Source organism: Nothobranchius furzeri, chromosome 19, assembly GCF_043380555.1.
Source record: "Nothobranchius furzeri strain GRZ-AD chromosome 19, NfurGRZ-RIMD1, whole genome shotgun sequence".
Classification (NCBI taxonomy): domain Eukaryota; kingdom Metazoa; phylum Chordata; class Actinopteri; order Cyprinodontiformes; family Nothobranchiidae; genus Nothobranchius; species Nothobranchius furzeri.
This window is the reverse complement of record NC_091759.1, coordinates 14,665,003-14,809,181: the sequence shown is the minus strand read 5'-3', so window position 1 is coordinate 14,809,181 and position 144,179 is coordinate 14,665,003. Positions and strand designations below refer to the sequence as shown.

General features: G+C 43.0%; 6 protein-coding genes and 1 pseudogene across 9 annotated transcripts in view; 4 read left to right on the top strand and 3 right to left on the bottom strand.

The window, feature by feature from the left end:
* Positions 1–21,512, top strand: part of LOC129165156 (E3 SUMO-protein ligase ZBED1) — a 267,126-nt gene extending 245,614 nt beyond the window's left edge. The window contains exons 2-6 of one of the 4 annotated variants that reach the window (XM_070547662.1): positions 18,995–19,316; positions 19,441–19,550; positions 19,700–19,839; positions 20,016–21,081; positions 21,186–21,512. In XM_070547662.1, the coding sequence (XP_070403763.1) occupies positions 19,738–19,839; positions 20,016–21,081; positions 21,186–21,511 (1,494 nt within the window). In that variant the 5' untranslated portion in view covers positions 18,995–19,316; positions 19,441–19,550; positions 19,700–19,737 and the 3' untranslated portion in view covers position 21,512. Of the gene's footprint in view, positions 1–18,851; positions 19,840–20,015; positions 21,082–21,185 lie in introns of those variants that run through there. The other 3 variants (XM_070547661.1, XM_070547659.1, XM_070547660.1) reach the window with 3 other exon arrangements.
* Positions 5,269–23,712, bottom strand: mrpl3 (mitochondrial ribosomal protein L3). Its single transcript, XM_015973295.3, has 10 exons — positions 23,478–23,712; positions 14,594–14,775; positions 14,421–14,512; positions 13,807–13,905; positions 10,375–10,474; positions 10,234–10,294; positions 10,008–10,119; positions 9,856–9,933; positions 9,698–9,775; positions 5,269–5,478 (listed from the first exon to the last, which is right to left on the bottom strand). Exons 1-10 carry the CDS (start codon positions 23,549–23,551, stop codon positions 5,329–5,331), a joined length of 1,026 nt encoding a protein of 341 aa, XP_015828781.1. The 5' UTR covers positions 23,552–23,712; the 3' UTR covers positions 5,269–5,328.
* A 10,536-nt stretch (positions 23,713–34,248) lies between these two features.
* cpne4b (copine IVb) lies at positions 34,249–87,096 on the bottom strand. The gene is made up of 16 exons (XM_015973294.3): positions 86,832–87,096; positions 80,924–81,114; positions 74,283–74,462; positions 66,799–66,870; positions 66,405–66,479; positions 65,790–65,873; positions 65,609–65,698; positions 55,817–55,918; positions 55,625–55,711; positions 42,953–43,012; positions 42,710–42,843; positions 42,463–42,517; positions 42,240–42,291; positions 41,527–41,660; positions 40,915–41,151; positions 34,249–35,149 (listed from the first exon to the last, which is right to left on the bottom strand). The coding sequence occupies exons 2-16, from the start codon at positions 81,092–81,094 to the stop codon at positions 35,018–35,020; spliced, it is 1,665 nt and encodes a 554-aa protein (XP_015828780.1). The 5' UTR covers positions 81,095–81,114; positions 86,832–87,096; the 3' UTR covers positions 34,249–35,017.
* A 1,895-nt stretch (positions 87,097–88,991) lies between these two features.
* dync1li1 (dynein, cytoplasmic 1, light intermediate chain 1) lies at positions 88,992–103,437 on the top strand. Its single transcript, XM_015973297.3, has 13 exons — positions 88,992–89,175; positions 89,394–89,467; positions 90,900–91,016; positions 91,131–91,361; positions 91,524–91,678; positions 91,760–91,853; positions 92,398–92,533; positions 92,608–92,719; positions 92,816–92,875; positions 92,957–93,001; positions 93,088–93,175; positions 93,256–93,378; positions 103,097–103,437. Exons 1-13 carry the CDS (start codon positions 89,072–89,074, stop codon positions 103,213–103,215), a joined length of 1,458 nt encoding a protein of 485 aa, XP_015828783.1. The 5' UTR covers positions 88,992–89,071; the 3' UTR covers positions 103,216–103,437.
* On the bottom strand, positions 94,419–96,604 carry LOC139064314 (uncharacterized; annotated as a pseudogene).
* A 3,441-nt stretch (positions 103,438–106,878) lies between the features above and the next one.
* Positions 106,879–115,616, top strand: LOC107394374 (catenin beta-1). Its single transcript, XM_015973298.3, has 17 exons — positions 106,879–107,018; positions 107,921–107,970; positions 108,993–109,202; positions 109,511–109,761; positions 109,837–110,075; positions 112,456–112,657; positions 112,740–112,884; positions 112,979–113,082; positions 113,159–113,293; positions 113,399–113,602; positions 113,670–113,828; positions 113,902–114,021; positions 114,107–114,257; positions 114,335–114,456; positions 114,576–114,636; positions 114,720–114,915; positions 115,007–115,616. Exons 2-16 carry the CDS (start codon positions 107,958–107,960, stop codon positions 114,908–114,910), a joined length of 2,307 nt encoding a protein of 768 aa, XP_015828784.1. The 5' UTR covers positions 106,879–107,018; positions 107,921–107,957; the 3' UTR covers positions 114,911–114,915; positions 115,007–115,616.
* Positions 115,617–126,202: 10,586 nt separating this feature from the next.
* si:rp71-45k5.2 (forkhead box protein H1) lies at positions 126,203–127,758 on the top strand. The gene is made up of 3 exons (XM_015973299.3): positions 126,203–126,818; positions 126,892–126,984; positions 127,096–127,758. The coding sequence occupies exons 1-3, from the start codon at positions 126,639–126,641 to the stop codon at positions 127,576–127,578; spliced, it is 756 nt and encodes a 251-aa protein (XP_015828785.1). The 5' UTR covers positions 126,203–126,638; the 3' UTR covers positions 127,579–127,758.
* The last annotated feature ends 16,421 nt before the right edge of the window (positions 127,759–144,179 follow it).

Below are 144,179 nucleotides of genomic sequence, written 5' to 3'. Positions count from 1 at the left end.
CTCGAACGCTCGGGGATTCCTAGATTAAACCGTGAACCAGCGTTTCACCGACGCTATCACTTCTGCGTCTGTGAGACCACGCTCTCTACAAGCTCAACTCGCGTATCCAGCCGACCAGTCTGACAGCCACTACCCAATTCCAGATAAGCGGAAGAAAATGGATGGATGGTTTAACCTTTGACTCAGCTATCAAATTTGATTTTCCACTCATAGGTCTGGTTTGTTCTCAGTTTGTTAACTCAGAAACATTGATAACTTGAGTTTTTTATATTTATTTCAAAAGTGTCCTCCAGTAGATTAATACAGCAATGTTGGTGACTGCCGAGTTCGACTTGAGGTGGGTACTAAATGGTCAAAAGTGGGTCAAAATCAGTGGGGGTGGGTATGAATTCGACTGGAGATAGATGGCTCATATGCAAAAAAAAAAAAAAAACATGGGTACAAAACTGACCAAATCATTTGGTAGAGGAGCTACTGTGTCACAATGTGAACAGGAAAATGCTTTTCATTAGCCCAGAAATCTAAATCGTTAGTTTCTGAGGCAAAAGGACTTTGCTTTGCATGTCAGTCTAGACATGCACCTTTGGAACCCCAGCAGCCCTATCATTGGCCTGAGCAGTATTGTATTATGCTAATCACATTGCTCTATTGGTTTTGTGGTCCAATCACAACAACAAGATGGTGATGGCTTGTTTAAAATGGCTATGGCATCAAATTTGGACTATTTGAACTTGGGCTTTTTCAAATACACAAGAGATAGAGGTATTTACATTTTTTGTTAGAAAAACGATGTATTTACGTATTCTTTGACCGTGTATGGCAGACTGCACCGTTGACTGACATCCGTAGTGGTGAGTGCGTCAAGTTGTTCGTTGTCCAATAGCATGTAGAGACAGGTTGAAAGACAACTGTAGATCCCATCCCATGACAGAGCTCTCCCTATGGGTCGTGGCCAAACTATTTTTTCTCATCTATAGGATGGCTTTCCAGACTAGTTTTTTTCTCTTCAGTTCATATTTTTTATCACTGCAACACATTGTTCACTTGTCTAACAAAGCCTCCTTAGGTTGTCTGCTGGTTGTTTAGAAATCCTAGTATTTACATTATAATCCATCAATCACTACATATCGAAAACCTGATCACAAAAGTAACAAGTCCAGCATGAAAGTCTCCAGGAACACTCTCCAAATCCTCCTGTAGGATACCAAGGTGTTCCCTGGCTAGTAAGAAAATTGAATCCATCCAGTGAATTCAAATTCTGGCTGCATAGGGTGAGACATACATTGCCATGACCACCACCAGGGCTGCAACAACGAATCGATAAATTCGATGAAAATCGATTACTAAAAGCGTTGGCAACGAATTGCGTCATCGATTCGTTGTGTTGCACAACTCTTCCAAAAGCCCCCTCTCCTCCCGCCCGCCGTTGCGCGCAGACCAGAGAGCCGGCAGGTGTTTGGAAGAGAAACATGGCAGAAGCAGCGAGACCCAAAAAAGTAAAAACTTCTAAAGTTTGGGAGCATTTTCAGTTAAATCAGGCGACGACATTCGTTACCTGCAACGTTTGTAGGTCAGACTTAGCATGGCACGGGAGTGCTGCAGTGATGATGCAGCATCTGAAACGCAAGCATGTCAGAATCATCAGCAAGGACGGAGAGAGCTCGGTGTCCGGGTAAGTTAAAAACTTTTCAAAAGTGATTCACCCAAGCCCTGGATTATTATACAGGCTAGACATGCCCTAAGCTCATAAAAAAAGTCTATAAAATCGTAAGCGCTATGCTATTAGATAGGCGGGGGAGGGGGGGCGCTCGCGCTGCTGCGAACCGGTTCCGCCATCACATTCCCGCAGAAAATGGTTGATCACACCAGGGCCAGACTACTAGCATGTGGCTTTACAACCACAATGTCCTCAGAAGTGAAAACGCTTTTAAAAGGGAGGGAGGAGTCCTACTGCTGCAGGCGTGTTGTGTGAGAGTGCAGTTATATACCGGTTAATATATTTTTGGGTTCAATTGCTTTCATGTGGCCTAATGTGAGTCTATTTGGGATCATTGGAATGATCAGCAGCATTTCTTGATGTGACTTTATGGCAGTTGCCCAGGGCATCATCACAAGGAGGATGGCATTCATTTACTTTTGTTTTATTTGGTATTTTTTCAGTCATTTTTGGAAATAGTGATTAATTTTGATTAATTCACAGCCTATGTTTAATTACATTTAAAAATTAGTTGTTTGACATCCCCAGTTATAATAAATGTCAACAGATGAGATCAAACAAAACAGATGAGAATTGCCCTTAAGCTGTTTAACTTGGACCAAGCATTTTAGGTCACAGATAGATGTAGCTTAGGGTCTCTGTCTATACACCTTATAAGACAACTTAGGTGATGGCATGTTGTTTTTCTGCTATTGAACTGTTTTCTAATAATGTTGTGTTTAATAAAGTGAAGGAAGGAGAGAAATAACGTTTCCCTAGCAGTTTTTAAAAATGTCCCCATGTAATCCGATTAATCGTGTCGAGACCCCATCCGATTCATCGATTATCCAAATAATCGTTTGTTGCTGCCCTAACCACCACAGCTGATTACTTTCGGTATGGAGCTCTGCGTTGACCTTCTTTGGAAGATGAAGCTCCTCTCCTTCTCTCTAAAGCAGTTCCTGGCCAAACTTCACAAGAATCTCATTAGAACTGCTTGCTTCAGGGATCTTGTTCTTTCAGACACAATCCCAGTTTCACGACCGTTAGTGAGGGTTGGAACATAGATGGACCGGTAAATTACTGTTGGTTCTGCTCCTTCTCCACCACAACAGAGCAAAGCAATATCTACAAATAAAGCCCCAGCCCACCAGTCAGGAACAAAACACCAAGATAACTAGACTTTGCTGGAGATTAATGTTGCACCCTTGCTATTTATTTGGTAATAGATTCTTGTCCGTTTCAGGGTCCACTCTACAATTCAGGCTTTTAATCTTAACCCTCCCACTGTCTTCATGGGTGACCCAACGAGGAAAGTTGACCATTAAGCAGGATTGATGGTTTATCCCTTGGGTCCATGTGGCAGGGGTGAGGAGTGAGCACCACCTCACCCCTGCCACGTGGACCTCAGGGGATAAACCCATCAATCCTGCTCAGTGGTCAACTTTCCTGGCAGTGCCACCCATGAAGACAGTAGGAGGGTGATAGAATTATTATTCATGTTTTCATTTACTATGTTTTATGCTTAATGATTTTACCATTTTAATGCTTAAACAGTTGCTGTATTGTAAAGTTCCCTCATGAGACTTTAAGAGAGTTAAAATCTGACATAATGTGACCTTAGGATGACCTGTGGAGATCTGCTGATCTGTCAATTGCTGACTCGTGCAACTGTTTGCTACTCATCGTGTGATTAGACACTGAAAGTTCTTTGTGTAATAATGAATACTCTTTGTTTGAAACTTGTAACAATTAAAGACGGAGAGCTGTGTTTTCCCCCCTCCCTTTAGATCAGCTCTTCAGGCATGTAACCAGGGAGCCCCCAGCTTGTAATAAATGGAGGTGCTCGGATCTCAAAGGCCAGAATGATTTGGAGGAGCTGTCAGCTCAGTGGAGACTGGGTTGGTGTGGCCTTACTCCATTCTCCTCGAGCTTAAAACAGAATTCTGACTTTTGTGTCTCTTTCCTTGTTATATGGTTTTAGGTGCATAAACCTGACAGAGGGTTCAAGCACCAACACATATCTAAGAACCTTTACACCCATTCATTCCCAGCCTGAGGTCATGTGATCGTGACCTTCTGACATCGCACAGGGCTGAAAACTAAAGGAGACACAACTTTTGCGATCGTACCCTGCCAGACCCTGTGAGACAGAGCTTTTAAAGTGGATTAAAACCTTGTGAAGCGCTTTGTGGTACTCCTCTCATCTGATCTGGAGATACCACAGGAGCAACTGAAAAGGCCCAGCCGGGACTCTACTTCTGGGGAGAGCTCCTGACAGAGAACATAAACTGCACCGGAGCAGAAAAGAGGCAGCTCTGGAAGATGATTAGCACAGCACAGACTACCCCAGATGGCATCTCTCTCACTACCTCACCGGAGTGAGACAAATATTGCATGACTTAATGTGGCGTGTCGCTGTGGTTTAGCAAGGCATTGCATGATCCACTGGATGGATCCAAACACACCTACAGTAAAATAACAGTCATAAGGCAATCACAGCCACACAAGCCAGGCTCTGCTGCTTTAACAGGCACCAGTCCCCTCCCCTTTTTTCTGCCCACCCCCACAAGAGCCTGGTGATGTGCAGGCTCTGCAGAGCAGGACTTTCAAACGATATCATTACCATTTCAAAGAGCCCGCTGCTGCCTCATGTAGACCTACGAGCTGAGGCATGTTACACAAAGCAGGGCGTGTTGGCACAAACCGCCTCATCATCATCGCGTCTCTTCACGCCTAACTGAAGAGTTAACCCAGCACTTTTCAAAGGGGTTGAGCTGTTGTTTCAATTTCCCGACAGGCACTGATGCTGCGCCGCGTCCACCGTTGCTGCGGTGAGGCATCACTGCTGCTCATCAACGAACGCCTAGTTACTGTGGCTGTCAAGTACATGGCGGATACAGAGCAGGGGGGGACCGAGTCATACGCAGGCCACTGAGGATACATCCACTGAACAGTACTCAGAACAATTCAGTGGACAAGATTATTACAATATTTATCCGATGCACTCAGAGGCATCCAGTAAAAAGAAAAGAGGGTGTTTCGGTCTCCTAAATGACACATTTGAATACCGCTGAACACAAACACACAGCTTAGCTCACAGCAGCTCCCTCCTGCAACATTAATGTCCTGATTTATCCTCTGATGTACAAATGTCAACCTTTGTCAGCCTCCATCCCTGCATCTCCTCCTTCACCCCTGCGCCAGCTCACATCACCTCTCCCTTTCCTTATTTGCCTCCATGCTTGACACCTTTTTCATTACTGCTCTCCAACCAAAAGCATTGCTCCATTTTTCCATCAGTATTCCTCTCACTAGCCTCCTCCCCTCTTCTCTCCTCACCCTCCACAGATATTGCACATTTCTCCAACCTCTTCCCCTTCTCCTTGTTTTGCTTCATTGTCTTTTTTCCTCTCTGCTTGGGGATCCTCTAGTGACATCACTACTCCTGCCGTTACCATGGTTTCAGGGGGAAGGGACAGTAATAACTGTTTTCATCAAACAAGACGGGCTTTGGTGATGTTATTTCTCAATCTCTGTCCTCGCAAACACGGAAAAATAAGCACAAAAACTTAGGAATGATTCTTTATTGAAGCATCCAGGAACAGATTTAACTCTAAAAATGACTGATTTCAGGTCAGCGTAATTGACGGGTCAGTGTGAACGAACAAGTCATCATCGTACAAGTCGTCCTCCAGGTCGCCCTCCTCTTCGGTGAAGTAAGTGGGGAAAGGAGGATTGAGCAGTGAGGAGCTCCTGGTTGGCAGTTTGGTGTCTCTTACCTGCAAACACACACACACACACACCCTTTTAAAAACAAAAACACTGAAAGAACTTGGGAGGCACTGCACACATAGCCGGTATCCCACAAAACAAAGAGTTGGCCTGCAATACGAAAGTGAGATGAATGGCATCAAAAATGATTCTCTCAAAAACGGAGACCAGAGTTGAGATGTGCAAATTGTCCATTGTCAGCTTTGCTTGTGGAGGTAAATAATCGGGTTTTAGGTTTTATTACATCACTACCCATGACAAATGCTCTGACATAACATGTGTGACCTGGGTTTACACTTAGACCATAGGTGAAGGACGACGTTAAAGTAACACGGAGTAGTTTTTAACACTTTAAGATGTTAGTTTAAAAGTGGGTTTCAGTGATTCTGCAGGTAGAAACTTCACCTTGGACAGCACTCTTCAGCCCTCTGCTGACCAGAAATCACGCTGAGTTTTATGGGATGGGTAGGTGACCTAGGGGGAGCTCTAATGGCTGTTAGCTGCTTACAGTGCCAGTAGCTAATAGAAAGACTAGCTTTGTCAGTTCGCCGACCTAAAGTGAAAGGCTCAAGAAGAAATGGAAGAATTTTTCTGGCGTCACGGTGGAGCTGGGAGCTAAAAGTAGGAGAGTAAAGCCTTTGGAAACGAGTAAAGAGCTACAGCCTGAGTGGACATTGGAGTGGCCTACACTAGGAAGCTAAAGGCTAAGAAATCACGGACTGATGGTGACCTGGCTTTGTTGCTACTGGATTTGTAAGGAATTATATTTATTTGTCCAACAATGTGGATCTTTTTTTCATGGCTAATTTTAATAACAGTTGGCTTATGTTAGTGTTAGCTCATTGTTAGCACTAGCCACAGCAGGCTGCAGCAGAGATGTTTATGACAGTTGTAATTCCGGTTTCAACCTATAGGATGGAGGAGGAGGAAACGGTTTAGTGTTATTTTAAGGACAGCTATTGCCTGTTGTTCCACATCCAAGGAAGGTTTTTCTGTAAAGACGCCGATGATTTGGGGACTGATGCTACAGGCTTGGCATGCCTATGAATGTGCTTCACCAGGCGCCGGATTTTTCTTCCAGCTGAAAACGAGGTGGTGTGGACCCAAGTTATTTTTCCCTAGATGGGTACGGGAGTAGAGGATATTTGGGTTCTACAAACACCCGGGTAAGTGCACATGGACTCGGAGAGAAAGACAAATCAGCTTTGACATAAAAATATTCTTAAAAAGAAAAAAATGTCTCACAGAGATTAGAAAAGAGAGAAGAAAATCAATCACTGGTGCAATTAGGTCGTTAGGTTTCACATATCAACACCCTCTACTTTTATTGCAAATAAACTCAGGAAAAAGTGAGAATCAGCAACACAACATGATGTTTAGAGTTTCCGGAGTCGCAGGATGATCCGTCAGTCAAATCCCGGACAGGAACAGTAGCATCCGAGCACAGAAATTACACAAATCTCTGTGCACAACTATTAAAAGAGTCTTTGTTGAGCAGATGAACTCGCATGTGAAATGTTGTTAAAACACAAACACCTTCAGCTTCCAAACAGGGAAGCAGACAAGGAGAAACATCACATTGATTTAAAAAAGCCCTTCTAAGCTGACCGGAGGCCGCCGGTCAATTTGTGAACCTGACTGTGAGACGAGTGAACAGGGACCGTCTGCAAATAGCAGCACCTGAAGCAGCAGCCTCAACCCTCAGTAAGGTAGAGACTCTGACTAACATGTTCCTTTATCTGATTGTTTAGATATTTTTATTCTGTTTTTACATCTTTATTTATCTCTCTGTCTCAATTTAACTTCACGCTTTAGAGAGTTACAGTAAAAAATATATATTTATTTATAAAGCCCTTTAAAAGTAGTTTTGGCATGACTATCCTGATATGATTCTAACTTTTTAAATTTTAATTAAATTATTCAATTTTTTTATGTTACTAAAACACCATCATTCTGGCATAAAAGGAAGTGGGGGGTATGAATGATTTTGATGAATTAAAGGCCTATAATATCATTATTCTATTTAAAATGTGTCTTTTACACAAGTTATGATCAATCCGACCAGACTTGACTGTGAAAAAAATCTCAGAAAGAAGAATAAAAGTAGGAGAGATGGATCAAAACACACAAAATAAATAAAATTAAGCCTGTCCAAAAAATATTCATTTAATTATTAAAAAAAAAAAATATATATATATATATATATATATATATATATATATATATATATATATATATATATATATATATATATATATATCCCCAATAAATAAAAATGTATTAGTTATTTAAAATAAAATAAATTCTGTCTAATAAATAAATCATCTCAGAAAGAATAAACTAGGAGAGATTGGTCAAAATTCACACCAAATAAATAAAATCTGTCCAATAAATAAATTATTTAAAATAAAATTAAAAATATTCTGCCCAATAAATAAATACATTATTTACTTATTTTTTAAAAATCTGTCCAATAAGCAAACAAAATAATAAATAATAAATAAAAGAATAATAAAACTGGGAAAGATGGATCAAAATTCACACCACATACACCAATATCTGTCCAATAAATACATTAATAAATGTTTTAATTATTACAAATAAAATCAATACAACTGTCCAATAAACAACATAATAAATTATTAACATTTCTCTGTAGCTGCTCATCTGGCCGCCTTGCTCAATCTCCTCAAACAGAGATAAGGTTGTTTGGGACGGAGACAGAAATGAATGAGCACCGGTGCCTGAAGCCCTTCTCTACAGGTGGAGTGATGGTTCCCCGTCACGTAACCGACCCCCCGAATGAGACCTCAGTTAATGAAGAGGTAAAGGAATCGGCACTGATCCTGAGAGAAATCAGTCATCAGCTGTGATTTATTGTGTTTCAGCCGTAGCTCAAGTATCCTGTTTCACCTCAAACTCTGGTAATACAGATGCAAATAAACAAGTAGATGAATGGGAATATTTGCTCTGTTTAACGTGATTAATAACTAAAACTAAACAGGCGCTTTCTGGGTTCCTGCCTTAATTATAGTAACCGATTAAAACCCCTCAGAGACTCTTAACCCACCTTAGGGACGACTGGCCAAGCGATTAATTAGTTAGAGGTTAAAAATAGATCAAAGATCTGTTATTAGTTGCTCTCGGTTATGAAGGGACGCTTCACAGAAAAAACCTTTTTTACTTATTTTTTTAAATGATGAGTTTCTGAACATGAAAACTGTTTCTCTAGGATACGAAAATCCTGACAGATCTACGTCACACTTAACATTCACGGAACATCTCAGCTAATAGAAGCTAACTGTTAGCATTAGCAACTCCACCACACAGCAGAGTTCCTCCAGGCTTATTTCATTTGTGCTGATTAAACATCAACATTACAAAAGAAACCGAGTCAGTGGTAGAGCCATGTTGCTGCTAGCCAATCAGAGGAGAGATGTCCAAATATCAGGAAAAAAAAAAGAGTCCAAATCCTTTTGTCAGACGCTACTTTCTCCTCTGGCTGAATTCTCTGTCCTCAAACAGGCACAGCGGAGCCTCTCCCATGAGGACAACTTAAAAGGCGTTCATTTCTACTGGAGGAATGCAATCAATAAACCCTCGTGCAGTCGGTGGTTTACGTACAAACACGTCCCAACGATAAAAACTAACCAGGGACATCAATCATTAACCTGCAGCTTCTAGAGCGAAAACAGGTGTGTGTGTGCACGTGTGTGTGTGTGTGTGAACAAGATAGTATGAGAGAGAGTGTGAAAATTAAAGAGAGAGTGAGCATTTAGATTCATTATTGCTAGTATCCAGAACAAATATAAGTGTGTGTGTGTGTGTGCGTGCGTGTGTGTGTGATACAGTATGCAACACACTCATGAGATGAGAGCAACATGCTGAGTATGGAGATGGATGATCTGCAACATTACTAACATCATTAAGGTGTGTTCTCTCATTCCCTCACACACACACACACACACACACACACACACACACACACACACACACACACACACACACACACACACACACACACACACACACACACACACACACACACACACACACACACACACACACACACACACACACACACACACACACACACACTGCTGATGTAGCACAGTGTCAGTGAAGATAAATCACACGGTCCTCCAGGTGTGACAATGCTTCACAGGTGCAAGGTCGCCTGCTGGAACCGACTGATGACTTCAAACTCCATTCTGTGATTATTTTTACCTTCAAGACGCAGTTCCTGTGACCGGGGACAGAGCCGTGCACGTACAGCACGTTGTATTTGGTGTTCACCCTCCATATCTGGGAGACAGAGATGCAGGAAGGAGGATGAATCAGACTAAATGGAGCTGAAACAGACGCCATGTTGTTTCTGACGCTACCTTCAGCCCGTGTGCCGTCACGTAGGTGTTGCCCATTCTGCCGGGCATCTTCTTCCCTTTGAAGACTTTGGCTGGATCCTAAGTAGAGATGAATACCACACATCGGTAAAGGTGATAGGAAGCCAACTGTCCACGTTTGGTGCTCGTCTCACCCCTCCTGGTCCAGAAGCTCCCGGTCTCCGGTGAGTTTTGGTTTGACCGTGACTGGCTGGCTGACCTTTGAATCCCCATCGCTTCATGACACCTTGGAAACCCTTACCGATGCTGGGGGGGAACACAACAAATGCACATTTATGGACTTGTTCAACAGTGTAAGTTAAGGTAAGAAGCAGGAAGTAGAGCCAAAACAAGGAGTACACCTGGCTGAGAACCGCTTACGTTTTGGCCGTGACGTCTACAAACTGGCCAGGACGGAAATGTGCTGCATACAGAGGAGTGCCTGAACGTGTGAAACACAGAACGTAGCACATTAAACTCTGATGTGAGACGTACAAATCTCTGTAGGTTCAGATGTCCAACCTGGTTTGAGGAGGGCGTTGTCGGAGACTTTAAAGTAGGACAGTTTCTGTTTGGCGGGCACTCCTGCATTCCTGAACTCCTCCATCATCTTCTCAGACTTCTGTCAGTCAGCGTGAAGGGAAGAAAGCGGGTTGATGGATGCAATAACAGCAGCAACAGTTGGACTTTTTAAGTATACCACCAGCCTGTGGTATGGGAGCCAAACACACACTCACAGTCTTGGCAGTGAGTGTCTGACATTTGCTTTCACTCCACTGACTCTCATCTCAGCACCTTGAGTCACTCCAAACTCTCCCTCTTCCCTTCTGTTGACTAAAACCAGCCTGCCAAAGCGTCTCCCTCCAACCAGCTCGCTTGTGACTGAAGAGTGATGCGGCCGAGCGAGAGGAGTTCAAAACACGTCGACGAGTGGAATCTCGACACCGACACGCCGGGCTCAGTGAATAAATTACATCTGACTACCTCGTACTTTCCTTGCTGTTTTCATGGCTTTTTAAATAGAAAACTTAACCAGGTCCTTGAGTTTTAAATGCATTCTCAACACAAATATATTCTCCTACCCATACTTCCTTCAAAAGCCACGGATAGAAAATAGACGGGGAAACGCTCGGGTCAGAAAAAGCCCCACAAAGCTACGTCACACTGTAAAATCAGCTTTCATGGACAGGAGACCTCAGAGAGCATCTCGGCTAGCGAAAGCTAATCATTAGCATTAGCAACTCCACAACATGGCAGTCACATCAGTCATTAGCTTCTACTATAAGACGCTGTGGTGGCTAATTACCCTGATTTGCTGCCATGACGTGTCGTATGAACGCGCTGTGGTGGCATGGCAAAATGGTGCGGCATTCCTGTCGCCACGCTCGATAGCAATATTACCGCAATCTTATGTGTGTTCTTGCTGTGTCGTGGTTCTAATTCCATGCTTTCGTTCTTTTTAAACACAGAAACAGTTTTGTTTACCTGTTTTGTAGCTACAGTTTCGCCGACGGCTGTCGGCTTCTTCAGGCTGACGCTGATGGTGGCGTCACTTCCCTCTCCCTCTGCTGCCCGCTCTCCCCTCTCCGACGATGCAGTCCCATGCGTGGTCCAGCGTGTAAACTCCATCGTCCCTGTTCATGGTCCCACATCCACGTCTCCTTATCTCGATTGCTTCCTTGATCCATCTTTTGTATTTCTGTTGTTCGGTGTTTATGATCCTTGTGTTGTCCCAGTCCATTATATGGTTTTCTCTTAAGCAATGATCTGTTACGGTTGACTTCTTTATTGTGCTTTCTGCTTCTTCTTTTGCTGCTCTTGTGTGTTTTCGACTTGCCTCTTTCTCGCACTCCTTTCTGTGTTCTATTGTTCGTGTGTTGAGTTGGCGTCCGGTTTCTCCTATGTATGTTTTATTGCATATTTTGCATGGGATTTCGTAGATGACTCCACATTTAAGTCCAGCTGATATTTTGTCTTTTGGGTGTACTAATCTGTTTCTAACTGTTGTGTATGATTTTGTTGGTGTGTTTATGTTGTGTTTTTTCATTGTTGCTCTTATTTTTTCCGTTATGCCTCTGATGTATGGTAGGGTTATCACTGGTTTTGGTTCTTGTCTTTCTGGGTTTCTGGTTGTTTGCTTAGGTTGTTCTTTGCTTTCTGTTGTTGTTTGTTGTTTTCCTTTGTTTATCGCCCATGTCGGGTATGCGCAGGTCTTTAAAGCGTGTTGTATGTGTTTGTCTTCTTGTTTACGGTCTCTCTCTTCTGTTATTATGTTTGCTCGGTGATATAATGTTCTGATTACTCACATGTTGTGTATGGTATGAGAAAACCATATAATGGACTGGGACAGCACACGGATCATAACCACCAAACAACAAAAATACAAAAGATGGATCAAGGAAGCAATCGAGATAAGGAGACGTGGATGTGGGACCATGAACAGGGACGACGGAGTTTACTCGTTGGACCACGCATGGGACTGCATCGTCGGAGAGGGGAGAGCGGGCAGTAGAGGGCGACAACGTCCTCTGCTGCCCGCAGATAAACGGAGAAGGAAGTGACGCGCCACCATCAGCGTCAGCCTGGAGAAGCCGGCAGCCGTCGGTGAAACGTAGCAACAAAACAGGTAAACAAAACTGTTTCTGTGTTTAAAAAGAACGAAAGCATGGAATATTACCGCAATGACGGACTTCTGAATGAAGATCACGGTTCACGCAACAGCAATACTGAAATATTGAAAATGAAAGTAAATGTGGGCAGTTGGTTTCGCTGAGATGGAAAACTGGAGCGATGCAGAGCTGCTGGAGCGTCTCTCCGCCGGAGCTGAAGCTCGAGTCTCCAGCCAAGTCACCGGGACGGTGGAGGACAGAACCCTTTGGAATGTGGCTTCAAATCAGCACAAAGACAACATGTTACTCAGCAGCACGTCAGCAGTGCGGAGACCACCCACACATGCCTTTATACAGCCATCGCGTAATCGTTTGTGAGGATCACACGATCGCGCCACATTACTGCCCCTCTCTGACCGTTTGTGAACGACAAAAGGCTCCCTGAATGCTAATGAGCAAAACTATAAATGACGCCATTTTCTTTCTCCTCTCCTCCAACTAACGTGAACCTTCTGAAACAGGAGCGCCAGAGCTTTTATTCATAGAAAACGACTCACAAGGCATTCATTCATTCATTCATTCATTCATTCATTCACACTAAAGCCCACAGATGAGGAAACAAGCTCCTTACAGCCTTTATGTCACTAGGCTGTGACAAAGTGAGAGGAGCACTGGTACGGGGTTTTTAAAGAGTCCGAGAACATTCTAGTCCAGGAGTAATCCCATGAGCACCTAACCGGCATGTTTTAGTTGTCTCCCTGCTCCAACACACCTGGCTGTGACTTGTGAGTGATTAACAGGCTTCTGCAGTGCTTGATGACCTGCTGAACAGGTGATTCAACCTGCTGACGAGGTCATGTTCTTTCACTCAAGAGTTGTTGAAGGCACCATCTGAAGTTAGCTCCAGGATCCTCGTGTTAAATCCACCGCACGCTTCAGTTTCTACACTTCATGAGTAAACGAGATCATCTGGAGGAGAGGACTGCATCTAAAGTGGTTCTACGTACGGGCGTATTTAATGTGTTTATAGCGAAAGTTCATAAAAAACAACTGAGGCAGAAACGGATTCGATACAAAATCTCAGTAAAAGTAGAAAGAGCAGCTTTTTCGTTTCCTTTTAAAGCATCTAGATGTTCCTGAAGATGTTTACTTTTCATCGGAGCAGATTTCACAAACTTAGAGAGCAAGCAACAAGAAAAAGAAGTCACCCTAAATAAATTAGCACTCATTGATTACTCATCTCTGGATAACTGGGCATTTACAGACAATCCAAACATCAAAGGTTCATAATTTCTACAGCTACAAAGACTTAACTATTCATAAATAATTATTTCTGAATACCTACATGGAACGGTGACACGTTCTTCCCTCCTATCACAAGTGCAGCCGTGCGTCCATCAAACTCTTCTTTAGACAGACACTTTATTACGTGGCAGTCTTGCACCTGGAAGGAATAACAACATCAGACGGTGCGGCGCAGCAGCAACTGCAAAGACTTAGCCCGGCGGCCTCTTTTCCCTGTGCTGCGTGGTCCTCCTGAGCTCAGACATAAACAGATGCATAATTAGAGAGAAGTCCCTGTTGTAAAGTATTAATGTTCACCCACAGACATAACGAGTAATCATCTTTTTTTAACACAAAAGAACCTGTTTTAAAATAAACCTGCAGTTTAAAAAAAAAACTGTGGGCGTATTTCCAGCTCAAGAGACCAAAATTACATTTTCTGTTTCTCATTTAGCAGATCACTACCATTTCAGCCCAAAAGGAGAAGACTAAACGAGGCCAGAGGGGATAGAATGAAGGAACAAGCTTCATCTCAAACTCTGCTTTAATCTGGATGCAAACACTAATGAACAAATGAAAAAGTCTTCTTTAACGACTTCTTTTCTTTATTTAAGACCAAAGGAATAAACATTGCTTGGCCTGTTTTTGGCTGAAAAGCCTAAATTACACTCTTACCTGCAACAGTGTGACTGCGTGCTTTTCTCCCGTTTTAGTCCAGATTGGAGCCATGCCCAACTTGACGGCAATTAACCCAACTCGTCGACTTCCTGGGTGGAGGACGAGACTGTGAGTAAAACAGGAAGTGCCCTCCTGAAGGACGCCGCTCCATCCTGATCACATAAACCTACCCTGTGTCCACTCGTGTCTCGGCCAGGGCTCGTCTTTGAGAGGGCTGAACCTTTCAGCTGTCTGTTGTCGGTATTCCTCTGCCATGATGTTCCTCATGAACTTCTGGTTGTCTTCTGTGAGGTGTTCTTCGAACCAGGTGGTGGTCTTTACTGTCCTGATGCAGCCCGCCAGATGGGCAGGACTGAGAAGTTAATAACATTTAAAGCATGAGATATGGCTGCTTCTAATGTCAAAAATAATAAAATAAATCAAATGATCATAGTGACTCAAACAGAATCTTTACACAAAGATGAAATCTAAGCTATGCGTTTACATTTAATAATGAACGTTACTCCAAAGGGGTTCGAATGAAGGCGACTGGACTTATTTGGTTTCTCGAACACGCTTCACTCGTTGGATGACAAGTGAAACGTCTTCAAAAAACCAAAGAAATCCAGTCGCCTTCATTCGAACCCTTTTGGATTACCATGACTTGGATGACTGAGAACCTTCACCAGCAATGAACGTTACTGTTTAACAAAGGCTTTAATCTAGACGGTAGTGAAAGATATCACTTTATTATAACAGAAATCAAATTGTAAAGATGGTTTAGCAGGGGGTGAAAATGTTTCTGCTGCTGTTTATTCATCAAAAACCCAAAGATGGAGAAATATTTCAGTCCAACGTCAAAGCCTTACAGAGTCATCGATTGGAGTATTTGAATCCAACAGCCTTGTTCTCTTATGACCTGTGTGTGTTTACTACTGACAACATCACTGCTGGACGGTAGGGCTGAACGATTAATCGCACATGCAATTATATTGCGATGTGATAAAATGTTGTTCTGTTCTGACTCAGGAGCTTAATCACAATTACTTTCCAGAATCGTTCAGCCCTACTGGACAGTGTCTCCAGACATAAAAATATTGATATATTTTTAAACAAGACACCAAATGATCCTGTAAAATGTATCCTGCAAACAAGCAGAGTTTCTAGCTTCTGCTAGCTTGCTGATCACCCATCACATCTACTCTTATGCATCTGGTCTTTCGTGTGCTGACATAACTTACAGAAACACTTTAGATTGATAAAAAATCTCTGGGTTAATGTTCTGCCCTGAAACTTACACTCAGCTTAGTGGTTTTTAATGTTTTGAGGGGATGTCTGTGTTTAAAAGAGTCTTTTCACAACAACAGACAAGTTTTGTTTGTGGAAAGATGGGCTGAACCCCCTCTGCACAACCAGGTAACAGATACGGGGGCCTCCAGCAGCCAAAATACTTCAGAAGCTACCACATATGTAGGGATGAACCGATAAGGTTTTTTGCTGCCGATCACCGATACCGATATCAAAGAATGCTGATCACCGATACCGATCACCGATACCGATCACGTGGATTGGCCAGAAATTTTCCATAACATTATAATGAGTGCTACAAACTACATAATCTGGGAATAAAGGAAATGTAACCTAATCTAAAATGGTCTGTCGGTCTGCTTTGATCTATTTTGAAAACTGCGATCAAAACCGATAGGGGCGCTATCGGCCGATTGGGATCAAATGCCGATCCATCGGTGCATCCCTACCACAAATCTGACCTTACTCTATGATATGAGTGTACACGGCTTAGCGCATGATCCGATGGATGAATTTATTTATGTCATAGGCGATGGTGGCAGAGGAGTTGGTGCCCGCCCCGTAACCGGAGGGTTGCAGGTTCAAGCCCCGTCTGTGGTAGTCGTGTCGTTGGCCAAGACACTTAATCAGGTGGTTTTTGGAGGGACCAGTGGTGCCTGTGTAGCTTATTACTACCAGTGTGTCAAAATGTGTGTGCATGAGGCAATTTTGTAAAGCACCTTGGGGGTTGTAGAACCCTAACAGGCACTATATCAAATACAGGCCATTTACCGCTCGTAAAGTTAGCTTAACGTGATTTACTTTTGTTTTCTCAGGCAGGAAAAATGTGCTTTATTATCATGAATGATGTGATCCTCCCCTAAATGGAATTTAAATGAATGAAGTGGTTCTTACACATTTGGACCATCTGCTTGTCGGTCTCACCGAACCACCGCACTTCTGCATTTACCTGGCTCCTTCACTCATTACGCACTCACGCATTTTACAACAGAACACCACTGGTGTGAGGTTCTCCGCTCAATAATATCATGGGAGAAACAGCTGGCTGCTACCACTTCAACTTTAGGACAAACAACCAGAGTCCCAAGATGAAAAATAGAGTTTGAAGTCACAGACAACAAAAGGTTTTTTTGGATGTAGAAAATGACAAATGACGTTTAACTCTATCAGGTGGGCGTGGCCTTAGGGTGAGAGCTGACAGGAGGGGTGAGGGTTCCGTGACCGTGTTTATGTTTAAAAGCTTGCTTGTTTTGCAAACTTGCCATTGCAGCTTTAAGAATATGAGTTGCCTTCGTTTTCTGAAGCTTTCAGAGCTAAAGTTAAGCCCTTCTCTTACATAACAAATCCAGCACATTACTAAGCTGCTCAAAAAGCGTTAGCCGTTACCTGTCGAGTATTTTATCTAATGGATTTTTATTTAGAGCTTTGGTTTTTGCTCTTTGTCTCTACTTGACTTCACTTCACACGGACGTGCTTCATTGTTTAATCAGAACTGTTTATTCTAAGTGATCGTTCAAGTCCAGCAGGTCCAAATATCTCCTATGATCTCCCACACACACTTCAGTCAGGTGTGAATCACAGAAGCTGTGGGTGAGTGGCACAGAACTGCAATATCAAACTTATCTGTCAGACCTTTAGGTCGGGTATACACCTGCTCTTGAGTTTATCTTTGCATCATGACTCCTCGCTGGCGCTTCCACAGGTGAAATGTAGATCCAAAGGAGGTAGAGCCTTTTCATGTTTTACCCATAAGCTGTGGAATGAGCTGTGGATATCCCATGACGAGCACACACACTGCAGGTTTGTAAGTGTTACCTGAAAACTGGTTTTTATACTGTTGCCTTTGCTGGTAACTGGCTATTTTTAGGTTTTGGAATAACTGGACTTCATTTATACTTACACGTTTTCAAGCTTCTTTCCGGAGTATACGATGGCACCATCTAGTGGCTGACAAGAATATCACACAAAAAGTCTATTCCTCTGTTTGTTTAAGATGGCGACTTCACGTTTCTGTTTATAAATGTGCTTCTTAGACGACAAACGGAGCTAAACAAGCTGTTTAACGAGTGTTATTCTCATGTCATGGTGTGTTTTCATATATTTATATTTTAGAGACTTACTTGTCCATGAAAAGTTCATCAACTCTGCATCAGCCGAAGTATTCCTTAAATTTGAAGCAAGTCTACCGCTATTGGTTAGTTCTGGTCGGCGCTCAGTTTCCTATTGAATGGAGCTCTGCGGGGCAGGGGGCGTGATTGGCAATTTTTTTTTAAAAGACATATTGCTTAGGGATGCACCGATACGATGCCAATACCAGTATCGGTATCGGTAAAAGTTAACCGATACCAGGAACCGATCCCAATGCAGTTGCTTGAAAATGGCTTCACTAACTTGTCATTTCAGTTCACCTAATATTTTAGTTTTGTGATGATTTCCATTCATATATTTTACTTTTTATCTACCTCACAGTCTTTTCCTGTGCAGAGAAGAAAATAAAATCTGTATTCCAAATCATTGCCTTTTTTTGTATGGTAGAAGTATCGGTATCGGCGAGTACTCAGATACAAGTATCGGTATCGTATCGGTTTGGGAAAAAGTGGTATCGTTGCATCCCTAGTATTGCTTACATTTTATCACAGTACATAATGAGACAATCGCTTTTACAGATTTCTGAAAAATCATACCTCATTTCTGAAAGGGGAAAACTCCGGAAAGCAGCTTTAATAGCTGTATTTATTTGGTTTGTAAAGTAATTTGCGTCTACGTCTGTAGCAGGGCTGTAGCAAAGCCTCAATGACGTCAGCAACTCGATTCTAAAAATTTGTCGACGTCAGATCCGGTAGTCGACGCACCACGCCCACTTGTTGCATCCCCAGGAGTTTGTAAATAGAGGAGGAATCTGCCTGTTCTTCCTCTAGTTCGCCCTCTTCTCCACCTTCACTAACATCTCCGCCAAATACCGAAGACCCGGAACAACGCCCGTCCGCTACTAGATTCCTTTCCTGTTTTGCCCACCTTCGTCTCCCGGCAACGGACAACAACTTCTGGGGTCAGATACGCTGCTTCATCTCTAACCTGCTTCATCTCTACCGCAGATGTAGGACATCACCGGGAGCGTTTCTCCCTTCATAAAGGAGCTTCTTTCAGACATGAGGAGAGCTGTTTTGGTGGTAGCATTCTCTCCTCCGTGCTGGTCTGTTTGCTGCTGAGTGTTTTTGGTTTATTTAAACTTGGTAACTTGAACTTAACGTTGGTAAAGCTACTGTTAGCATTTTCGCTAACAGCTAGTGATGGGACGAACGACACTGGCGCGTCAGCACAGTGTCGACTGCACAAGAGTGAAACCCCGTATCGGTGCGTGTATCGCTTTAAGAAAATATCACGTGACCGACACAGGATTGTGTGTCGTTTGGATGCGCCGCGCCAAATTGTGTTTATAAGGAAACAAACTGTATCGACATGTTGCGGATTTGTTGGTTAGAGTTTTGCTGTTTGATTTTGGATTTTTCCTTACTCTCACGCTCACTTTTCTCCGCTGACTTCATGGATCGTTCCTAGAAGTTTTCCCCAGTCTGGAATAATTTTGATCTTTTGACGCCAAAAAAGGTAAATTGTTTTCTCCATTTGGCAACGTTTACTGTTATTTCTGTATTGTAAATGTGTTTGTAGTCTTTCTCTGGTAAGAGGCTTAAATTGTTTTCAGATAAATTAACTATTTATTTTATTGTAGGTGAAGTGTCGGCTCTGCTCCACAGAGCTGTCTTACTCAAATAAGAGCACTTCATCAATGCTGAGGCATTAGAGTTCGGCATGGCAACGATGAATTGGTAGATACCCCAGGTATGTTGAAATTATCACCAAAAAATCTGAATTGTCAAAATTAGTCTATTACACACAAAAGGCTTTGTGTGACTCTGTAGTATTGCTTGTAAAATCCTTTTCATAAGCTTTCTAAAGCTTTTAAAAAAGTATTTCCTTTTGGCTTGCAGTTCCTAACAAGCAAGCAGTGGATGATGCTGTGGTTAAAATGATCATCAAAGACTGCCAGCCACTCACCATTGTTGAAAATGAGGGATTCAGGGAGCTCCTGAAGCTTATTGCACCCTCATATGTTCTACCAAGCAGGAAGGTATGTTTAAGAAATGTTTGCTTTAATTAATCAACTACTTTCATGGTGTGTGTGTGTGTGTGTGTGTGTGTGTGTGTGTGTGTGTGTGTGTGTGTGTGTGTGTGTGTGTGTGTGTGTGTGTGTGTGTGTGTGTGTGTGTAACATTGGTATTACAGTATTGGTATGTTTACTTGTAGGTCATCAAGGACTTGGTGAGCCAGAAATATGAAGAGGAAAAGGAGAAAACAAAAAAGGACCTCCAGAGCGTCATTGCTGTTAGTTTAACAGCTGATATGTGGACATCCATTAATATGGAGGCATATCTTGCCGTTACTTGCCACTATGTGGACAAAGAAAGCCATGAACTCTGTTCATCAGTCTTGGGAGTGCAGCATTTCCCTCAGAAACACACTGCAGAAAACATGGCCACAGTTAAAAGGAGCCTCATGAAGGAGTGGGGCATAGCAGGCAAAGTCAGGTGTCTTGTCACTGATGCAGCAGCAAACATGATTGCATGTGCTCGAATGCTGCAAGTACGGCAAACCATTTGCATTGCCCATTCCATAAATTTAATTGTAAGAAAATCATGTGATCAAATCTCAACACTAACAGAACTACGCAACAAAGCACGGCAAATTGTGACATACTTTCGATCAAGCACCATGGCCAAGGAAAAGCTCACTCAAATGCAGCAACAGCTGGGAACACCATTGCATAAATTAATAAATGAGGTGCCGACACAATGGAACAGCACCTACCACATGCTGGAGAGATTGACTGAGCAGAAGGAGGCAGTCTGGGTGTCACTGGCCTCATTAAAAACTGATCTCACTCCACTGACTCCAGAAGAATTTGAAATCATTGAAGAGATGCTCAGGGTGCTTGCTCCTTTTTACCAAGCCACAAGAGAACTCTCTGAGGAAAAAAGAGTCTCGGGGTCAAAGGTTATTCCATTGATGAGAATGATCCACATTGAGCTTCAACATCAATCTTCAACGGTGACAAAACCCACTGCTAAACAGCTGGCTGAAAATCTGTCAAAGCGGCTAACCGAGTCCATCTGCAACATGGAATCGCTCAGTGTGATGTCACTGGCAACATTGTTGGACCCCAGGTTTAAAACTGCTGGCTTTTTTAGTCCACTGAAAGCAACTGAAGCTGTCAAGAGACTGAAGTCAGAGTGTGCTGCTGAAATGAGGAGCCATGAGCCTGACCCAGCAGTAGAGGAGCCTAGCACTTCACATGGATCAGAACACAGTTCAGGTATGAAAACACATTTCTTTGTGAATATTTGTTTATTTCTGCGGAAGTTTGTCATGTGATAGTAAACCAATGATTAACAGACTTATTTCCAATTTATTTGTTAGGACACAATCTCTGGAGGCACCTTGATATGGAGGTTGAGGAGAGCAGGATGACCTCTAATACTACAGCCAATTCCATAATTGAAGTCCAACGCTACCTGGCTGAAAGAAATGCACCAAGAACACAAGACCCATTACAATATTGGAAAAATAACCAGAATTTATATCCACACCTTTATCAACTCGCACTTCAATTCTTATGCACACCATCTTCATCTGTACCCTGTGAAAGAGTGTTTTCTAAGGCAGGGGAACTGGTGTCTAAGAGGAGAAATCGCCTTGGAGCAAACTTACTGCACAAACTTTTGTTCCTCAATAAAAATGCATAAATGAATCCATATTTAGTCTTTTATTTTGTATGATCTAACACAGAGGTTAACACATTTACACAAGTTAAAACTTTTACTTCTGATTTTTATTAGACACATTCAGAAGATTTAACATGCCAACTCATTGTAGCATTTACACAAAGGTTACAAGCAAATGTTAAACTCCTTTCATAAAGAACTTAACAAATTGAGTAAATTAAATTGCATAATGATATAATATTTTGATTACAGGAAATTAAATCTTGCACACCTGGTGTGGGTTTGCAGCATGTAACCTTTTCCATCTTATTTACCTGCAATGATTTTAGAAATACTGCAGGTGTCGCTATTGAGTGACCAACACAGTGTCAATACAGTGCCGACACAGTTTGGCTAGTGTGTCAATACACTCCTTGAGGTATCATCATTCCATCACTACTAACAGCTTCTTGCGTTTGGATAAGCTGTTACGTTTTGGTTTAGAGTTCATCTTTTTTGTGGTGCAGATCTCCCTTTTATTACATTTTGAGTGTTGTGGGTTTTCGGTTTAGTGTAAAATAACACCTTGAGTTTGGTTTAACCGCCCAGTTTAAGAGTTTGGACCTTTGGAGATCCTTATTTTGGTCCAGAACCCAGTAATCTTTGCCCAGTGGGACATCACTACTTATTTGTACTTTTGTTTTAATTCCCACAGGCAGAATTAGTTTTATTATTCCCAACCTGTAGATGGAAAGATTTATGTTTTTTGTAGTTGTAAATAAACCTGATCATCATTTTAACTTTTAAATCCCGTTATTGTCCCTTCCTTTTTGCACACGAGCCAAACTCCCCAGGAAGAGTCGTAACACCACTCGCCTCACGCACATAAGTGACCAAAACAAAGCAGCATGGAGACACTCTGTCTCCAACCACCTCTCAGGCAGCAGCCTGCACTCCCAAGTTCTACACGTCACCAGAACATAACCAACCGCAACACAATAAAAGCAGTGTTATACAAAATGGAAGGCCTGTAGTGTTTATTCTCTTACAGTAACAATTTATCAATTTTTTTGAGGAATTTATTAGATTTTTTTTGGGTTTTATTAACTGTGCAATAGAAAAATAATCATTAGATTAACTGTCTAAATAGTCATTACAATAGTCGACTATTCGATAAAATAATCGTCAGAATAATCATTTTAAAAATAATCCTTCACCCCCAGCCCTAGTCTGTAGGTAATTTGTTTATGTATGCTGTGTTCAGCGCCCTGGGTGCCTTTGGGCTGCTGAAAGCTCTCCTATGAATAAAAACAATAATGATATCTAATCTTTACCGCAAAGTTGTAGAACGCCAACGTTTTTATTGGGACAGCTGCAGTTAACCCTTTAATGGACATAATATGATTTTCACTAAATGTGTTTGTGGCATGATCTTTTGTTTTAAACTGGGAGGCCCCAATGTTGGTATGAATTTATTGTCCAGAGGACTTAATAGACAGTCCTTAACAAGGTGAGCTGGAACAGCACTGTTATTACTAATCAAGAGTCCGATGTGTGCTTGGCTTATGGCTTGGAGCTCACAAAATCAAAAAGATCAGCATCTAGAATTTTATGCGAGTTTACAGAAAGCCAGTAAACAATGCACACATATATAAACTGCTTTTAATCGATACCCTTCACCATTACACGCATCGTTCTTTTAATGGTACAGGATATAGTTTTACAGTTTGTGTTATGAGCTGTTTTGCTGTTCAGCACTTTTGGAGTGATTTATTAAATAAAAGTGACACTGATATAGCACTTGTCCTGTTATCCAGCTGGTTTAAGAGCTAATTAGTAGGAAATATGCAAACTATTTTTACTCATCCCATTAACTCGTTACCTTATTTGGCAACCACGGCAAAGTTACGCTAATTTTGATGTAGATTTTTTAAACAGGAGAAATAACCTGTCGTTGCGGCTAACTCACTTCCAGCTAGCACAACAGCTAGTCAGTTAACATCGTTACCTTTCAGCTGCTGTCCGAGAAGAAACGAGTTGAGTTCCGCGACGAAGAAGAAACCTACATCCCCACGTCGCCATCCTGCTTCTTATTTCAATAACTAATATATTAAATGAAAACTATTAATAATACACTTTAAAGAAATGTTGTAGCAAAACGCCAGCTAACACATGACTTTTTCCCAGCGATAAATGTCACCCTTGACATTTCCGGTCCTTCATTGTCACCGTTCCTCTGAAAACGGACAAAAGTGAAAAGGTTCCGTTTTGAAAATAAAAATTTCTTACATTGTGCAGATATTCATCATTTTAAATTTTTAAGTATTTTTGTGTGATATTTTCTTGGCTTTGAAATTGCTGCTGTGACACCAAAATTTCGTCCCTGGGTGATAGTGAAGAATTTTCCAGTTATATATAATAATAATTATTATTATTGTTGTTATTATTTTTTTAAACATTAGATAAAAACTAAAATAAATCTCAGTTCGAAAAATCTACAATAACTTGAATTATGTAAAATCACTGTACTCTGGAATGATTTACTAATATGTTTACAGTATATCTATCTTTTTTCTCATAACTTTGTGCTTTTATTTGTTACTTTAAATCAACCATTTCACAGCCATCCATAGTTTTGTGTTCACATACACTGACCAATAAGATTTTCTTATTTCTGAAAAACTATTAAAAATCATTTTAGTTTAGGGGATAAGAAAACATTTCATTGAAAATTCAGGTTATCTTTGAGGAAAATATGTTCTGTCTGTCCAATATAAAAATTACTTTGAAAGGCATGTCAAGAACTTGGTTATGCATAGTTTAGTCCTTGTATCAATACGAGTAAAAAATCAACTAAACAAAAGAATATAATAATAAATGAGAAATTAGTAACAAAATGGTAAATGTTATTTATTCACATTAATAGTATTATAGTACAACCGTTTTAACTTTACATTGAACACATTGAATTTTATCATGTTATAGCCTTAATTTCTGCAAATGAATAAAAATGCATTAAAGAAATGTTTTATTTTCTTTATTCTTTTTGTGAACGTTCATCTCATACATCTGCTTATATTGCCTGCCCACCTGCCATGTTGTGGTGTAGAAATCTAACCCATGACATACAGAATCAGCATAGAGACGGGGGTAAAGTGTTTAAATAAGAATTTATTAAAAGGGAAACCAAGGAAGCAGCATAAATATAGCTGAGTTCTTTCACAAGGGAGCCGGTGCGGGAAATCTGTGGACAGATGGGAGTTAGATCCAACTCGAGGAGGGAACAAGGAATCTGAATTGTGCGGAGGACTTACAGTATGGAGAGGAGGGAACTAGCTTGAGAGAGGAGTGGTCCGGTCTGGGCTGAGAGGGCTTTCCTGGGACTGAGATCCAAAAGGTGAGACGTAGAGGGAGCTGAGTTTGTGGAGATCCAGGGAGCTTAGGTGGGCAGCTGGAGGTGGTTCTGGCCAGGGAGAAGCTGAGAGACAAGCAGGTAGGAGTTCCAGAGTTCAGCCAGTCGGAGATGAAGGTGGAGGTTTTATCCAAGTAGAGTAATCATCCAGCGAAGTGTAGAAGTCTCTCAGCTGCCTAAATATACCTGGCCGGCTGATGAGCAGATCTGCTGCAGCTTGGTCAACCTCCAGACAAGCCCACCTGCAGAGGGAAAACTCAGAGACAGGAAGTGACAGCAGGAACACACCTCAGACCGTGACACCACCTCAACAGTTGAACCTCAGTGTTTTTTTTTTTCATCACACCTGAAATGACAAATAAAGACAGTTTTACTTAAAAGTTTCCCACACTTCTCGTGCATCTGGCCGAGGTGGTGGAACGGGCATGTTAATTTCCAACAAATGGATATACAGTCAGTTGCTACCCATCACTAAATACAACTCCTTTGAATACCATGCCATCCAGGTAACTGTACCGAAAAAATTATTTTTGGTTGTCATATATCGCCAACCAGGTCAACTCGGAGACTTTCTTGATGAACTCGACACCCTGCTCTCCTCCATTCCTGAGCACGACTGTCCCACAATGGTCCTTGGAGACATGAATATTCACCTGGACAATCCCAGCTCATCAGGCTTGCTGTCACTAATGTCATCATTTGATTTAAAACTAGTACAAAGTCCTCCAACTCACAAAGCTGGAAAAGCACTTGACCTCATTTTCACCAGAAACTACAATCACTGTCACACCGCTGCATCGTTCTGATCATTACTTCATCCATTTCAGCACGACTCTACAAGGGAGGTCCACTGCTTCCTCCCCAATGGTCTCATTCCGCCGCAACCTCCGCAATCTGGCACCCAACCACTTCTCCTCTCTTGTTGCCTCCACTCTTCCATCTCCCAGCACATTCTCTGCTTATGAAGTGAATGATGCGTGCAGCCGCCCTACTACATGCCCACTTGGCCCCATTCTGACTAAGCTGCTCCAAGCTATTGCTCCTACAGTAGCCGCAGCAGTCACACATGTGATCAACACATCACTGACATCCGGTAACTTTCCCATCTCTCTCAATCATGCTCAGGTTAAACCGCTGCTAAAAAAAAAACCTTCCTCTTCCTCAAAATCATGTGGAGAACTACCGACCTATCTCTCTCCTCCCTTTTCTGTCCAAAATCATTGAAAGGGTGGCTTTCAAGCAGATTACAGAATATCTCTCACAAAACTGTCTGCTTGACCCTTACCAATCTGGATTCAAAAAGGGCCACTCCACTGAGACTGCTCTGTTAGCAGTGACGGAATCCTTAAAAGAAGCTAGAGCGACTGCTAAATCCTCAGTGCTTATCCTGCTCGACTTATCGGCTGCATTTGACACTGTCAACCATGGCTTCCTTTTGTCCACACTCTCTAGCATGGGCATCACAGAGAAAGCACACGCCTGGTTTGAATCGTACCTCACAGGACGATCATTCAGTGTATCTTGGCTTGGACAATCCTCTACCGTGCACCATCTTGCCAGAGGAGTCCCCCAGGGCTCTGTACTAGGACCTCTTCTCTTTACCCTATACACCACCTCACTGGGTGAGATCATTCGATCACATGGATTCTCCTACCACTGCTATGCAGACGACACCCAGCTCTACCTGTCATTTCCACCGGATGACCACACTGTCTCTGTACGAATATCAAACTGTCTCTCTGACATATCAAAATGGATGAAATCCCACCATCTCCAACTCAACCTCTCTAAAACTGATCTACTTGTCATCCCAGCAAAACCATCCATACAGCACAATATCTCAATCCAAAATAACTTCCTATCTCTTGTTCCTTCAAAGGCAGTTCGAAATCTGGGTGTTGTGATTGATGAACACCTGACCTTTAAAGATCATGTTGCCTCTGTTGCTCCTTCATGCCGCTTTGCGCTGTACAACATACGAAAGATCAGACCATACCCAACACAACATGCCACCCAGCTCCTGGTGCAATCTACTGCCATCTCCCGCCTCGACTACTGCAACGCCCTTCTAACTGGTCTTCCAGGCTGTACTGTGAGAACTCTTCAAATGGTCCAGAACGCAGCGGTGCGTCTGGTCTTCAATCGGCCATAAAGAGCACACGTCACCCCTCTGTTCATTGAGCTCCACAGGCTACCGCTAGCAGCACGCATCAAATTCAAATTGCTAACACTAGCATACAAAGTCCGAGATGGTACGGCTCCCATCTACCTGAATCCTCTTGCAAGGGCTTACGTCTCGGCTCGGCCGCTCCGGTCATCACAGGATCGTCGGCTAGCAGTGCCTACACCACGCTCAGGACAATCCAGGCTTTTCTCATGCATCGTTCCACAAATGTGGAATGACCTTCCAAGCACTACCAGAACAGGGGCTTCCTTTTCAATTTTCAAGAAACTCCTGAAGACCCTGCCCTTCAGAGAGCATATCTAAACTAGCACCTTCCCTGCACCCGTCTCCTCTCTCTACTGTCCACTCCTTGTTCCCTCCTCTCCATGATTGATGTCAAGTTGTTGTTATTGTTGTTGTTGGCCTCAAGGGAAACATGTCGATTATCACTTGTAAGTCGCTTTGGACAAAAGCGTCTGCTAAATACATAAACATAACTTAAAAGAGAGACTGAATCCTAATGCATGTGGTGAATCCTGTTTCAGGGCTCATTTATAGCTGCTTTAACCCAATCCCACCCATTCCTCCCACTATTATGACTCCAACAATGGGAGTAGTCTCTGAATAAGAAACAGAAATCAGGAGGTTCATGTGCTGAATACTGATTTGACTTTCAGACAGAGGCATATGGAATGTATTTTCATAACACCTCAAGTTTCTCCCAATTACCGGCATGGAGATTGCTGAAATCATTTCTGTTAGCATTTTTTCACTACATGGAAACACATCTTGTCACTGGAGGTGGCTGTGCCAGGATTTTTTTTTTGTGCTCGTGTGAGTGTGCTCTCTGTATTGTTCTGGAGTTTGTTCTAAACTGAGGCATCACAGTAAAATAAAATATAGTGGCCATCCAAGTATGTAAGCATTTAAACACGAATGCTCTGTTTGAGGAATTTCAGTCTGGTTTTAGAGAGTATCACAGCACTGAAACTGCATTAGTGAGAGTTACAAATTGTATTCTCATGGCCTCAGATAAGAATCTTGTGTCTGTTCTAGTCTTGTTAGATCTCAGTGCTGCCTTTGACACAGTTGATCACAATGTTCTTGTAGAAAGACTTGAACATGTTGTAGGGATCAAAGGAACAGTGTTAGGCTGGTTTAAATCCTACCTGTCTGACAGATTTCATTTTGTAAATGTACATGACAAATCTTCTTCATACTCCAGGGTTACTTGTGGAGTACCACAGGGTTCAGTGCTTGGACCAATTCTTTTTACTATATATATGCTCCCAATTGGTAAAAATCATTAGACAGCATGGGATAAACTTCCACTGTTATGCTGACGATACTCAAGTTATATTTATCCATTAACCCTGATGAACCTAATCGGTTGGGTAGATTAGAGGCTTGTCTTGAAGACATAAAAAATTGGATGACTCTAAACATTTTGCTTTTAAATCAAGACAAGACGGAAGTTCTCATCTTTGGACCAGAAATCCAGAAAAGGAAATTGCTTAGCCAATCACCTGACCTGAATGGCATTACATTAATCTCCGAGAGTAAGGAACCTTGGTGTTATCTTTGATCAGGACATGTCATTCAAATCCCAGGTTACACAGGTTTGTAGGATTTCCTTTTTCCACCTTCGGAATATTGCTAAGATTAGAAGCATCCTTTCCAGGAGTGATGCTGAAAAACTAGTTCATGCACTTATTACATCAAGACTGGATTACTGTAATTCAGTGGTTCCCAAACTTATTTAGCCGCGCACCCCCTTCTATGTCCCGACCATGCTGACGCACCCCCCAGCCCCACATCAGGGCATGGCTATATATATATATATATATATATATATATATATATATATATATATATATATATATATATACCGTAAATCCTCTAATACAGGCCCGGACCTGTATTTGACTCAAGCTCATCAAGCTCCAGGCCTTTATTGGAAGGAGGGCCAGTATTAGAGGCAGGCCTCTATTTCTATTTGAGCAAAATGAACTAATGGTTCGCTGGAGTTTTTGACAATTAAAATTGCGCCCACATTTTCAAAGTTAAACACATTTCTTTTAACAACGGTAGTTCCTGCTTCAGTCCTCTCCCCCCTCCCCCTGCGCAGCGGCGGCAAACTCACTGATGTGCCTGCAGCCTCTCGGAGTTCCTGCTGCTTTAAACATTAAAATAATTATTTCATTTTCTGTTCCTCACTTCTGATTACCTTCAATGGTGTCTGTTTGTTGCAACCAGCAGGTACAAAAACTAACTTGTTTTTATTTGACTATTTTTCTGTCCTGCCTGTTTATTATCTTCCTGCATCTCCTCTCAATCCTAAAGAGAAACTGCTACCTGGGTTCATATATATTCACCTTATGAGTTACCTTTGAACTGCAGTTCTAAAAGATCTACCGACCGCAAAAACAGCGGAGCGCTTGCTGTTTGGCGGCCGTATCAGTGATCAGTGCGTCAGAGGACAAGGTGATGCCCGCAGCGCCCCGCTCCACAGCATGCAGCGAAACGCATCAGGCGCAAATAAAAGACAGAAAACATTAAAGGAAATGAACTGACATGAACGATCGCGTGTTAAATTAGTTTTTGATGTGGCGACACCTGATTGTTACTGTGGCCGTGCTCAGGAGGCAGATCTACCGACCGCGAAAACAGCTGAGCGCTCCCTGCTTGCCGGCCGCATCAGTGATCTGTGCGTCGGAGGACAAGTTGATGCGCCCCGCTCCACAGCAGCGATACACATCAGGCGCAAATAAAAGACAGAAAACATTAAAGGAAATAAACCGACATGAACGATCGCGTGTCAGTACCTACGGTCTGGCACAGCGCATTGCTGATCACAGAGAATGTGATCATACGATAATTCAATAGGGAGCGTGGTTTCACAGACGCGGAAGTGATAGCGTCGGTGAAACGCCGGCTGCTCTAGGAAACCCCCGAGCGTTCGAGCGTCAACGAAGTGACACGGAAATGCCGGGCTTTCCAGAAGTAAGTAAGATAACTTACTATGAGCTGATAGTTCGTTGGATTGATCGGTAGGTTGGAAACTCTGATCATGAATCTGAAGAAACGATGACTGAGTGGTGAGCTGGAAAGGCGACTTCCGTTTATAGCCGCGGTTTGTGACGTAGGTACGACGTGGAGGGAATCCCCGCGAGGGGCATGCTGGGAGTCCCTACTTCGCGGATTTTCACCTATCGCGGCCAGGTCTGGAACGCATCTACCGCGATAAACGAGGGATTACTGTAGTTCATACAACCCCTACTGCTGCTCTCCAGAGTGTTCTGCAGCATAATCAGCACGTTCTCTTTGAACTTGATAGTGTAATGACCTGGCTGGGGTTGTAAGCCAGGTGCATTCTGGGTATTGTGTTATATGTGTTTCTTATCATTCTGCTAGTTCCTATGTGCTGATTTGCGTGTTGTGTGAGTGTTATGTAAGCCACAGGGAAGGTGATGTGTGTTCTGTGGAGCGGGTTGAATTAGCATGGTTAACTGACACCGTGACTCTGTGTGGTAGGAGCGTGATAGAGGATCGTGTCTGTAGCGTTACAAAGTGTCGTAGAAAAAGCCTAATAAAGGTCTGCATGAACCCCTACTGCCTCCTGCTGGTTGTTTCCGGGACTATAACCCTGCCGCTGGGACACTCGTACTTGCTTATTACCACATTCCATCCGACCACAATAAGAGACCGTCCATTATTTACCTCCGCTGACTCCGACACCGGCCAAAATTGGAGACCTGGCCTTTAATTGAATACCGGCCTTTGTTGGAGGATTTACAGTATATATATATATATCAATATCAGACGTCACGCTAAACCAGGGGTCCAACCTGTTCCCATCAAAGAGCCATTATTACCCATTTCCCACAGTAAAAAACACTTGGAGTCACAGCAGCCGTGGTGTTGTGGGCGGGGCCTACCCTCAGACAGCAGAGCGCTGCTCACAACAGGTGACAGAAGCCAGTACCGGTCGCTTGTGTAGGTCAAAGTTATCTTTCATAAAAAGATAATCAATAAAACGATTTATATAAAATGGATCCAGAAGTCTTAGCCTGTCTCTGCCGACAATATTTAGATATTTTTCACCCTGTTGGTGGTTTTACTGAGCAGGTGACACTTTTGACATACGTTTCTTTTTAAAACATCTTTAGACTGTTCAGAATACAAATTCAGGCTCTGTCACGTTTGATTGTTGTAATTAAACTTTGTAGGTGGGGAAGGTCAGAAAAGGATCCGATCAATTTGTTTTTCCCTCATTTACAGCGAAGGAGATAACGGTGCAGTGCGCCTGGCTCTGGTGTTAATCAAGTTAAATTATATCTATTTTCACAAGAAAACAAAACAGTTAAAAGCAGGGCTGGTGTTGACCGGACAGTTCCCGTATTTGGCCGTTTATTTTGACGAAGAAATAATAGAAAGCATTACCCCGACGCATGCAGACGAACTGACATTTTATTTGTTTCGCAAATCGCAGATGTAGCTAAATCACTCAAGAAGAGATTCCCATCTGAACATCTGAGCTGGACACCGCACAGCGCAGCTCGCTGTCAGCGCGTACATAAGGTGCACAGCGAGCTGAAGGAGAGGGGCTTGGAGCGCGTTGCAGAACCAGAGCGCATGCAGGAAGATTCCTTCCACTGAAGCGAGAGTTTTCCAAACCCGGTCTCTCAGAGAAACTTGTCACTTAGAAAATGTTCCCTGATGATGAAACTTTGGCTGAATAGCGCTTGTTCCTGTCTCCAATGTGGCGACACATCCAGGAGCCGTCTGAGGAGAGTCCCAAAATCTCACATCCTCTTCAGCTCAGAATGCGCACAAGCGTGACCCGTCAACCCGGTCTCACAGTAAGACCGGGTTGGACCTGTTCAGGTTTACGCAGACAATCTTTACATTTAGAAATAACATACAGATGTAAAATTAATGCAGTAAAATATAAAGCATTTTATTTAAATATCCATTCATGATTTTACAAGCACAGAGAGCCGCATCAGATGGATGGAAGAGCCGCATGCGGCTCCAGAGCCGCGGATTGCCGACCCCTGAGCTAGGGCATGTGCGGAGGACACACACACACACACACACACACACACACACACACACACACACAGGCAAAATATACTTGTTTTCAATTACGTTTATTGGGCCAGCTTATATTTTCTTAGGCCCACCCACAAATGAGTTTCTGGCTACGCTAATGGTGACTTTTGACAGACTTCTCTGAGCTCTGCAGCCATTACACTTTTCACCTCGCGCACCCCCTAGCGGCAGCTTGCGCACCCCCAGGGGTGCGTGCACCACACTTTGGGAATCCTTATTCATTACTCTCAGGAAGTCCACAGAATGTAGTTAAAAGTCTTCAGCTTGTCCAAAATGCTGCAGCTAGAGTTCTGATGAGAATTAAAAAGAGAGATCATATCTCTCCTGTCTTAGCTTCCCTACATTGGCTACCTGTTAAATTCAGAATAGATTTTAAGATACTTCTTCTCACATATAAAGCTCTTAATAATCAAGCTCCATCAGACATCAGTGATCTGATTGTTCCATATGTTCCTAACCGAGCACTTCGCTCTCAGACTGCAGGTTTACTGGTGGTTCCCAGAATATCTCAAATTAGGATGGGAGGCAGATCTTTTAGTTATCAGTCTTCTCTCTTGTGGAACCAGCTCCCAGCTTTAGTCTGTGAGGCAGACACCTTGTCTACTTTTAAGAATAGGCTTAAAACATTTTTATTTGATAGGGCCTATGTCATGACTCCCATCCTTCACCCTCCTCCACTTCCTCATTATACCTTCATTCAGCTCACCTGGTTCCTCTCACCAAGCTCCAGCCAAGCCCTGCTTTTCCCAGCAACCTGTTAGCTTCAATCAGCTCCATTCATTCCACCTGCTCCTGTAATCAGCCTCATCCCATTCACCTGCTTCCCCTGCTATAAAAGAACCAGCCATCCAGTCAACAGATGCCAGATTATTACAGCCTTGCCAGTAGTTCTCCAGCCATCCACCCTGCCTGATCTTTGCCTCTGGACCTTGTTTTTTGCCTGACCCCTGCCTTGCTCTCTGCCTGCCACTTTGACCTTAGCCTGCCTCTGAACCTGCCTCAGCCTTGCCCTCCAGGTACCTCTGCATTAAATAAAGACTTTTTAATATATTTTTACTGTGTTGGCGTCTTCACGGGTCTTCTGAACTCGGTTCCTGACAGACTATGGTTAAAATCTGATGTTAGCCTAAATCTGGACAAGTGGGGGAGTAGAGGGAGGTGGAGTGTACAGTCGGTAAAGACGGCTCTCCCTTGCCCTGACTCCAACATGCCTCCATCTAAATAGGATAGATTATCCAGAGTTATCTCTGTAGTTATGCTGCTATAGGCTTAGACTGCTGGAGGATACACTGACCACTTTTCACACTCTACTGCTTTCTTCTACTATCTGCTCTTTAACTGTATTCTTTCCTGCTATTTCAGCTGTTAACTTTATTTTCTCTCTAAGTGTTTTTCTCCCCAGAAGAAGCTACAATGATGTTCTGCTGAGCTGTGGTGGCCTCATGGAGGGGGCCATCGACTAGTACACTGCTGCTAACTACTTAAACATTCTCCCTCTCCTGATAATAACTTTTTGCTTTCCTTGATGTTGGATGTGCTACTACTAGTTTACCCGTTTAATTATAGATCCACTAGGATAAATACAATAAAGTTTATCTTTCACCAAATAGAATATTTACTAAGAAATCACAATATAACTATAGACACATTACTTGTGTGTGTGTGTGTGTGTGTGTGTGTGTGTGTGTGTGTGTGTGTGTGTGTGTGTGTGTGTGTGTGTGTGTGTGTGTCTGCTCTGTCTTCTCCATCCCCAGTGAGTCGTGGTGGATGGCTGCTTATACTGAGCCGGGATCCTCTGGAGGTTTCTTCCTGTTAAAAGGGAGTTTTCCTCTCCACTGTCGCTATATGCTTGCTTAGTATGAGGATTGCTGTAAAGTCACTGACGACTTGATGCAATTTGCTGGGTTCCTTATATAGGAAACATTTTTTCTGACTGGCTTAATGAACTGACCTGGATTGGAATGTTTATTATGTGAAGTGCCTTGAGACGACTCTTGTCGTGATTTGGCGCTTTATAAATAAACTTGAATTGAATTGAACACATGGGTCTCTTTCCCTCACTCATACAAAGACCAGATCACACCAAGCTGAGAAAACCAGAGTATCTTTATTATTTCATTATTATTATCAACATGCAGATTACAAGAAAAAAATGTTTTCGGCTCAGAAATGAGCCTCTACCACGCACATGTCTACATCCCAAAACTCTTTACAATATAAGAAGTTTATTAAGAAATTATTACAATGATTCATCAGTTATTTTCATTTGGCAAAACTGTAAGCAAATAAGTTTAAAAAAAAAGAAAGAAAATTCTACCCCAAACACTCAATAATACCCCCGCGCCTCACACAAATGACAGAGATACTTTATTTCGTAACTAGCAAGTGGCTACTCAAGATTGGATATTAGTGGGAGCTGAATTATTCATGCATCCATGCAGTATACTAACTGGACTGCCACAAGTCCCATAAATAACATTTGCAATGCTAATTTGAAGCATTTCGGCTTCTGCAGGTTCATGTTGTCTTTCCGCTCTTGCTAGTTGTCTGAATAAGGTAAAAATGTCGATCTTTCCAGGGGGGTATGGTCAGAGTCTGCATGCTGGTTCTGAAAACTTGTATTATTTCTACAAATATCTTTTCAATACGCGGTAGAGAGTAATAATTTTCCTCGGTGATGCCACTGTGACCGAACATGCAATAGTCCTTAATGAAGTAGTTGAAACTGTTTTATCATAACAAGCTAATTCTCTGAGCTAGGCTACAGTATGTTGTATTGTCCTGTTTATATATTTGTTGATGTCTGCTTGTGCTTTTGGACATGTCTATAATGTATAGGGTTAGGGTTAGTACTTCATCAGGGGCTGAAGGTTCTTGAGGACTCGTAGTCCGATATACACTTGGGTTTGATTCCTTTTGCGTTGTAGTAATCCACCACCTGGTTTGGCACTTCAGCCAGAACGCTCTTGGCTAAGGCAGCCGGAGAGGCCTGGGGAAGCAGACAGAGAGACCATGGAGAATTTTCATCACAGATATGCACACACACATCACCCTTCCTTTCTTAAATCTAGAAGACGAGACTTTAATGCTGCGCCCAATGCAGCCAAAGGTGCGGACCACTGAGACTGATGTGATCAGACAGGCTCGTCTGACAGCTCCGAATGCGCTCTTGTTTTCGCCTCTTTTGTTCTCTGGTGCGGCTGCTGGGTTTCTGGAATATCAGTGTGTTTGCAGCTAAAGTGGCGCTGCACAGAGTTGCATCACATCCTCGTGGCAGCTGTCAGATCCTGTATTAGAGGTCTCTCGACACAACACAAGCATCAAGGATCACACGCTTAAAACACAATGCTGTCTCCTTTCTGCTGCGCTAGGCAGCACACGTTAATGTGGACAGTAGTCTGATTACATCTGTATTGTAAATATGCAAAAATGGTGCTTATTTAATTTATTATTATGGAGGGATAAAAGAAAACTGAAAGCTTTTTCTAGGAAAGCTGCATTGAACTCAACCCCAATAGTCTTATTGTTTTGTCTGTGTGCACAGAACGATTCCATTCTAGGGTCATCATCATCAACAGCTAAGATAAATATTATTTTATTAATCGCAATTTATTGAAGAACAAGTTCACAAATTTTTCAGCACATTTGCTGTGGTTTCTAGTATAAATGAATGCCTTGTGAGTTGATCTCTGTGGGACAGAAGCTCTGGCGCTCCTGTTTCAGGAAGTAGAACTGAGCTAGATCAGAGTGGAGCGGAAGACGGCAGGCTTTGGAGTCTTATTTCCTGATATTTGAACATCTGACCTATGATTAGCGAACAACAATGTGACTGACTGCTTTACAACGTTGATGTTTTATCTCCTCAAATAACACAAGCTAATGTAAAGAGCAAGTCACCCCCAAACCAAGTATTTTTTGCAATAAACTATACAAATTAATGTGTAATTGTGCTGTAGACATGTGTAGTCAATAATAATAATAATGGCACATTAGTGCATTTTAGTAAAAATCTAAACATTCTGCCTAAAACTGTCAGCTTTGTGCCGTCGTCAAGTAAAAACTCTGCACTACATTTGAATTTAAATCTGCCATCGCTATTGGCTAAGAAGTCCACAATGACGTTAGATGGTAGATTATGATGTCACCATGTTGTTGTGAGCCTGTGTGTGTGTGTGTTTGTTAGCTCCTCCGCCCTCTCGGTCTGCCAGGCAACATCATTTGTTGCATTTTTCAAACATGAAGTGGGAGTGGAGTGAGTGTGATGGAGTTGCTAATGCTAACAGTTAGCTTCTACTGATCAAGACGTGTTTCCTGGGTGCTAAACCAACAACAGCCTCCTCCTTCATGAGCCAAGATGGGTGAGTCCATTAATGCAAATGTTCTATGTGAAGTGGAATTAACTGGATTTTCTAATCTGAGTTTTTCCCAGTCTGTTTACTACTGGTTATTGCAGGAAACAGGGATAGAAGACTATTTTCATGTTCATCCTGCATGTATTTCATAAATAACAAGTAAAAAAGTGGTTTCTCAATAAACTTATCCTTTAAGACTCGTGCCACGCACCACCTCTCACCCACAGTCATGTGATCTTTTACCCCCTCGGAGTCGTGTTAAAGCGAGTGCTGAAAACACCTGAGCGATCTAGGAGTCCTACAGAAGATTACACTTGGTCTCAGGAAGACATTTGACTATTTTCCAGTAGGTCTAAAAATCAAAAGCAACTCACATGATATTATGTCACTAAAACTCATTCGTTTGTTAAAGTTAAAGTCCCATTAGTTGTCACACACACAGGTGTGTGTGCGAAATTTGTTCTCAGCATTTGACCCATCCCCTGGGGGAACGGTGAGCTGCAGACACAGCCGCGCTCGGGAACTATTTGGTGGTTTAACCCCCCAATCCAACCCCGTAATGGTGAGTGTCATGCAGGGAGGCATTGGGTCCTATTTTTTCTAAGTCTTTGGTATGACCCGACCAGGAATTGAACCCTGACCTCCCAGTCTCAGGGCGGACACTCTACCACTAGGCCACTGAGCTGGTTTGTTGCATATAAATGTAAAATATAACAGACGTGCAAAAGTCTCCAGGCATCCTTTATCTCTTCATTATTTATTTTGGAGGAGCCAGACTTCTATGAATCTTTTAAAGTGGACTTCATCTTCATGCTGAAAAAAATGTCAGAAAAGCTTTTTAGAAACCATAAAGACCTTTTGATCAGACCACAAGACCGTCTGGGTGTTTGTAAAAAAACTAGAAATTGTTTAAAACTTTTGCACAGTATGATTTGTCCTGATATCATGTTAGGATGTGACTTTTTTTCTTCAATGATTTTTGATTTGATCAAACCTGTCCAGTTATTGATTTATACAAATGTTAACTTTCAGTAATCAGAACAAAAGTGTTAAAGGGTATAAATAAACTCATGCCAGCATGTTTTATACATGTAAGGTTCAGAAAATAAAAATAAAAATCCATTATTTCTATAAGAATACCAACTCCTTCCATGTCAGCAGACCTCAAACAAACAGTCAGATACATCAGAATCCTCAAAGTCAGAGCGTCTGCCGTTCTCCGTCTCACATAATTCCATGAGAAAAAGCATCAAAGTGCTTCCACCCCATCCTCTTCACTGTCTTCTCCTCCTCACGTTTCCACCCTCCCATTCTCTGTTCCTACCTACCTCTTATTCCCCACTGTCACCCAGCAGCTTCGTCCTGCTAATCCCTTCTGAAAAGAAACGACGGAGCAGAAAATCACCTCTCCACCTCTGTCACACACTCCCTTGCTTCCTTTTGTCTTTAGCTCTGGTCTTCAGTTGACCCCCGCCGCTCCTCACTTTCCAACACCATGAGCACTGTTCTCTCTCTCACTCTCTCATCCATGCCTCCACATTATTCATAACTTCTTCTCTCTGTCCAAATCTCCCTCTTTTCAAACCCTCAGTCCATGTTCCACATTCCTTCTCCTTAACCTGCTGATCCAATAGGATATAATTGCTTAATTTCCCAGCCTGTCAAGGGCCAAACTCACCATAACGGACCACGCCAAACACATCTGGTCAGAGCCAGGCCAAATTAGTGCCATCGGGGACACACACACACACACACACACACACACACACACACACACACACACACACACACACACACACACACTCAAGAGAGTGAAGAACTGATGCATTCTGACGAGCTCAGCAAACACATTACGCCCACGTGGGGGAAAAAATGTTATTTCCAAGTTTTAAAACATCCTTCCTAATCCTACCACTGAAACTATATATATATATATATATATATATATATATATATATATATATATATATATATATATATATATATATATATATGTGTGTATATATATATATATATATATACACATATATATATATATATATATATATATATGTGTATATATATATATATATGTATATATGTATATATATATATATATATATATATATATATATATCAAACATTCTTACTCTACAGTTTAAAACTAATACAACAACAATAACCTCTGTTATTTACTTTGCTGTTTAAAAAAAACACAAAAACTGATAAATGAGGAAAATAAAATGATGTGAGTAATCTGATCCGATTGCAACAGATAATAGTTGACTCCAGTCTGAAACTCTCCTCTAAAACAGCATAACTGTAAAATAACTTTGTCGTTTAACTCAAAATATACAAATCAGAAATTTATTTATTTATTTGTTTGTTTATTTATCCTTTTGTTAATTTAATAAATACATGTTATTTTAAAAGAAGAAAAAATAGATATTAGTTTAGAACAATGAACACATTTAATGATATTTTATTGATTTTCAATAATAAATATTTATTTTTGTTTGTTTGTTTACTTATTCATTTGTTTTTGTATTTATTTAGTAAATGAGAAAATAAATGGTATTTAAAATTAACTAATAATAATAATAAATAAATAACAAATAAAAATAATTATTCTAAAATACATAATGTTATTGTTATCTATATTAATATTTATAAAATATGTATTTTAATATGTATTTATTTGTCATTTTTTGAGTAATTATTGGACCCTTAAAGGCTTTTTTTATTTGTAGCCAATAGATAACTTTCATCACTCCCAATAAAATATTTCCGTATTTCTATCACACGTTAGTTAAACCAGTTGTTTTTCCTGCCAGTGAAAGCCTCCTGAGTGGCTCAACGGCCTGTTCCCATTTCCTCACCCGGCTTATTTCCTGTCGACAGCTCCTCTTAAACACTCGACACACTGAGGGAAGACAATCTGCTTCCAAGCACAGCCTTTGGGAAACTGTTTTTGCTTTGTAAGTGAAAGTTGATCACAATAACATCAGCGAACTTCCGGCTGTGTTGGCGAGGAGGCTCTCAGGAAATAAAGATGCCTGATTTAATTAGTTTAACAGCAAGATCAATTGAGAGGAATGGATTTTGTCTAATAAATGTGACTATGTGGGTACATTAAGTGAAACTGCGCTGAGCTGTTGCAATGTTTTGGTTGATGGACAAAGTGTTTTCAATAAAATTAAGCATCCTATAGAAACCTTTCAAAGAGGAAATTTGACATAAAATTATAGTAAAAGGTTCATTTTTCTTTGAACAATTCTAGTTAAATGTGTTATTAGCAAAAATCTGACTTTGATTTCCAATATTTAGTGTCTGATGGTCCACTTTAGAACCATAGAACCATTGAGCCAAACTTTGACCTTCTTCTAAAGTCCGGTTCACACAGCAAGAAAATGATGCCAATTTCTGACTTGATCCTCCATTTCCAACAAACTCGAGGACGTGTCCAATCGCTATAATAGTTATAAAGATAATCTTATCAGATATTCCTACTGTGTGTGGTGTGTTTAGGGTCCTTTGGTCAGCTCTGAAGGATGTATGGACTCCTTTGATCATAAATTAGTGATACTTGTGCTGCTCCAATTTTGAGGTCAAACAAGCATGGTGTCTCAAATGTGAAGTGAAACCAATCAGAAACTAAGTGTACTAAACCTGGACATCTGTGATTTTGTATCGCTATGTGCGTGGTCTCATGTTTTGAAAATCATCTGACAATTTTAAAAGCCTGCCAAGTGACCTGGGCTTTAGTTTATCTGAACGTTGAGTTTTGTCAAAATGTGTAATAAGAGATTAGACCTTTTTAACTGGGAATATGATTTGGTAAAGAAAAGTAATGCAAGTCGTAATACTTCCAAATTGTACCTTCAATGAAGTTTCATACCCAATGGTAGGAATTTTATCTTCTCAGTGGCCTAGTGGTACTGTAGGAATGTCAGCCTTGGGACTGAGAGATAAGGAATCAAATCCACGGTCGGATCATACCAAAGACTTTCAAATGGGACCCAATGCCTCCCTGCTTGACACTCAGCTTTAAGGGGTTGGATTGAGAGGTTAAACCACCAAATAGTTCCCTAGCGCAGCCACTGCTGCAGCTCACCGCTCCCCATGGGGATGGGTTAAATGTGGAGGTGTAATTTCACCAGTGTGTGATAACGACTAATAGGACTTTTAGTTTAACTTTATTCTCAGTGGCCGGTGTTTGGTATCTTGTGGTTCAGTTGTACCAGTTATTCATGAAAAGGGTTATACTTTGCACCCTCGCAGGGGCAGATGACTTCCTTTACTCAAATATTTTTGGTACAATTTTACAAAAGAACAAACTGACACTCGATGGCCTTGTAAAGAGGACAGCTGCCCATTTGACAGGGCTGGAGTGTTAATAGACGAAGCCCCTGCCATCACCTACATGTTTGAAGTCCTTGAAGGGGACAAACTGGACAATGTCACGAAGGACCGGCTCGCCCTTGGGTGAACGCAAGATCCCGTCATCCCCGTCGAGAATCTGCATGTCAGTGAAGTCTGCGTTTCCCACTCCAACAATAATGACAGACATAGGCAGGTGAGAGGCGTGCACGATGGCCTCCCGTGTGTCCGCCATGTCGGTGATGACGCCGTCGGTGAGGATCAGCAGGATAAAGTACTCCTGGTTTGACAAATGAAGGGAAGAGGTAGAGGGAGAGGGAGAGAGAGAGTTGGTGGGGGAAAATGAGGAATGGATGCTCAGCGTAACTGATAATTTAAATGTGGTTTCTTGGTAGGAGGCTAATTTAAATAAAACTCATTGTAATCCACTGGAGAGCCGGGGAGAAGCAGAGGGCATTAAGGCAGGGACAACGTCATACTCTAATTTCATAACCTGATGTAAATTAATACCAATCAATCTTCCTTTCGTCTCTAAAATGTTGTCTTTATTTCCAATTTGTATTTTCTCATTCTCCTGGTCTGCAAGCGTAAAAGTGCAACCACCGTCCATCACAGCAACAGGAGTAAAATATATGTTTTTATCATTTCCTCTCACCATGGCCTCTTTGGTGTGCATCTCCTCGGAGGCAGAAGAGGCCACTTTCTGGATGATTGGGGCGATGTTGGTGGGCCCATACAGTTGGATCTTAGGAAGGCAGTTCTGGTAGGCCTCCACCACGCCTTGGATCCCTGCAACACACGTAGGCTCAGGCTCTTGCTGCTTCTTTAGTTTCTTCTTCTATCTTTGTGTAAATTGGGGTGCGCTCTCCTCACAGCGTCAAAGTTCCTGTTCTTGCCAAAGTGTTTGCTACAATAAATCAGACTCTCCACGTGTGATAGCGCTCCAAGGTGACTGAGCATTTTTCAAAAAAACGTTCCCTCATGGTACACACAAACGCACAATGATGCACACACTCACACACACTCATACACACCTTCATGGCAGAGACTGCAGCTATGTGGGGTGAGGAGCACAGAAGCCCATTTCACACATAGAGATTAGTGTTGTTTTTCTCTGAGTCGTAGAGCCTGAAATACATCCTGTAGCATTGTGACAAATCTCCCAGCTGCATTCATGAGTGTGTGTTTGTGTCCAAGTGTGTTTGCACGCCTATTTGTGTATTTGTGAAATGAAGAAGCCAAACTGCAGAGGGAGAGATGAGAGGCTACACCGCAGGGCTGTTTTGGGTCTGTGATGCGTGAACGTGCACAGAAAGCATCACTTTAGGCGACATGGAACACGTTTGTGTTTGAGATGCGGCTGCTCACCAGCACATTCGGGATTTTCTTCATCAAAGTTCACAGCAAAGTCATGTGAAACCTTAAAGCGGGGCAGAGAACAGAAAGGTCGTTTTAAAAAGCTGTGACGGCTAAGCGCAACATGCCAAGTCCAATTTGTGCAATATATTCTGCTTTCATGCTAATCAAAAGCAAAAACGGAACCATCTAGAACTCTACTTTGCTCCACACGCTCCCAACTCCAATGTCCTACCTTGAAGTCAGGTGGTATCAGAGCTCCAAAACCAAAGGCAGGGAACATTTTGTCGCTGGAGTAAAGAAAAGAGACGTAAATAACACAGATGGAAGGGCAAATTGTAGATTTGTACATGTGTTGCATACTATTAACTCCATGCAAGGACAATATTTTCAAGGAGAGAGCATCCTGTGTGTGTGTGTGTGTGTGTGGGGGGGGGGGGGGTCAGCATGGGGTAAACAGGGATTGATGGAGTGGTCCCTACCTGTCATAGTCTTGGCAGATCTCCCCTACAGCCACCAGCGCTTTTAGGTACTCGTTGGGCTGGTAGGGGTGGATGTAGTGGAGTGAGCAGCTGTTTCTCGGATCCCCATTGGATGCCGTGAAGTCTATGGCCACCTGGGACAGAAACATACAAAGACATCCACACAGCATGAGTGGGCACAAAACGGTGTGGGGACGTCGATGCAAGCGTTGATGAATTTGTTCTGTTTCTGAGAAGGCTTACCGTGAACTGAATCTGGCAGCCCCCCATGATGTAATCCAGGAAGGAGTACATTTTGATGGTCTGTCAAGAAAGATCACTTTAATTAAGGCTTTGCGGCATGAATTGTTCATTGGGGTTGAGAAATGACAGGAACATGGCTTTAACTGTCTGAGAACGAGGAGTGCTTTGAAAACTGGTGCAAAACAACTTTCTACATGAACTGCAGAAGGAATGAAAGAATACACGGATGTCCTAGGTGATTGTTCACAGTCCCCCTCACTGCATCTCCATGGCAAGACAAATGCTGTAAAATATCGGGCTATGTGGTATACTGTTTTCCAGTAATACAGTTGAATACTGTCAAATCTGACGTCTTTGAGAAACAAACTATTAACGGCAAGCTTTTGTAATCTTTTACGGTAAAAGCCGTATTTTCTGCTCTTTCCCATCAAGCTACCATAATCTTACGGTATAATATAGTAAAACTTGATCATGGGCTCATTCAGTTAGACACCTGAACAAAATTAGAAATAAATGGAAATGAAATTAGGCCGACACATCTGTTGAAGCACGTTACTAGCTTCAGCTGGCTTGGTCATTTGATTTGCCGCTACAAGGTTCAATTTTATCATTTGTTGAGATACTTTTCCCACATAAAACGTTTTAAAGGAGTTCATAGGGAAACACGTTATACAGGCTGATGCCAAAAGCTTAAAAGTATCTTCAGATGTGCACTCGATGTAATATAGCTAACACACAGTAGAACCCCAACTGTTGAATAAGCAGTGTCAGAGTATGGAAAATCTGTTGGAGTCAATTCAATGAAAGTGAGTGTAAAATACTAGCCTTTGTCTATTCTACACAGAGGACAAGTCTGGATACTCCGAGGCAGAGAGCATCATGACTTACAGAACTCCCAACTGAATAATATCAGTGGACCCCATAAATATTTAAGATTCTGTTTGGTTTAAGAAAACACAAACTCAAAAGGTGGCTCCTTGCTTGGATTAGCCATTAGCTTGCTAGTCTGATCAGAACCGATCTCCCATTACCCTGAACTGTGGCTGCCAAAAAATCTATTTAAAAAATGGTAAAATATTAATTGTCCACTACTAAGGTCCTTTGAAATCCGTTTTAGTTTTATCACTGTTCGATGGTAGATTTAGAGGTTACCGCTTAATTATTTTTGAGGCAAAAGGACTGACTACTAATGTTAATGGGGACAAAGAATGCAGTTTATCAGCAATTTAAAACACTGCTTTGAATCTTTAAGAAGCATGAGACATTTTCTTTTGGCTTTCATCTGTCCCAGGATTCCTGACACAGGCCATTCTCTAATCCCTAAATCAGAATAATATCAGTGGACCCCATAAATATTTAAGATTCTGTTTGGTTTAAGAAAACACAAACTCAAAAGGTGGCTCCTTGCTTGGATTAGCCATTAGCTTGCTAGTCTGATCAGAACCGATCTCCCATTACCCTGAACTGTGGCTGCCAAAAAATCTATTTAAAAAATGGTAAAATATTAATTGTCCACTACTAAGGTCCTTTGAAATCCGTTTTAGTTTTATCACTGTTCGATGGTAGATTTAGAGGTTACCGCTTAATTATTTTTGAGGCAAAAGGACTGACTACTAATGTTAATGGGGACAAAGAATGCAGTTTATCAGCAATTTAAAACACTGCTTTGAATCTTTAAGAAGCATGAGACATTTTCTTTTGGCTTTCATCTGTCCCAGGATTCCTGACACAGGCCATTCTCTAACCCCTAAATCAGAATAATATCAGTGGACCCCATAAATATTTAAGATTCTGTTTGGTTTAAGAAAACACAAACTCAAAAGGTGGCTCCTTGCTTGGATTAGCCATTAGCTTGCTAGTCTGATCAGAACCGATCTCCCATTACCCTGAACTGTGGCTGCCAAAAAATCTATTTAAAAAATGGTAAAATATTAATTGTCCACTACTAAGGTCCTTTGAAATCCGTTTTAGTTTTATCACTGTTCGATGGTAGATTTAGAGGTTACCGCTTAATTATTTTTGAGGCAAAAGGACTGACTACTAATGTTAATGGGGACAAAGAATGCAGTTTATCAGCAATTTAAAACACTGCTTTGAATCTTTAAGAAGCATGAGACATTTTCTTTTGGCTTTCATCTGTCCCAGGATTCCTGACACAGGCCATTCTCTAACCCCTAAATCAGAATAATATCAGTGGACCCCATAAATATTTAAGATTCTGTTTGGTTTAAGAAAACACAAACTCAAAAGGTGGCTCCTTGCTTGGATTAGCCATTAGCTTGCTAGTCTGATCAGAACCGATCTCCCATTACCCTGAACTGTGGCTGCCAAAAAATCTATTTAAAAAATGGTAAAATATTAATTGTCCACTACTAAGGTCCTTTGAAATCCGTTTTAGTTTTATCACTGTTCGATGGTAGATTTAGAGGTTACCGCTTAATTATTTTTGAGGCAAAAGGACTGACTACTAATGTTAATGGGGACAAAGAATGCAGTTTATCAGCAATTTAAAACACTGCTTTGAATCTTTAAGAAGCATGAGACATTTTCTTTTGGCTTTCATCTGTCCCAGGATTCCTGACACAGGCCATTCTCTAACCCCTAAATCAGAATAATATCAGTGGACCCCATAAATATTTAAGATTCTGTTTGGTTTAAGAAAACACAAACTCAAAAGGTGGCTCCTTGCTTGGATTAGCCATTAGCTTGCTAGTCTGATCAGAACCGATCTCCCATTACCCTGAACTGTGGCTGCCAAAAAATCTATTTAAAAAATGGTAAAATATTAATTGTCCACTACTAAGGTCCTTTGAAATCCGTTTTAGTTTTATCACTGTTCGATGGTAGATTTAGAGGTTACCGCTTAATTATTTTTGAGGCAAAAGGACTGACTACTAATGTTAATGGGGACAAAGAATGCAGTTTATCAGCAATTTAAAACACTGCTTTGAATCTTTAAGAAGCATGAGACATTTTCTTTTGCTTTCATCTGTCCCAGGATTCCTGACACAGGCCATTCTCTAACCCCTAAATCAGAATAATATCAGTGGACCCCATAAATATTTAAGATTCTGTTTGGTTTAAGAAAACACAAACTCAAAAGGTGGCTCCTTGCTTGGATTAGCCATTAGCTTGCTAGTCTGATCAGAACCGATCTCCCATTACCCTGAACTGTGGCTGCCAAAAAATCTATTTAAAAAATGGTAAAATATTAATTGTCCACTACTAAGGTCCTTTGAAATCCGTTTTAGTTTTATCACTGTTCGATGGTAGATTTAGAGGTTACCGCTTAATTATTTTTGAGGCAAAAGGACTGACTACTAATGTTAATGGGGACAAAGAATGCAGTTTATCAGCAATTTAAAACACTGCTTTGAATCTTTAAGAAGCATGAGACATTTTCTTTTGGCTTTCATCTGTCCCAGGATTCCTGACACAGGCCATTCTCTAACCCCTAAATCAGCCTTGCTGTAAAAAGAGCTGTTTGCCCCTCCCACTTGGACAGTACATGAATATGCTAATGAGCTACTTGCTGATTGGTTGGTTTAAACCAAGCCCCCACAATGCAGGTGAAAAATTGAGGCCAACCCGGAAGTGACAAAAATTGCAGTTCCACCCTCATCCACTAGGGGCCGGTATCAGAACCGAGCAAATCCTCATTGACTCCCATGTTAAAAATACCAATTTCACAGCAGAAATAAACATGTTTACAGCCTGGTACCAAAACATGTTTTTGGTTTAAATGATCTAGTTTACACTCATGACAACTCTGAGGGGGGTGAATTTTTTTCTGACTCTTCTGTTTAAGTGTATTGGACAAAATGACTTGCTGTGGCATTAATTGCACTAATAGAGCGTCCAATGAGTCTCCACTTCATTTGTTTTGGTAAGTAAAATTATATTTATGTATTTTACCTTTCTCAGTGGCCTAGTGGTAGAGTGTCCACCCTGAGACTGGGAGATCAGGGGTTCGATTCCTGGTCGAGTCATACCAAAGACTTTGAAAAAATGGGACCCAATGCCTCCCTGCTTGACACTCAGCATTAAGGGGTTGGATTGGGGGGTTAAACCACCAAATAGTTCCTGAGCGCAGCTGCGTCTGCAGCTCACCGCTCCCCCAGGGGATGGGTCAAATGCAGAGAACAAATTTCACACACACACCTGTGTGTTTGATAACTAATGGGACTTTGACTTTGACTTTAGGTCACTGCCGAGCTGAGATTAGATTTTAACATGTACTGTTTAACCATGAAATTTAAATGTAATAGGGTGAAACCCAGTGCATTTAACATAATGCTGCACTTTAGAAAATGGGTTGAAATATAACATGTTGGTGGAGCTGGGTTCCGACTATCGGCTTGTGGAGCTCTTCTCCCCTCCCCGCAGCTCGGCGCATCTCTGTCTGATCGCAGCTTCTGTCTGATGCGCGGGCTGCCGGCTTGTGGAGCTCTGAGATGGAAACCTTTCCACCCGGTTCTCGCCAGCGGCAGCTCTGCGCATCTCAGATCGCAGCGGCACTTGTCTGCTGTGCGGCTGCCGGCTTGTGGAGGTCTCGGAGACCTCTGTGTTCCACCCGGTTTTACCCAGCGGTCAGCCCGGCGTATCTCTGACTCAGAAGCTCTGGTGTTGTGCACAGTTAACTCCGGTTGTTGCTAGGTTGCTACCTCCGTTAGCTTAGGTCCCACCTCCGCATTAGCTTTGGGTTAGCTTCAGGTTAGCTTGTAGCTAGTTTGACCGGGTGTCGTCAATTGATCCCAGCCTTACAGCCCCACCCTCAGCTCCACCTCTCTTCCCTTTTGTGGAATTGTCTGGACTTGACAGAACCTGTGACACGGTCAAAATGGCGGTGGTGGCCACCTCCTATTTTTCTTTAAAAACGTGTTATTGGAATCTATGGAAAACCATTGTCCAATATTTGTATGTCGATGGTTTAAACCAGAAGACCTCAGACACTGGAGACTACAGATGGAGGAGGAAGGGCTCCACATTTATGAGAGGTTTCTCAGAAAATAAGTTTTTCTCTTGCATTTTTAACTCACTTGAACCGTCACCTTATCGTGGTGGAGGGCTTTGAGTGCCCTTATGATCCTAGGAGCTATGTTGTCTGGGGCACTTTGTGCCCCTGGTAGGGTATCCCATGACAAATTGGTCTTAGGTGAAAGGTGAGACAAAGAATGGTTCAGAGGATCTTTCATGAATATGCAAACAAAGAGGCCCGGCCCGGAGGGTTACCGGAGTCCCACCTTGGATTCAGGCCTGGAGTTGGGGCCCATGAACGAGCACCTGCTGGCCGGGCTTTCGCCCATGGGGCCCGGCCGGGCCCAGCCCGAACCGGATACATGGGCTCAACCAACTGTGGACCCACCACCCGCAGGAGGAACATGAAGGGTCCGGTGCAGTGTGGATCGGGTGGCAGACCGAGGCGGGAGCCATGGCGGTCCGATTCCCAGACAACAAAACTAGTTTTTGGGACATGGAACGTCACCTCGCTGGTGGGGAAGGAGCAGGAGCTTGTGGCAGAGGTTGAGCAGTACCGGCTAGATATAGTCGGACTCACCTCGACACAGCATTGGCTCTGGAACCCAAGTCCTTGAGAGGGGTTGGACACTGTCCTTTGCTGGAGTTGCTCCGGGTGAGAGGTGAAGGGCTGGGGTTGGCTTTTTGTTAGCCCAAAGACTCTCTGCCTGTGTGTTGGGGGTTACCCCGGGGGACGAGAGGGTAGCTTCACTGCGCCTTCGGGTTGGGGAACGGGTCCTGACTGTTGTTTGTGTTTATGGGCCAAATATCAGTTCAGAGTACCCACCCTTTTTGGAGTCCCTGGAAAGAGTGCTCGATAGTGCTCCATCAGGGGACTCCATTGTCCTGCTGGGGGACTTCAATGCTCATGTGGGCAATAACAGCATGACCTGGAGGGGTGTGATTGGGAGGAACGGCCCGCCTGATCTGAACTCAAGTGGTGTTTCGTTATTGGACTTCTGTGCAAGCCGCAGTTTGGCCATAACGAACACCATGTTCGAACATAGGATGCTCATCGGTACACTTGGTACCAGGGCAGCCTAGGTCGCAGGTCGATGATAGACTTTGTAGTCGTATCATCTGACCTGCGGCCATATGTTTTGGACACCCGTGTGAAGAGAGGAGCGGAGCTGTCAATTGATCACCACCTGGTGGTGAGTTGGATCAGATAGCAGGGGAAGATGCTGTGTAGACCTGGCAGACCCAAACGCATACTGAGGGTCTGCTGGGAACGCCTGGCAGAAGAACCTGTCAAGACGGTCTTCAACTCCCACCTCCGGCAGAGCTTTGACCGCGTCCCAAGAGCAGTGGGGGACATTGACTCTGAGTGGGCCTTGTTCCACTCTGCGATTGTTGAGGCGGCTGTTGCTAGCTGTGGTCGCTAGGTGGCCGGTGCCAGCCGTGGTGGCAACCCCCGTACCCGCTGGTGGACACCAGAGGTTCGGGGAGCCGTCAGGCTGAAGATGGAGGCCTACAGGGCGTGGCTGGTCTGTGGGTCTCCGGAGACAGTAGACAGGTACCGGATAGCCAAGCGGGGTGCAGCAGTGGCAGTTGCCGAGGCAAAATATCGGGCGTGGAAGGAGTTTGGTGAGGCCATGGAGAAAGACTATCGATCGGCTCCAAAGAGGTTCTGGCAAACTGCCCGGTACCTCAGGAGAGGAAGGCAGCAACTCGCTCATAATGTTTACAGTGGGGATGGGGAGCTGCTGATGTCAAATGGGGCTTTAGTCGGACGGTGGAAGGAATACTTTGAGGAGTTCCTCAATCCCACCTACACGCATTCCGAGGAGGAACCAGAGCCGGGAGACCCGGGGATGGACTGTCCAATTTTTGGGGCAGAAGTTGCTGAGGTAGTCAAACATCTACACAGCGGCGGAGCCCCGGGGGCAGATGAGGTTAGTCCTGGGTATCTCAAGGCTATGGATGTTGTAGGGCTGTCGTGGTTGACACGTCTCTGCAACATTGCGTGGTCATCGGGGGCAGTTCCTGTGGAGTGGCAGACCGGGGTGGTGGTCCCCATCTTTAAGAAGGGTGACCTGAGGGTGTGTTCCAACTATAGGGGGATCACACCCCTCAGCCTCCCTGGAAAGGTCTACTCCAAGGTACTGGAGAGGAGGGTCCGAGCGATAGTTGAATCTCTGATTGAGGAGGAGCAATGTGGTTTTCGTCCTGGCCGTGGAACTGTGGACCAGCTCTATAGCCTTGCAAGGGTGATGGAGGGGGCATGGGAGTTTGCCCAACCAATCCACATGTGTTTTGTGGATTTGGAGAAGGCTTATGACCCTGTGGGGGATGCTCCAGGAGTATGGGGTGGGTGGCTTTCTGTTAAGGGCCATTCAGTCCCTTTACCAGAGGAGCGTGAGTTTGGTCTGCATAGCCGGTAGTAAGTGAGACCTGTTCCTGGTGAGGGTTGGACTCCACCAGGGCTGCCCTTTGTCACCGGTTCTGTTCATTACCTTTATGGACAGAATTTCTAGGCGCAGCCGTGGTGTGGAGTGTGTCGAGTTTGGTGGCAGGAGAATCTTGTCTCTGCTTTTTGCAGATGATGTTGTCATCCTGGCTTCATCCAGCTCTGACCTTCAGCTCTTGCTGGGTAGGTTCGCGGCCGATTGTGAAGCAGCTGGGATGAGGATCAGCACCTCCAAATCTGAGACCATGGTTCTCAACTGGAATAGGGTGGCTTGCCAACTGCAGGTCGGGAGAGAGGTCCTACCTCAAGTGGAGGAGTTTAAGTATCTCGGGGTCTTGTTCACGAGTGAGGGTAGGAAGGATCGGGAGATCGAAAAGCGGATTGGTTCAGCATCTGCAGTGATGCGGACGCTGAACCGATATGTCGTGGTGAAGAGGGAGCTGAGCCACAAAGCCAGGCTCTCGATTTACCGGTCGATCTACATCCCAATCCTCACCTATGGTCATGAGCTTTGGGTAATGACCGAAAGAACGAGATCGCGGATACAAGCGGCCGAAATGAGTTTCCTCCGTAGGGTGGCTGGGCTCAGCCTTAGAGATAGGATGAGGAGCTCGGACATTCGGGAGGGACTCGGAGTAGAACCGCTGCTCCTCCGGATCGAAAGGAGTCAGCTGAGGTGGTTTGGGCATCTGGTCAGGATGCCTCCTGGACGCCTTCCCGGGGAGGTGTTCCGGGCATGTCCTGCCGGCAGGAGGCCCCCGGGTCGACCCAGGGCACTTTGGAGAGGTTACATCTCCAATCTGGTCTGGGAACGCCTTGGGGTCCTGCCGGAGGAGCTGGTGGAGGTGGCCGGGGAGAGGACGGTCTGGAGCTCCCTAGTTGGGATGCTGCCCCCGCGGCCCGGACCCTGATAAGAGGAAGAAGACGACGACGATTTTTAACTCATTCACCGCCAGCCGTTTCCTGACCAGTAAAGCCCTTCGCTGCCAGCGATTTTCAGCGTTTTCACAGTTTTTTTAAGAGTCACAGAACATTGCGCTGTATGATAATGTCAAAGCCAAAACTACCAAAACAAAGAGTAGATTCACCTCCTACATCAGGAAGAATCTGCTCGTTTCGAGTGTTATCTGTTCTTTCACAATCCGTTGTTGAATTGTGATCAGCAGAAGCTTTTCTGGTTCACGCCTCACTTTTTTTTTACAGCAGCGCCCCAAAACGATCTCCTAACACATGGATTTTCTGCTTCCTGATCACGTGACGTGTGACGTATGCGAATGAAGATCAGCTTTAGAGCATGTTTGTTCTCATGGTGTGGGGGCTCGTTCCGATGCCCACACAGTAAAAAAAAAGTGCAAATGACGAATTTGGTCATCATTGGCAGTTACTTAACATAAAAAGTTGGTCACACGGCTTTGACTTTTTGGCATGCTACGTTTGACCACCCGAGCTGCCTTTATTCACAACAAGAAAATGTTTGTTTAGATTCTTTGTCCCCTTTAACTGATGATCAGAAGACTTGTAGCCCCGAAGGACAATTGTGTTTTATTTTTACTCAGAGATTAACTCTATCAGATTGCGACATGAATGAGGACTTTGACACCTTGCAGATTTAATTTTTTGCATCCATATACAAAATATTTCAATGTCAACCTAACAGTGACTTACAAAACACACTAGGCATACAGAATCAAACAGAGTTTTACAGATATTGTGAAGACATGCATCTGTGCACATCTACAAGTGAATATAATTGAGCCTTGAGGGTTGGACCGGGTGTTTGTTCCAAAGGAATGCATGCTTGCTTACTAACAAATAAACCAGAACAAAATGTCAAATATAACTGTTTTCAATGACGGTTTACAAATTTCATCACCAGCTTTTATCATGCTCTCATTCGGGGCAACGGTTTATTTATTTTTTTGGTACCAGTTCTAAGCTATCAGCAAAAAGCAGGTGTTTGAGCTGGCAGGCCTTGGCACGGCGCTCCAGGGAATATTAGGAGAACACTCTGCAGACCAACCCTCAGGCCTCCACGGATCAGCAGTCAAGGCTGTAACTGAGGCAAGAGGGTTTGGTTCGCATGACTGAAATGAACTAGCGAAGAGAATTAAAGGTCAGAGTTGGGATTTATGAGGCCATAACACATGAAACATTTTAGTAGCTTCACTCATTGTGATGTTCAAGAGTTTATTTATGACTGAAGAATAAACTTTAATAGATGCACCTAACATTAGTCCTATGAATCAACGCTAACATTATGTTGATAGTTTTTGTTACCATTGATTTAGAGTTTGAATTGAAATGACACTCTGCTTTAAACATTAGATGATCTCTAACTATTTGATGTTATTTCGATACATAAGACATGTGAAAAGTTTAACATACAACATTTAAAATCCAGTTAAACAGAATCTTCCAAAACTGCCAACATTTAAAGTTGAACCTGGTTTAATTTTCATTCTCTCAATAGAAACTGTTTACATATTGATCTTATCTCAATAAATCAGAGGAGGGTGGCATGTCTTGCTTCAGTTTATTTAAATATTTGGTGTTTTTATTGAAGAATGTAGGAACAGCTTCATGTTCTCTTCCTTGCCACTCAGAGACATGATGGCTTTAATATGCAGATTATGACCTTGAATGTGTTGCTGCTTCATGCTGCAGAGATGGCAACTCGTCCCAAAGCTTGTTTTAAAAAGCTGCGTTTAGAAAGATGACAGTTTAAGGTCATTCCTTGAAGGAGTGCATGCCCCCCCCCCCCCCCTTTTATGTCAAGGGATAGGATGAGGTTTGTGAGATAGTTCTCAATGGAATCCCCCTGTCACCCGATGGCTCCGCAGAGTTTGGTATGGAAACCAAAGATGTGCATGCTCACTCAAGATCAGGTCCAATCTGGAGCACCTGGTATCTGGCTTTATGGGAAGTGCATGTGCAGGTGGTTGTGCCGAGAGACCGTCAGCAATCGACCTATTGAGTTGAGATGCGCAATGAGACAGTTAAGTCTCGTGGATGGATGTGCGCAGTTGGGTGAAACCCAAACAGTGCTTTGAGTGTTTTGTTGTATGCTGTGCTTAGTAATAGAAAGAAAAAAGGAAAAACGGGGGAATACAATAAAAGGGATGGCATCGGTACATTGGCTTTAGGATTAGGATAGAGGGGTGTGGCCAGCTTTACGGGCCTGAGGGTTAATCCTAATTTATACTTCTCCATCTGCATCAGGACCAGGGGCGGCGTTAGGCCCGGCTACTTGGGCTGAAGCCCCGGATGTTTCATGGAAAGCCCCGGATCTAAATCGTGGAAGTAACATGCAGTACCAAAGTCCAACAGAGAGGGAGCAGCTGGCAGTAGTTTGTATTCAGCCAGCCTGAGCCTCCACCACTGAAGAAGAAGCCCTTCAGCAGCCGGCTTCTTCTACACTCTCTGCCTGAAACGCATGAGTGAAGATGGACATAAGGACGTTTTTTAGACAAAAAGTACGGCGACAGAACCCCAGCTTTGATGAGACTGGTGCTGACTCAGGTTTGTGAGTCTAATTTGAAAATATTTGTTGTGCTGCTGGTTTGCCTAAAGTTAGCTTATCAGGTAAAGTTGATGGAGAAAGAAAGGGAATATTTACTATCATCTCACACTAAACACTAACAGGAACAATACTCTGCCCTGAATATGCTGAATATGTAGCTTCAGATTAAAAATCATGTGGTACAAGACATATATATATGTTGACTAGTGCGTGTCACGTGTGTGCGCACGTGCATATGCGCGTGTGTGAGTTAAGCCCCGGATCTTCTTCAGTCCTAAATCCGCCCCTGGTCAGGACAGACACACGCAATGCCATAATCTGTCCTTTTGGGGGCTCTCCAACAGGCTCGCAAGAACAGACAAAGTCAAGCTTTCTTTTCTAAACATCTGTCCGCCGAGACAAAGAACGCAATTGTGATTGGTTAGGACGCCGATGTCGTCTACAGTGCCGCCATTGCTTCCTCAAAAACAAAAAGAGCTGAGGATATCTAGCGACAGACACGAAGCAGCTTGAAGAATACATTGTGGAAAAACTCTAAAAATATGAATGTTTTATTCCCATTTGACTGGAGGAGTAAAAAGATACACAGCAGAGGTGGCGAGTGCATGAAGGCGGAGGAGGATGAGTGACGAATTTGTCTGTGTTAAAAAGTCTCTCAAATACAAATAAAAAAATAAAAAAACACAATAAACACACTATCTTGGACCGGATACATGACAGGATACCACAGAACAGCACTACGCCCTCTGTTGTCCTGGCAGGGAATTGCTTTGCAACACTCCACAGGAGACGGAGAAGTCTGAAGGCAAAACGTCCCCGTCCATGTGTGCGTGTCTCTCGCACGTGGAGCTGACGGAGAAGTATAGATTAGGCTTTGGGATAAAGGGATGGTACTAGGTGTCTGGGCCTTGGGTTGGATAATGGAAAAAGCTGCGTTTTGATAGCTGACAGTTAAAGGCCATTCGTTGAAGGAGTGCATGTTCCCCATCCCCCTTTGTGTCAAGGGTTAGGGTAAGGGTTAAGATTTTGATCAATTATATCCATTTTGGTAAGATCTTTTAAAAATGGCACAATCTCACATAATACTGCAACATTTGGTAAAATATACTGGCACTCGATGTTGTGGACTACTGCTCCTGGTGTCTAGTGTGAATGAATGCCTTGTGAGTCGTTCTCTGGGTGAGAAAATAGCTCTCGCGCCCGATATCAGGACTAGAAGTTCGTTGGAGGATTTCAGGATTTTGAGTCTAACTCATCAATATTTATGATTTGCAAATGTATCGCCTCTGATTGGTTAACTCTGCCATTGATGGTTTACAGTATCTCCACAAAAGATAAAAACCTGAAGGAGATCTGCCTTGTTGTGGAGCTGCTAATGCTAATGGTTAGCTTCTACTAGCAGAAACGTGCTCTCCACCTCAAGATGGTTGAATCAATGAATGCTAATTTACAATGTAACTTAGATATGCATGACTTTTTCTGACCCGACCATTTTTCTGTCTATTTTCTATCGGTGGACAATGAAGGAAATAGGGAAGAGGAATATTTTCATGTTCAGTCTGCATGTGAAACTCTGATTGTTCCCGATCGTATTTCAAACGGTTTTTAAATAATTACTGAACAAAAGCAGTATCCTGAAAGATCCAATATTATTGGTGGCAACCAGCTGTTGGCCACATAAAGGAAATAAATATCTGAGTGTGTAGAGGTTGTTGTGCAGCATCACCTTGCAGTGGTTGAGAATGACGGTGCCGGAGTTTCTGTAGTTCTTCTTCTTCATCTGATACTTTGGGTTAATGCATTCCCACTGGATCTGGCAAAATAAACATGATAAACTAGTAATATGTGGCACTTAGAGGGAACAGCACACTCAATTACACATGCAGCACACTTCATTTTGGAGTGTGGACCCTCCTACCTGTTTACCCTCCTGCTCTGCCCTCATCATCTCCTTAAACGTGGTCTGAAACTCTCCAATAAAGTCATGTTTGCCGTTGGAGTCCCAGTCCCAAACGGTGCACTGGAGCAGGAATTGGCACACACACAAAACACACACATCAGCTGCTACAGCACAGCTTCAGCACACAGAGAAATGCCATGCTGAATGATTGATGGGGTGATGTTGGTGGGGGGGCCATGGAGCAGTGAAATATTAATCCGAGGATGCTGAGAGGCTTAAGAAACAGCTTTATGAGTGTCTCTGTTTGGACATAATGGTCTGTTTCTCTCAAAGGAGCAACTTGACAATATATATGACAGCAATCGAGCAAGGGTCGCAGGTCGCAGGCGTCTCATAGGGAAGAAGGCCCATGATTTTACAACAAACACACTGACTGCCCCACTGCTTTCAGTAGTGGTTTAGAACGTAGTCTGTTCTGTGTGATTTAATGGGAGGGAACGAGCCAGTTCACTGCCGAAGCTCGTGACCCTCTTGTTTACGGTCAAACCAGCAGCTGGCAATCAGAACCAGTCCAACGGGGCTTGATTAAAAACAAAGACGGCAATAATCCTCTTATTTCCTGTCTGCCACTTAAGCTCGACTTGAAGCAGGCATGCCCTTTTGTCATTGTGTGCGACTCGTGACTGCTTTCCTTTTATTTCTTGACTCTAGTATCTGTGTAGGAGGCCAGTGAGCGCTAGCGCCTGCAGCCCGCTTCCACTTCAAGCTTCTGAGAGGTGCGCAAGAGACTAATGAAGCGGTGAAGACAGGAGTGAGAAGACGAACACAGGAAGAGGCGGCCAGACGCTGCAAAGCAGAGTTATGCATTTATGCATCGGTCAGTTAGGACCTCGGTCTGAATAGTAATCTCTGCCCTGCCATTTCCGCACCAGGACTGATGCTTCCAACAGGTAGCCGTGGAAACCACAGCTGGCGGCGTCCACGTGCTTTTTTGAGCCTGGAGCCCTTTCTCCTGCTGTCAGGAGCCTGCGGAGTTAAGAAGCCTTTTAATATTTCATGAACAAAGCTCATGTTTATTCATGAGGGGAATAATTGTTCACAGCTGATGTGAGGCCAGCTCTTTCCAAGCGAACACACGTGGGTCTCAGACGAGTGAAGGTTAAGAGTTTAAGATGACCACAGAGACCTTTAAATGACACATCGGGATGCACATGACCTGAAATCATCGTTGAGGGGATGACTCGTTTTAACCCTTCTGCATTGTTAAACTCTGTTTTAATACAGACCTGTGCAAAGGTTCCTGCACCCTTGTCTTAATGTTTTGCAACAGAAGGCCAAAGTGGCTCAAGGTGACTTTTTCTGTCCTGCTTTCTTGCAGCAATGCCCTTTAAGACCCAACACATATTATTCAAAAGACTCAAATTTATTACAATTGTAAACATTTGATTAGTAATGATAATATAACAATTATTAACTTTCATATTACATTTATCAAGCAATTTTATAATAATACAACAATAATTATACTAAATAAAATACCACTTGACACTTAAGTACATATATAATCCAAGAGCAGGCAGAAATCCCAGATTTAAGACTGCAAATTGTTTTGGAAAATGCTAATCTTGCTAAAGAGATACAGCTGCTACAAAATTAGAATTGTGTGTATCACATATGACGCAGTGGGCATTTTAAGGCCACTCAAAGGAAATGTTGAGATTAAAGCAAAATGTCAAGAGAGCAGTTGAAATGTGGCAAAAAAGTTAAGTATTTCACAAATTAAAGGTGTCATGTTGAAATGACTAAACCAGAACTGGTGCATCAACCAATACCAGCACACATTGAGTGAATGAACAACAGTATTTATTATTATTTTCTCAAATCTGCAACCAATTTCCAAATTACCATTTTTATCAAAGGTACTTGAAAAGGTTGTGCATGAAAGGTTACTACTATTTCTAAATGACCATCAAGTAATGGACATCTTTCAGTATGGGTTTAGATAACATCATAGCACAGAAACGGCTCATGTTTGTGTGTTTAGTGACATCTTTATGGATTTGGATTCAGGGTCCCATGTGGTTCTAATGCTTCTTGAGCTATCAGCAGCCTTTGATATGATCAATCATATCATCCTGATCTCCAGACTACACACACACATGGGCTGGCATCTCAGGTTTGGCCCTTGACGGGTTCCGGTTGTACTTATTTGACAGGACCAACCAGGGTCATGCTGGACAACTACTCATCCCGGTCAGTTTCCCTTCCCTGGGGGTTCCCTCAAGGCTCCATTCTCGGCCTGTTGCTGTTTTCAATTCAATCAAATTCAATTCAAAGATACTTTATTAATCCCAGAGGGAAATCCGAGTTTCAATACACACAATTCTGAGATCAGACATACATAGACATAGACACATGACAAGAATTGGTGACTGTGGTCATTCGCAACCCGAGTCGCGCTACCTTAATAGAGATCAGAGGGGTTTACATGAGGATTGGGTCAGGTGGAGGAAAAAAAGACACTTCAGAGTTACCCTCCACAGGGAGGGCAGCTTTGCTATGCAAAAAACACCTCAGACAGAAATGCAACAGATTTCAGACATTACACAACATAAGTGTCCACTAGGTGGGGAGGTAGGGTTGGGGACTCTCCACACATCAGTGCATGCAGCCACGATGAGCAGCGCCCGTCACCTCCGTCTGGACGGGGGATGGAGGTAATTGGGTTAGAGAGCACAGTGACTCCTGGAAACGGTTCCACGACCTTCACCAGTCGCAGTCCCGCCCAGGCTGGGATAGGGAGACAGAGTTGCCATGGCGACGGCAGCATTCCACATTTCTTCTGAGGGGGAGTTATCGCTTCAGCCTCACAGGCTCAAGGGCACCAGATTCAGATAAGAACTTTTTGGGGGGCCAGGCAGAGATAATTTCCTCTCTGTCTTAAAGTTCCGTTGGTCCTCAACCCCTCTAAATCCAATAATGGCGTAGTTAATCAATCCCAACCCGTGCTGACCCGTCAACTCGCTCCTTGATCGAATCCACCTTCTGTGCCAGAGCATGAATCTCAGCCAAAGTTCCAAGCTTACGACTCATCTCGACAATTATATGACTCTGTGCGTTCACAGTGCGGTGTAATCCATCCCTGAGCTACGGGAGTGAGCCAATATTCCTCGACAGCTCATTAATTTTCCGGTAAGCCAGATAACCATTCAGGCCAAACAGCAAGAAACCTGACACCAACACCACGTATATCCAGATGTCTTCAGAATCCTCTACAGACAGTTGAGAGAGGCAGATCAGGTTCCACTGTTTCCAGGAGTCCATGATACGCCCAGCTGGCTCTGCCCCAGAGGGACATCCGGGAGCCCCTTCTCCCGTTCTCATCATTGAAAAAATTGTGTCAATCTTGTTGAGAGACCAACTGACCAGGTCCATTTTTAATAATTTCCAGTTTTCCAGAAAAAATGCAGAAGCGCCGTACACCCAAAGACAGACAAAGAGCCTTGGGATAAGATAGGGAGGAGAGGAGGAAAAAAGCGTCTGTACTCTCCAAGAGTCGGAAGAATAAATAATTCCCTCTTTATTCTGCCTTTAGGAGCCATTCTCATGCAGCATGCTATTTCACACCATCTGCAGACAACTGACAAATCAATTTTCTCTTAAACCCACCGACTCCACTAAGCTTCTGTTTGATTGTCATGATGTGAAGGAATGGTTGGCTGAGAACTTCCTCCATCTGAATGACTCTGAAACAGAGGTAATCGTTTTTAGACCTGGCAACATTAGAGCGACGCAGTCGCCTGACCTCCACTCTCTTTCTCCTTGTGTAAAATTCTCGGCTTCAAATCTGGGAGTAAAAATAGACCCGGTTCCAAAGGTGGACGCCCAGGTCAACAGCATAGTTAACTCCCGCTTCTACCACCTTAGGCGAACTTCTAAATTAAAGCCCATCCCGAGTGTTTGTCTTCAAGAGTCAGTGATTCAAGCCTTCATCACATCCTGGCTAGACTTTTCCAACTCCTGTTCATACGGCATCGGTAAATCTGCTCTGCCCAGACTTCAGCTCATCCAGAATTCGGCGGCAAGGTTCCTGACTGGAGCTGACAGATGACAGCACATCACACCCATTCTCAAGTCACTGCATTGGTTGCCCGTTCAATTCAGAATTAATTTCAATGTTCTGCTCCTTGCATTCAACAACAGTCAGGCCCCTCCCTATCTGTGCAAACTCCTCCACTTCTACCACCCCTCATCCCTCATCCTCATCATACATCCCCTTTATTTTAAATCTGTGGTCTGTTTTTACGGTTTCAGCTTGTTTGGTTGACCATTTTTTGTTGTACAATTTTTATATTGTTTTTATGATAATGTGATTATTTAATGCTTTAGGTGCAGCACTTTGGTTGGCTTTAATGCCATGTTAAAAACCCTTTATATATAAAAGTGGTGTGGTATGGTATGGCACAATACTTCAGTAGGTCTCAATAAAAAGGAAATGAATTTAGCTCATACCCTGGATCTATCTACAGACCACACCACCTTCAAATAACCTCTAGGATATCCTTTTGGTTTGGGCTGCATGCATGAGTTTTACAAAAATAATAAACTATATTCAAAAGCTTCAGATGTTTTGAGGTAAGCCTAAAGGTGTGGGACACTCAGTCAATACATTTTCAGTGGACTTTAGTAGGAATGAATGCCTTGCAAGTCGTACTCAGGGGGGAAATGCCCAGGGGCCTCATTTATCAAGCTTGCTTACGCTCAAAACGGGGTCGGAAAACTGCGTAAGCAACTTTCCACGCAAACTTTGGGATTTATAAAAGAAAACTTAGCAGAAAATGTGCGCAACTTTAAGTTGACTAAGGACCTGGCTTACACACATGTTGGACATGGAGAGCACCTGCAGTGCTGCTGCTGAGGATAAAATTATGAAATCCCGCAGCATTATCGCTTGTACTGCTTCGTTTTTACACAGAAAAAGACCCCCCACACACACACACGTGCGTGCACACTCACACACACACACACACACACACACACACACACACACAGCCTGAAGCGCAGAATACGGAATGCAGAATATCAGCAGGGGGACAGATTGAGACAGAATGTCATGCGCCTGTGACAGTGTGTGTCCTGTCACTGTGACCCGATTGATCAGGCACCCTGGCTAGTTGGACAAGGGAGATCTCTGTTTGGGTGACTAGTAAGCGAGCGTGATATTCACTTGGGGGTCTGGGGATCGAATCCCAATCAGACCATTTTTTTATATTCGCCACAGATCTCTCTGAAGAACTCACAACATTGACGGCTTCAGCAACGCTGTGCCACTCCGTGGATTTTCTCTTATTTGTTTTGCAAAAGCACTTCGGGGCGACGGTGGCACAGGAGTTAAGCGCTCGCACCGTAATCGGAAGGTTGCAGGTTCGAGCCCCGCTCAGTCTGTCGCTGGCGTTGTGTCCTTGGGCAAGACATTTAACCCACGTTGCCTGCTGGTGGTGGTCGGAGGGACCGGTGGCGCCAGTGCTCGGCAGCCTCGCCTCTGTCAGTGTGCCCCAGGGCAGCTGTGGCTACATTGTAGCTCATCCCCACCAGTGTGTGAATGTGTGTGTGAATGGGTGAATGACTGATTGTGTTGTAAAGCGCCTTGGGGGGTTCCAGGACTCTAGAAGGCGCTATATCAAATACAGGCCATTTACCATTTACCATTCACTTCCTTTCATTTCTCCACCTCACCCACAGGTACCTCAACTTCTGCTTCTGTGAAATAGCGCTTCCTTGATCTGCCTTGATCTACGGTCGCCATCGTCAGTGGCAGAGCGCTGCAGCAGCCGGCTTATGTATATGCATGAGATCCAGAAGGTACTTTGCATTGACTATTTATGGCAGTAAGTGGGCGTGGGGAGGGCAGGATGTGACTAAAATGCAGTTGAGAAACTTTCTAGATAGTTTCTGATTTATGAAGCGGAGATTGTGTGCAGCTGTGCGTCCTCCATGTTTGATAGATCACAAACCTACTTGGTGTAAGTAATTTTTTTGCTGAGCTTAAGTACGGTTTAGTAAGGATTCTGTGCCATGTTTGATAAATGAGACCCCTGATGCACCTGTTTTAGGATCTAACACAATGTCACAACAAAGAAGAGCAGAGCACGGCGAATTTGGAGTCTCCTGTCCTGATATTTGGACATCTCGCCTCTTATTGGATAACAGCAACACAACTCTACCACTGACTCACTACAGGGAGCCTAAGTCTCCTACTAAGTCATCTACTTCCGGACCACGGGTCCCCGGAAGAATGAGAAAATGAATGCAAGTGAATGGGGCTAAAAATGCTATTTTCTAATTCCGCTTATTATGTGCCATGGATTTTACACATGATATCTGTGAATTTTAAAGACGCACTTTGACACCAAAAAAGAGCTTATATTCGAACAGGTTTTAGATTTTGTGGGAAAATAAATCCAGGACTAGCTCATCACCAGTGACGTCATCGAACCAGAAACATGTCACGGGCTGTTTTTATTCTCACCATGTTTTTAGGTCTAAGGGTCTGCAGGTGGGCGTGTCTGGAGGGCAGGAGCAACGGCCAGCTGCAGCTCATCTCCAATCATCCTCCAGGGTGTATTTAAGGAGCTGACTTCCTCAACACTCTTGCCGGATGATTACTCAACCTGGGTAGTTCGAGCCAGATTAAACATTTATTGTCAAGCTAAGACTAAGATGTAGACTAAGAAATGTTTTGTGAAGCAGATTTCTAATAGATTAGGACCAAGAATAATCCTTCCTCTTATCCCTTCAAGGAACCATCTCCTCCAGCCATCTCCGAGAACTTCTCATCAGCTCCACTTCATGCAGCTCCAACTCCTGGCTGTACGCTTTCCACCACGCCCCTACCGCCTAACCCTTCAAGCTCACCACACAGGAACTCTGGACCTCGTCTTCATCAAGACCCCTTTGCAACCCATCTTCATAGACCAACCAGTGCTCCTTCGCACGCCCTCTAGCCACCTCCTTACAGTAAGCCTAGACCTTCAGTTATCCATCCCATCATCTCTCACGGATATTAACCTTCGTCTCTTCTTTAGAACATCCTGGTGCTTCCTGCAGCGCTTTGAGTTCTCCAATCTAAAATGAATTATTTATTTTCTTACCTCCCTGTTTCCGTCTCTGATTCTGCATGTCGTGGGTCAAAAGAAAACCACAGAACATGATAAAACAGAGACGGAGGGGAAATGGCTGTAAGTTCAAATCTTTTTTCAGGAGAAAAGAACCACCATAAATCTGGACGTTTGATAAGTAGCATCTCTTCTCCCCTATCGTAGCTCCTACTTACAACATGGTCAGATTTATAGTAGTTTCCTCCATGTTTAATGCACCTTCTGTCATCCTGGGAAAAGGATTTGAAACTCACTAAACTAATCTTATGTTCTTCTCTGTGTCTGGTTTGATGACTTCTATTTGGTGTAGGGTTGTCACGGTAACCGGTGTAGCGGTACACCCCGGTAAAAAAGTTGACAATAATAATAACCGTCTTGTTTTATAAAAACTATATTATCTCGGTGGATTACCGTGGCTGCGGTGTAGGCGCGGTGACCCTTACCAGCCACCGTATCATCTGCTGAAGTTGCCGGCGGCACATGCGCACTTTGTTGTTTACAACCAAAACTTTCTTGAAGCTAAAGCTGAAATAATGGCCAAAGGAGGAGACGGCAGCGCTCAGGACATTTATTATCCCTCAAAGAAGACAAAGTGGGAAGTACGGGCATTTTTTGGATATTTGAAGAATGCCGAGGGACAGCTGATAGAAGACGGCTGTCCTGTTTGCAGCACGTGCAGAAAAAGTGTCTGTGAAAGGCAGCAACGCTTCAAATCTCATGACACATCTGCGTGACCATCACCCACAACTCTACAGTCAACGCAAGGCAAGCTAACGTTAGCGTTTTAGCTAAAATGCGTGATCCGAGGATTTGGGTTGAGGGAGAATGCAACGAGTCGCTATATAAAGCAGCCGCAGCGCCGCTACCTGCATATAAACCGTGTCGCGGACACCGCCATGTTGAAATGACCTATGCATTACGGGGCTCCCAGGGGCAGATAAGAGTTGGTCTCTCTCCGAGAATAATTATGAATTTAACAATTATTACTGCCTGATGACATTTTCCCACATCTGCAGAGCTCACTGGAAGGGCACAAACCGAGGACAATATTTTCCTGATATAGTGTTTATTACTCAAGTAAGGGTAAAAAAGTATCTGATTAGAAGGCTACTTGAGTACTGAGTATCATCTGATCTAATATTTTTAAAATGATGACATCAAACAGACATAAAATAAGAAGTTATGGGCAAATATTGGTATTTTAAAGACTAAAGGGGAAAAATGTAAACAAATAAACAACATCATTACAAAATAACACATTTTAGGCAAAATTTAGACACAAACTGAGGACAATATTTCCTGACATATACAGAGTTTATTTAATTGTGTGAAAATGTAGCACGTTTAAAAAAATACCGCGATAATACCGAAAACCGTGGTAATTTTGGTCACAATAACCGTGAGGTTAAATTTTCACACCGTGACAACCCTAATTTGGTGTGACAAACATTTGTAGTCCTACATTTCTTTTCACACAAAACCTAAAATAATCTTTACAACCTTTTGAAAATAAGGGCAACAAAATGTGTCATTAAAATTCAGACATCATATGTGAACATCATGGCTAATAACAAATGGGATTAGAAATTAGCATTTATAGCACAAGTGACTTGCATTCATTTTGTCTTATTTCCAGGGACCCGTGGTGTAGAGGAAGATGGGTGGGACAGGCTCCCTATTGTAAACAGTAGCTATATCCACTCTTAGAACACCCCCCCCCCCCCCCCCCGTCTGAGAAGGAAATCTGTTTCAATGTAATCTTTTCAACATGACTCAAATATTAGACTGTTTTATGATTATTTTGCTGTAGCATCCCTACGTTATTGTTCCTTTTTTAGCTGCACTTTGTATTTTAAGTAGTTTTAGCTGCTACACTATGTTTTCAGATCTCTGCGTTTTTCACTCTGTTTTTGGTTGTAGCATAAATCCCAAAGCATGATCAGCCCACCACTGTGCTTAACAATGGGAGACGTGGTATTTTCATACAACTCTGTAAATGTTTAGACCTGCTCCAATGTCAAAAGACAAAATTGCATCCAAAGAGCAAATCTGAAGCAGAAATCTGTGGTTAGGATACAGAAAAGTTGTTTTCCTGACTTGTATTAAAGATTTATTTTTGCAGCTTGTTGTTGCAGAACTCTAAACCACCACATCAGAGCCTGAAGAATCTCTTTGAAACATTTTTTGTAGAATGTTTTGATCCACCCTCCAGGTAACGCTTGGGGAATCTTTCTCTGAATGTTTTCTTGATCCTTGAGACTCAGGCTGAACCTGCTTTATTTCAATTGTTTCCTGCATTCTGGCTTCCATATAAGACACTGGGAGTCAGCCACAAAGACCTAATTAGGATCTATAACCTTGGTAACAGTATCCAAACTTGCGCGTGGCACAGTATGTGGTAAACGCGTAATAGATCACTTGTCTTTTATGTGATAACAAGTCAAATCTCCTGCAAAAGAAAGAAAACCTCAGCAGCATTCAGGGGTTTTTTGGCCTTGGTCTAAACGACTTTTGCTCCTCACTGAAACAATGGAAGGTTTATATTCAAGGTTTCTCCACACAGAGTGCTGCAGGTTTGATTTGTTTGGGGTTTGTGTTTTGATTAAATTCATTGTTTTGCCTTGTAAAAATCCAAAAGTAGTTGGAAACTCACCTTCAGCTCTCTGTCGTGGTCTCCACTGCAGAGTGTGTTCAAGGAGACTTTAAAGGATTTCCAAACGGGGCTCAGATTGTTCATAACCGTCTGCACACGCAAACAAATAAAAACATTTTTGTTATCATCAGACCTGAAACGGCAGCTTTTTTCTGTGTGTGTGTAAATGATCTGTGATTACCTCCGTTCTGTGCACAAGAGACTCTGTTCCATCATCATTTATTCTAAAAATCTCCAGAAAAGGATCAGACTTACTGAAGAAATCCTTCAGAGAGAGAACACAGACATTAAGGATTCCCTCAGAAGTGCCTTTGATCGCCATAAATCATTCATACGCTATCAGGACCATCATTTCACCTTTTATTCCTTCCTTTCCTTTTTGTTTCATCCTCCCATCCCTCTCCTGTCTTTTCCAATTCATCCACTCCTCCCTCTCTGCACTCCATCATTTCCCTTGAGCACAACTTGTTGGGATTAATCATCCATGGCTGTGCATGTGGATGTGAACGTGGAAGCCAAAAATTAATATAGTTGTGTTTGCGTGGGTGTCTGTGTGTGTTCGGTGGGGGGTGGTTGAGATAAAAGGAGGTTACTGGAGAAGGGAAGGTGTCCACCTATCTCAACTGGCCTCCTTTAATACCAGATTGTCCTCCTGTGGGTTCCCCGAAAGGCTTCATCATCAGATCTCAGAGTCCACAAACACACACACACACACACACACACACACACACACATGGACCCACACACACTCAGTAATTGGCTGTTTTCTCACATCAGAAAACTTCTACCCACAAACCTTGTCATCAAGTTTTCGAGCACTAAACGAGAGTTCAACGTAATCGTCATTACCGGACAACTCCTCTGCTGTCACCTATGTGGATGAGGTGGTGTGTGGAGGGAAAGGGGAGGGGTGGGGGATGGGGGGGGGGGGGGGTGTCAGGAAGGCAGATTTACAAGGAAGCATGAGAGAGGTGTGGGGAAATGAGATGGAAATGAGGAACAGAACAGATTGGTGAAGCAACCTCATCAAATTAATTATCTTCAGAGCGTGTGTGTGTGTGTGTGTGTGTGTGTGCGTGCGTGCGTGCGTGCGTGCGTGCGTGTGTGTGTGTGTGTGTGTGTGTGTGTGTGTGTGTGTGTGTGTGTGTCTGTCTGTGTTTAACTAGACAGCTTTGGAAGCAGCATCATACCATTATGGAGGACTTCCCAGTAGTGTTTCCCTGCTTGAGAAGAGCTTTGGTCAGTTTTCTCTGTGAGACGATCTGAAAGAAACAGAAATGTGGACTCTGAGCTGTAGGACACGAAGACAATCATTAAATATAAAATACATTTAAAATGAACTGCCATCCATCCATTTTTGGCTGCTTATCCGGGGTCGGGTCGCAGGAGCAGTAGCCTAAGCAGGGAGGCCCAGACTTCCCTCTCCCTAGCTCCCTAGCTAGGTCTCCTTAGGTTGGACGTGCTTGGAAAACCTCACCAGGGAAGCATCCAGGAGGCACCCTGACCAGATGCCCAAGCCAGCTCTACTGGCTCCTTTCGATGTGGAGGGGCAGCGGATCTACGCCCAGCCCCTCCTGGATGACCGAGCTTCTCACCCTATCTCTAAGGGGGAGCCCATCCTGTGAAGAAAACTCATTTCGGCCACTTGTCGGCAATCTCGTTCTTTTGGTCACCACCCAAAGCTCGTGACCATTGGTGAGGGTAGTCGTAGATCGACCAGTAAATCGAGAGCTTTGCCTTCTGGCGCAGCTCTCTCTTCACTACGACAGATTGGTACAGCGCTTGCATCACAGCAGACACATGAACTTAATAAGATAAAACATCAAATTAATTGAGATTTTAAAAAATTAAGTAAGTACAATTTTTATAATGTATAATTTTAATGAAAATTAATAAAACAAATATTTTAAATGCAACAAACAGAATAATAAAATAATATTTACAATGATCTATTAAAACAAATCTGGGTTTTAAAAAACGCATCAGTGGTAGTGTAAATATCTGTTAAACTTTTTTAAAGGACAGAATACAAGGTACACCGTTTTTCTTTATTTTGCTGGTCAGATTCAAATAAAAATAACTACATTTGAGTATTTCTGATAAAATTATCCACCTATTTTTACCCATTTTGCTGTTTATTTTAGCAGATTTAGTTAGAAATCAAGGAAATCTACATTTTACCCTTTTCAGAAATTTCTAACTTACTTATTGCAGATCAATAAATCTTTATAATAGCTTTACAATATTAGCTGCCATTAATACAACATGGTCGGAAACACTAGCACAACAACAAAATATGTTTGTATTTTTCATGATGATTGAAATTTTGTGAATGAAAACTAAATCAAAACTAAAAAATTATTACATCTATTAAAACAAAATTATGACAAATATCGATCAACATTTTCGTTGACAAATAAAATACAGTGAAAACTGACAATAAATCCAATCATAAAACAGGAATGATGGGCGGAAAAGACAAAAGAACCAATCAGCAAATGGAACAGGCAGAACTAGACTAGAAAAGAACAAATCAATTATTGTTAATAAAACAATTATAAATATAGAGTTTTATTGATCCAAATGTAAAAATTTGCATTTATTTACAGTTTCAAGTAGGTGTAGTTAACATTTCCTTTGCAGAAGTGAAAATATTTGCATGAGAAGGAATATATTAAAATGCACCTTATTTGCAGATGATACAACTTTTTACTATTCAGGAGATAATGTTGAACAGATGATAGAAGTGACACAAACAGAGATGAAAAAAAAATTAAACTATGGTTTGATGGGAACAAACTATCATTAAACAGTGATTAATCATGTTTTATGATGTTTTGTAATACATATTCAAATGATTAAATTTTATTAAACATAGATGAGATTAATATTAAAAGAGTTAAAGAAGTCAAGTATCTGGGAGTCATCATTGATGAAAAAATGTCTTGGAAACTTCACATAAACAGTGTCAAAACTAAAATATCTAAAACTGTTGCACTGTTACATAGAGCAAAATGGTTACATATATATTTGTTATATAACTCACTGATCATACCATACCTGAACTACTTTAATGAAATCTGGGGAACAACATATAAAACTTAACAAATTCCATTTACATCTTACAGAAAAAAGCAATAAGAATAATCACAAGGAGCAACTACAGAGATCCGTCCAACCCATTATTTATAAAATTAAAAACACTAATATTCTATGATCTGGTGACTACAATATTTTAAAATTTATGTATAATGTAAACAAAAGGTACGCACCTGCAGATTTAATCAAAAGATTTACAAAAAAACATAGAAAATATGATTTAAAAGGACATGAACAATTCTATGTATGCATATGTGTATATATGTAAGTATATATGTATATAACTTTATGTTTCTGTAGCGTGATGAATAGCCTCTAATTTGTGACAAAGGTCACATTTTCCCAGCTAGGTCAAGCTGGGTCAGACTAACTTTTAGTTCCACAGATTAACCCAGGAGTCCTGATGTTTAAAGAATATCATCCTTTATCTGCTGCTGTTCCGACCCAGAAGAAGGACACTTCAATTTCATGATAATAATCTAAATAATAATATTAATAAACTCTTTGGCTTTATTACTGTTTATTATAATCATCATAAATAATCACTTGGTTCAGTATAAATGTATTTTAATTACTGAAATGAATTATTATGCTTTGGGTATAGTTATGATTATGGTTGGTGATCAGTAACGTGTGTTCAGCAAATCAGAAGGTCAACTTCCACCTTATCCATCCAACACAGAACTGATCCAGAGTAAAGGTTAACTGCCATCACATGTTTTTTGACTCATGACCAAAGCTTTCTTGCTCTGAGAGTGGGCGTGTTCTGAGGGGTTTGTTAAAACTAACTTTCCAGCAGCAAAACTTCAGTTCGTGAACCAACTACCATCACAGGAGGATAAGGGACGGCCGCCCTAACCCCCAAATTCCACTACCTCCGCTCCGGTCCGCCCCCGCCCTCCGCAGCCGCTTGCTTCCGAACTCAATTTTTACTGGTACCCGCTCTACAACGGCTCCGCTCCGGTGCGGAGACCTGAAGTGGGCAAACAGGCATGCGCGGGATTTTCGAGATCTTGCGATACAGTCCGAGCAATAAACGCGGAAGTTGGATCCAAACACCCGTTGTGTGGGAGAAGCATCGAAATGAACTGTTTAATCTGCCCATCATTTGTGTTGAGAGATCAGCAGTGTTTGGATCAACAAAGGGTGACTACTTTCATAGTGGAAACTGTATTTATGGCTTACTTTTGTGCATTTAAAGTTCAGCCGCCATTGATAGTTGTTAAAAGTTGTTAAACCTGTGCATATGAAACAAAAAACGCCTTTTGTTTATCGATTTGTGAAATAACGGAAGTCGTGCTTGCTCCTTTTCCTGTTGGGCGGTTGTGATTCCTGTCCATTGACTGCGGAGGTGCTCCGGCGTCCAGCAAAAATAACTCCACCTGCTGTTCTGTCACACTGATAGAATAAGCTTTGAATAAACTGTAACCAGCTGACGCAAAAACTCCTTCAGAGTTATTGATTTGGAGACGCAAATAGTTCCACCAGTCGAGTGACCCAAGGAAACATCTCAGGACCGATTTGGGCGCACCAGAGGTTCTTCTACCAACCTCGTGCCTGGAGGAAACCATCTCAACCTAACACTTCGGATCCAAAAAGGGGGTCTTCTATACTGGGTGAGGTAGACATTCTGACAGATTGTGTTTGATGCTGTTTTCTCTAAGTAACAACAGTTAGCTGCAAAACCATCATTTCCAACCCAGAACGTGTTCCTATCTCTGAAAGAAACCTTCTGAGAAATTCATTCACGCATCCAAACTCGTATTTTCCGTTTAGCTTTCATCCAGCCTCAGGTTTGCCTTTTAAAACAAGTTTAATATCAAAGCTGTTAAAAATTGTAATTAAATTTTCATCCATGAATCGTCATTTCTAATCGTCAAGTTTAAAATTGTTAGTAATAAATTCTTCATTTTTAAACTTTGCCTCATTCTTTGAAATGGAACACAGAACGGTATAAATATTTCTGGTTATTGAAAAAGCAAAGATTCCTAGCTTCTGATTCAAAAATAAACTTTTGCTATTAAATGTAATTATCTTAAATTAAACATTAATCTTTGGAATAAAAATAGACCAAGTAAATTGGTGTATGAACTTAAATCGATTATATCCTGGATATTTATGCATGATATAAGCTTCATATGCTAATCTGCTCGGTCATTCTCAGAATCTACAACTGATAGCAAACAGTGTTGATTCTAGTATGTAGTAAAACCCTACACGTCTTTCTGTGTAACTTGTTTTCTCTCTTTTTTCAATTCATGGGTTGAGGTTGTGTCGGCCAACCAGTCCAGAAACTATATGGTTCAAATTTTTTAAGAATCATATGATTGTTTCATTTGTATTGATGTTATTTTAGTTAAGAGGGGCAGATAACACGTTTTTCCTCTTTCTGTCCCCTTTTTCATTTTGGCTTTTAGCAATTTAGTTTTGTATATTTATTTTAATGTCAATAAATGAAAATAAAGTTGAAAATAAACATATATTTTTGTCGACTAAAATTGCTTCCTATTGTAGTTGAATATAAGACTAAAATTAAAACAAATTGGATGACTAAATTGTCGCTAAAATTAAAAAAATAATTCTGTCAAAAGACAAAAATTAAAGCTAAATAAAAATTCCTTGTCAAAATTAACACTGCTACTGTTTTCCGTTTCATTTTCCGAAAACATCCTCTTTGATTCGTCTCAATCCTGCAGAACTGACTGAATATTGTTGCTGACAAGCAGATAAAATATTGGCATCATGTTCTCCAATCCTATTGCACCCCTCTGGCCTTGATAATCCTCCTCCCTGGACCTTATCTTGTTATATTATGAATCCAGCAGCGTCATGTTTCTGATAGCATCGCTGACTGCAAGATGTAAAAGCAAACACATTCCTCTTTTCTTGCTAGGCAGAGTGGATCAACACAACGTGGTATTTTCTGACATTCAGTCCGCCAGGCGCTCGGTCCCTGAAGTCAACCAACTCTACACACTAATGAACACCAGAGCAATAAGAAATTTCTTCTTAAAAGCTCCCAGACGATAAATAATTACAGTAAATAAAGAAAATCTTTAATTATTGATTGAAGCCATCAGAAGCCGCTCTGCCTATTTAGTGAGGGTGGCTACAAAGATTAGCATATGGACTCATGAACATGCTGAAAACAGTTTGAAGCAGCCTTGAGACTTTATTCAAATAGAAATCCAAGGACAGTAGAAGTTTAAATGCAGAAGAGGACAGTACCTGAGCCGAGGCATGCAGACACATCTGCACTTCTTATGTTGTTTCAAATACATCAACACACTTTTTCAGTATTCCTCCGTGACACTTTACATGAAAATCCAGCACCGGGTTTATTTTTCTTAATTTAGATTTTATGATTCAGTAGCTCACTTTTAACACCTCGCACCATCTTGTAGCTTTTTTTTTTTGTTTGTTTGTTTTATTTGTGCCATTTCAAAGGGGTTTTATCATTCGTCGCATTATTTTTATTTTTGATAGTGCTGCTAACTGTTCTCTTATTCTATTGTTTTTAGTAGGAATTTTTGTCCTTGATTATTTATGCTATGTTTTTATGTATTTTACCAGATTTTCATGCTTTCATTGTGTTTTGTTGATTTGGTTAGTTGCCATGCTATTTTGAAATGGTGCTTTAAAAATAAATTGGTATGGTATGGAATGGAATGGTATGGTATGGTATGGAATGGAATGGTATGGTATGGTATGGTATGGTATGGAATGGTATGGAATTTAAAATAAATCTAACATACAGATATTTAAAAATATATATTTTGTGGGATGTTTCTTTTTTCTTTTTCTTTTTTGGAGTGCAAAGCTAATTTGAATTTAAGCAGCTTTTAAACAAACACACTGTAGACCAGCAGTTGTCAACCGGTGGACCCTGGGCCATTACCGACACACAAATCCAACTAATTTGGCTTGAAAAGAGGTACATATTTAAATAGTAGGGCACAATCCCACATGGGAATCAAATATAGTACACCTCAGAAAGGGTTAAAAACAGTAGTGCCTTAGCCAATCAATATGATGGCTTGCATCGCATGATCAAGTTCTTAAATAGTCCTTAACTGTGGGAATTCATTGTTTCCGGAGTGCTTCTTTCAGAAAACAATGTTGCCAATTAGCCACAATGCAGGGAACCTTAGGTTGTTTATAAGTGGTCAGACTGTGGCGGTAATGTGGCGAAATCGAGTCCTTTTCACAATATAACACCAGGGCGGTATAGAGGGGGTATTGGGGCGATCTCTGAGCTGCCGTGGACTTCCATTTATCTTGGACATAACTTGCTTTTATTGCGATCAAAGCTACATTCATTAAGTTTTTTTTTCACAAGCCGCATCTAAATGTGTCTGTCCTCCACAGTCCCCGTGCAGTCTCTGGTGATCTGAGCTCCAGCTCCAACAAAGAGAAGCCCCTGGAGCTCTGTATTGCTCCAGTTTACCATCTCAGGTGATTCTGTTTACAAGAGCAAAACTTATTGCAGTGTGTACTTTCTTTTTCAATATAGTTGCCGGCTGGAGCTCGACAGTAGCTCCACACGTGATCATGGCACCTCCCTCTGTTGCACCAAGACGTAATATGTATTCACAAGGCTGGCGTTGCAGTGTTATTATTACCAAGCGTGCCGCAAAATTCCCTCATAATCACGCCGCCACGGCTTCATAAGACACACTGTGGAGGCAGTATTACGCTGATTTGTCAGCATGGCGTATCTTCTAAAAAGGGCTGAGTTTACATCAGTTGTTCTTTTCAAACGTGTCTAAATTTAATAGTCTGGTCAACATTCACAAACAGGGAGCACATTTAGAAAAACTTTTGCTTTGGTGTCTGCGATTAGCTTAGATGCCATTTGGATGTTTTTAACCCTAAAATCTTCACTGGGATTGCCTAAACCAATGGTTTCCAAACTTTTTTGCTTCAGATCTGAAATTCAGCAACCGTAAAATTGCAACCCCAAATATTTCTGGAAAACATACATACACTAGAAGGAACACCATAAATTTGCTGCTATCCTTCACACTCATGTGTTTGGTTTGGTTTTACTCTTAAGATGTCTTAAGGCAGGGCTATTCCAGGCCTCGAGGACCGGTATCCATCATGTTTTAGTTGTTTCTCAAGTCCAACACATTTGATTCAGTGGTTTAATCACCTTTGCAGCAGCTCATCAGGCCCTGCAGAAGCCTGTTAATCACCTGCTGATTGAAATCAGGGTTAAAACCAAAAATGTGCTGGATACCGGCCCTTGAGGCCCGGAGTTGAGTAGCCCCAGCTTAAGGTCTCTCAAATGGCCGCGTTGTCTCATTGGATTACCAAACTAATATGCTGTTCTACAGTAAATGAACGTTTATTGGGCAGTATGCTGCAAAGATAGACAGGAAAGCACATGGCCAAGGTCATCAATCATGTATAAAATGTTGACGCTGTTGTAATAGTTCAGCTTATTAGTAAAGCTTCAAGAAATGTTCTTTGATTTTTCTTTATCCAAGTTTGAACTCATCCCAGCTCATCAGTTTCATCAAAGTGCTCGTTTTACATAAATTACATTCCACATTTACCATCAAGTACCAACCTGTCCTAAGGTACACTCCATCGCTCCAAGGAAGTCTGCATCCCGGAGGCCATTGTTGCCAGAGCTGATATCGTGCAGCTCAAATCGAAGCCTCTGAACCTCCTCAAAGTAGTAATCTACCAAGAAGATCTTGGAAAAGACTGGACTGCTGCTGCTACGAATCACCTCAGTACGGTCCACCTGCGAACATGCCAATAATTAGCATGAAAAGAAAAAAAAGACACAATCCATCAATTCAAGCTTTATGAAACAGTATGTTGGGATACAATGTGGTATAAAAGAAAATATGATTCTATGTAACAAGGTATGACAGGATACAGTACAACATGATATGTAACATATACAATAAGATGTAGGACAATATCATATGGTACGGTACGATACAATACTGTACGCTACAGTACAGTATGGTACAATATGGTTAATGGCTTGTATTTGTATAGCGTCCTCCAGTGTTATAAAATTCCCCAAAGTTCACAACACATCCAGTCATTCAACCACGCACAAACACATTTACACACCGATGGAGATAAACCACATTGTAGCCACAGCTGCCCTGGAGCACATTGACAAAGGCAGGACTGCCACACACGGGTGCCATCGGTGCCTTTGACCACCACGAGCAGGCAGCGAGGGTGAAGTTAGGGCGACGTGTCTTGCCCAAGGACACAATGACTGTGGGGTTCAGTTAAATAACCTTCCAATAACAAGGCTGCAAATTTACTTTTCAGCCATCATCACCGGAAGATACAGTACAGTACAATACCATACAAAACAGTATGATACAATACAATACTATAAGGTACAAAGCAATGAAAAATGTAACTGAGGTAAAGTGCAAAGGGGTGCGATACACTATACATAATATCATTCAATGCAATACAGTATGTTTTGCCAACAATTTGATGTGATACAATACAAACTTACATAACATAGTATAATACTATGCATGGTACCACAATACTGTTTGGTACAGTATAATAAAATAAATAAAATGGATACCACACAGTATGGTATAGTACATACATACATAAATACTCAGTGTATACATACATATACACTCAGTGTGTGTGTGTGTGTGTGTGTGTGTGTGTGTGTGTGTGTGTGTGTGTGTGTGTGTGTGTGTGTGTGTGTGTGTGTGTGTGTGCGTGTGTGTGTGCATGTGTGTGTGTGTGTGTGTGTGTGTGTGTGTGTGTGTGTGTGTGTGTGTGTGTGTGGTCCTGGCCTGGGATCTTTATGCGTGTTCTCCCTGTGCATGCATGGGTTCTCTCCGGGTCCTCCGGCTTCCTCCCACGGTCCAAAAACATGACTTTTAGGTTGACTGGTCTGTCTAAATTGTCCTTAGGTGTGAGCGTGTGTGTGCGGATGATTGTTTGTCCTGTGTGTCTCGGTGTTGCCCTGCGATGGACTAGCTCTCTGTCTAGGGTGTACCCCACCTGATTGCCCATTGACAGCTGGAGATAGGCACCGGCCCCCCCGCGACCCTAAGTCGACAAAGCAGGTTCAGAAAATGGATGATATGATATGATATGATATGATATGATATGATATGATATGATATGATTTGATATGATATGATATGATATGATATGATGCCCCCCTGGACACATGACTGTTGTCGGGGGGTTCAAAGGAGAATCCATTATTTGTAGAATTGTTTTTTCATGCTGGTACACACAAAAATAATTGTTTCCTGGGGGTATGATGGAAAATCACTGAGAAACACTGAAATACAATAAATTAAATTATGATATTGATACTACGCTACACAGTATAGTACAGTACGGTATGTTACAACATGACACAATATGATAATAAAAACTGTAACATTCAATACAATTACTTTGCAGTACAACATGACAAGATACAATATGGAATGCTATGATAAGATATGATGCAATGCGTTACAGTATCGTACACTACTTTAAGAGTACGGTGCAATACAATAAGATGTGGTGCAAAACAATCAAAACAATGCAATAAGATGTGTTATGACAGTATGTGATACAATATGGTATGATGGCCTAAAAAGTTTAATAAAATGTCATTTATTTTTTAAATGTGCTGCTTATTTTTGGCAACCTTCTTTCAAACTGAGCTTAAAGTTAGCAGAAATAACAAAATCTCATCCATGTCCAACACACAGCTACTGGGCATTGATTGTGAACCTCAGAAGACTTTTCAGCACGGCAGCAATTTACCCCAAATAGCCATTACCAGATTGTTTACACTTATCAACAGTAGAACAGAAAGCATTGATTTTTCTTGACGCTGTGAAAATCACACAAGCTGTTTCACCGCATCTGACTGTAGCTGAAACACTGATCTGAGATTTTCTTCTCACCGAACGCCTGACACAGAAAGGATCAGAACCGCAAATTAAAGTCTGTCCCCGCTGACAGCAGAACCTTTCAATCGTTGGCAGAAATGAAAGACTGCTTTTGAATTGTCGATAACGCTGCGGCTCACATGTGCACAAAAGAACAGTCACAAAAGTGAAGTGCACGCTTTGCAGACCCAACATACATCAGATGTTGGCTTTTTCTTTGACACTTACCTCAATAGCCAGGGCGAGTCATTCAAACGCTGAGTTATTAACACAAGAACGCAAACACACACTCGCACAACTGCTTCTTCACACTTGCTCTACCCAATTATCTAGTTAGGAGAGTAAAAGAGTGCTGCAATGATAGCATTTGTTCAGCCTCACACTTTCCAGATGGGCTTATTGTGGCGCATATGCACACTTTTGCAGTTTTTGCTTTGTGAAAATACATACGTGCATGCTGTTTGTGCACACACACACACACACACACACAGCACAAAGTAGCTTTTTGTGAAGTCTCTAAAACAGAGTTGCACTACTTTCTGAGCACTTGATCCTGAGCACCAGAGAGAAAAAAAAAACACTTTTGTGCACACTATCTAGTTTTTGGGGTTTTAACAGTTGTTTTGCTGAGGTGTGACAGTGCACAAATGTTTTTTTTAAATCTGTTGAAAAGATCATAAATATTTTATTCATGCACAAAACACAAACCTTGATACATGCTTGACTTACAAAGGACCTGGTTCACACAGCAGGATGTGAAAATGTCAGAAGATTTTCAAAATATACATTAGTGGTGATAAAGACCATGAATACGGTATACAAAGTACAAAAGTACTAGCATTTTACTACTGTTTTACTACTGTTCTCAAGTACAGTTTTTCTGTATCTGTACTTTACTTATATAATTTTTTAGACCTACTTTTTACTTTCACTAAACTACATTTTAATGCAGTTAGCTGTAGTTTCTACTCCACCCATCCATCCATTTTCGAGTTGTTGGTAATTGGAAAAGTAGATTTTTGAGAGTCGACTATTCTCTTCTCTCTTCCGCTTCCGGTTGGCAACAAGATGGCGCCTGTGCTTGGCTTAGCCGCAGTCACCGGCCACTTTTTCAAACTTTTCTCCACTAACCTCCTCTTTTCCACCTTGCTCCTGTCTGCGATCCTCTTCAGTAGTGTCCCTGCTACCATCTCCTATGATCGCCAGACTCTTTTGTCCTTCCGTTTGTTCATGATTGCCCAAGACGCACCGAGGATTTACCATCCTGTTTGTTTACCTGAGTGGCGCACTGGCCCGGAAGCAATCGACGATCCAGAGCAGCGCACCTCCAACGATGTTTGTCCGGTCCCGGGAAAACGTCGGAGAAAAAGAGGTAAACGAGCAGGAATCCAGGTGAGAATAAGACTTCTCTTAAAGCGTGGTTTATCTAGTAAACATCGGCGCGATCTTCTAGTTTCTTGTCCTTTGTTTGGTGACCTGAGCGCCACTTCCGCATTCCTGCCAGGCCGCATTGCGACGCGGTTCATCCGTCCAAGTTTTTTAAGGTCGGTTTATCCTCATTCCTCAGTGGTTTCTCCTCCTGTTCCCTCCATAAGTGGTTTTTATAAACACCGTGGATCTAACCCTGCTAATTTATGTCCACTAACTCCAGCTGTTTCTGTAGTTTCTGATTCCTCCACCTCACTCAGCATGGCTCTATTAAATACCCGCTCTGTTAACAATAAGTCCTTCCTGCTCAATGATCTAATTCTCTCTAAAAACCTGGATTTTCTGTTTCTGACTGAAGTTTGGCAGCAAACATCTGATTATTCTGTCTTTAAGCGCCTCGTGATTTTTATCTTGAGAGGCGCTATAGAAATGATATTTTCTTCTTCTTCTTAAATCACAGTTAGCATTGTTAGCTCAGTGTTAGCCGTTAACATTTATCACCTGATATTAGAGTAAAACAAAAAGATGCCATGGCTTCTTATGGGTATAAGAAATAACTTCTGGGTCGCTCCTGTTTACTGGCTTATATGATGTGCACAAAATGCTGATGCGTTTGGCCTGCTGGTGTTGAATAACAATTTCTGGTGCTTGAGCATTAGATCGGCGCTGACTTGGCCACCTTGCGGGCTCAAACATTTTAAACATTAACTATTTCCCCTTTTAGTCTTTTTGAATGGAGGAAAACTGTCAACCCCCCAGCCGGCCGAGAAAGAAATCTGTTTAAATTTAACCTTTCTTCCAACATGACAGAGACGTTAGACTGTGATTATTTCACTGTAAATATCTTACATATTGTTCCATTAATTTGTATTTTGGTCCTTCCTCCCTGGTCCAACAGCACACACCTACAGTCTACAATCACAATGCATTTTTTTAATGTTTGTTGAATTCTTATCATTTTTTTCCTTGTAAGGAAAATTTTTTATTTAAGACAAAAAAATTGTGGATTCTTCAACCTAATTTAATTTAATTTGATTTGTTTACTCCTTACTTACATTTTTTTTAAATCAAGTACTTTCCAATGCCTACCTACACACAAACTGATTTAACTCTGGGATTTTTCCCAGTCAGTCAGGAAATCTCGTGATTATGGAGTAAACAAACATGGTGGAGAAGGCGAATCTAGCATGCCTTGCTTTCTGACTGGCTATATGTCACATTCAACAGGCAGCACTTTTTCCTTGAAAATCAGACAATTCAGCATTTTTGAAATCCTGTGTGTATAATCTAAGTGGTCTCCCCTCACATCTTTCTGACTGGACCAAAGCACTCATAACACACCACACACGGTAGGATTATCTGATAAGATTATCTTGACAGCCTTTATTGTGATCAGGAAGGGGAGAAGTAGTTAAAAAATTGGCATGATTATACTGCCATATGAACTGAGTTTAAGAGAAAAACATAAACTTTCCTCTGAAATCATCAGGACATATCTATTCGTTTATGTGGTGTTCTTGTAATCCTCAGACTACTCCATTAAAGAGTCTTGGAACAGGAGTTGGAGCTTTATTAATAATTGGAATTTAAAAAGAACACTTAAAAGCAACACAGTCTACCCAAAGATGGGGTTTTCCACTACCCTGAAACCTGTTTAGTTTATGAGTCCAATAAAACTGACAATAACTTCAGGATTAAAAAAGGAGGTCTGATTGTTTTCATTATGAACAACAAAAAGAAAGAGACACAACAGCTGTCTGCAGAAGTTCTTGTTTTTAGTCTCAGCTGCATATCAATTAGTTTCCATAATTCATAAGAATCAGACATGAGATAACATCACAATCATAGCTTGGTGTGAAAGCTGGAGTGCTTGATTACGAACAATCATTTAGTAAAACATGAGTTTGGTGTTATGCTTGAATCATTTCAGGTGATGTCTGCAAAAAAAAAACAGCACTCAACTAATCCTGGAAAGAAAAGAGTTTTTTATGTTTGTAACTCCAGTTTTTTTTTAAATATTTTAAATGCTACAAGGCTATGTTTACCCTTGTTTCCAACTGATTTTGCATAAAATTTCACTTGCAACACTAAATGTAACAACAATAAAAAACTTTAGTGTGGGAATATAATGTATTTTTAAAAAATTCAAATTTTTGAAAACAGATTTTAATTCATATCCTTTTTTAATTATCAGATTGGTTTGTTATATTATGAGTAATAATGATATTTTCCCACATAATCAGCTCAACCAGTGACAGGCTAAATTCATAGATAGATGTTCGTCACTGAAAAATCTGACATTGTCTTCTGTCCTCACCACTGCTGAGTGTAAATAGCAATGAAAATTTGTACTTATTCTGTGTATCAGAATTTCTCTTTAAAGTCTGATGTTACGTAATATAATGTTTTATATATTATGTAATGACAGCATATGCACTGGTTGGTCAGAGGGCAGGTCTTACGATAACTGTTTTATATGAATCGGTATCGACCTGTCAGAGCTGTACACGAATCAGATCTTTTCCAAATGATATATCCATATAAACCTTCATATTGGCAATTACCTCTTTCAGTAACTCTGGCATTGGTCACCAGTGTTAAAAATGTGCCAAATTTTAACACCATCCAACTCTTCCGTGCCCTGTGACTCATGAGCACCATGACGTCACAAGTTAGCACCATCAGAACATGCAGACTCACAGATGCTTTGGTTGAAATTCGCAACATCTCAAAACGAGTTATAAGGAAAAGACACTGGAACGACCAACTCAACTCTGATTCCAGGAGTCAATATTGCCCCCCCCCCCCCCCACACACACACACACACACAAACACACACACCCCACCCCCCATCCTCTCCCAAAAAAATACGTACTTACTGTACCTCAAACCACTGGCCATGTGACTGCACCTTCAGCACCACGCACGGATCAGGTTTGGAGAGGGCATCGCGGTCCGCGATCCCCCGGCACGCCACTCTCAGCTCTACTTTGGTCAGGCACGGAGAGCTGATGAAGCCCAGCGTGGCCTCTGCAGACTCGTAGATGTTACTCATGCTGAACACACGATCACACACTGGAACAAAGAAGAGAGAGAAAAGGTAAGTCTGGATGGATGGACAGACGGACGGACGGACGGACGGACGGACGGACGGACGGACGGACGGACGGACGGACGGACGGATAGATAGATAGATAGATAGATAGATAGATAGATAGATAGATAGATAGATAGATAGATAGATAGACCTGACTAAGCAAACAGATTGTCAGGACAAGGTCAGGAGCATCAGTCAAAACACACACAGGTAAACATGGAACACGCTACATAAACACAAATGCATTCATGCACATACACACCGAAGATAGGAACATGCAGATGATTGCAAAAAGTGCACACACACACACACACATACACACACACACACACATACACACACACACACACACACACACACACACACTTTGCTGACTCTCCAGGACACCATCACCGGGTCTCTCCTCTGGTTTCCACAGTCTGTATAATGTTCACGGTCCCTAAATAGAACATTCTCTAGTGTCTAACCACAGCAGCACGGGCATTTGTTCTATGAGCTTTTCCAATGAATTGTTAATAATTAATTATATTTTACAGTAAAAGTAGAGCGAACACATATAGAGGATAAAGCTTTAAAGAGATTTTCACTCACTGGACAATAATTATATGAAGCTCCAGCCACACGAGAAGCAATAAACACATCAATAGGCACCGGAGGAATATCATCGGGACATGACTGACATCACATACACGAGGAAAACACCTGAGCATGAGTACCTGCCACCTACACAGGTGTTTTCAATCATTCTGCTCAATAAAACCTCTTCTCCGGTCTGCGTGGGTGTACGGACCCAGGATTACTCACTTCTTTACTCCACTCATAACCTCCTGCACCTGTGTGAGTGTTCGTGCCCGTGTATTTTCAACGGACACTGACTCTTGTAAGCGATAGGCAGCGTATGCTGCCCCTTTTGAAAGAGCACCTCATTACAGAGTCAAGAGGCTGCTACGTTGTTTAGAACACTTCAACACTGGCTTCATTTCATGATTATGAATGAAAACAGCACAAAAAGGGAACGATGTACCGATTATGGTGATTTATTCATCATTTAGCCTTCTGTGTGTTTTATTATAACATATTAGTCATAATCAGGGATGCACAATACATCTGCATCGATGTCGGTATCAGCTGATATTTTAAAACATTGTGGTGATCTGAGAAGTTAAAGTGGGCCAATATTAACGACAAATACTTATTTCCATCTAGTTACTAGTTGTGTATCTGTTTTGGCAGAACTTCGTCACGTTTGTGTTATTTGTGGAGATAAAACATCAACGCTGCAAAACAACAGGAGTCAGCGGTAGAGTCACATTGCTGTTAACCGATCAAAGGAAATATGTCCAAATTTCAGGAAATAAGACTACAATTCCTGCTGTTTAATGCTTCCCACATTGCTGGCTGAATTCTACTTCCTAAAACCAGAGCACCAAAGCTGTTTCCCTTACAGAGATGAACTCACAAGTAACTCATTCACAACAGAGACCACCGCAAATGCATTGAAAACACGAGTGAACTTGGTCTTCGAATAAAGCAATGATACAGGGAATTCCATGAAAGTCGGCGTATCACCCAGGAAGTTTAGAGAAGCACCCTGGTGACTGCCTGGATTCTGAGTTTGGCCTGTTGGCTGATCAGTCTCCTTCGTCCTTTGTAAAGATGAGATTTGGAGATGTTAGAGAAGCAAACAGCCTGCCTGGCTCGTTGCTGTGAAACACAATTAGCAAACCAGCAACTGTCAAGCTCACAAGATGACGAACGACGCCAGAAATAATGCCTCACAAAATGTACGAGTGTAAAAATGACAGTGTGTTGATCAGTGGTGTTGATGGGCTTTTTTCTAACATTTGGACTGAGCTGTGCACAAAACACCTTTACAGATGGGAGCTTCACATTTAAAAAACACTTAACCAGAGAGTGGAAAATGTAGGTCTTTAATCAGCTGTTGACTCCAAGGCTACAACGGCCGAGAGCACACTTGCTAGGATTTTAGATTATTGATTTTATTGTTGGTAGCGCTCCATCACATGTATAATTGATCCCCAAATTTATGGGTTCATTTTGCAAACCAACAGGTCTGAACGCAAACGTAGCCTCGGGTCCAGTTAGCGAGAGCAGCAGGACGAACACAGGTCCAGTGTTCTGGATAACAGCAGCTGAATTTTAATGCCGCGGTCTAGTAGTATCATCCTCAGGGAGAGAAGCTCTTAGAACTGGGTCTGACTCTGACCTGGATGCCTTCCTCTCTCCCTCTGCCTTCCATAATTCATGCTCTAAGAGTGTGTGAGTATTTTTAGTTAAGCCCAGCGAAGCGACTGTATACAGACAAACGGGCGTGTACCGAGCCACATGGCAGGCGGATGAGTTACAACCCAGTGGTGTGGGAGTGGCGAGATGATAGTTGCGTTTTCTAGTGCTTCCCTCTGCGTTGTAGTATGTTTTGGGATAAACGTGTGTGTGGGAAGCAGCAGATGCTCGTCTGTTCTGGTTGACAGCAGTTGACACTGATAGCAAAGGGTGATGCAGAGGATTTCTACTTCCATCCTCTGCCCTTGCAGTTCAGCAGAAGCATCAGCTGTCACGTGTGTTACACATAGCTGGAGGTGACGATTAACTTTCCCACATCACACTTTATCGCACAATCTCACGCTGGCGTCAGTGCTTTACGAAAAGTGACAGCTGGTTAATTTTGATTTTATTGCACCATAATGTCAACCTCTAGAGAATCTGAAGTGCAGAACATTTTAAAAAAAAACACGCACACACACACAAAAAAAATGGCTATACCAAATGCAAACGTAGATAAAATTGTTGGTAATCCCAACTCTAACTCTAACCCTAACCCTAATTCTAGCGTTAACTATAGCACTTGACAAAAATGATGGTACATGGACATAGCGTCAGCTCTGAGGAAGTTTGCAGCCGCAAACGAAACTGTCAGCAAGGTAAAAAGAAACCCTTTCTGTGTTTTAAAAAAGAACCACCAGTGCGGTTAGAAAAGCAACACAGCAAGAGCATACCAAAGATACAAACAATGGTACATGCCAAAGAAAAAGTGTGTCCTACAATTAGCATCATGTCTTTGACCTTTTGACCACTAGTCACAGTGCTGTTTGGTAACAGAGTGTGTACCACCCTACACGTGGCCCACAGGAAGCTCAGGACGAAGTTGATTCAAGAGATTAGAAACACCATCATTGATCAACATGCTAAAGGTAGAAACTAGAAGATCTTCTCTGATTGGCTTGATTTTCTTCTGACAACAGTTGGCACCCATCCATCCATTCATTTTCAGCTGCATATCCGGAGTCAGGTCGCGGGGGCAGTAGCCTAAGCAGGGAGGACCAGCCTCTCCCCAGCCACTTGGGCCAGCTCTTCTGGGAGAATCCGAAGGCGTTCCCTAGCCAGCCGAGAGACATAGTCCCTCCAGTGTGTCCTGGGTCTTCCTTTAGGTCTTCTCCCAGTTGGACGTGCCTGGAGAACCTCACCGGGGAGGCATCAAGGATGCATCCTCAACTGGCTCCTCTCAATGTGTAGGAGCAGCTGGTCTACTCTGAGCCCCTCCCGGATGACCAAGCTTCTCACCCTATCTCTAAGGGAGAGTCCGGCCATCCTGAGAAGAAAACTCATTTTGGCCACTTGTATCTGCGATTTCATTCTTTTGGTCACCACTCAAAGCTCATGATGAGCGTTGGAACGTAGATCAACCGGTAAATCAAGAGCTTTGCCTTTCAGCTCAGTACATCACTGAAGACACAGCGCCAATCCTCCTGTCAGTCTTGTGCTCCATCTTTCCCTCACTCGTGAACAAGACCCAGAGACACTTAAACTCCTCCACTTGGGACAGGACCTCATCCCTGACCTGGAGAAGGCATTCTACCCTGACTTTCTGTCGGCAAGACCAAGTTCTGACACCAGCCATATAGGGACCTAACAGCCCATATCAGAGGGCTTGGTACCCCGTACTCCCAAAGTACCCCCCAAACGGCCCGCTAGGGACGCGATCGAATGCCTTCTTCAAATCCACAGAACCAACACATTCTCACCTCCAGGACCACCCTAGGGATATAGAGCTGGTCCAGTGTTCCACAGCCAGGACAAAAACCACATTGCTCCTCCTGAATCTGAGGTTTGACAAACCGTAGGACCCTCCTCTCCAGAACCCCTGAATAGACTTCACCAGGGAGGCTCAGGAGCATGATCCCCACATCACCACTACCACCCCGGTCTGCCAAACCAGGGGAACAGTTGGGGACATTGTTCAGAAATGTAAGGCCAACAAAACCCACCTGGAAATGGACACACAAGGAAAACTCATGACAAATTCAAGAGATGGATAATGTTAATGATGACTGAAGACATCCAATGAGATCTCAAGACTGTGGAGGCATTCCAGGGTGAAATTTGTGAAAACATGCATGGTCTCAGATGCAGGTCAGTAGTTCTCCATCAGGATAAGGGCCAAAAACACACAATAATAGAGCAGAACCAAACACTGGACTAGTCAGTGGCCGTGTAAGATTATTGATCAAGGACACCCTTTAAGTGAAAATACCTGTTGACAGGTGCAAAGGAAACAAAATCACTTGATTGTCTCAAAAGGTTGTGTCACTAAATCAGACGTACTTATCATTTTTGTCCGGAGCATTTTTAGAGGTTCATTTATTTTTAACAATTGTTTCGAATCAAGATTTAAAAGCAATTTCTGATTTAGTCCATATTCAATTATTACTACTGTGAGTTTTAAGTTATTTCTGTAAACACTGTGACTTTTTTCTTTATTCACCAGAACAATTTATCCCTATAGCCTCAAAAAATCAATAAATAATCTGCAGATTTTGCTTGTTTTTGTTTTTCTGAAACGCTGCTCTGTTTGACGGATCGTCTGAATTTAGTTTCGTTGTTGTTATATAAACAGCTGAGCCTAAATAGCAAGATGAGAGTTAGATTTTTTTCTCTTTCTTGTAATTCTCAAATAGCAGCGGCTGATTGCAGAGCTGGGTTGGAATCACACCACCACAGCTCTGACCTCTCAGCTCCTTCCTTTTTTTTGCACACTGTGACAATCAGCGCTGCTCGATTGCCTCGACCCTTGACTCTGTGTGTGCAGGTGGATGTGTGAGCGTGACCGTTCACCTTCCCTTAGGTGCAACAGCATCTGTGACAGATTTGGCATTCAGTCACAGGAAGGTCCATGACACCTGCAGTAATTGCTTGGTCACAAATTGATTATTAGCCACTTCACATGCATCTCATCCTAAAGAAGTGGCCCTTTACTTGTAGTTTATGTGGGAAATGATTAAACGCAGAGAGGGAAAAGTGGGACGTGAACTTATCTGGAGCTGCAAACTTTCAGTGACGTTTGCAGGGGGGTTGTGGGATTGAGTCACAGAGGGAAAGGATGTTTGCTTCCTCTTTTCATGTTTGCAGGAGGATACATTTAAATAAAAGCTGGTTAAATATTTGCACATTTAACAAACATGCGCATTTACTTCTTTCTTGGCAAAAATAATAATGATAAACTAAAAATTAATGCATTCCCCTTTTCTGTTGGGTTGCATCTTAAAATCGTGCAAATAATTTCGAAGGAAAATATAGAAATCAACCCAGGATGTTGCCTCTCAGGAGCCAGCCCGGCTGCCTGCCTGGGTTTTATTTTGTAACTATTATTTAAACAGAGAGAGAGAATAAAACTCACCTCGGCGTCCTGGAGAAAAAGATGCGAGCGGAGCAGGAGAACTTCGCCGCCGTTCACTGGACAATCACGAATACCTCACCGTCTCCGGACCCATCTCACTCTTTAATACGACCCCCTCCCCTCCTCGGCTGCGGAGCTCCACCGGCTTGTGGCGCTGAGAGCCGGAGCTGGGCTGGACTGCCTCTGCTCTGACACGGTGCGCTCCCTGGTTTCACTCCGGATGAAAGACGTGGAGGAGGAGGACGGTGCGCACACTTCAATTGGAGTTTGTAATCCACCGACTCCTTCGGGGCCGCAGGGAGCGCGCCGGGGACCGGAGGAGACAGAAAACTGTGTTTTAACGCCATCTAGCGGCTGTCGGGGTGAACTGTCCACTGGGGTGGGGAAAGAAGAAAAAAAACTAATTTTCTGCTTCTCAGCTTTGATTGGCTGCGACGTGCTTCAGTGATTTCATAATAAGCAGCGAGAGCACACCTGAGACCGGTGAACGCTCCACCTGCCCGGCGGATTATTCATCTTACAATAATTCAAAAATGCTTTAAGGGCTGTTGTGTTGCTGCTTAAACAGCATTTATTTATTTATTTATTTATTTATATTTAATTCATTGATGTAGGGTGTACATAGCCTACAGAAGCATGGACTGAGCTTAATAAAGACAATCTGTTTGAAGCGCTTTCAAATCCAACATGGAATTACAGCTTTCATCTCCATCTTGGGCCCGCTGCCATTTCATTCACAAATCTGAGCACTGATCCTGCAGGCAGCATCTTTTGGGGGGGGGGGGGGGGGGGTGTAATTCATCCCTAAACGGCTTTGTGTAGTCTTTTGAAAAGCATTTGTCCTGGTTGTTTATTTTAATAACCAGATAAACATTGCATAATAATAAACGTGTATTGTTGTGCAGTCACATCTTTTTGGGTTTTACTCATGTGCACAGACGTTCTTATGCTTGAGGCAAACGTGCAATCGAATTTTAACCCTTTGATGCATAATGGTCACTACAGTGGACAGGTACTCAAAAGTGTTATGTATTTGTTTTTGCTATTAAGCACAGCTGTTGAAGACTTTGTTGCATTTGAGCCCCTCCATTTGGACTTCAGTAAGTCAAGCCAACATATTTCATGTTCAGAATGCACACTGTCCACTGAGGTGGACATGTTTAGATTATTTGTAAATTAAGTGTTACAAAAACTATTTGTTGACATTTGTTTCATTCACACCTAAAGATGATTAAAAAATCATGGTTGATTATTTCATAATTCATGCTTCAAAGGGTTAAGTTTTAACCTGTCTGTTCACATTTAATCTGTACGACTGGATAAATACTGATGTAAAATGTTATACAGATTTCTGTCTCTGCTTTTTGTCACATTTAAATTAATTCATTTAAGAAATCAACTCAATAGAACTTGTGCAGCAAAATAAAATAAGCTAAACAATCTTAAAAAGCAACATTTCATGCTCCATCCCATAAAAACCCAGAACAAAAGAACTACGAAAAAAGACAGGGATTAAAATGACATTAGAGAGGTTCAAGATCAGAACGTCTGCAGACATCCATGCACTGACAGTATGGGAGCAAACAACATGTGGCTTAAGGCAAGGCAGCTTTATTTATATAGCACATTTCATGCACAGAGGCAATTCCCAGGTGCAAGAAAATCTGTGAAAACATAAAACAGTACATTGTAGAATCAATTTTAAAATACGCAAATAAAAACAGATGTATAAAATTTGAACCAGAAAGTTTAAAGATAAAGCAGTTCATATGAATAAATACTGCAAAAGGCAGTTTCGTCAACGTGGTCAGTACATCACCCATAAATCCTAAACAAAATTTAAAATCCTCTCAAAGTCAAAGAAAACAGTTACGTGTTGCACTTTTTCAATATTGTGAGCTATAATAATAATAGTAATAGTAATAATAATAATAATAATAATGTCAGTAAATAATAATTTATTTTAAATACAGTTTTGTTTGTGGTTATACATCAGAAAAATGACAGAAATTAAAAATCTGTAATTCTCTGTACTCCTTTTCTATTATATTTCTATTATTATTTATGGTGGCGTGTCCCTGGCTCTACCTGTCCACCCCCCGTGTGGACCGGAGCCTGGTCTTTGTGCGGGGCGGACCACGCCCCGGCCCCGGCGTGCTGCGCTCTGCTCCGGGGTGGGCTAGCTCACTGCTGCTGCAGCTACATCCGGGCGCCCCGTTAGGTTTACAAGCCCTTCGAAGATGGCGACTTCAGGGAGGAGTGCATCATTATCCTCCACCCTAACGGGAGCTAAGAACTCAGTGGAGGGCTCTAACCCAGAGGAGGATGACGGACAGAACCTTTGGTGGGTGGTGAGGTTGTAGAGCCGCTGTTTAGAGACTGGAGAGCGGGGACTCGGACAGGGTCCACTGCTGGGATGAGGATGGTTTGACAGCTAGCCTGCTAAAGATGCTAGCTAGCATCAGCACCAGACTGACTAGCTTGCTTTAGCGTCTCACTGTCCGTCATTGTTTTTAACGAGCATTGTTTGGCTCTGCGGTAACGAGGCTGTTCTATCCGCAGGTCCACCATCCTGAGTGAAGTGTCCACCCATTCCAGATCAAAGCTACCGTCTGGGAAAAATGTCCTGGTCATGGGTGGGTATCAGTCTCTTGTCTATCTCCTGGCTGAGCCAGAACCTGCTGCTGGTGATGCCGATGGCTTGACTTATGTGGTTAGCTAGCTCGGAAATAACTAAAGGTGCTTTCGTGCGTGTTTCTGCGGCCATGGAGACAGCTGTTAAGAGACAGGTGCATTTCACTGCACGGACGCGCTCACGCAGCTCGCCATCGTGAGAGCGACCTGAGCGTGCCCAGCTTGCAAGTCATTCTAGCATCCTGTGATGCTAGCAGCAGCAGCTAGGCAGGGCTGGTAGGGACCAGAAAGAAAACACCTGTATGGCAAGCAGTGTTATCACAACAGCATCTCACTCAAATATTAGAAAAAACAAACAAATGCCTGTTTGTATTTTCACATCAGTTCTTTCTAATAAGTGACCATTTCAGGTATTTTAAAACAGTTCCTGTATTCTGATAGCCTAGTGAACTAGACCAAATTCTTGCTTTGCAAAGTTTGGTCTAGGCATGCTCCACTGGAACCTCCGCAGCTCCTACCAGGACTCTGGCTAGCCAATCACAGCTCTCTAGAGGGATTTCAAACACATAAAGAGCTGTGATTGGTCCATAATGGTGGGCCAATCATAGTGCTCTATCTGCTTAGTGAACAAATCACAGAGCTTTATCCGCTTTGTGAGCCAATCAGGGCACTCTATATGCCTGGTGGGTGGGATGATGCAACAGAGTGAAACATTAGTATGTCACATTCATTGTCCAGTGGAATGCGGAGATCATTTGAAAGACAACGGTAGAACCCGCCCCACAACCGAGAGCCGTCAATGGAGCGTGGCCAGACTAAATAATACATTTATTTAGTCTGGCTTGCCAGGCTATTATTCAGAGTCACCATCACAGACATCACTAACAGAATATATCCGGTTCACATGTTTTTGGCTTCCGGCTCCTAGTTCTCACAGACACATTTTTCCTCATTTTTCTATACTAAGAAAAATTTGCCCAAATTTTACACATTTGCATATTTTTGTCATTAAAAGTGATATTTTGGGCTGCCATTTAAATAACAGTGACATTTCAACAAGTAGTTGTTATTAACAAGTATATTGTGTAAATCTTAAATGTATAATTACTATTTTAAACATCTTAAATGTTTTTATTCTAGTGAGGACAAATGTAGTCGTTGATATCAGAAGCTGAGACACAAATATGGGTGGTAATATATGGAATTGAAGCTAGATATTAGATGGGTTGATTGAGGACAGGAGTAACGGTATTTACATACATCCAGTTTCCCAATTTGTGCATTTCATGACATCTTTCTATTTTTATCCACATTTCTGACGGTTTAATCAACATCCTGACGTGTTGTGAAAAAGGAAACATAAGTTAACATGTAAGGTGCAAATGGAAAAGGCCTGTTTTCCCTGACTGGAGCGTGCTCATGTCTTGTGTTTAGGTGAGGTGGGATCAGGGAAGACCACCTTGGTTGCAAAGCTCCAGGGAATTGAGGAGTACATGAAGGGGCGTGGCCTGGAATACCTCTACTTCAGTGTCCATGACGATGATGTTGATGGTAACCAACAGTTGTTTGTAATTCTAAATAAAAATGGTTAAGTCCATCCGTATTGTTCTTCCTTCAGGTTGATGTTTGGTTTGGGCTTTTTTGTGTACATTTGTGTTTACGTAGACCACACCAGATGCAACGCGTGGGTGTTGGATGGCGACCTTTACCATAAAGGTCTGCAGGGCGTAGCCGTTCCGGTGGACTCGATTGAAAACACTTTGCTGCTGATAGCGGTTGACATGTCGCGGCCGTGGAACGCCCTGGACTCTCTTCAGAAGTGGGCTGCCGTTGCTAGGGAACACATCGACAAACTCAGAGTGGCCCCAGAAAAGCTGCGAGAGATGGAGCGTAAAAGTGAGTCGTGTGGACGTCCGTCAGAGCACCTGGGAGGAAGGAGAGCAGCATCCCTGCAGGAGCATCAGATGTTTAGTCTTTTGTCTTAAGAAGCATGTTCTGAGTGTGATGGCATGTGTGTCTCACTTCAGCGGTTTTCATTCCGTTCTGCGTTGTTTGCAGTTGTAAAACATTTTCAGGAGTACACAGAGCCGGGCAGCGGAGAGGATGGAGCATCACAGAGGAGGAGCGAGGAGGAGGAGGGCGTGCTGCTTCCTCTAGGGGACAACACACTCACACACAACCTGGGGATCCCAGTGGTGGTGGTCTGCACTAAGGTACACACACATACACACACCAGTTACCCATTTAACTGAAAACACACTCCTGATGAGTGTTGCCTGCTTGTCTGTCCTCAGTGCGACGCTATCAGCACCCTGGAGAAGGAGCACGACTACAGAGACGAGCATCTGGACTTCATCCAGTCCCACGTCAGACGCTTCTGTCTGCAGTGTATCCTGAATAAACACCATGACTTTTTAGTGAAGTGCTTTTATTCAAGGTGCTGACCCGACGAGACGTTACAGGTGAAAAGGGCAGGTAGGGTTCAAATCTGTTATTTAAAAACTACAGAATGAGAACAAAGCATTAGCAAATTGGTAATATCCATCTACCCACCTATCTGTCGATTGATCAATCAATATATTTATTGATCTATCAATACATCGGCCTATCTATCTGTCTCGCTGCAGTTCTTAGATCCTCCACCAGATGGCAGAAGAGATGCATGGGATTTTCTCTGGTAGGAGTTTTATAAACTTTAAAATAATTTTTATTTTTGTAAAATCTCTGATTAGTTTGTGAACCTTTGGACCCCTGCATTAATCAGCAGGAGCCGGGGCGGGGGGGGGGGGGGGGGGGGGGGCAGCCAGAGGTGACAGGAGGGTTTTAGAGAAACCAGCTGTTTCCCTCTCTGCCTCGTGTTGGTGGGTTGAAAGGCCGTGACACGTTGCTTTGCTCCAAAACAAGTTCTAAATGTCCTTGACGGCGATGCCAGACGGCGCCTCGTTGCTTTACACGTCGGTGAAGGAGATGAAGAACATGGACATCCTCTACAAATACCTCGTTCACAGACTCTACGGCTTTCCTTTCCACTGCCTGGCTCAGGTGGTGGAGAAGGACGCCGTCTTCATGTAAGCGACGTGTCCACCGCGTCTCCTTGGAAACCGTAGTGTCTGGTGTGTTAACTCTGTTTGTCCAAATCCAGTCCTTCAGGCTGGGACAATGAGAAGAAGATCGCCATCCTTCACGAGAACCTCCAGACGCTAAAGTCAGATGACAGCTACGAGGACGTAATAGTCAAGCCGCCAGTCAGGAAGGTGCAGCTTCTGCAGCGTAGCTTGATCACTAAGTAGTGAATAACCTAACTGTCCTGTTGGTTCTACAAGCAGCATCTGTTGTCTTCCTGTCACTAGATCGTTCATGAGAAGGAGATTCAGGCCGAGGACGACCAGGTGTTTCTGGTGAAGCTGCAGGTCAGACAGCTTCTCAATTCAAATCGAACACGAAACGTCAATTAGGAGCTAATTAAAGTCCTGTCATGCTCTCGTTTGCAGTCGCTGCTTGCCAAACAGCCTGCTGTGGCGGCGGGGCGGCCGGTGGTGAGGGCTTCTTTTCCGTTAAATAACCTGAAAGAAATGTTTATTTCTGTGATCAAATGTGTGAAAGAACCCGTTGCTGTGTGTAGGACACGGCTAGCAGAGCGCCCGCGGGCTCCCCGAGGACGAGCAATCGCTCAGCAGCAGCAAACGTAGCAAACGCCATGCCACAGTCAGGTATCCGCACATCCGCGCCTGAATGATTGTCTGCCGCTGCTCCCAGCTTCCGGTCTGACCACGGCTCCTTTATGCTGCAGGTCAGACGAGTGAGGGCGTGCTGGCCAACTTCTTCAACAGTCTGCTGACAAAGAAAGCAGGACCGGGGGCGCCAGGGACACCGGCTGGTGGGAACAACACTCCAGGAACTGTACGGAAGTCGGGTGAGGACACACACTTTGTTTTCCTAAAGCGTGACACGTGTAATCGTGTCTGACGTCTGAATTTCACGCTTCATTACTTTTGCTCCCATTTGCCATCCATCATCGTTCCTCCCTCACGTGTCCTCCGGGCGAGAGTCAGACTACTGGATCTAGGGACGATATTAGCATCAACTCTGTCAGATGTCTTCTCCTTTCACTGTTAACTTCATTCATAATGTGTGTGTGTGTGTCTGCACTAGTCAGAGGATGCTGGCCGCGGTAAGGTGTGTGAGAGCCAGATACTTCTCATCCTTGATCGCTTCTGTTTGACCTTTTTCCTTCCTTTGATCCCTTCTTTTCTCAGCATCCTAAGAGGTCTCTCTCTGTTTCACTTGTTTACTTCCTGCTGGCTTTATGTATCCATTACATGTTATTTATCACAGATGCATCCAAGCTCAGAATTAACAGTTTGGGGAATGAATAACTTCATTTTGCGCCACATTCTGACTTTGTATTTGTGGCTAAAGTCCAAGTGCATGTGAGGAGTAGTGCCCTGCCGTCCCTTTCCCCCCTAAAATTCATTGTTCTGTTTTATTTGAAGGATTTCTGTTTTGGATTTTTGCACGAATTGCATTTCTTTTTCGATAGCATCTGCAACCGTTCATTTGCCACTAAGACTGGGGAGACGAACCGTAAAGAAATAATCTATAAAAGCAACGCTAGAGTTTTTAATAGGGATGTTCCGATCCGAGTCTTGAGTCGTTTGATTTAGAGTTTCTGCCGATACAGAGTCCCGATCCGATACTTCGGCAAAGCATTCAAATAAGAAGAAAAACAGGAAAACACGTCCAAGTTTTGCTTTTAAATTTTTTATCAATATTTATTTCTGTATTTATGTAATTTCCTTCATTTTTCTGCCAAAAAGCATCACGTATGTTCCTAAATAAGTTATGTACTATTTAGTACATTGATAAAAAAAAAATCATGATAATGTTATAAAGATTTTTAAAAGTAGCAGAGTTGCTTATGTTTCCAATTGTTTACATCCTCATTATGTGGCTTTATTGAGTGATCCGTGTTCCCGTAATGGGGGAGAAACACGCCGCCACGGCCAGCAGGCTATCGTTTATCTGCAGAACACCTGTAGCTATCGGAGCGATCAGCTCAGGTGCTCCAGAATCCACGACATTTTGCTGTCCGTCGGCAATTCCTCTGAATTCAATTCAAGTTTATTTATATAGCGCCAAATCACAACAAGAGTCGTCTCAAGGCACTTCACATAATAAACATTCCAATTCAGGTCAGTTCATTAAGCCAATCAGAAATAATGTTTCCTATATAAGGAACCCAGCTAATTGCATCAAGTCACTGACTAGTGTCAGTGACTATACAGCAATCCTCATACTAAGCAAGCATATAGCGACAGTGGAGAGGAAAACTCCCTTTTAACAGGAAGAAACCTCCAGAGAATCCTGGCTCAGTATAAGCAGCCATCCTCCACGACTCACTGGGGATCGAGAAGACAGAGCAGACACACACGCACGCACACACACACACACACACACACACACACAAAGAAAAGTAATGTGTCTATAGTTATATTGTGATTTCTTAGTAAATATTCTATTTGGTGAAAGATAAACTTTATTGTATTTATCCTAGTGGATCTATAATTAAACGGATAAACTAGTAGTAGCACATCCAACGTCAAGGAAAGTAAATAGTTATTATCAGGAGAGGGAGAATGTTTAAGTAGTTAGCAGCAGTGTGCTAGTCGATGGCCCCCTCCATGAGGCCACCACAGCTCAGCAGAACATCATTGTAGCTTCTTCTGGGGAGAAAAACACTTGGAGAGAAAATAAAGTTAATAGCTGAAGTAGCAGGAAATAATACAGTTAAAGAGCAGATTGTAGAAGAAAGTAGTCGAGTGTGGAAAGTGGTCAGTGTATCCTCCAGCAGTCTAAGCCTATAGCAGCATAACTACAGAGATAACTCTGGATAATCTATCCTATTTAGATGGAGGCATGTTGGAGTCAGGGCAAGGGAGAGCTGTCTTTACTGACTGTACACTCCACCTCCCTCTACTCCCCCACTTGTCCAGATTTAGGCTAACATCAGATTTTAACCATAGGCCCTATCAAATAAAAATGTTTTAAGCCTATTCTTAAAAGTAGACAAGGTGTCTGCCTCACGGACTAAAGCTGGGAGCTAGTTCCACAGGAGAGGAGCCTGATAACTAAAAGATCTGCCTCCCTTCCTAATTTTAGATATTCTGGGAACCACCAGTAGACCTGCATTCTGAGAGCGAAGTGCTCGGTTAGGAACGTATGGAACAATCAGATTACTGATGTATGATGGAGCTTGATTATTAAGAGCTTTATATGTGAGAAGAAAGATCTTAAAATCTATTCTGAATTTAACAGGTAGCCAATGTAGGGAAGCCAAGACAGGAGAAATATGATCTCTCTTTTTAATTCTCATCAGAACTCTAGCTGCAGCATTTTGGACAAGCTGAAGACTTTTAACCACATTCTGTGGACTTCCTGAGAGTAATGGATTACAGTAATCCAGTCTTGATGTAATAAATGCATGAACTAGTTTTTCAGCATCACTCCTGGAAAGGATGCTTCTAATCTTAGCAATATTCAAAAGGTGGAAAAAGGAAATCCTACAAACCTGTTTAACCTGGGATTTGAATGACATGTCCTGGTCAAAGATAACACCAAGGTTCCTTACTTTGTTCTCGGAGATTAATGTAATGCCATTCAGGTCAGGTGATTGGCTAAGCAATTTCCTTTTCTGGATTTCTGTCCAAAGATGAGAGCCTCAGTCTTGTCTTGATTTAAAAGCAAAAAGTTTAGAGTCATCCAATTTTTTATGTCCTCAAGACAAACCTGTAATCTACCCAACCGATTAGGTTCATCAGGGTTAATGGATAAATATAACTGAGTATCGTCAGCATAACAGTGGAAGTTTATCCCATGCTGTCTAATGATTTTACCAATTGGGAGCATATATATAGTAAAAAAGAATTGGTCCAAGCACTGAACCCTGTGGTACTCCACAAGTAACCCTGGAGTATGAAGAAGATTTGTCATGTACATTTACAAAATGAAATCTGTCAGACGGGTAGGATTTAAACCAGCCTAGCGCTGTTCCTTTGATCCCTACAACATATTCAAGTCTTTCTAAAAGAACATTGTGATCAACTGTGTCAAAGGCAGCACTGAGATCTAACAAGACTAGAACAGACACAAGATTCTTACAGTGGGGCAAAAAAGTATTTAGTCAGCCACCGACTGCGCAAGTTCTCCCACTTAAAATGATGACAGAGGTCAGTAATTTACATCATAGGTACACTTCAACTGTGAGAGACAGAATGTGAAAAAATCCATGAATTCACATGGCAGGATTTTTAAAGAATTTATTTGTAAATCAGGGTGGAAAATAAGTATTTGGTCAATAACAAAAATTCAACTCAGTACTTTATAACATAACCTTTGTTGGCAATAACAGATGTCAAACAATTACTATAGGTCTTTACCAGGTTTGCACACACAGTAGCTGGTATTTTGGCCCATTCCTCCATGCAGATCTTCTCGAGAGCAGTGATGTTTTGGGGCTGTCGCCGAGCAACACGGACTTTCAACTCCCTCCACAGATTTTCTATGGGGTTGAGGTCTGGAGACTGGCTAGGCCACTCCAGGACTTTCAAATGCTTCTTACGGAGCCACTCCTTTGTTACCCGGGAGATGTGTTTGGGATCATTGTCGTGTTGGAAGACCCAGCCACGTTTCATCTTCAAAGCTCTCACTGATGGAAGGAGGTTTTGGCTCAGAATCTCACGATACATGGCCCCATTCATTCTGTCCTTAACACGGATCAGTCGTCCTGTCCCCTTAGCAGAAAAACAGCCCCAAAGCATGATGTTCCCACCCCCATGCTTCACAGTAGGTATGGTGTTCTTGGGATGCAACTCCGTATTCTTCTTCCTCCAAACACGACGAGTTGAGTTTATACCAAAAAGTTCTACTTTGGTTTCATCTGACCACATGACATTCTCCCAGTCCTCTGCTGTATCATCATGTGCTCTCTGGCAAACTTCAGACGGGCCTGGACATGCACTGGCTTCAGCAGCGGAACACGTCTGGCCCTGCAGGATTTGATTCCCTGCCGTTGTAGTGTCTTACTGATGGTGACCGTTGTTACTGTGGTCCCAGCTCTCTGCAGGTCATTCACCAGGTCCAAAAGTGTGGTTCTGGGATTCTTGCTCACTGTTCTCATGATCCTTTTGACCCCACGGGATGAGATCTTGCGTGGAGCCCCAGATCGAGGGAGATTATCAGTGGTCTTGTATGTCTTCCATTTTCTGATAATTGCTCCCACGGTTGATTTTTTCACACCAAGCTGCTTGCCTATTGTAGATTCACTCTTCCCAGTCTGGTGCAGGTCTACAATTCTTTTCCTGGTGTCCTTCGAAAGCTCTTTGGTCTTGGCCATAGTGGAGTTTGGAGTCTGACTGTTTGAGGCTGTGGACAGGTGTCTTTTATACAGATAATGAGTTCAAACAGGTGCCATTAATACAGGTAACGGGTGGAGGACAGAAAAGCTTCTTAAAGAAGACGTTACAGGTCTGTGAGAGCCAGAGATTTTCCTTGTTTGAAGTGACCAAATACTTATTTTCCACCCTGATTTACAAATAAATTCTTTAAAAATCCTGCCATGTGAATTCATGGATTTTTTCACATTCTGTCTCTCACAGTTGAAGTCCAATCCAATCCAATTTTATTTATAAAGCGCATTCACAAGGCATTACAACCAAACAAGGCGCTGTACACTAAAAATGTTGGTTAATTAAACAGGCGTTATATAAACATGTCGAACACAGATAAAAGATAAAAAGGAAATACAACAAAATTCCCAAAAATAACAGCTAAAAATCATTAAGATACAGGGTGAAGTAAAAATAGGAAAAAACATTTTACAAAGAACCTCAATAATACGGAAGTCGATAATTGTGGAGTCAGTTTATAAACAGTGCAGATGTCAGTGAGGGTCATAATTATGTTATATAAGCTAGGTTGAAGTAGTGAGTTTTCAGGCGTGATTTAAAAATGCTAGCTGTTGGTGCTAGCCTCACTAGCAGTGGTATTGTGTTCCACAGCTTCGGTGCACAGACAGAGAAAGCCCTTTCTCCACGGCTTTTTAAACGTGCATTGGGAACAGCTAGGAGGAGCTTATCTTCAGACATGAGAGCACGCGGCGGGTTGTAGTAATGGACAAGTTCACACAGATATGGAGGAGCTTGATGGTTCAAGGATTTGTAAGTGAGAAGCATAATTTTGAAGTTTATCCTGAACTGCACGGGCAACCAGTGGAGAGATTTCAGAATTGGAGAAATGTGTTGTCTTCTGTCAGCTCCAGTCAGCAACCTAGCTGCTGAATTCTGGACCAGCTGAAGTCTAGAGAGAGCTGCTTTACTGATGCCATATAAGCAGGAGTTGGAGTAATCCATCCTTGAGGTGATAAAAGTGTGGACCACCGATTTCAGAAGACGTACACTCAGGATGTGCTTTAGTTTTGAGATGCGTCTTAGTTGGTAAAAACATGATTTAACTGTGTTATTGACCTGGGCAGCCATCTTCAGAGCCTGGTCCATTTTTACTCCAAGGTTGGAGATTACAGAGGATACATTAGGTGAGAGATAGTTGAGGTCAGGTTGTTGAGTTGCCGTGATACTGTTAGGACTGAAAACGATTAAGTCAGTTTTGGAGTCATTGAGATGGAGGAAGTTGTCAGCTAGCCATTGCTTGACCTCAAGGATACAATTAGACAGAACTTGCGTTGACTGAGTTGGCTTAAATGAAAAGTAGATTTGACAGTCGTCAGCGTAAAGATGATATGAGACAGCGTGCTTTCTGAAAATGGCTCCTAAGGGCAGTATATAGAGGTTGAACAGTAACGGGCCGAGAATTGAACCTTGTGGGACACCCCAACGTAGAGGCTGTGACTCTGATGAACAGCCATCCAACATGACCCTAGCAGACCTGTTACAAAAGTATGACCTAAACCAATCCAGGGCAGTGCCTGAAATGCCAGCCCAAGTGTGAAGTCTTGTGATCAAAATGTCATGATCGATCGTGTCGAATGCTGCAGATAGATCCAAAAGTACCAGAACCACATGGAAACCTGAATCTAAAGCCAGAAAAATGTCATTAAACACCCGAACGTGAGCAGTTTCAGTGCTGTGCTGTTGTCTAAAACCAGACTGACAGGTGTCCATTACCTGATATTCATTTAGATGGTTCACCAACTGTGCATAGACTATTTTCTCAAGGACCTTAGATAAAAGCGGTAATTTGGAAATTGGTCGTAGATTAGAGTAATCGGTGGGATCGAGGCCAGGTTTTTTCAAGATTGGTTGTAGAACAGCGTGTTTAAAGGCACGAGGAACTTCAGCCAATGTCAAGCTACAATTTATAATGCGTAGCACGTTATTGCTAATTAAAGGAAACACCTCTTTCAGGAGTCGAGGTGGGATAACATCATCTGGGGAGCCAGATGATGTTATCATCTGGCTCCCCAAGTGTACATATGATGTAAATTACTGACCTCTGTCATCATTTTAAGTGGGAGAACTTGCACAATCGGTGGCTGACTAAATACTTTTTTGCCCCACTGTATCTGACGCCATGAGAATATCATTTGTAACTCTCACTAATGCAGTTTCAGTGCTGTGATACTCTCTAAAACCAGACTTAAATTCCTCAAACAGATCATTAGTGTTTAAATGCTCACATACTTGGATGGCCACTACTTTCTCCAGGACTTTGGATAAAAATGGAAGGTTCGATATTGGTCTATAATTCATTGGGTCATCTGGATCCAGAGAAGGCTTCTTAAGTGAAGGTTTGATTACAGCAACTTGATTAGGCAAATTCCTCTGTGTTTATTAACGTATCTTTCACTGATGGCTGGCTTCGTGTTTTTGTTAGAGATGCCACTGTGAACGGGGACTTAACGCAGACCAACGATTTGCTGTGGCGACGCCTGAAGGGAAAACAGCCAAAGAAGAAAGTAGTTTGTTTTGAAGGCTGCTTATCACGCAGCTGTCTTTTCCAGCATGTCGAACGCCCAGTGTGCACACATGACAAGTGGCTACTTGTCACTGTCCAGGTTAAAATACCACCAAAATACAGACATTTAGCTCTCCTGGATTTGGAGAAGGCGTTCGACCGCATCCCTCTCGGGGCCCTGTGGGGGATACTTTGGGAGTATGGGGTAGCAGGCCCTCTGATACAGGCTGTCACCGATTCTGTTCATAACTTTTATGGACAGGATTTCTAGGTGCAGCCAAGGTGTTGAGGGGATCCGTTTTGGTGGCCTAATTGTCAGGTCTCAGCTTTATGCAGATGATTTGGTGCTGTTGGCTTCATTGGAACATGATCTCCAGCTTTCACTGAAGCAGTTTGCAGCCAAGTGTAAAGCACCTGGGATGGGAATCAGCTCCTCTAAATCCAAGACCATGGTCTTGGATAGGAAAAGGGTAGAATGCCTTCTCCGGGTCAGGAATGAGGTCCTGCCCCAAGTGGAGGAGTTTAAATATCTCAGGGTCTTGTTCACGAGCGTGAGATCAACAGGCGATTGGAGCTGCATCTGCAGTGATGCGGGTGTTGTACCGGTCTGTTGTGGTGAAGAGAGAGCTGAGCCAGAAGGTAAAGATCGTGATTTACCTGTTGATCTTACGTTCCTACCCTCACCTATGGTTACGAGCGTTGGGTAGTGACCAAAAGAACGAGATCGTAGATACAAACGGCCAAAATTTGTTTTCTCCGCAAGATTGCTAGGCTCTCCCTTAGAGATAGGGTGAGAAGCGTGGTCATCTGGGAGGGGCCCGGAGTAGACCCGCTGCTCCTCCACATCGAGAGGAGCCAGTTGAGGTGGCACCGGCATCTAGTTAAGATGCCTCCTGTATGCCTCACTGGTGAGGTTTTCCAGGCACGTCCAACTGGGAGGAGACCCAAGGGGAGACCCAGGACACGCTGGAGGGACTACGTTTCTCAGCTGAACACCTCAGTATTCCCCTGGAGGAGCTGGCCCAAGTGGCTGGGGGGAGGGAAATCTGGGCCTCTCGGCTTTGGCTGTTGCCCCCACGACCCAACTCCGGATAAGCGGCTGAAAATGGGAGTGGATGGATAGAGGAGACACGTTAGCCTGCTAGCTAACAGCTGCATGTTGTGTTGTCCGAATTCCCGCCTGTTGTAGATTGTTTGAGATAATGTTGTTTTCTTCCATGAAACAAAGAAAACTGAAGTACAGGAACTTGTTGAGATTAACACTAAGCCATTGTTGTCCTGTTTGAAAATCTCTCTCAGGATGAATTTAAAAAGTCACGTTTGTTTTATAAGGTTAAATACGACCTTTTTCACCCGATTCTTTTTTTTTTGTCACGTGATCGGATCGAAACATGCCTAGTTTTTAACTCTCTAAGCGACTGCTTTCAAACTGGTTTCAGTGGTTCTTGAGGTAGAAACTTGAGCAACTTCACATTGGACGGCTCTGCTGACCAGAAACTGCACTTAACAGTTTTGTGATTTGGATTGGACCACTAGCGGGGAGGTCTCTACCTGCTTCACAGCAGTAGTTATTTATTGTTCTAATAGCTTATATAAAGGCTGGCAGTTAGCTTTTTTAGTTCGCCCACCATCAATGAAAAGCACAAGAAGAGGTTTGCGTTTTGTTGGCATCATGGTGGAGCCTGGAAGTAAAAGTAAGAGAGGAATGTCTCTGGAGACGAAGCAAAGAGCTAAAACCAGAGAGAGCATCGCCTGGCCTACACTGGTTGGTTTTCTAAATGGTTCAATGTTGATGCCAAAGCTGATGTTTCAAACGAGCAGCCATCTTTGTAGTTTTTCTCTGTCACAGCCCTGGTGCTAAGCCTGCCCAACGTCTCAACAACATGAAACCTCCCAACCTACAACTGTTAAGGCCAGTGGTACGCCTGCTGAGGCTAATGGAGCGTGGCTACGGTTGGTCTAGATTTCCAGGCTTTTACCTTCTAATATAGATTCAATAAACAAATAATTAAATTCTTTCTTAAATCAAAGCCGTATGTATAAATAGTGTTGAGATGTAGTTTAGTTGCAGACTTGCAGGTTAACCTGTGAGTATACACATTTTTACTTGACACCTCGAACTGACCTCCAATGTTCCTGGCCTCCTTTACTTTTTTCCTTAATTGGTTATTTTCATTTTCAGAAAGCTAAATAATGATTGGAGGATCCAGCGAGCACATCAGGATGGGGAGTGATTTTTTTAGTATACCAAACCTGATTTAGATTACTTAACAAATTTATATCCTTTATCTGTTCCATCTGTCGTTTAGGAGTAAAATGTATTTTTATACCTTCTGCGGATCTGAGCTTATTGTCGTCTGGCTGCCGCAGCTCCGAGCATCAGCTGCTCCTCCTTTTGCAAATGAGCTGAGACACAATGAGACCGCTGAAAGCTCTGCAGTCTTCTCACATATTCTTATTAAATTGAAAAATGGCCTAATTAACAACCACAAAACTGTACAAGTGTTTGTGCTCATCCATTTTTAATGATGATCAGTGTTTCTCCCAGCTCTTCTGCTTCTGCATCGTGGCTAAAATGTCTTCTGTTTGCTTGCTGCACTGGTGTGCTTGTATGTTTCATGTTTTGGGTTTTTTAGGGTTTGACTGATAGTTTGCATTTTCAGGTTCGAAGCTGGGCCTGAGCGACGTCCAGGCAGAGTTGGACCGCATATCCAGCCGCGAAACGGACGCCGACTTGTCCAACGCCAACGACGCCCACGCCACAGACGGCCAGGAAACATGAAGACCAACTTTCCCCAACCTCATTTCTCCCCTCTCCCCCACCTCAGTCACCCTCCACCTCCCTCCTTCTTCCCATCTTCCTCTCATTGTAAAGATGAGGGGAGGAAACAGAAGGGTGGACTTACAGTTGTCGTATTTTCACTTTCTTCTCAAGGAAAAAACTTGCCATCTCTTCCCCCACTCCTCGCTCCTGCCCTTTCCTTTGTTCTTTGCAGCTGTTACACCAAGGAGAAGAGTCTGTCACTGTTACATGCAAAAGCCTGTGTTCCACTGAGTACGTGGGTACAGGGGGACCAATGGAGGAGGTGAAAGGAAGAGCAGGGTGGACTGAACCAGAACTTGACTTTGAGGTGTCCATCCTTCTACTGCGATGGTACGGTTTGGGTTTCTACCGTAGGAACTCTCGAGGACGCATGTGGGAAGAAATTGCACTTAGATAAGATAGTGTGTGTTTAATGGATGTAAGGAGAGTTGTAGTTGACTGGACGGACAGGTCGGAAACAGAACATTGAAACAAACATGCAAACAGTCTTCTTGTTTTTAGGATGAAGGGAAAAGTAACCAGTATTTGTGTGCGTGTGTGAGAGAGAGAGAGAGAATGAGTCAGGATAATTGGGGAAACATTAGGCAAAATATTTTGGGCAACAAGTGTCAGAAACACAACAAAGCCCATACCCATACACTACAAAAGTGCACACATTCTGTTAATACAACCAGCAGCTACAAAACAACCAAACAAGAAGGAAATAAAACGCTGAGGTTCATCATGGTAACCTGCTCAGTAATTGGCCAAACATGGAGTACAAAGTTGTGCACTGAATAGGTAATTAGACGGTGGGTGGGTGGGTAGCCGAGCTTTACTTGTACAGATGAAAAAAAACACTAGCAATGTATGTAGTTACTGCTGACGGGGTAGGGGTTAGGAAAAAGGGGTGGGGTCAGAAAATGTGAGGGTCACATCCAGAATGTACAGTCATCGTCTCGCTAATTGGTCCTGTTATTTCAGAGCTCCGTGTTGGCGTTTGTATAATCAGATCTGTCAATCAGTCCAATTAAAAGATGTATTTATTTGGATTCAAATTGTCTCTCTTGTGCACTTATTTACGGTAAAACAAATTCACGTGTCTGTTTGAAATTTTGGTTGCAAAAATTAAATCTGCTGTGGTGACAAGATAATCTCTAAACTTCTGTTCATCTCCAAGATCTTGGAAAAGGTTGTGGCTAAACAACTCACAGCTGCTCTTGATGAACATAACGTCTATGATAGCTTCCAGTCAGGTTTTCGTAGAGCTCATTCTACTGAAACAGCTCTTCTTAGGGTCTCTAATGACCTTCTGACCCACAGTGATGCAGGGGACAGTTCTGTTCTGGTCCTGCTGGACCTGACTGCAGCCTTTGACACTGCTGACCATCACCTGCTACTGGAGAGGCTGAGAGACTGGGTAGGCCCATCAGGATCTGCTCTGGAGTGGTTCTCCTCTTGTCTCTCTGAGTGCTCCTTTTCTGTGGCCATCTCCAAGTTTAGGTCCTCCACCACCTCCCTTACCCATGGTGTCCCACAAGGTTCTGTGCTGGGGCCTCTGCTCTTCCTCCCCTTTCTGCTTTCTCTTCAGCACATCCTGAGTTCCTTCAAAGGAATCTCCTACCATCTTTATGCAGATGACATCCAACTGTACATCTCCTTTAAGCCCCATGAGATGTCTAAGCTGCAGCTGTTACACACCTGCTTAGACTCTATCAAAACCTGGATGGTGGGAGCTTTCTTCAGCTGAATGAAGATAAGACTGAGATCCTCATCTGTGCCCCAGACAAGCTGGTTCCCAAAGTCAGAGACTCTCTTGGTCAGCTTGCTTCCCACACCAAACCTTCTGTCAGGAATCTTGGTGTGACCTTTGACCCAGCTCTCACCCTGGATTCTCATGTCAGTTCTCTTGTTCGCTCTTCCTTCTTCCATCTCAGGAACATTGCTAAGCTGAGTCCCGCTCTGAACTTGAGACAGTTCTCCACACCTTCATCTCCTCACGCTTAGACTACTGTTACTCTCTTTTCACGTGTCTGAGCAGAACCTCCCTGAACCGTCTACAGGTGGTTCAGAACGCCTGTGCTCGGCTTCTGACCAAGTCCTCCAAACACACCCACATCACCCCGCTTCTCCTCCAGCTTCACTGGCTGCCAGTCAACTTCAGGGTACATTTCAAGATCCTGGTTCTGGTCTATAGGGCCTTACATGGACAAGCACCATCTTACATTGGTGATCTTCTTAGTCCCTACACCCCCAGCAGGTCCCTGAGGTCCAGTGATCAAAGCCTACTGGTTGTGCAGCACCAGGCTAAAGACCAAAGTTGACAGATCATTTGCTGCTGTGGCCCCCAGACTCTGGACCTCTCTCCCCCTGAGCCTGAGATCAGTGGACTCAGTGGTCTCCTTTAAAAAGCAGCTGAAGACTCACCTGTTCAAGCTGGCTTTTGTGTGACCTTCTTCACCTCTCTCTCTTTATTCTGCTCTCCCCACCTATTCCACCTTCCTCAGGATCCACTGGTTTCCCTCTTTCCTATTCACACTCTCTGTCTTTCTTAACATTTTTAATCACAATTGTCTATTTTTGCTCATTTTAAATATATTTTTAAACCGTTATAAATGTTTTTTTTTATATTTTTGCATTTTTTGTTTTTGTGAAGCACCTCGTGATTTTTTATCTTGAGAGGCGCTATAGAAATGATACTTTCTTCTTCTTCTAATACATTTTGTAGGGGTGGCCTGTATTTTGTATAGCGCTTTCTTAGGGTTCTAACACCCCACCCCCCACCCCCCACCCCCACAATTCAGTCTTAAATTGCAAATATCGTCTAGCTTTTAGTATTGCAATATATTGTATCTTCTCCCCTGTATTGTGATATATATTGTTTCACCAGATTATTGCCAATACACACGCCATGTTTTTAAATTGGGTTTATTTAGGGGTAAACCATGCAGTAAGCCTCCTGGTTAAAAACTTTCTACTTGCATTGTGCTTCTCAGTGACATTTGGACTTTAATCTCTGATACTCAAAGGCATGCACAACTGTTTTATATGCATTTCTCTTTTTATTGATGTAAAACTGCATCTTTTAACAGTAATTTTTGCCCACTTTCAGAGCTAAATATGCTTCAGCATCACTGACAAGCATACATATGATTAAAAACAAACTTATGTGCGGTTAAATTCTATTAGATTTTAGCAGCAAAAAAAACCCACCTATTCCTGAAACAAAATACAAATCCATATCTTTTTGTTGCTGAATCTACTATACACAAAAAGTGTACAAGCAAGACTGTCTGCTGATAAACTTTCTGTTTAGAAGTAAAATGAATGGAGACATGCAGCATTCACTTTGATTGCATTTAATTAAAATGTTTATTTGTGTGGAGTTTTAAACTATAATGAAAACAAGTTGCAAATCAGATAATTGTGTAGCTTTAAACCACAGCAGCTTGTAAATTATGTATTTTAATTATTACAGCCCCAGATGGTAGTTTTTTTAATAAAAGGAATGACATAAAAAATAAAAATCTGCAAACAGGTTTTGTTGGGTAAAAACTTAAATGGGGCTGGCGCTCTACTTTTCTGAATGCGGCAGAATACTGTGCCTTTTCCGTCTTCGCCATCTTGGTGTTCGATCGCGGAGGAAACATCTTCCACAGCTCAGCAGCGGGTGTGGTTCGGACTAGGACGGGTGGTTCACCTAACAGTCCCTTTACTATTTTCAGCTACGAGAAAGGGGGGAAATATCCCGACAAAAGCTACGGAGGTGCCACTCGACTCTGGTAAAATACTAAATATTGTGTTTACACGCTGTATAAGGTGAATGTAGCGTATCAGTGCGTGTTTTATGGGAGAAAATCATATTTTTCTAAGGAGGGGGCTCCGGTGGGGTTTTCGGATTTGGCTGGCAACGTTAGCAGGTTTTGTACGGTGGCGCCTGGATCTACTTTTTATACGTCTTTATACGCTAATCACACCTCAATTAAAGATCCTGGGCTTTGCTTCATGGTCACGATTCATATAATAGATTATTAGTGGCTGCTAATTGCGGCCGCGTAGTAAAATAAACCTCCCGTGTTGTTTTTGAGTGTCCAAATCCAAAAACACGGATTGTTTATGTTAGCTATGTGGGCTAACTAACGGAAAGGTTAGCATAGCGTGCTTTATAGATAAGAGCTAGCCGGGGTGGCTAGTACGTGCTAGCGGTCCTGTTTCCTGTTTAAATGTAATAAAAATAATTTGGTTATTAATGTAATATGTGTAAAATTTGTAGTCGCTTTTGTTTGATAGTTGGGTCTGAGAGGAGTCATGGAAGTGGTTGCGGGTGGAGGGGGTTATGTCTCTCCCATTGGAAACCTAAGCGAGGTCGGAACTTGGCCGTGGTTCGGGGGGAGGGGGAGAAATATGCCTTTGATGTTGTATGCTGCTGAATGGTGAATTGTGTTCGTGCTGGGCTGGAAATACCCACCGCTTTGCTCTCTCAGTTTGAGGTGGAGGCTCGGCATTTCCCCTCAGAAATCTGCTCGGCGTGGCGAAGGAAGGTCGAGCAGGAAATCCTAACAAAAACCCTGTTTTCACTCAGACGCACGTAGGAGAATCACCTGGACGCCACGTTTAGCTCGGACCCTTTTCCGGATAACAAAGTTGAGTCTGACTTTAATCGTGTCCATATTTTGTTTTTCAGACAAAACTGCTGTGCGGGCTGAGGGCAAGCAACAACAATGGCTACCCAGTGTGAGTCTTTCAAACTACGCCCATTCATAAATGTGATCTTATTTATCCCAGCAACACAACTGTCCATGTTTGTTTAACTAGTAAACTAGTTACTGCAACTCTCGTGGAATATCGCGAGATCCACAGGAGTCATTGTTAGTTTGTTTGCTTTGAGAGGAAGGTGTTAACCCTAAAGGGATAGTCCTCACCTTTTGAAGGTTATGAACAATTCAAATCTTGGCTGCTATTTTTGCTGTTTGATCAACTTCAGTTTGGAGAAACGGGAAGCGTTTCTTCCATCTTGATATAACTAATCTAGAAAGAAAGGGGAAAAAATTCAGTTCGTATAGATGTTGTTCTATAAACTTTTGTCACCTCAAATTTTTTATTACATGTTTATAGACGTAGAGTTCTGTAGTTATTTGTAGTGGAAATTAGCTGGGAAGCTAGTTACTACAGCACTTCTGGCTCCAGTTCTGCCAGATTATTTATAAAAGAACCCCCCATGACTAAATATGTTTATGTATTTAGCAGATGCTTTTGTCCAAAGCGACTTACAAGTGATAATCGGCATGTTGCCCTTGAGGCTAACAACAACAACAACTTGACATCAATCATGGAGAGGAGGGAACAAGGAGTGGACAGTAGAGAGGGGGGGACGGGTGCAAATATGGATGCAAGACATCGTATGCACATAGGTTCTGAGGCTCGGAAGCTTTTGCTTGTGATCATTTACGTTTGATATTGTTTTCTGCCTCTTCTGGTCCAGAAGTATCGTTTCTTACACTCCAGGGATGCAAAGTCTCATAAAATGTGATCATTGTTGAGGTGGAGGTTATTTGAAAGTAGTCTAGGTTAGATTTGGAGGAAAAATCAGATTTGTGCCATTCAGACATCAGATGTGGCCAAAAAAAGTCTGATTTGTGAATGTAGTTTTTTATTTAGCTAGTTTCATGGTGCTAACCTGTTAGCTCATCAGTATCCATTTGTCTCAAGAGTCCCAGGAAGTAATCTCAATGAAGAGTTTTGTTGTACGTCTGCAGCTGATCTGATGGAGCTGGACATGGCTATGGGAGACAGCAAAGCTGCTGTGAGCCAGTGGCAGCAGCAGTCCTACCTGGATTCAGGGATCCAGTCAGGTGTCACCACCACAGCACCGTCTTTGAGCGGCAAAGGGAACCCCGATGCCGAGGAGGATGATCCAACTCTTTATGACTGGGAGTTCAATCAGCCCTTCACACCTGAGGCTACAGGTAAAGGAGAGACCGGCGGTCCTGTGTTTGTTGTAGACGAACATTCAGCACATGGAGTCAAGTTCTGCTGAAACTGGAGGAACGTAGGTCGTTTTACTGGGGCTAATCATTGTGTTTAGATGGCTGTAATTATTCCTTTTGGACTGCCAGGAATAGGAGGACAATGGTCGATTATGTTTCTAGAAGTTGCTGTGCACCTTCACGTGTCTCCTAGCTTCTTTTTGTCACAATCCAAGTTCTTATCTGTACAAAGCAGTCATCGTAACACTCAAGGACACCTGTCTACATCCTCACTGTGTTTATTTCAGACATCGAGGGTTACGCCATGACCCGAGCCCAGCGTGTGCGTGCTGCTATGTTCCCGGAGACTCTGGAAGAGGGACTTCAGATCCCACCCACCCAGCTGGAGGCCGCTCACCCAACAGCAGTGCAGCGCCTGGCCGAGCCGTCTCAGATGCTAAAGCATGCTGTGGTCAACCTGATCAACTACCAGGATGACGCTGAGCTGGCCACCCGGGCCATCCCTGAGCTCACCAAGCTCCTCAACGATGAGGACCAGGTTTGAGCGTAAAAGGTGTAATCGCATGTATAACTTTGGCCTCTTGACGTCTAACGGATCTCACCTCTTGGGCAGGTTGTTGTGAACAAAGCTGCTGTGATGGTGCATCAGCTGTCAAAGAAGGAGGCATCGCGTCACGCCCTCATGCGTTCACCCCAGATGGTGTCAGCTGTTGTTCGTGCCATGCAGAACACCAGCGACGTGGAGACGGCACGTTGCTCTGCTGGCACTTTGCACAACCTTTCCCACCATCGCGAGGGGCTCCTCGCCATCTTTAAGTCTGGAGGCATCCCTGCCCTCGTCAAGATGCTGGGGTGAGACATGCAAAGCACCGTGGTTTTGTCTTTAACTGGAAACCTGCATCCCCTAAGTGATCTAGAGACTCAGAATGAAATGCATTCATGTAGAATTTCCTAGGGTCCTTTTTCCACCCAGCAGGTGAGAAACCAGCAGCTTTAGCTGCAGTCGTGCGGCTTCGCTTTTTTTCTGCTGACCATTAAGTTTCTGTCTTTCTCCTGGCTGTTGTGCTCAAATCTACAGCACAGCCCTGTTTTCTGATTTTGTTCAGATCATTTCTACATCTACTGTTTACCTCCTGTTGAGGGATCACTGCTACACACACACACACACACACACACACACACACCTGCTCTCCCTGTGTTCTAATGCAGTGAACGGCAGCTTGAGCCACTCTGCTCACACATGAAAGCAGCTCACAAGCGAGTTGTGACCTGTTGGCTGGTGTACCTGGAATCTCGCTGCAGTGCTTTCAGTGCTGGCTGGCGGGTGTGAGGAGAAGGGGACTTCCATGGTCTTTGTGTGGATTAAGATGCAGGTTGCACCTCTAGTTTTATTTTGGGTTGACTGGAAACTTTATCGAACCACTAAAATCTCCCAGTAGGTTATAAAATGTTTACTTTTCCCCTCAGATTGGAGTTCAATCTTCAGGAGGCATATAGAGCATTTCATACACAGACAGCAGTTCAACGAGTCTGTCGTTGGGTTGCAGCAGTTAACTAGTTTGAATTTTTAACCACGATGTGAGAGATTGAGGTTAAACCACCATTTAGACTTCTCCAGCTCAGCTGGAACCAAAGACATACAAACACGACTTGTACAGACAAAGGAGCACCTGGAACGGTCGCACATGTGGGTCAGAGCCACAACCACCCAGGACTCCGCCACATCCTCCGAGAGAGCGCCTGAAGTCGCCTAAAGAATCAAACTCCTCCCATCATCAAATAGGCTACACCTGAGTCGGATCACGTCAGTGATTTAACAGAATGGTTCCTGTGTATGAACTTTGGCAAGCCTTTTTAACATTGAATCAACACCTCTTTGTAATCCCTGTTTCACATAGAGATTATTGATGTATTTACATAGTCTTATTGGGGATAATTAAAGATACTAACTAGAAATTATTCTTGGATATTCATAAGAAATGCACTGGTAGGAATTTAGTCTCATTAAGACGTCTCCTTCCTTTAATGGTGACTTAAACTTCTTTTTGTCTTTTTACAGAAACTCAAAACAGACTAACGTGGAAATCTAATCAAAGCTTTTTAAAAAGTTTGAAGCTGATTTCAAACCGACACAGATTTATCTTACGAATGTTTTTGTCTAACACGTATTTCTGAAGAGCAGCAAGAGATTTCTGCAGTTGAACACTCAAGACTCAAGACAACTTTATTAGTCCCCGAGGGGCAATTCGAGACAGCATTGTGAAGCAGCCGGCACTAAAATCTCTAAATTCTAAAAACACATCCAAATTACACATTTGTAAAACCCATAAAAACCTATATACACAATCATATCATAAACTCACATGTGAATGACCAACAATGATTAAAACTTTGGCTCACTCACACACACACACACACACACACACACACACACACACACACATGTAACTATATGCACGCACACATACAAGTAATGCACACGCCCCCTATCTGCACTGAGAATTAAGAAGAAGCACAGCTCTGGGAACAAAGGAACTTCTCCTCCTCTGTGTTTTACAGCATGGGCATCGAAGTCGGCGTTTGGAGGGCAGCCACTCGAAAACAGTATGAAGAGGGTGTGATGGGTCTTTAATGATTTTCTGTGCTAAACTTCCTGTATGCTGGTCACATTGAGAAGTTAAGCTTCGCAGTGGTAGTCCAATGATCCGAGAGCACACCTTGACGGTGCTTTGTAGACGGCTTCTATACTGCAGGCTGACAGAATAAAACCAACAGGGGATGGAAAATGTGATAACACTCTCTATAAAAGAATAATAGAAAGTCAGTAAAATGTCCTTCCTGACTCCAAATGAATTCAACTTCCTCAGGAGGTAGAGTCGTTGCTGGCACTTTCTGAGGATGTCCTCGGTGTTGGAAGCAAATTTCAGGAGGTGATCAATGGTGGTCCCTAGATATTTATACTCTTCAACCAGCTCTGTTGGCCAACACCAACGTGAAGTTCCTGGCCATCACCTTTATAGCGTGTTTGTAATTTGTGTGTTAGTGCAGATGTGACGTGATTTAATGTAAAATAATCGTGAAACCGATTATTTCCCTGGCTGTAGTCGTACCACCAACCCTAGTTGGGTTTAGCTTAACGCCACGTTTAGCGTTTTATTTGCTGATGGTGCTAGTTTGACCCGTAGGAACGTCGAATCGGGCTCTAGCTGAACGTGTCGTGTGGTTCCTACAGCTCACCGGTGGACAGTGTTTTGTTCTACGCCATCACCACACTCCACAACCTGCTGCTGCACCAGGAAGGGGCCAAGATGGCCGTGCGCCTCGCTGGGGGGCTGCAGAAGATGGTAGCTCTGTTGGCCAACACCAACGTGAAGTTCCTGGCCATCACTACTGACTGTCTCCAGATCCTGGCGTACGGCAACCAGGAGAGCAAGGTGACGAGGACATGGGCTTGGGTTTATGTGGGTGGAGATGTTGGCGTCTACTAGCGTTAATTCAATACCATCTTTGTTGTAGCTGATCATTCTGGCCAGCGGGGGGCCCCAAGCCCTGGTCAACATTATGAGGACCTTCACGTATGAGAAGCTGCTGTGGACCACCAGCAGGGTGCTCAAGGTGCTCTCGGTTTGCTCCAGCAACAAGCCGGCCATTGTCGAAGCCGGTGAGTGTCTCTTTAGACAGCGGTGGTGTGATTAGTGGACTAACTTTTATTTTGAAGGTCTTGAGTGATGTACTCGTTGTGTTTGGCGCTGTAGGTGGCATGCAGGCTTTGGGACTCCATCTGACCGACCTGAGCCAGCGTCTGGTCCAGAACTGCCTCTGGACTCTGAGGAACCTTTCAGACGCTGCCACTAAACAGGTGAAGGGCTTTTCCAGAGTCACACGCTGCTGCTGCTGCTGCTGTAGTTAACCAGGAGAACCTGCTCCTTCTGTAGGAGGGCATGGAGGGCCTCCTGGGCACCCTGGTCCAGCTGCTGGGCAGTGATGATATCAATGTGGTGACATGTGCTGCTGGCATCCTCTCCAACCTGACCTGCAACAATTACAGCAACAAACTCATGGTGTGCCAGGTATGTGCCGTAATCCAATCAGAGGCTTTGGTTTGAAGAGATGGTGTAAAATCTGATGAGACCCCCCCCCACCCCCACCGGTGTCTGACTGCTGTCAACCGTTAGGTCGGCGGCATCGAGGCTTTGGTACGGACCGTACTTCGGGCAGGTGACAGAGAGGACATCACAGAACCGGCTGTCTGCGCCCTGCGTCACCTGACCTCCCGCCACCAGGATGCTGAGATGGCCCAGAATGCCGTGCGTCTCCATTACGGCCTGCCTGTGGTGGTCAAACTGCTGCACCCTCCGTCCCACTGGCCACTAATCAAGGTAAGTCTTCCTTAAGACACGTCTGCTCACATCAAACCACCATAATCAAAACTGTTCTCCTGTTCAGGCAACTGTTGGGCTCATTCGTAACCTGGCCCTCTGCCCGGCCAATCACAGCGCTCTGCGTGAGCAGGGCGCCATTCCCCGGCTGGTCCAGCTGCTGGTCAGAGCTCACCAGGACACCCAGAGGCGCACAAGCATGGGAGGCAACCAGCAGCAGTTTGTGGTGTGTGACTCTATTCAGCTTTTAAAGTTTGTTTTTGCAGCTTTGATTTCACTTGCTTGCTGGAATCCTCCAGGAGGGTGTGCGTATGGAGGAAATAGTTGAAGGCTGCACAGGAGCTCTGCACATCCTGGCCCGGGATGTCCACAACAGAATCGTAATCCGAGGACTCAACACCATTCCACTCTTTGTCCAGGTAGAACCTGGTTTGGTTTGTTTCATCCACACCGGTGCGTTTGAGAGCGTTAGTGCATATTTGTCCCTGTTGTTGTTGACTCCAGCTGCTGTACTCTCCGGTGGAGAACATCCAGCGTGTTGCAGCAGGAGTCCTGTGTGAGCTGGCCCAGGACAAAGAAGCTGCCGAGGCCATCGAAGCAGAGGGCGCCACCGCGCCGCTCACCGAGCTGCTGCACTCCCGGAACGAGGGCGTTGGTGAGTTTGCAAAAACAACATCAGACTTGGTCAAAGTCGGGAGTTTTTCTGATCTGCTGCCCTGATTTCTCCTGCAGCCACCTACGCCGCAGCAGTGCTGTTCCGCATGTCTGAAGACAAACCCCAGGACTACAAGAAGCGTCTGTCAGTGGAGCTGACCAGCTCGTTGTTTAGGACTGAACCCATGGCCTGGAACGATGTTAGTACACACACGCACACACACACACACACACACACACACACACACACACGGTCCACAGCCCAAAGCATGTTCAATGATTTGCTTTTTCGGTCTTATTTTTATTTTCTGGCTCACAGACTGGAGACCTGGGGCTGGACATGTCGGCGCAGGGAGACCCGCTGGCCTACAGGCAGGATGGTGAGGACCGTTCTGTTCACAAACGTTGAAACACTGAGAGCTGCTGTCATCTTCACCTACAGACGCCTGTTGTTGCCTTTCAGATGGAGCGTATCGAGCCTACCCAGCAGCTTATGGGCCTGACACCCTGTTGGACCCCATGATGGAGGGAGCGGACTTCCACACAGACGCGCTGCCAGACCTGGGTCATCACACCGACCCATTACCAGATCTGGGCCACACCCAGGAACTGATGGACAGCAACCAGCTGGCCTGGTTTGATACCGACCTGTAGGATTGGTAAGCTGGCCCACACGTCTCCACATCCACCAGCTCGTGAAACAACATAGAAGATCATGAGCACCTGAGTAAGAATGTGGGTCTTTTTCAGTTGTTTCTGGTCCAACCTGCGTCGTGGCTGTCCTGTCTTGTCTGAAGCAGCATTCTGTAAACCGTTGAAGGTAAAGAGGAACGGGAAGTCTTGGGAAGTGCCTCACAACGAGAAAATAAAGATGGTTGCCACAGGATTGTTAAAGCAAGTTGAAACAATGGAAAGAATGATTTCCAAGTATCAAAGAATAAAGTTTAACAAAAATAAATCACACAATGGAGGTGTAATAGCAGGTGACGAGTGCACATGAGGTTGATCTTGAGTGTGAACACGTTTAGCTCTGCCTGTATTATCAGATTTTTCTGTTTCTGTTCTTTTCTTATCTTTTTGTATGACTTTGTATTACTCATCATCTGTTATGGTACTGACCCAGCTAGCCTTCACGCTCGCCATCTTCAGTTTCTCTTCAGTGCTAATCATTTGTAATTTTTCCTTTTTTTATTTTAAGAACGTATATTACACCTAGTGTTAAGTTATAGTGATATTATACGATGTTCCTTTTGGTTATGGTCGAATGTGTAGAACACTAATAATCAGTTGAAATGTACTCTGACTTCAAGTGTAACATTGTGTAGTTTTTTTTTTCTATATAATCTCAAAAATGGAGAAATATGCCCTCTTAATATGTGCTTGTTTAAGCATAAAATACGTCGGTGTCAAATGTTCTAAAGGGGATTCGGGGTCAAATCTGAGGGTGGGTCAGGGGAAATCTAGAGACAAGTGTTTTATATACAGTATCACTGGTAGGTTAACTATTTTGTATGCTATCTTTGGATGTCTGATGGAAAAATGAATGCTATCATTGGTGGTCTGGTAACAGCCAGTTGTACCTGCCATCAAAGGTAGCTAGGTTGTAGTCCTGCTGTGTTTGTTCCGGAGACGAGGTGGCGACACGGCTGAAACAATAAAGACATTTTATTTCATCCAGTCGGTTTCTTGTTTTTGTTTAAATCCTAATTTTTACACTCGAGCTGACACGCATATGAGGGATGGGTCAGAGCAGATGTATAGCTAATAACTGACCTGGTCAAAAAGAGTAGTGAACAGCCAGTGTTGGGAGAAATGGAGATCAGTTCTGAGCTAACCTCAGGGAATTAAAAAGGAAGTTTTTTCTTGTCATAAAACAAAATATGTTTATAGCATAGTTTATTTATATAGCACGTTTAAAATCCAGCACGTGAGCTGCCCAAAGTGCTGCACAGGCTAAAACAAAACAACAAGGAGCTAAAACAAAGGATAAAAATCAATCAAAGGCAGATAAAACATGATGAATACTAAGAACACATTAAAACAATAATACAATAAAACACTTAAACGAGTCACTGTCTATAAGCCAAAGTGTAAAAGTGGGTCTTTAAACGAGATTTAAAAACCGCCAGAGACCGAGCCTGCCGAACCCCAATAGGCAATGAGTTCCATAGCTTTGGGGCAGCATGCACAAATGCTTGATCCCCCCGCGATTTGAGTCTCATCCGCGGCGTGTACAGCAGCAAAAGGTCAGCCGACCTCAACGTGCGGGTGGACACGTATGAGTGAGAAGGGCAGAGAGGTAGGGAGGTGCCAGGTCATTGAGTGCTTTAAAAACAAAAGTCAGTAACTTAAACTGCACTCCGGTTGTTATTAGATTTCAGATTTATTGGCCAAGTAAAATTACATTTACAAGGAATTTGTCTTCGGTAGATGTTCGCTCTCTAAAACATACAACAACCATAATAAATGAGAATAAAATACCTAAAAACACATGAGAACATGTATACCCACACACATGTTCATTTACGCACACATATATACATATATGCATACCCACACACGCACGCACGCACACACACACACGCACGCACACACACACACACACATATCCATAAGCATACTGATTAAGTATTAAAAAACTATAGTAAAAGGATGGTAAAAGAATCTACAGATTCAGGAGAGAAATGGCTGAAGGAAAGAAACTGTTCTTGTGTCTGGTAGTTGTTGTGTACAGCGATCTATAGTGTCTGCCAGATGGGAGGAGATGGAAGAGAGTAGATGCAGGATGTGTGGCATCTTGGACAATATTCACTGCCTTTTTCCTGGTCCTGCTGATGTACAGTTCCTGGACAGAGGGCAGTTGGGCACCAATGATTTTTCCTGCTGTTTTAATAATACGCTGTAGTCTGCATTTGTCCATTTTTGTGGCTGACCCAAACCAGACAGTGATGGATGAGCAAAGTATGGATTCGACTGCAGCAGTGTAGAAGATGATCAGCAGCTCTTGAGGTAGGCCGTACTTCCTTAGTTGCCGTAAGAAATACATCCTCTGCTGAGCCTTTTTGACGATGGAGTTGATGTTTGTTTCCCACTTCAGATCCCTGGAAATGATAGTTCCCAAGAACTTGAATGAGTCCACCATTGACACTGGGCTGTTGGATATTGTGAGGGGGGGGGGGGGGGGGGGGGGGGGGGGCAGCACTGTGGGAAGCTTCCTAAAATCCACGACCATCTCCACAGTCTTAAGGGTGTTAAGCTCAAGATTGTGCTGACTACACCAGACCACCAGCCTCTCAACTTCTCGCTGATAAGCAGACTCATCACCATCCTGGATGAGCCCAATGACAGTGGTGTCGTCTGCAAATTTCAGGATTTTTACAGCTGAGTCATTAGAGGTGCAGTCATTGGTGTACAATGAAAAGAGCAGTGGAGAAAGGACGCACCCGTGGTGTACCGGTGCTGATCAGCCTTGTGCCAGATGTAACATTGTTCAACCGCACATGCTGGCTCCTATTTGTCAGGAAGCTGGAAATCCACTGACACATAGCAGGGGAAACAGTGAGCTGAGAAAGCTTTGAGGTGAGGATTTCTGGTATAACAGTGTTAAAAGCAGAGCTAAAATCCACAAACAATATCCTTGCGTAGGTCCTTGGTTGATCAAGATGTTCCAGGATGAAGTGCAGCCCCATGTTAATTGCATCATCCACTGACCTGTTTGCCCTATATGCAAACTGCAGGGGATCCAGCTGGTGGCCTGTGGTGCTTTTAAGATGGGACAGCACCAAGCGCTCAAAGGACTTCATGACTACTGATGTCAAAGCCACGGGTCTGTAGTCATTCAATTCGGTAGGGGAGGACTTCTTCGGTACTGGGATGATAGTTGAGCTTTTGAAGCATGATGGAACCTCACACAGCTCCAGCGATCTGTTGAATATCGTTGTGAAGACAGGTGCTAGTTGGACAGCACAGGTCCTGAGGCAGGAAGGAGTTACTCCATCTGGGCCTGGTGCCTTCCGTACTTTCTGTCTCCTAAAGATGTTGCAGACATCCTCTTCCTTCACAAGGAACGCAGCTTGTGATTTAGAGGAAAGAGGAGTAAGAGTGTCCAGGTGAGGGGTTTAGGCTGCCGCTATGCTGGAGTGGAGGAGGGGTGGGACATTCCTTTCCTCAAAGTGACAGTAAAAGCCATTTAGCTCCTCAGCAAGGCCATGATTAGCATCAGAAATGGAGGATGGTCTCCTGTAGTTGGTAATGTGCTGAATGTTTCTCCACAGTAATGTGGGGTTGTTGGCTGTAAACTGGTTTTTCAGCTTTGCTGCATACTTAATTTTAGCAGCTCTGATCTCCTTGTTCAACGTGTTCCTGAGTGATTTGTACAGAGGCCTGTCTCCTGCCCTGTAAGCCTGCTCCTTTGCCCGTCTCAACTGGCTCGGAGTTGCTGTAAACCATGGCTTGTTGTTATTAAAGGTGCGAAAAGTGGTGCAATAGTAAGGATTCTACGGTAAAATGGAACCGTCTCAGTCATGTTTATGTATTTAAGGGACTTACAGGTGATAAGCAGCAGGTTGCCCTTGAGGCTAACAACAAACACTATTCAGTCAATCCTGGATTCATGCTGGAAGGAAGGTTTTACTGAAACAGATTTCATTCTCAGGCTGCTGGGTTGTTAGTTTTTGTCTTTAAAAAAGGCAGAAAATGGTAAATGGTCTGTAATATAGTAGTTATACAACTCCGCAAGGCACTATAACACAACCAGTCATTCACACACTGGTGGTGATACGACGTAGCCACAGTTGCCCCGGGGCTCACTTTTGGGCCAGGCTGACGAGGTGCCACCGGTCCCTCCAACCACAGCCAGTTGGCGAGGCATCAATGAGTGGTTGAGGTAGGAACCAAATACAGCAACAGGTAGATGAAGAGTTTCAGGAGGGCAACAAAAAAGGTTACTTCAGTGACGCAGGGACTACATTTTCAATTACAACTCAGAATTACAGTGAAATGAATTTGCTGTAGGTTTCATGTCCACTGTCGCTACATGCTTGTTTAGTTTGGGGATTGACATTGAAGAATGGTATTAATGTGTTTAACCAGTAAACCAGATTACTAGCTCTGCTGCTAATTTACCAGTAAAAAACTAAAGATGCACCAATTCGGGTTCAGGAGCTTGAACATCTTGGAGCTGCTCAAATCAATTTAGGCAGATTAAAATTTAGTTTTAGAAGAAAATCTTTATTCTGGAAGTTATTGCTTGCATGAATTAACACCTAAGAGATTGTTATAAGGGTTTTTAATTATTGCTATTGACAGTAGTGCTCCCTCATCAAATAAAAAAATCTGAGTTTGAGATTGGTCGATCATAAATTAAACCCACTGTTGGTCGATTCTGATCACTTGATTTTCTGGTATCTAATACAATAACCATAACATTCTGAATAAACAGCCTAAATGGAGGATTTTTTAAAAGAGCATTAGAAGGTAAAATTTAAAAGATATTGCAGTGCAAAAAGAGACTGGCTGCCAAAAATATGATTAGCCACCGCAGGATTGCGCACGGTTAGGTAATTGCATTTCTAGACGAAATTCCCCGGGATTTTGCCTTAAAACTCGGTATATCTAGCAATATGGACAACGAGAAAGCAGAGATAACCTCGTCCGGATGTTTATCACGGATATTAGTTTTTCCAGTTCGGAAGTTGTTTTAAGTGTTGCTATTTGTCTTAAACGTTCACAGTGAGCATATATTAATCCTTTTTGCAATATTTGCGATTGAAAGATGGTTTGTGGTAAGAACTGGCTTTCTTTATGTTACAGCCTTGATGCTAAAAAATAAATAAACAATGTAAAATGGCACCCTGTATTGAATGTAAAGTCAAATGTTGTATAAATGTAAATAAACAATTCTCCAGCGATTTGATTTTTTCCCCCTTCCTTTCTTTAGTCCACTTGACATGGAGCCACAGTTAACTAGTTTGGGGCACATTTTTACTTGAAAAATAGTATTTAAACTGATCAAGCTTTGGCTTTAATGACACTGTGTAGGTTACTATCCATACATTACGTTGCTCTATTTAAAAGTAACAAGTTAAAAGCACTTCAGCCAAGGGCGCAGGAACCGGGGGGGGGGGGGGGGGGGTGTCGGGGGGGGTGTCCCCTCCAATATTGGACAAACATGGAGACGAAAAAAAAAAGATTTTGAAATATTTGACTTGCGAGCATTTATTTTGAAAGACACCGCAGACTTCTCACCGACACAGCCCCTCCCCTCAGGGAGTCAGACAGGCTGGCTGAGGGAAGCGGGACTCGGAGCCGGGGCAGACAGGTGTCAGAGAGACGGCAGCAGCTCAGCGAGTTCGTCTCATGGGCAAAAAAAGAAAGAAAGGAAATGTGAGTTGGTAATAATTTAGTCCAAGAGGATAATTGTATTTCTGGTCAAACGTTAGACTGGCTGACTAACGTAAACATCTTACTAGGCAACATTAAACATTAAACAACAGTACTAGTCAACAAAAAATGGCGAATTTGACACGATTTGACAGTAACAGACAAAACCATTTGACACGAAATAAATAAAAAAGTAGAATCTCCACATAAAAATGGAATTTGTAAATGGGATTGTTGCTTGTTTGTGACATTCTCACCATATTTTATTTTGAAACCTTATTTGTGTCACTTTTTTCATATAAGAGACCAGAGGAAGTTCAGCAGGAAAATGATGAAGGTGAGACAGGCAGCGCCAGACCTGCTGAGCCTGAGGGTGAGACAGGGAGAGCCAGACCTGCTGAGAGTGAGACAGGGAGCACCAGACCTGCTGAGGGTGAGACAGGGAGCACCAGACCTGCTGAGGTGCAGGTAGGTGCTACAATGAAGAGTGAGGTTTTAGATGGTTGATGATGAAAGGAAGATTCGAGCATGATAACAAGTGAACACGACTAAATAATACTATAACAAGCATGATTTTAATGTTGCACTAGTCCTCCAACAGTATTTTTTTACTCCTTATTCATGTCCACTGTTTGGGTGAGACAGGGAGAGCCAGACCAGCTGAGGGTGAGACAGGGAGAGCCAGTCCTGCTGAGAGTGAGACAGGGAGAGCCAGTCCTGCTGAAGGTGAAACAGGGAGAGCCAGTCCTGCTGAGGGTGAGACAGGGAGAGCAGTCCTGCTGAGGGTGAGACAGGGAGAGCCAGACCTGCTGAGGGTGAGACAGGGAGAGCCAGACCTGCTGAGGGTGAGACAGGGAGAGCCAGACCTGCTGAGGGTGAGACAGGGAGAGCCAGACCTGCTGAGGGTGAGACAGGGAGAGCCAGACCTGCTGAGGGTGAGACAGGGAGAGCCAGACCTGCTGAGAGTGAGACAGGGAGAGCCAGACCTGCTGAGGGTGAGACAGGGAGAGCCAGTCCTGCTGAAGGTGAAACAGGGAGAGCCAGTCCTGCTGAGGGTGAGACAGGGAGAGCCAGTCCTGCTGAGGGTGAGACAGGGAGAGCCAGACCTGCTGAGGGTGAGACAGGGAGAGCCAGACCTGCTGAGGGTGAGACAGGGAGAGCCAGACCTGCTGAGGGTGAGACAGGGAGAGCCAGACCTGCTGAGGGTGAGACAGGGAGAGCCAGACCTGCTGAGAGTGAGACAGGGAGAGCCAGACCTGCTGAGGGTGAGACAGGGAGAGCCAGACCTGCTGAGGGTGAGACAGGGAGAGCCAGACCTGCTGAGGGTGAGACAGGGAGAACCAGTCCTGCTGAGGGTGAGACAGGGAGAGCCAGACCTGCTGAGGGTGAGACAGGGAGAACCAGTCCTGCTGAGGGTGAGACAGGGAGAGCCAGTCCTGCTGAGGGTGAGACAGGGAGAGCCAGACCTGCTGAGGGTGAGACAGGGAGAGCCAGACCTGCTGAGGGTGAGACAGGGAGAGCCAGACCTGCTGAGGGTGAGACAGGGAGAGCCAGACCTGCTGAGGGTGAGACAGGGAGAGCCAGACCTGCTGAGGGTGAGACAGGGAGAGCCAGACCTGCTGAGGGTGAGACAGGGAGAGCCAGACCTGCTGAGGGTGAGACAGGGAGAGCCAGACCTGCTGAGGGTGAGACAGGGAGAGCCAGACCTGCTGAGGGTGAGACAGGGAGAGCCAGACCTGCTGAGGGTGAGACAGGGAGAACCAGTCCTGCTGAGGGTGAGACAGGGAGAGCCAGTCCTGCTGAGGGTGAGACAGTGAAGAGTGAGATGGTTTTAGGTTACTGATAAGAGGAAGATTTAAATGTAATAATAAGTGAACACAGTTAAATATCTGTAATTCCATAACAAGTAGGACTGGGCAGTGCGGTTTAAGAATAAATTACATTCTGTACACGCTTCCTTAGAAATATTAGAAAAACAAGTGTTAAACTCTGCTTTCTGGTGCATTTAGACTGCAATTTTGGCCACTGTTTTTTCTTTTTTCCATCTGAATAATAACGTAGTTCCAGCTGTTGTTGTAAGTGAATTATTTATTTTCTCATTCTGTCAGAAACAAACAGATTGTTCTGATTGTTGGTCAGCATTGTTGGCTGATGTAGTTTAAAATATTCTGAACAGAGTCAGATCAATTCAGACTGAATATTCACAGCTTTAGTCTTTTATTAAATCTGGTTACACATATCTACCCGTATGAATAAGATAATATATCCTACATTCATATTATTAAATAAAAATAAAACAGTACTGACACATAAACAGCTTTTTTATTATTAAAACGTCCACGTTGGCCGGTAATCACCTGGATCTGGCTCATGGGGAGCCTAAGTCTGCTCCCCTTCTGGCTGGCTCATGGCTCCCCGATCAAAACAAAAACCCAGAATGTTAGTGAACTGGGCTATAAGTCATTTTCTTGTCTTTCTGGGCTTTACCTTACACCCAGAGTCACATCTGTCAGACTTTTCTAATCCTGGAGTTTCACCATCTGTCAGATTTTCTATCAGAAGCTAATAGCGGTAGGAGACCATGTTCATGTTCAGCCTGCATGAAACACTCAGTGACACGTTAGAATCAGAAATAATCATTTAATGTATTTTTTTCAGTGAGCCAGACCTGCTGACCTACAACAGATTTGTTAGATTTCCAAAATGTGCCCCCCCCCCCCCCCCCCCCCCCCGCCCCCAAATATTAAACTCGTTCCTACGCCCTTGCATCAGATATTTTAGTATTCCACCCCTTTTTATCAGAACTGGACGCTCTAGACGAAGCTCTGTAAATCCTGGAAGCATCTCAGAACTCACCGGCTGGATGATAAATCTAAACATTTATGTGGATCAACAGCTAAATGTGTAAACATTTATGAAAAACACTGACGTAGTCATCCTCCAGCTGGATGTTCTCCCCAGCAGAGGGCAGCATTATACGCAAGCGCCTGTCTTTGTTTCACCATCACACAAGTTGCATCACTGTGATGGTGTTTAGACCAGGAGGGGTCTTCCATGTTGTAACCACAAGAGCGTCAAGGGAGGGTTCAGAGGAGGAGACTGTGGGCAGGTGGGATCCAGCCAGGTGAGTGTTTCCGCTCAGAGATCAGGAGGATGTCCTCCCAGCTGACCTTCCAGGACCTGAGTGGTCATCGTCTGGAACTGAATGTTGATATAAATTACAACAAATGAGTGTGTATGGCTCCAAAGATGTGAGGATCAGAGTAACGATTTAATGTGGGGTGGCTCCTGGGTGGACCACATTCCAGTGATTCCCACTTCCTGTCCCCTCAGACGCAGCTGTGTGTCGAGGAAAAAGCCACTCCGCATAAACACATCTCCAATAAACAGACAATCAGTTAAAGGACATCTGTGAAAACATCAGCTTCAAAAGAAAACAACTTTTTGCTAACAAACAGGGTTTCTAGCCTCTTCCATGCTTTGTTTTGTCTGTGATCATTTAGGAAAATCAGGAAATGACAGAAAAGAACTCAAACAGCTGAAACTTGCAAAGCCACAAATTATTTTGGGAAATCTCACCTAAACCCAAAACTTTTCAGTCTTTTTCTCCCTGAAACTGAAATAATTTTACGCTACAGTCATTAAAAACAGAAACCTTCTAGGCTCGCTGCCTTAAAAATGTGATCAAATGAAGTTAACGTGTGAGTATATTCCAGGTTTAAGGTGATTTATTTGCTGTTTTTGAAAGAAAATGTGGCATTTCCTGCATGTTTAATAACAAAATCCAAATAAAGACATCAAGTAGACTAAAGTACGTCAATGGTAAGAAAGGAAGCAGAGATACCTGTGTGTGGTTCAACCTGAAGATATGTATGATAAAATAAACGTGTGCATTAGCAGCAATCACTGAAGCATTTATTTCTTGTGTGTGTGTGTGTGTGTGTGTGTGTGTGTGTGTGTGTGTGTGCGCCTTGTCCTTCACAAGGTTAAGCATGTTTACCTTTAAACCCTCTCAGGCTCAAAATGCGTTTTGATAAAAGGAGGAACAACTAAGTCCTTCAGGGATACTTCTGAGTTAAAACGTGAAATACTTGCATTTCATGAGCAGACTGATCTATAATACTTGTGTATTATCACCACCCCTGCTGTCAGATTATAAAAATGTAAATTATATTAATAATAAAAAATTCACAAGATAATAAAAATATTCTTATTGTTATGTTAACTTTTGTTTGCTCATTTAATTATCTGTTTAGCATTTTATTATTTATGTAATCTTACTGTATTTGGGTCATTTTAACCCAAGAATTAGTCATTTAATAACCCAGATTTTGGGTTTTATTTTCAACCCACATTGGGTTGCCTTAACGGGTCAGTTGGGCCTTTTTAATTAATTTTGTTGGTGGAAAACATAACCCAATAAGCCTGGTTAAACCCATAAACCAACCCTGTGGGTTAAAATAACCCATGGCTCGCTCGGTACTTGTGTCACACAGCACTTGGGTTACAAAGAAACCCAAAATGGGTTATTTTGAACCCAGCAGCTTTTAGTGTGTTGGAGCATGAGGCATTAACAGTTCAGTGATATAATGAGAAGCTTGATCATGTGTGGAACCCTGAATTCTAAAGTTTATGGGTCACCAGTTTGCTCCAGTTAGGAGCCTCGCTGCAGAGTTCTGGTGGTCGAGGGCTTTCTGTTAAAACATGTGAAGAGTGTGTTACAGTAATCTAGACGGGAGGAGATAAAGGCATGGAGAACCATTTCAAGTTTGTGTTTTGACACCAACCTTCATAGTTTGGAGATGTTTCTCAAATGACACAACAGTTTTGGACCAGCATTTTTGAGTGGCCTTCAAGAGACATTGATTGGTAGTTTGAATGGACAGCAGTAGTTAAATGACCAAGTTGTTGACTAATCAGAAGAACCGTGCTCTCAGTTGCAATGATCAGACATTCAGTCTTTTCAGAGTTTAACTGAAGGACGTTATCTTCTAGTCAGCTGGTGATAGCTGATAGATACTTTAGTAGTCCAGACTGTTTATGAAACTCAGAGTTCTTAAAGGAGCAGTACAGAATGTCATCTGCATATACGGTAGGTGATAGAGGACATTAAGACTCAGTTATCTGTCCAAAAGAGTGTATATATAGTAAAAATATGAGTGGGCCCAAAACAGAGCCTTGGGGTACCCCGAGGAACAGATCGGTAGAATCTGACACCATTTGGTTTTTACAGACACTGTAACTTCTGTTAGAAAGGTTCTAGAAGTAGAACAGTTCTAGAGATCCCCACTGAGTCACAAAGTCTGTTAAATACATGGAAGCAGAACAATCTTTCATACTGCAGTGAGTTCTAAAAGGACAACACAAGCTGTCATAAACAACGTCAGGAGAATAAATATGGGACGCCGTCGTGTTTATTCATGTCTGCTTGAGTCTGTTCTAAAGGAACAAACACCTCTAGATGTTTGACTTTATCAGTATGTTTCAGTTCTGAAGAGTAGAAAATTAGGTTGAGGGTTCCACTTAAAGGTGAGGCTTCATGCCTCGGTTTTGATGGTAGAACATGTGTGAAATCAGCTTGTTCTGTCATCAAAGTCATCTTTATCTTCACTGTCTCAGGAGAAATCTCTGATGCCAACCTAAAAGGCTGCTTAACTCAATCTTTCTGGGTGGAATCTTTCATTTATTTCTTCTCATGGTAAGATAGGATGATGTTTATGAGGCAAACTCTCATTTTAAACCTGCATTTTAACTTTCCTCTGTTATCGTGTGTTTGTGAGGGAAATACCAGCAGCTGCTTTCACATATTCAGATGCAGATGTTTGCAGAGGCCTTTCACTTGGATCTCTGGCTCCACCTCCAGCTCCAACGGCTCATCCAGACATGAAAAGGAGCCGTTAGCCTGCAGAGCACACACCCTCTACTGTCCCAATCTCCCTGCAGGCCTTAAATCTAGAAGCTGACTAGATGAGATTCACACACGCTCTCGCTCAGATCCCAGATGCCTCCGGATTCCAGCGCTACACCCTTGAGGATGCAGGAACAACCTGAACCTAAGCCGCCTCTTGTTAGCAAAGCCAGTAGAAGTCATGGTGAGGCCTTCAGAGGAGCCCACACCTGGCTAGCAAAGATAGCTATTGTGCTCCAGCAAGCTCCAGGCAGGATGCTCACTTTCGCTCAGGTGAGGAGGAGCAGAAATGTTTTGGATTTACATGAAATCGTACGATTTAGTTCTGAATTTAAACATGTTTCAGTTGATAAAGAAGTTGGCCCCCACAGCATCTCAGCGAAAATCTGCAGAGTCGGGCATTAGAGAGTGTTTATCAAGCCAAAGATGTTTCACCAAGGTACATTCACTCCTATTCCTTCATTTTTGGCTTCTTTTTTTAAAAAATACAAATACAATGCAAGTTTACCTGACTGCCATCTTTTTAACTGGACCTCCTTGCTTTTCTCAGATCCCAATGGTCCAGAATTCACCCATCAGCAAGAAGAACCTCTGGAAACTGGACTGCAGTCAGATCACAGCCAAGATGGTTCGTCGTCACTTTAAAGAACTCCTGCAGCTCTTCCCTGAACTGGCTTCTAAAGTGGAAACCCAGACCTCAAAGAACGCACCTGAAGAGCAGCGGGATCTCCCTCCTCCTGGAGCCGCCGCCTGCACCGACATCAGACGCCAGACGTTCAGCAGCCCCTTCTCCATCGAGTCCCTTCTGAGGAGAGACACGAGTCCCCAGCCATCACACACACAAAGCTTCAGCTGCTTCTCCAGGGAACCTGATCTCCATCCTTCAGCTGGATCCTTCCCTGTCTGCCCAGCAGGGGGCAGCACACATCATGAACAGCCTTCATTCCTCTGCACAGGAGATGCTCCTTACTTCACTAGAGGTTACATCATTTACTCTGTGCAGATGCTAACTCTGGGTAACCACTATTGTTGAATGTGAGTTAATGTGTGTGTTGTTTCTGCTATTTTTGCAGTTTTTCATGTATTAACTCACACAAAGCCCCTAACTGCTTTCCAATGTCTTCAGAGTCATTCTGAACTGAGTTTAACGTGCAATAATTGTAAAAACGCTCGTGTAATAATTTTGTTCTGATAAATAAACTCATTCTGACCTCTTGCAGTCTGCTTTAAGAACACAAACCAATGAAAAGTTGGCCTTTCTTGTTAAACGTTTAACGTTTGAACCTTGAACTTCGATCACATTGGGCTGAACAGGTGACATAATCGTGAGGTGACTGACCACGGTGGCGAGCAAATGTACTGTTTTTTTTCTATTTCCAGCCCATCAGAGGCCCTTCGGTAACGCGTCTGAACTCGGTGATCCTAGGCTGGGGACATCTGAGTTTACATGACGTGATATACAAATGCAAGAAACAGAGCAGGGGTCACCGACCTTTGTGAACATGAGAGCCACTTCACAGTTACTGAGATGTTTGAAGAGCTTCCAGGTTGATACACTAAGGTTTGTCAAGCACACAATGCTGACCTTTGACCTGGAGTAGGCTTAAGTTGAACTAAACTTCATGTATAATTAACATATGTTTTAACAACATCCAAATTTCAAAATCTGTCAGTGTGAGCGTGATAAGAAAACTCCTCTTTGGGCGTGTCCCCTCGGGAGTCGCCACAGCCAATCATCTCTCTCCGTTTAGTCCTGTCTTCTGCATCCTCCACCCTCAGACCAACTAACTTCAAGTCCTCTTTCACCACATTTATAAATCTCCTCTTAGCCTCCTGCCTGGTGTCTCCAACATCAGCATCCTTCTACCCATGTCAGCATTGTCCCCTCTCTGGACATGTCCAAACCATCTGAGTCTGTCCTCTCTGACTTTCATCTCCTAAACATCTAACATGAGCGGTCTCTCTGATGGACTCATCCCTGATCCTTTCCATTCTTGTTATTTCCAACCTCCAGTTCTGTCTCCTGTAACCTCACTGCTCCACTTGTGTCCCTCTCATTTGCACGTGTCTTGCTGTGACTAGTCTTCCTTCCTCACTTTTCCAGTCCATACCTCCACCTCTCTAGCTTCTCTTCTACCTCCCCCCTGCTGTCACTGCAGACCACAACGTCATCTACAAACATCACAGCCCACTGAGGCTCCTGTCCATCACCAAAGCAAAGAGGAAGGGGCTTAGGGCCGATCCTTGATGCACTCCCACCTCCTCCTTGAACTTCTCCATCACTCCTGCAGCACACCTCATTGCTGTCTCACAGCTCCCATACATGTTCTGCACCCTGACATACATCTCTGCTCTTCAGACCTCCTCATGCACCACAGCTCCTCTCTCAGCACCATATTATGCTTTCTCTCAAACCTACAAGGATGCACATCCTTCTGACCTTCTCCGTTCTTCTCTATCAGCATCCTTAAAGTTTCAAACTCACCAGTTTTGGAATTGCTGCATTGACTCCCCGTACGTCTCAGGATTGATTTTAGGGTTGTCTTAATGATTTTTAAGTGTATTAATGGTCTTGGGCCTTCTTACCTTTCGGAACTGCTTTTACCTTACAAACCCTCGCAGCCTCTATGCTCCTCTAGCAGCGGTCTCCTTTTGATTCCTCAAGTCAGGACACATACCCATAGCGAGGTGTTCCAGTTGTATGGCCCTCGTCTCTGGAACAGGCTGCCAGAGGACCTCGGGTTGTAGAGAATGTTCATGTTTTTAAGAGCAGGCTCAAGACTCACCTTTTTAGCTTAGCTTTTAACTGATATCTGTTTTAGCTGCATTGCCTGTTTTTTTAAATTACTTAATTAATGAATTTCATTATTTCCATTTTAGTGGTATTAGACATTCATGTTTTAGTGTTTTACTATCTTCTTAATTGGTTTTATTAGTTATTTTACTATCCATATTAGCAATTTTATTTATTTATTTTTCATTTCACCTATTGTAATCATACCAGTGTTTCCTCTATGGGGTCCTCTGCCTCGGGGATGGTGGTCGACTGGCGGCCTGGGCGCTCCTAGGGAGTGATTAGGCGGGGGTGGGGGTTTCCTCCCTCCCTCCCTGGGTGCCCTGGGTTGGTGCCTCGGCTGCCGCTGTCGATCAACTGCTGCCGAGGCAGATGGCTCACCTGATGGCGTGTCATTCATTACCTAACCCATCTGAACTCAGCCTAATGTTTACTTATGCTGTTTTTTAGATTGTGTGTGTGTGTGTGTGTGTGTGTGTGTGTGTGTGTGTGTGTGTGTGTGTGTGTGACTGGGAAATGGGTTGTGGGATGGGCGGTGTAACTGTCATAATTGTTTTCATATTTGTGGGGAAGGGATGGGAATATGGGTTATATGGGGTCATTTTAATCTGTAAAGCACGTTGAGCTGCATTTTCTTTTGTATGAAAAGTGCCGTACAAATAAAGTTTGTTTGACTGATTGATTGATTGATAAAGCAAAAGTAGCATCTGTAGTGTAACAGGCCGGAGGGCTCCTGGAGGCACCAGGTTGGTGACCCCTGTTCCAGACTAGCAGGGGTTTCTTGGTTAAATTGTTGCATTCTTTGAAAGTTGAATGAAACAACATTAAATAACTGCATTTTAGTTTTTAATTGTGTAAATCAAATTGAAGCTTGAGTTTATAATCATCCACAGAACCAGGATTAGCACTCGTGCACGAGTGGAGATGAAGACAATAACTCAAGGTAATAAGATTAAAAAACACAGTTCAGATTAAAATGAATCTAAATCCAAAAGAATTATTTAGCTTGCTTACAGAACTAAAAAAAAGCTTACGAGTACAACAAATGATAGAATTTTAATCAAAAATTTGCTTAACATGTAATTTTTCTGGTTCCTATTAAAATAAACTTAATTTTGGTTATAAAACATTAGAATAAGGTCTTTCGTAGTAGAAATAATCCAATCCCACAGTAATCCTATAATGTTGTGACATGTTTACAGAGTCATGGTTGACACCAAATTCTGAGAACTTTATTTTTACTTTAATGGAAAACACCAGAGGGCAAACAGAGGTCGTCTATAGGGCAGAGAGTCAAACATGCGTGAAAAAAGGACAACGAGAAACAAACATACACATTCTGGTAGACTGGAAAGGGATCCGAGGTGTGCAGTGCATTGTGGGTCATTTCCAGCAGAGTAATCTCAAACTAAGAGCTGGAAATTGTGTATTTCTTTATGCTTCTGAAACATCTGTTAAAACTACGAGTAAACATGCAAACTGAGACTTCAATAACTGGGAAATATACAAGAATCTTTCCTGCTACGTGATAACAAGACGCTAGGCTATGGTTACATGTAACAAACACAATTTATCTTTCCAGAACAGGATGAAGTTAGACTGCATAGCGACTGAGACAAAGGTACTAGCAGGGGTGGACTGGGACGGAAATTCAGCCCTGGAACATGTCTGTTTCAGCACATTCAGTAAACCAGGAAATGAAAGGAAAGCAGAACCTTCCATGCTGTAGTTCTTTTTTTAAAACACAGAAACAGTTTTGTTTACCTGTTTTGTCGCTACGTTTCGCCGGCGGCTGCCGGCTTCTTCAGGCTGACGCTGATGGTGGCGTCACTTCCTTCTCCGTTTATCCGCGGGCAGCAGAGGACGTTGTCGCCCTCTGCTGCCCACTCTCCCCTCTCCGACGTTGCAGTCCCATGCGTGGTCCAGCGTGTAAACTCCATCGTCCCTGTTCATGGTCCCACATCCACGTCTCCTTATCTCGATAGCTTCTTTTATCCATCTTTTGTATTTCTGTTGTTCGGTGGTTATGATCCTTGTGTTGTCCCAGTCCATTACATGGTTTTCTCTTGTGCAGTGATCTGTTACGGCTGACTTCTTTATTGTGCTTTCTGCTTCTTCTTTTGCTGCTCTTGTGTGTTTTTGACTCGCCTCCTTCTCACACTCCTTTCTGTGTTCTATTGTTCGTGTGTTGAGTTGGCGTCCGGTTTCTCCTACGTATGTTTTATTGCATATTTTGCATGGGATTTCGTAAATGACTCCACATTTAGCAGAACCTTGTTTAAAAATTCACAAATTTAAAAATGGTGACCTAATCCCGGCTTTCCATTGGATGTGAGAAGCGTTGCGTGACATCTGCGAGGTACAATACGTAACAAATAATCGCCGTTAGTGTAAATGGGTTTGTCTCCAATGGGCAAGCGGTGGCACATATCGGACAGAACACAATGTTGTGTCGCTCTGCTAGATTTATGCCTCAGGTCTATTTTTCATGCCCCACGCTTTCAGAACGCATGTCGCTGTTCATATCGGGCAAGACAAGAAATAAAAGACGGGAGCAGTGAGAAGCATCCATCAATATTTCAAAATAAAAGATTTATGCTGTCGTCTTCCTCCTTGCCTATCCATGTACAATCTTACTATTCTGTGATTTTTTTTTAAATCGAGGAACACAATTGCAGCCTCTTCATGTCAGAAACGCTCCCGGTATGAAGGAACATGCTAGTGAGGTTGCGGTGAAAACGCATCTATTATGTTACGCGCCACTCACGCGTCTGGTGGAAAGGCCGGGCTAGACCCCATTTCCAGGGATGGTGGAAAGAAAATAAAAAACAGCTTCTGGCTATACAGTGGCCTCTGACACACTTCCACAGTTTAAACATTTAACAGCACCTGAATCAATATTTGAGACAGAAACAAAAGCACCACATGCCACCATGTCCAACCCACAGCTCCACAGGGAGCCTTGAACACAGGTTACAACTTATGACCCGCTCAGCAACCACATGCAATTATTCCTTTTTCTTCACGAGAAACATCAGAAATTAACATAATCAATAATAATAAAGACAACTTTTATGGATTTGTTGCATTGGATGTGTGACAGTCTGATTGTAGTATTTTGTACATAAAACTCACTGTTATTGGAGTTTTTCACACATCAGCAAACGTTCTCATGGATTAGGATCAGGACTTTGACTCAGGGCCACTAAAACATGAACTTCACTCTCGGTTTAGATGTGTTGTAGTAGAACAACTTGTGTTTTTCAGGTCATTCTCTCTCTGTATCACCTGCTTTCTCTTCAGTTCATGGACAGATGTCCCAAGGCTGTTCAGCTCTTTCACCAGTCCCATTAACACTTGGGTTTGAGTTTCACTGGCATTCAGTGCTGCTTTTATAACCAGGCAGTAGGTGAGGGTTTTAGCTAGATTTGATTCCAATGCATTTTCAAGCTCTTTCATGACGCCAAGGGTAATCTACAATGACTACTACCTGGTTATTGGTCAATTAAACAATCTCTTTTCTGAAAAGGTCTTTCACAGTGAGATGTGTTGACACAATTCAAAGAAACACAATCAAAATGATGGAACTGATGTGAGATAAATGAATTGAGACACTAAAGTCAAGTTAAAGTCTCACAGTCATCATCACACATGGGTGGAATTGCATCTCCGTATTTGACCCATCCTCGTGGGGAGCAGTGAGCTGCAGCAGTGGCTGTGCTCGTGAAGTACAGGTGCTGGCCAGTAAATTAGAATATCATCAAAAGGTTGAAAATATTTCAGTAATTCCATTCAAAACGTGAAACTTGTACATTATATTCATGCAATGCACACAGACCAATGTATTTCCAATGTTCATTACATTTAAATTAGATATTCATAAGTGACAACTAATGAAAACTCCAAATTTGGTATCTCAAAAAATTAGAATATTCTGAAAAGGCTGAATATAGAAGACACCTGCTGCCACTCTAATCAGCTGATTTACTCAAAACACCTGCAAAGGCCTTTAAAAGGTCCCTCAGTCTTGTTTTGAAGGCACCACAATCATGGGGAAGACTTCTGACTTAACAGCTGTCCAAAAGACAATCATTGACACCTTGCACAAGGAGGGCAAGACACAAAAGGTGATTGCTAAAGAAGCTGGCTGTTCGCAGAGCTCTGTGTCCAAGCACATTAACAGACAGGCGAAGGGACGGAAAAAATGTGGTAGAAAAAAGTGTACAAGCTCTAGGGATAACCGCACCCTGCAGAGAATTGTGACGACAAACCCATTCAAAAATGTGGGGGAGATCCACAAAGAGTGGACTGCAGCTGGAGTCAGCGCTTCAAGAACCACCACGAGGAGACTCATGAAAGACATGGCATTCAGGTGTCGCATTCCGTGTGTCAAGCCACTCTTGAACAAGAAACAGCGCAAGAAGCGTCTCGCCTGGGCCAAGGACAAAAAGGACTGGACTGATGCTGAGTGGTCCAAAGTTATGTTTTCTGATGAAAGCAAGTTCTGCATTTCCTTTGGAAATCAAGGACCCAGAGTCTGGAGGAAGAGCGGAGAAGCACAGAATCCACGTTGCATGAGGTCCAGTGTAAAGTTTCCACCGTCAGTGATGGTGTGGGGTGCCATGTCATCTGCCGGTGTTGGCCCACTCTGTTTCCTGAGGTCCAGGGTCAATGCAGCCGTCTACCAGGAAGTTTTAGAGCACTTCATGCTTCCTGCTGCTGACCAACTTTATGGGGATGCAGACTTCACCTTTCAACAGGACTTGGCACCTGCACACAGTGCCAAAACCACCAGCACCTGGTTCAAGGACCATGGTATCCCTGTCCTTGATTGGCCAGCAAACTCGCCTGACCTTAACCCCATAGAAAATCTATGGGGTATTGTGAAGCGGAGGATGCAATACGCTAGACCCAACAATGCAGAGGAGCTGAAGACGACTATCAGAGCAACCTGGGCTCTCATAACACCTGAGCAGTGCCACAGACTGATCGAGTCCATGCCACGCCGCATTACTGCAGTTATTGAGGCAAAAGGAGCCCCGACTAAGTAATGAGTGCTATACATGCACATTCTTTTCATGTTCATTCTTTTCAGTTGGCCAACATTAGAGAAACAAACATTTTTTCATTGGCCTTTAGAATATTCTAATTTTCTGAGATACCAGATTTGATGTTTTCATTGGTTGTCACCTATAAATATCAAAATTAAACGTAATAAACATCGGAAATACATTGGTCTGTGTGCATTGCATGAATATAATGTACAAGTTTCACGTTTTGAATGGAATTACTGAAATATTTTCAACCTTTTGATGATATTCTAATTTACTGGCCAGCACCTTTATTTGGTGGTTTAACCCTAAATCCAACCCCTTAAAGCTGAGTACCAAGCAGGGACACCTGTTCCCATTTTTTAGGTCTTTACATGACTCAACTGAGATTTGAAGCCCGATCTCCCAGTCCCTGGATGGACGCTCTACCACTAGGCCATTTTCACTATCAGGTAAAAAGAGATAAAGTAAATATGGACTTTATGGACCAAGAGTAAATTTAAGATGTTTATCCTTATAAGGAACCAGGCTTTAGACTTTAGAATCAAGTGAATTGAGACAAAAATCATCATTTCTGTTGAAATAAATGATATATTATTCAACGTGCTTTCTATTGATCAGAGATCAAACCAAAGTGCTGAACATCAAATCAAAATGAAAACATAGACCTCGGAGAGGCAGACATACGCATTCAAACAAAAAGGTTTAAATAAACCTGCAGGGAAAAGCACAGCAAATTTCTAAAACTAAACCTTAAAAAAGCTTCACGAGGAAACAACCAGCAACAATTAGTCATCATCCGACTTTTAAAAACCTGCTTTGAAGGTGCTTGTCTGACCTCCAATTGAAGGTCATTTCACAATTTACGGGCCAAAACAGAGAAGGCCCTGCCCCCTCTTGTGTTACATGCCACAACTAGTAAATTGTGCTGTGATGACCTGTGATCGCAAGAGGGGATCCATCGAGTGAGAAGGTCAGATAAATGAATTGAAGAACTACCCTGCAAGGGCCTAAAAACAAAAATAAGCAGCTTCTAACTTACCATAAAACTTAAAATACCTACCAATGTGCGGGGGGTTTCAATCAGTGTCTATTCAGTGCGTCTCAAAGCGATACGCATCAGTTGGCATTTCCATCTGTGATAATCAGTAACTCAAATCAGGTTCTACTTCAGTGTTGTTCCATATTGCAATCAAGGATTCAACCAAAACTATAAACACACTTTTATCAAACCACTTGGAAATTTAAAATAATGTCTAACTCACAGTTCGAAGCCTCATATGACAGAGTGGTGCCATACCCAACAAGAATTAGATTTTTACATCCAGAAGTCCGTTAGAAGAACTCTAATAAAATAGCTGGTCCACAAGTCCTACATTCTCAATCCAGCATAATGAAAATATCCCTCTCATAATCCCTGTTAGCATCTTATGTTAGCTTCAGACCTTTTTAGTAACATCTTCCTGAACCAACAGGTGAAGGGTTACCTGGCTATTGGCTGACAGGTCAGGAGTACAAGCTTCTACTATCACATGTGTAACAAGAGCCAGCTGCGGCGCAGGTTATAGTTGATTGAAGCAAAAGCGTACTTGGACAATAATTCAGTCCTGGATTATCTCTGCCCTCCCGGCCGTCAGAACAGTCGGGGTGGTTGCTGGCCAAAGGTTCTCCTGAATTCAGATCTCCAAATCAGGTGTGTGTGTGTGTGTGTGTGTGTGTGTGTGTGTGTGTGTGTGTGTGTGTGTGTGTGTGTGTGTGTGTGTGTGTGTGTGTGTGTGTGTGTGTGTGTGTGTGTGTGTGTGTGTGTGTATGGAGGGGGTTAAAGTGCCAATACTGGCCCAAAGAACACCCACCAGCCTCTCCATCTGTTCTGGGACTCTCCAGTTAGTCTCTGGATTGGTTTGTCAAATAGCCAATGAAATTCAGAAAACATGGAACCTTGTGGCTGGCTTCTTCAAACGTCCGTAAACCTAATAAAAATAATTGTGATTAGTGGAGCGCTCTGTGTAGTATGTCAGGCTGGGTCCACAAAATGTCTAAACATCTCCTGCGTGAACATATCACCATTTGTCGTGTTTTGGACGGATGGATATTGCTTGGAAATGTTTTATACATCGCCGAACATTATGCTAAACCCACTGAACGTCTCTATAATCATAGTGTGCTGTGATTGGTTAGACAAAAAATAGTTCAGATCAATAGTAGACTGCCGTTCCTTAGTCGGTCGTTTACCTCAGAGCCGTTCAAAAGACTGGCTCCTATCAAGAGCAACACGTTCCTCCAGTGTCTGTCAGGGCACACGGTGGTTGGGTAGCGTTTTTCCGACCTCCGTCGCAGCAGTGGGTGCGGGTTGAGCGGGTGCGTTTTACCGACTTCCCGGGAGGTTTGTTACCGGAAGAAGAGATGAACGGCTCTCTTCAGGGACTCGGCCCTCGTCGTTCACTTTGGAAACCTGTTCAAAAGCTTCGATTCGTTCGTGAACATCACATCACTAAATTAAATTCAAATTCTTCTGCCACTGCTACGATGTGTCTAGAATCCTATGCTAGACACCACTCTGTGTGGAAGGGTTGTTTTAGGACATTTTTTCACTTTTCTTTGAGATGTCAGTGTTAAAAATCCAACTTGCAATTTGTTTGGAGAGTTTAAAGTTTTAAGTCAGTTGAATGTTTTAACTTGCAAAATGTTAAGTTAATACAGAAAAGCAAGCACCTAAAAAGTTGACTGAACTTAAAATTGTATTGCAACTGGTTGCTTTACTTTTTTAAGTTCACTGGACTTTTTTTTACAGTGTACGACTAACTTCAGCAAGAAGCTCAGTTAAGAAGAAAGAATCAGCTTAAACAAGAAGGTAGCAAAGAGCTCAGTCTTTGGCACTGGATGCCAACTTCCATCCCAAGGGAATTACTGGTGGATGACCTAGATTGCCACACAGTGCTCCATCTTTTGTTGCCTCCCCTCCCCATGTGTGACCGATCAGCAGAGATTACACGCAGTAGCGAGCCTGGCCCTCGCGCAGATCCAACAAGCATGTGACTAAGTGACACACAGAAATACACAGAAGACGAAACACTTTTTCTCTCTTTTTTTTCATGGCGTCCAATTTTCTTCATCTGCTATTTTCTTCCAAAATTTTGACTCATTTTAACCTCCAATCCAAGATTTCCAGTTTGTTTTTTAGACTATCTAAAATTAAGCATGAAAACACTTTTTTTTACTAGAATCACAAACAATCTCAAACATTGATTAGAAGGCAGTGAAGAAGATTTCCTTTAATGTTGAATAGAAGCTGAACTAAAGGATTAAATTGTGGGTGTAAGCAAACTGGCTCAGGCATTAATCCCTTGTTTGTTGTTTTGGACGCTGAATCCTCACTGTATGTAGATCACTTTCTGATGTTGATATTTACCATAAATACTGTAGTTTTCCAATACAATTGTTTTAAATGTCTCATTTTAGCATAACAATTGCTCCCACTTGACTACTTTTGTGTTTTTCTTGTTTTGAGCTAATCTTTAAACAGCTGTTTGCTAGCTGTTTACCACTGCTGCTCTGATGCTAAATGAGCTAATTTTAGCTTTGAGACTTACATTTCCTCTCACCTAACTTCAGCTTTTTGTGAAACAGTCTTCCTGTCATCTTTACCTAACATCTTTCTTCTTTCTTTGTCGTTTTGTTCCGGCTCTTGGAGAGTACAGACGCTTTTTCCCTCCTCTCCTCCCTGTCTTATCCCAAGGCGCTTTGTCTGTCTCTGGGTGTACGGCACTTTTGCATTTTTTCTGGAAAACTGGAAACTTAAATTACTAAAATGTACCTGGTCAGTTGGTCTCTCGATGCGACTGACAAAATTTTTTCAATGATGAGAACAGGAGAAGGGGTTCCCGCTTGCCCCTCTGGGACAGAGCCAGCTGGGCATATCATGGACTCCTGGAAACAGTGGAACCTGATTTGCCTCTCTCAACTGTCTGTAGAGGATTCTGAAGACGTCTGGATATTCGTGGTGTTGGTGTCAGGTTTCCTGCGTTTTGGCCTGGGAGGTTACCTGGCTTACCGGAAAATTAACGAGCTGTCGAGGAATACTGGCTCTTTCCCGGAGCTCAGGGATGGATCATACCACTCTGTGAATGCACAGAGTTAGATAATTGTCAAGATGAGTTGTAAGCTTGGAACTTTGGCTGAGATTCATGCTCTGGCACAAAAGATGGATGCGATCAAGGAGCGAGTGGACAAATCAGCACAGACTGGGATAGGTTAATTTACGCCATTATTGGATTTAGAGGGGTTGAGGACCAATGGAACTTTAAGACAGAGATGAAATTATCTCTCTCTGGCCCCAAAACAACTTCTTATCTGAATCTGGAGCCCTTGAGCCTGTGAGGCTGAAACGAATACCCCCCCCCCCCGAAGAAATGTGGAATGCTGCCATCGCCATGGCAATTCTGTCTCCCTATCCCAGCCTGGGCGGTACTGCGAGCTGTGAAGGCCACTGAATTGTTTCCAGGAATCACTGTGTCCTCGAAACCCCAACGACCTCCCACCCCTGTCCAGACGGAGGTGACGAGCGCTGCTTATCGCGGCTGCATTCACTGACCAGTGGAGAGTCCCAAACACTACCTCCCCACCTAGTGGACACTTATGTTGTGTTATGTCTGAAATCTGTTGCATTTCTGTCTGAGGTGGTTTTTGCATAGCAAAGCTGCCCTCCCTGTGGAGAGTACCTTTGAAGTGCCTTTTTTCCTCCACCTGACCCAATCCTCATGTAAACCCTCTGATCTCTATTAAGGTAGCTTAACTCGGGTTGCGAATGACCACAGTCACCAATTCTTGTCATGTGTCTTTGTCTTTGCCTGTGTATGTCTGATCTCAGAATTGTGTGTACTGAAATTCTAATTTCCCTCTGGGATTGCTAGCAAGTGTATACTTGTCCCTTATTGCATGCTAGCACAGCTAATCAGCCAACTGAACATTCAGTAGTGGAGTAGAAAATAGAAGGTGTGCCTTCCAGGGATAAACACAAACCACGTTGACGGTAAATTCAAGTTGAAGTGGTCACGTCTCACTCGTCTTCTCATCTCCTCCCTCCCTACGTTTCCCCGCACCGCCCACAGAGCCTAATGCCATGTGTCATCATTCTTCAGTCCGGACTGGCACATGCTGCTTCTTCTTCTGCTGAGCTGTGCTGCATTCACGGGCAGCATGGAAAAAACACAAACATGCTTAGCTGTTCTGATGATGACGACAGTTTTTTTCACTAAAAAGCCACACAAAGCTTCTGTGTGTTAACTTAGACCAACATATATAGAAGCCTAGATGAAAAGGCCACATGGTTTGCAGGCGCTGTTATTATTACATGGTATCTAAAATAATTTGTATCTCAAAATAATGACTTTTACATAATTCACAAAAAAAAATTTAAATAAATAATCATGGCTTCTCACTGAACTCCTTTTTTTCTTTGCGGCAGGAATAGGCTTCCAAATAATTGATTTTCTACGCATTCTTCAAAAATAGATAAAAATAGGTCAAACATTTTGTGATTAAAATCCACTTATTGCATGAAACACGCCAGTTTTTAAATCATATTTAAACAGTAAAATTAAATTACACGACATGAGGAAATTAACACATTTTCAATCAAACATCTAAAGGGGGGGGGGGGATTCTTCAACTCTAGTTTGAATCCAATGTTTTTCTCATTATGAAGGGAGTGCAGCAACAGCTCCTCCTCCACTGTTGTTTTTCCTGTCTGACATTTTCTTTGTAAAGAAGAATAAATATTTTCCAGAACCTTTAATGAAAGCACGACACATCAAAAACGCATCATCAGAGGAAAACATTTAAAAATAGAGACACTTCAAGGGACTGTTTGTGTTAAAAGGCTCCTTCCACCTCATTTAACCTTTTTTTGTTAATACAACATTCATGACTGAGAAAGTGTCTGTCTGCAGGTGGGATGAGAGAGAACTTTGATTTATGGAGGTGATATGGAGAGATTATACTACCTGCTTTTGAGGAGTGCTGTTTGTGTATCCTCCTTATAAGGTTAATAAGGAATCATTAACAAGCCGAGCTATTTGGGTCAGCAGACTCATTCTTAACTATTAACAACAACACAAGCACTAAAGTTGGTCATTAAAGTGTCCCAAATTTGTGCCTTTTTCCAAAACAAACTGTCAATCATTGATTTGTAAAGATGGCTGAGCAGAGCTTTTGGGTTTGGCCCATTCGGAGTTAATTATTTGTGAATTTGGTGGGGCTGTGAAGGAATACATGACTTTGAGAACACAAGGCTGGTCAATCGCTTCCACATCCTGTGACCTCCGTGTGACCTCTGTGGTTTCTTTTAAACTGGTTTGAGGATTTTTGTGTTGATTTTAAATGTCGTAAATAAAAGTTTCAAGAGGGTTTTGTTAGTTATCTTTTTAATTCATCTGGAAGATTCATGCAAAAAACAAAAAAAAACAAAACAAAAACAAACAGAAGATGCGCATCCTAACTAAATGCCTGGGCCGCCTCAACTGGCTCTTCTCGATGTGGAGGAGCAGCGGGTCTACTCTGTGGACCTTTCCGAGCTTCTCACCCTATCTAGAGCCCAGCCACTCTGCAGAGAAAACTAGTTCAGGTAGCTTGTATTTGCTATATCATTCTTTGGGTCATCACCCAAAGCTGGTGACCACAGGTGAGGGTGGGAACGTAGATCCACCAATGAATAGAGAGCTTTGCCTTCCTACTCAGCTCTCTCTTCACCACGACAGACCGGTACAACGCCCGCATCGCTGCAGGTGCAGCACCAATCTGCCTGTCGATCTCACGCTCCAGTTTTCCCTCACTCGTGAACAAGACCCTGAGATACTTACACTCCTCCACTTGGAGCAGGACCTCATCCTTGACCCGGAGAAGGCATTCTACCCTTTTCCGACTCAAGACCACGGACTCAGATTCAAAGGAGCTGATTCTCATCCCGGCTGCTTCACACTTGACTGCAAACCGCTCCAGTGAGAGCCGGAGATCACGTTCTGATGAAGCCAACGGGACTACATCGTCCAAAAAGCAGAGACTCAATATTCAGGCCACCAAAACGGATCCCCTCAACATCTTGGCTGCACCTAGAAATCCTGTCCATAAAAGTTATGAATAGAATCAGTGTTTCACCTAAATGATTCAAAATGTTGTTTCCAAATGAAGAAAACAAAAAGTGAAACAGTGATAAACCCTAAATGTGTAAGGGTGTCACACCTTTGGTGTAACTCACACCTTTTTGATGACTGGTAATGAATCTGCAGAATGGGGGAAATTAATCCTAATTTTTATTACAGGACAGCTTTAATTCATCAGAGTGTTTTCCAGCATGACTGGTGTGTTTAGGGTCAAAGGTCAGTAGAGAGCAAAATGCATTGTTTCATCCAGGTCCTAATGCAGGAAAACAATTGCAAACAACAAGACTGCCATCAATTAAAATAAATGAAATTCAGTTTATTTATATGTGACCAAATCCCAACAAGAGTCATCTTACGGCACCTCACACAGTAAACATTCCAACTGAACTTTCTCATCAGTCTGTTGAGTTCAGTCTATTATTCCAGTTAGTTAAAAATGTCCTACCTTAGAAAACCCAGCAGATTGCATCGAGTCACTGACTTGTTGTGTCAGAGACTTTACAACAATCCTCATAAGCAAGCATGTAGCCACAGTGAAGAGGAAAACCCCCTTTTAACAGGAAGACACCTCCAACAGCACCTGATTCAGTATAAGCTATAGACATTATTATGTAGATACCCCATTGGGCACTGGAGAGTGTAACAGTGTGGCCGCCATACTGGATGCATTCCTCACTCTCCAAACCCAACTAGGGTCAACACAGGGTAGGCAACTACGCCTGTTTTTTGTGCAGCCTACGGATGCAATAACCGACGTACAATAGAAAACTGATCACATGGGATTATTATTGACTTTTCTAGCCTACCTGTTGGAATTTTATTTTATTTTATTTTATTTTATTTTATTTTATCCTCAGTAGACATAAATGCACTTGGGGTGAATAGAGACCCATCCAAGATGGCGGCGTATATTTGCCTGTGGTATGAGCAGACATCCACCTTGATTCACTTGGGGTTTGAGAAGACATGGCAAACACACACACACACACACACACACACACACACACACACACACACACACACACACACACACACACACACACACACACACATTTATAGCAACTATGACCGCATGAATTAAACCACCGTGCTTGTATTCTTGTTCCTTTCTCATAACTACTTGTGATTTTTCTTTCTAGCTATTGCTGAAACCGATGTCTCAAGTCATAAACACACATCCCTCATCTCTCTTTTATGGATGACCCCTCTGACCACAACAGCCGTGTCCATTATTTACATGTCAACATCCTCCTATTTACCAGCGTGAAAGGTGAGCCAAGACACGATCCCACCGATGACGCATCAGGAGCTGTTATTGCAATCCTCTCGTAGTACCTCATGGACCATCGTGTCAATAGACTCACTGTTTCTTTCTTTTCATCCTCCCATTGAGCTCTGCTATCTGAAAGAACCGAATTGTTCTGTTCAGTGAAAGTCTGCTCAACGTTCCACGTCTGTGACCCTATAGATCGTATTCTCTGGCCCTGTCAGTCCGACCTCACATATTTTCTTCGGGAATTAAAACAAGCGGCTTGTTAAGCTGCAGTTTTCACTTCAACTGCTAGTGCAACATTATCTGCAAAGGTTGCCCCTCTCCGTTACTGGAATGCCAAACATGAACATGGAGAAAACCAGTAGGGGGGAAGTTCTGCATGTTAACTAGAAAACAAGGCAGACAGTGTAGATCTTTTTGGGTCGCATTGATCCCAAAATTGTAAACAGGCCCAGAGAGTACTGGTTCAGTTTGATCAATGTTTCCTGGAACATACAGTGAGTCTATCTTAGGCGTAGGTGATAAAGACATTAGATGACAAACAGTGACTACAGTCCTGACGGGATTAGGGTTAGCTCTGGTCCACTCTCTTGTCTCCTTATGCAACCGTCTTCATTCACGCAAACCTCCATTCACTTCGCACCTTCACTCGCTCAGCCTGGGTGGAGGCCGTCGTCCACTCTGCTTAATGATTTACTCACTGCAGGACCAACAGTAACAGATCAGGCTGATTCAGTCGTGTGTTTAGTTTCATTTAAAACCAGCTTATTGGTCTCTACGATAACTTTTCATACATTACACTGGTGATGTGTGTCTTGCTCCTTTGAGAGTGTGTCAGCTGACCGTTAGCTTGACCCTCAGTGACTGTAAACACAGACATATTATGAGCCAACAAGCCCCTGGGGACAAACTTGTCAAAGACCATTTCCCACAAAAGGAATGAAACACTGACTCAAACAAAAACACCAGTTGATTGATTAAAACTATTTTTGTTTTCATGTTTTGTCAAATAGACGTGTTGCTTCTTTTTTATGTATTTATTTTAGGATTTTTCATTTACTTTTATTTATTTTTTTTGCTGCTCCATTTCTGGTGGTGACTCCTGTTATTGTTTTGGGTTTTCTTGTTGCCGTATCAGCATCTTTGCTGTTGTTTTGAGTAAATTATGGCATTTCTAAAAGCAAACGTTTGTGTTTTGGAAAAACATGAGCTTCTGTGGAGCTTTTCTAGGACACCTTGAGCATCCATTACGTTTGTAATCTTGTGTTGTTGTGATGATGAGTGGATTTTCTATCATGTTTTGAGACCTTTTTGGTCTTTTTCTAGTTGTAAACTTTGTGTAGCTGTTATAAGCATCCA

Excerpts from the sequence above, each read along its gene's own strand:
- dync1li1 (XM_015973297.3), top strand. The coding sequence starts at position 89,072 with ATGGCGACTTCAGGGAGGAGTGCATCATTATCCTCCACCCTAACGGGA. Across the intron at positions 89,468-90,899 it reads GAAAAATGTCCTGGTCATGG|GTGAGGTGGGATCAGGGAAG; the intron begins GTGGGTATCAGT and ends TCTTGTGTTTAG. Across the intron at positions 92,720-92,815 it reads TCAAGCCGCCAGTCAGGAAG|ATCGTTCATGAGAAGGAGAT; the intron begins GTGCAGCTTCTG and ends TCCTGTCACTAG.
- mrpl3 (XM_015973295.3), bottom strand. The coding sequence starts at position 23,551 with ATGGCGACGTGGGGATGTAGGTTTCTTCTTCGTCGCGGAACTCAACTC. Across the intron at positions 10,295-10,374 it reads CAACGCCCTCCTCAAACCAG|GCACTCCTCTGTATGCAGCA; the intron begins GTTGGACATCTG and ends TCACACGTTCAG. Across the intron at positions 9,934-10,007 it reads GAGCTTCTGGACCAGGAGGG|GATCCAGCCAAAGTCTTCAA; the intron begins GTGAGACGAGCA and ends ATCTCTACTTAG.
- LOC107394374 (XM_015973298.3), top strand. Across the intron at positions 109,762-109,836 it reads TCCTCAACGATGAGGACCAG|GTTGTTGTGAACAAAGCTGC; the intron begins GTTTGAGCGTAA and ends CCTCTTGGGCAG. Across the intron at positions 113,294-113,398 it reads ACAAACTCATGGTGTGCCAG|GTCGGCGGCATCGAGGCTTT; the intron begins GTATGTGCCGTA and ends GTCAACCGTTAG.
- si:rp71-45k5.2 (XM_015973299.3), top strand. The coding sequence starts at position 126,639 with ATGCCTCCGGATTCCAGCGCTACACCCTTGAGGATGCAGGAACAACCT. Across the intron at positions 126,819-126,891 it reads GGATGCTCACTTTCGCTCAG|TTGATAAAGAAGTTGGCCCC; the intron begins GTGAGGAGGAGC and ends AACATGTTTCAG. Across the intron at positions 126,985-127,095 it reads GCCAAAGATGTTTCACCAAG|ATCCCAATGGTCCAGAATTC; the intron begins GTACATTCACTC and ends TGCTTTTCTCAG.
- cpne4b (XM_015973294.3), bottom strand. The coding sequence starts at position 81,094 with ATGAGTAACATCTACGAGTCTGCAGAGGCCACGCTGGGCTTCATCAGC. Across the intron at positions 66,871-74,282 it reads TGGAGTGTACCTTAGGACAG|ATCGTCTCACAGAGAAAACT; the intron begins GTTGGTACTTGA and ends TGTTTCTTTCAG. Across the intron at positions 35,150-40,914 it reads CCTTCAAGGACTTCAAACAT|GCCTCTCCGGCTGCCTTAGC; the intron begins GTAGGTGATGGC and ends CTGCTTCCCCAG.